Source organism: Chiloscyllium punctatum, chromosome 27 (assembly GCF_047496795.1).
Source record: "Chiloscyllium punctatum isolate Juve2018m chromosome 27, sChiPun1.3, whole genome shotgun sequence".
Lineage (NCBI taxonomy): Eukaryota > Metazoa > Chordata > Chondrichthyes > Orectolobiformes > Hemiscylliidae > Chiloscyllium > Chiloscyllium punctatum.
This window is the reverse complement of record NC_092765.1, coordinates 9,244,821-9,388,999: the sequence shown is the minus strand read 5'-3', so window position 1 is coordinate 9,388,999 and position 144,179 is coordinate 9,244,821. Positions and strand designations below refer to the sequence as shown.

General features: G+C 41.3%; 1 protein-coding gene across 2 annotated transcripts; it reads right to left on the bottom strand.

Annotated features, from left to right (window-relative positions):
• Window positions 1-49,342: 49,342 nt before the first annotated feature.
• On the bottom strand, window positions 49,343-137,491 carry LOC140453397 (glutathione hydrolase 1 proenzyme-like). 2 transcript variants are annotated; one of them, XM_072548026.1, is made up of 14 exons: window positions 137,421-137,491; window positions 93,000-93,265; window positions 91,009-91,164; window positions 87,964-88,094; window positions 85,743-85,811; window positions 81,697-81,889; window positions 74,767-74,930; window positions 73,048-73,194; window positions 64,491-64,627; window positions 60,983-61,164; window positions 58,282-58,403; window positions 57,230-57,342; window positions 53,046-53,174; window positions 49,343-49,896 (listed from the first exon to the last, which is right to left on the bottom strand). In XM_072548026.1, exons 2-14 carry the CDS (start codon window positions 93,233-93,235, stop codon window positions 49,732-49,734), a joined length of 1,944 nt encoding a protein of 647 aa, XP_072404127.1. In that variant the 5' UTR covers window positions 93,236-93,265; window positions 137,421-137,491; the 3' UTR covers window positions 49,343-49,731. The 2 variants fall into 2 exon arrangements, with proteins under 2 accessions (XP_072404127.1, XP_072404128.1); XM_072548027.1 differs by lacking the exons at window positions 87,964-88,094; window positions 93,000-93,265; window positions 137,421-137,491 and having other exon boundaries at window positions 91,009-91,146.
• Window positions 137,492-144,179: the final 6,688 nt, after the last annotated feature.

Genomic DNA, 144,179 nt, shown 5'->3' with positions numbered 1-144,179 from the left:
TTGACACATTTAGTAATATCACTCTTTCCAATGCCTCTCTTCAGTCGTTCAACTGGAGAGACTGCTCTCAGCTGTTTCTATTCTAGTCTGTCCAATCATGGCCAGGAGATCCTTGCCGATAGTTTCTACTCCCAATCCAGCAGTATTACCTCTGGATACTCACCCAGCTCCATGCTACCTTTGGCGATATCATCCAGAAACACAGCACTGATTCCCACACACACTTGATACAGGCCACCTCTACCTGACCTTTCTTGACCCACTCACTTTTGTGAAATGATCAGACTGCTTGTCTCACACCAAGACTGATTGAGAAGGAAGTTAAGCAGACTGAAGCTGTACCTGGATTCAGGACCCGGGTGGCTAGAAATCCAGCCCCACAAATGCTGCTGGCCAATCAGATTCCTGCAGTTCTTTACTACCTGTCAACACCAATAGTGCTAGCATTTTTCAACATGATTTTCTAGTCTGCCTTTGAAAATGCAGGGATGCCATACCCTGTGAACCTCCAGAATAATCACTGCATTAATGAGGCCTAACTGACATGCCACTGATTTACCAGGAGATCTGCACCATTCCCTTCCACCCTCTGACTTAACAATGGAAGTTTTGTCCTGGTACAGAGATTGATGTAGTGCCTCTCCCATGATTAAGTCATTCTAGTTCCTGATGCAATGGGCTGGATTAAGCCTATCCATTGTCTTAACCACTGAGAACTGGGAACTGTCAGAGTCTGAACCAGCCTCTTTGCAACCTTGGTATTGTATCTGACTTTGAGTTGAACTCCCAGACTTCCGTCCACAATATCATTAACATGACAATAAAATAAGGGCCCCTCCAGGTGCTGCTGATCTGAAAACAAAAACAGAAATTGCTGGAGAATCTCAGCAGGTCTGGCAGCATCTGTGGGAAGAAAACCGAGTCAACATTTTGAATCTGGTGACTCTTCATCAGAACTTCTAAACTCTGGAATTCATTCGCTGAACCCTCCCGTCTCGCTTTCCTCCCTCAAAATACATTTTAAAATCTATCTCTCATCTACCCTAATCTCTTGTTATGTGTTTCCTTATTTAATAATCCTCCAGTGATATGACTTCAGATATTTAACTGGGATGTATAAATATGAGCTCTTGGACAATCAACACTGAGTTTGATAGCCTTCAGACGCTGAATAAATCAATGAGTCTCGCGGACCAGTGGAAAAGTGGAGCTGATGCAGAAATGTGGCAGTAATGTTACTGAATGGCAAAACTGGCTTGAAAACTGCGTGAGCTTTACCTGCTTCTATTTCTTACGTTTTAATAATGAGCTATCAATTTAGCTTGCTTGGGATCACATATTGAAAAACCAAGACCAGTTCTGTGTTTAAATGTACACTCCAAATATTAGAACTAGGTTGTCCTGCATGTGTTTGTGAGTTGAGAATCATCATGCATCTGGACCCATCAGGATTGATGAAGCTTACCAAAAATCTTTAAAATGTCTTGTTGGACTAGGATGTCATGTATCAGTCAGGCATACATTGTGGTGTCACCCACTCTGCTATTGGGCTACATGGCAATCTCTTATTGCCATGGTGAAGGTTTTTACTAGAGAGCTGTCTTGGCTGCTTACAAGGCAACCAAATAGGTCTTATCTCGTGTGACAAAATAGTGTCAGGAAGTAACACAATCCTGGATTCAACACAGATAAATATGCTCTTATTCCTACATATTTACCATTCACAGAAATCAGAATAGGAATTAGAGCCCCTCAAGCCTAGTTTGCTAGTTCTTGAAATTATGGTTGATCTGTCTCTCAGTTCCACTCACTTGTTTTGGCTCCATATTGTTTACCTCAGAAAGATATGAAAAGAAACCAAGTCAAATAATAGTATCAGAACAGCTAAAAAAGGTCATTTAATCAGAATGTGTGATGCTAGCCTACCTAGACAGGTATCCTACAGTCAATGGGGGATTAGTAAACACTCACATCATGATCCATTTAAAAGATAGAAGGTTTGCTTAAAGACTAATCTAAAAAATGTGGCAATGAAGTGAATCTATGCAAGATTAATTCTTGACATAAGAAACATGGGCGAAAGATGATTCAGCAGCTTGAAATAAAACAAATCCAGTGAGCCAAATGAAAGAGAACCCAGGAGAAAACAACGAAAGGTTAGCTTTAAAGTTAAATAGACATCACCATATCTGGACCGTACAGTCAAAACCTGTGTTATTCAGGGAAGTGTTAAAAAGAAAAATGTACTTTTATGTAACGCCATTCACATAAGACATTGCAAAGTATTTTACAGCCAGAACTTCATAATGTTGTAATATTTGGTATGTAGGAATTGCGGCAACCAATTTGTGCACAGTAGTATCCCATAGACAACGTTGTGATTATTTTTTAAACTATTGATTGAGGGACAAATATCAGCCAGGTTATCAGGGAGAACACCTTTGGTCTTTGTAATATTTTACATTAGAGAGAGCAGATAGAATCTGTATTCAACCTGTCATTCAAAAGAAAATATATTCTCCAGCACTGCATCTCCTGAGGGAGCTGGCCTAGATTTTTGTGTTTGTCACTGCACTGAGACTTGGTCTCGTCACCCATTGGTTCTGAAATGTTACAACTTATACCTGTCATACTGATCTCGTCATATCATCTTATTGCTGGGGCAACATACTTTCCACAAATTAGATTTCTCAGCTACCCCATAAAAATATAGGTCACAAAATGTTTTCTCTGAGGCCGCAGCAGTGTACTGGATTCTGACACTCGATATTGCTCATCAACACAGACATGTCAGTGAACAGAAGTTCTAGCTCATAAGGAAGGAAAAGTTATACTACACCTAAATATAGACAAACATTCAAGATAGAGTAGCGACACCAATGTCATTGTGGCTCATCAATATTTCAGTGTACAGTGCAGTGTGGCTACTCCCTGTGAACAGACAATTGTCTGTTCAAAGTAATGACGTTCCTTATGCCTTTTGCAAGGTTTGTGAAGGTTTGTAGCTCAGGTTGAGATTTAGGGTGTAGGTTTGCTCATTGAGCTGTAGGTTTGATATCCAGACGTTTCATTACCTGGCTAGGTAACATCATCAGTGGCGACCTCCAGGTGAAGCGAAGCTGTTATCTCCTGCTTTCTATTTATATCTTTCTCCTGGATGGGGTTCCTGGGGTTTGTGGTGATGTCATTTCCTGTTCGTTTTCTGAGGGGTTGATAGATGGCATCAAGATCTATATGTTTGTTTATGGCGTTGTGGTTGGAGTGCCAGGCCTCTAGGAATTCTCTGGCATGCCTTTGCTTAGCCTGTCCCAGGATAGATGTGTTGTCCCAGTCGGAAAGGTAGCTTTTTTCATCCGTGTGTAGGGCTACGAGGGAGAGAGGGTCGTGTCTTTTTGTGGCTAGCTGATGTTCATGTATCCTGGTGGCTAACTTTCTTCCTGTTTGTCCTATGTAGGACAAACCCACCAACATTCTCAAACAAAAACTAACAAACTTAAAAGACCCAATACAACCCATGGACAAAACCAACGCCATCTACAAAATTCCATGCAAGGACTGTCACAAACACTACATAGGACAAACAGGAAGAAAGCTAGCCACCAGGATACACAAACACCAGCTCGCCACAAAAAGACACGACCCTCTCTCCCTCGTAGCCCTACACAGGGATGAAAAAAGCCACCATTTCGACTGGGACAACACATCATCCTGGGACAGACTAAGCAAAGACATGCCAGAGAATTCCTAGAGACCTGGCACTCCAACCACAACGCCATAAACAAACACATAGATCTAGATGCCATCTATCAACCCCTCAGAAAACGAACAGGAAATGACATCACAAGCCCCAGGAACCCCATCCAGGAGAAAGATATAAATAGAAAGCAGGAGACAACAGCTTCGCTTCACTTGGAGGTCGCCACTGATGATGTTACCTAACCAGGTAATGAAACGTCTGGATATCAAACCTACAGCTCAGCGAGCAAACCTACACCCTAGTTCTTTATGCCACCCCAGGATGAAGCATTAACAGCTTTCATTATTAATTTAAACTTCACCAGAGCACAGTGCTTACTCAGAAGATCTCATATGGTACTTAGGTAGTGACTCTGGAATTCTGACCTTGCAAACTGAATGACTTGCATTTAAAAGAGGAGATGCTGTTCTCTACATCTCAGTTGTAGATCTCGGTGTTTGTTTCTCCTCTCAGTGGGTCTTAACTAGTTTCTGCTGAAAGGTCACAGAGTCATAGAGTCATAGAGATGTACAGCATGGAAACAGACCTTTCGGTCCAACCCGTCCATGCCAACCAGATATCCCAACCCAATCTAGTACCAGCTGCCAGCACCCAGCCCATATCCCTCCAAACTCTTTCTATTCATATACCCCTATCCAGGTACCTTTTAATTGTTGTAATTGTACCAGCCTCCACCACTTCCTCTGGCAGCCCATTCCTTACATGTACCATTCTCTGTGTGAAAAGGTTGCCCCTTAGGTCTCTTTTATATCTTTCTCCTCTCACTCTAAACCTATGTCCTCTAGTTCTGGACTCCCTGACCCCAGGGAAAAGACCTTGTCTATTTACCCTCTGTCTTCTACCTTTAAGCCAGTTCTGTATCCAAGTGGCTAGTTCTCCCTGTATTCCATGAGATCTAACCTTGCTAACCAGTCTCCCATGAGGAGTCTTGTCGAACGCCTTACTGATATCCATGTGGATCAAGTCTCCTGCTCTGCCCTCATCAATCCTCTTTATTCAAAAAACTCAATCAAGTTTGTGAGACATGACTTCCCACACACAAAGCCATGTTGACTATCGCTAATGAGTCCTTGCCTTTCCAAATACATGTACATCCTGTCCCTCAGGATTCCCTCCACCAACTTGCCCACCACCGACGTCCAACTCACTGGTCTATAGTTTTCTGGCTTGTCCTTACCACCTTCCTTAAATAGTGGCACCACGTTTGCCAATCTCCAGTCTTCTGGCACCTCACCTGTGACTATCGATGATACAAATATTTCAGCAAGAGGCCCAGCAATCATTTCCCTAGCTTCCCACAGAATTTTAAGGTACATGTGATTAGGTCCTGGGGATTTATTGACTTTTATGCGTTTCAAGGCACCCAGCACTTCCTCCTCTGTAATATGGACATTTTTCAAGATGTCACCATCTATTTCCCTACATTCTATATCTTGCAAGTCCTTTCCTGAAGAAGGGGTTATGCCCGAAACGTCGATTCTCCTGTTCCTTTGATGTAAAAGAGGTAAAAACAATGACTGCAGATGCTGGAAAGCAAATACTGGATTAGTGGTGCTGGAAGAGCACAGCAGTTCAGGCAGCTTCCAACGAGCAGTAAAATCAATGTTTTGGGCAAAAGCCCTTCATCAGGAATAAAGGCAGTGAGCCTGAAGCATGGAGAGATAAGCTAGAGGAGGGTGGGGGTGGGGAGAGAGTAGCATAGAGTACAATGGGTGAGTGGGGGAGGGGATGAAGGTGATAGGTCAGGGAGGAGAGGGTGGAGTGGATAGGTGGAAAAGGAGATAGGCAGGTCGGACAAGTCCGGACAAGTCAAGGAGACAGTAACTGAGATGGAAGTTTGAAACTAGGATGAGATGGGGGAAGGGGAAATGAGGAAGCTGTTGAAGTCCACATTGATTCCCTGGGGTTGAAGTGTTCCGAGGCGGAAGATGAGGCGTTCTTCCTCCAGGCGTCTGGTGGTGAGGGAGCGGCGGTGAAGGAGGCCCAGGACCTCCATGTCCTCGGCAGAATGGGAGGGGGAGTTGAAATGTTGGGCCACGGGGCGGTTTGGTTGATTGGTGAGGGTGTCTCGGAGATGTTCCCTAAAGCGCTCTGCTAGGAGGTGCCTAGTCTCCCCAATGTAGAGGAGACCACATCGGGAGCAACGGATACAATAAATGATATTAGTTGATGTGCAGGTAAAACTTTGATGGATGTGGAAGGCTCCTTTAGGGCCTTGGATAGAGGTGAGGGAGGAGGTGTGGGCACAGGTTTTACAGTTCCTGCGGTGGCAGGGGAAAGTGCCAGAATGGGAGGGTGGGTCGTAGGGGTGTGTGGACCTGACCAGGTAGTCGTGGAGGGAACGGTCTTTGCGGAAGGCGGAAAGGGGTGGGGAGGGAAATATATCCCTGGTGGTGGGGTCTTTTTGGAGGTGGCAGAAATGTCGGTGGATGATTTGGTTTATGCGAAGGTTTGTAGGGTGGAAGGTGAGCACCAGGGGCGTTCTGTCCTTGTTACGGTTGGAGGGGTGGGGTTTGAGGGCAGAGGTGCGGGATGTGGACGAGATGCGTTGGAGGGCATCTTTAACCATGTGGGAAGGGAAATTGCGGTCTCTAAAGAAGGAGGCCATCTGGTGTGTTCTATGGTGGAACTGGTCCTCCTGGGAGCAGATCCGGCGGAGGCGGAGAAATTGGGAATACGGGATGGCATTTTTGCAAGAGATAGGGTGGGAAGAGGTGTAATCCAGGTAGCTGTGGGAGTCGGTGGGTTTGTAAAAAAATGTCAGTGTCAAGTCGGTCGTCACTAATGGAGATGGAGAGGTCCAGGAAGGGGAGCGAGGTTGCCTGACCTGCTGCGCTTTTCCAGCAACACATTTTTCAGTCATTTTCCACAGTAAGCACTGATGTATCTGTTCACTAGCTGCTTGACATATTATTCATGAAGGTAGGTAACTGTGAGATTAAAACATTCAAAGTCGAGAGTGTGGTGCTAGAAAAGCATAGCCAGTCTGGCAGCATCTGAGGAGCAGGAGAGTCGACATTTGGAGCATAAGCTCTTCATCAGGAATGAGGCTGATGAAGACCTTCAGATAAGAGCCCAGTGATGTGTTTATAATGGAAATGCACGTGCCAGAGGAGTTAAAGGAGAAGTGAAAAGCTTTGTGTCTGTGAGGTACAGGGCTGCCTTCTTATCACTGCCTTTGTTATGCTTTCTTTGAGCAGTCAGTGGTCTTATTATTGCCCACATGAACATTAAAATGAAAAAAAAATGGATTCAAGATTCCTGGGTTAGGCAATGGACAATCATGCCACATTGGGGGGGTGAGGGTTTGGAATGGGTCTGTGTTTATGGACAGGGTAAAGGTTGAGCCTGTAATAGTAATAGTATCAGCCTGCATTACTTACTTGATGTCAGGTATGTCATACCCTCCTGTGATAGCAGGCTATAAAGCAAACTCGAGTCATCACTAAAGTTAAAGTTTTAAAGAAGCACACAAAATGCTTCAATTTATCTGATTTTCAGACTCAAGTTGATATAAAGCATGGACGAGGTTTCTGTACGTAATAAGAATGATCATTTATTACAATAAATGGGACTGTAGCTTAAGGTAAACAGTTATGACCTGTCAACATATAACAATACTAATTCAAACTCTAATTCCCTTATAAATACGCCCTCATGCACATTTGTACTCATGCGTATGTATGCATACACACATACGCACGCAGATATAGATACAGACAGGGAAAAAACACATGGACGGAGAAAAGAACCGGAAAAACATATCAATAGTCTTTGTTCACAATTTCTCTTGAGTTGTGACTTGGAGTTGTTGGTGTTGGACTGAGGTGTACAAAGTTAAAAATCACATAACACCAGGTTATAGTCCAACAGGTTTAATTGGAAGCATTAGCTTTCAGAGCGCTGCTCCATCATCACCTGATGAAGGAGTAGCGTACCGAAAGCTAGTGCTTCCAAATAAATCCCTTGAGTTGGTTCTTATTGATCAGAAGGTTTTTTCACTGCTTTCCTTTTCAGTATGTCTGCATTAGTTGCAGGAGGCACAGGCTCACTAGTTCACTCATAAAATAACTTATCAATTAAAAGGCACAACTTACAACAGGTAAGATGTATTGTTTTCTTTAGGTTTAGAATAAGTTTTGAGTGCAGAGAGACAGATCATAAACTGATGGAGATCCCATTACTTCTTTCTGCATTTTGCTCCTACTCCAATCAGATCAGTTACCTGAGAACAAATCACATGGCTGTTTTTCTAATTCACTTATGAGATCTGGGCTTAACTGGCTGGAGAGCATGTATTGCCCACCCCTAGCTGCTTTTGAACTGAGTAACTTGCCAAGCTATTTCCGAGGGAAGTTGAGAATCAATCAGGTTGCCATTGGTCTGGAGTAGGCCATGTAGGCCATATCTGGTAAGGGCAGAAGATTTTTTTCCCTGAAGGACAGTGGTGAGCCAGATGGGTTTTTCCAACAATCAGTAAAGCTCTCATAATCATCAGTAGATTCCGAATTCCAGATTTTAAAAAAATTAAATTGAAATCCCACCATCTGACATGGCTACATTTGAACACAGGTCCCCAAAATGTTAGCTGACCTTCTGGAGTAATAGTCTAATGATAAAACCACTAGATCATCACCTCCCATAATAGCAAATGTGTGTGAGTCTCTAATCCGAGGTACAGACAGACGTTTCTGTGCCCAACAGCGAGAAATCAGAATGGTGTGTTGCTTCACTGGTGCCATGATCAAGGATGTCTCAGAGAGGGTACAGAATATTCTCAAGGGGGAGACTGGTCAGCAAGAGGTCATTGTCCACATTGGAACTAACAACATAGGAAGGAAAAAGGTTGAGATTCTGAAGGGAGATTACAGAGAGTTAGGCAGGAATTTAAAAAGGAGGTCCTCGAGACTGGTAATATCTGGATTTCTCCTGGTGTTACGAGCGAGTGAGGGCAGGAATAGGAGGATAGAGCAGATGAATGCATGGCTGAGGAGTATGGGAGAAGGATTCACATTTTTGGACCATTGGAATCTCTTTTGGGGTAGAAGTGACCTGTACAAGAAGGATGGATTGCACCTAAATTGGAAGGGGACTAATATACTGGCAGGGAAATTTGCTAGCCCTGCTCAGAAGGATTTAAACTAGTAAGATGGGGGTGTGGGACCCAGGGAGATCATGAGGAAAGAGATCAATGTGAGACTGGTACAGTTGAGAACAGAAGCACGTCAGTCAGGGCAGGCAGGGACAAGGTAGGACTAATAACTATATTTATTTCAATGCAAGGGGCCTAACAGGGAAGGCAGATGAACTCAGGGCATGGTTAGGAACAAGGGACTGGGATATCATAGCAATTACGGAAACATGGCTCAAGGATGGGCAGGACTGGCATCTTAATGTTCCAGGATACAAATGCTACAGGAAGGATAGAAAGGGAGGAAAGAGAGGAGGGGGAGTGGCGCTTTTGATAAGGGAAAGCATTACAGCTGTACTGAGGGAGGATATTCCCGGAAATACATCCAGGGAAGTTATTTGAGAAATAAGAAAGGGATGATCACCTTATTGGGATTGTATTATAGACCCCCTAATAGTCAGAGGGAAATTGAGAAACAAACTTGTAAGGAGATCTCAGCTATCTGTAAGAATAATAGGGTGGTTATGGTAGGGGATTTTAACTTTCCAAACATCGACTGGGACTGTCATAGTGTTAAGGGTTTAGATGGAGAGGAATTTGTTAAGTGTGTACAAGAAAATTTTCTGATTCTGTATGTGGATGTACCTACTAGAGAATGTGAAAAATTTGATCTACTCTTAGGAAATAAGGGAGGGAAAGTGACTGAGGTGTCAGTGGGGGAGCACTTATGGGCCAGTGACTATAATTCTATTAGCTTTAAAATAGTGATGGAAAAGAATAGACTGAATCTAAAAGTTGAAGTTCTAAATTGGAGGAAGGGCAATTTTGACGGTATTAGGCAAGAATTTTCAAAAGCTGATTGGATGCAGGTGTTTGCAGGTAAAGGGACGGCTGGAAAATGGGAAGCCTTCAGAAATGAGATAAGAAGAATCCAGAGAAAGTATATTCCTGTCAGGGTGAAAGGAAAGGCTGGTTGGTATAGGGAATGCTGGATGACTAGAGAAATTGAGGGTTTGGTTAAGAAAAAGAAGGAATCATGTGTAAGCTATAGACAGGATAGATCGAGTGAATCCTTAGAGTATAAAGGCAGTAGGAGTTTACTTAAGAGGGAAATCAGGAGGGCAAAACGGGGACATGAAATAGTTTTGGCAAATAGAATTAAGGAGAATCCAAAGGGTTTTTACAAATACATTAAGGACAAAAGGATAACTAGGGAGAGAATAGGGCCCCTCAAAGTTTGGCAAGGTGGCCTTTGTGTGGAGCCGCAGAAAATGGGGGAGATACGAAACAAGTATTTTGCATCAATATTTACTGTGGAAAAGGATATGGAAGATATAGAAAGTAGTGAAATAGATGGTGACAACTTGCAAAATGTCCATATTCCAGAGAAGGAAGTGCTGGGTGCCTTGAAATGCATAAAAGTCAATCAATCCCCAGGACCTGATCAGGTGTACCCGAGAACTCTGTGGGAAGCTAGGGAAGAGATTGCTGGACCTCTTGCTGAGATATTTGTATCATTGATAGTCACAGGTGAGGTGCCGGACGACTGGAGGTTGGCAAACGTGGTGCCACTCTTTAAGAAGGGTAGAAAGGACAAACCAGAAAACTATAGACCAGTGCGCCTGACGTCACTGGTGGGCAAGTTGTTGGAGGGAATCCTGAGGGACAGGATATACATGTATTTGGAAAGGCAAGGACTGATTAGGGATAGTCAACATGGCTTTGTGCATGGGAAATCATGTCTCACAAACTTGATTGTGTTTTTTGAAGGAGTGACAAAGAGGATTGATGAGGCCAGAGTGCTAAGGCGATCGACAAGGTTCCCCATGGGAGACTGGTTAGCAAGATTAGATCTCATGGAATAAAAGGAGAACTAGCCATTTGGATACAGAACTGGCTCAAAGGTAGAAGACAGAGGATGGTGGTGGAGCGTTGTTTTTCAGACTGGAGGCCTGTGACCAATGGAGTGCCACAAGGATCAGTGCTGGGTCCTCTATTTTTTGTCATTTACATAAATGATTTGGCTGCGAGCAAAAGAGGTACAGTTAGTAAGTTTGCAAATGACACCAAAATTGGAAGTGTAGTGGACAGCGAAGAAGGTTACCTCAGATTACAATGGGATCTTGATCAGATGGGCCAATGGGCCGAGAAGTGGCAAATGGAGTTTAATTCAGATAAATGTGAGGTGCTGCATTTTGGGAAAGCAAATCTTAGCAGGACTTATACACTTAATGGTAAGGTCCGAGGGAGTGTTGCTGAACAAAGAGACTTTGGAGTGTAGGTTCATAGCTCCTTGAAAGTGGAGTCGCAGGTAGATAGGATAATGAAGAAGGCGTTTGGTCTGCTTTCTTTTATTGGTCAAAGTACTGAGTACAGGAGTTGGGAGGTCATGTTGTGGCTCTACAGGACATTGGTTAGGCCATTGTTGGAATATTGCATACAATTCTGGTCTCCTTCCTATTGGAAAGATGTTGTGAAACTTGAAAGGGTTCAGAAAAGATTTACAAGGATGTTGCCAGGTTGAAGGATTTGAGCTATGGGGAGAGGCTGAACAGACTGGGGTTGTTTTCACTGGAGCCTGGAGGCTGAGGGGTGACTTTATAGAGGTTTACAAAATTATGAGGGGCATGGATAAGATAAATAGACAAAATCTTTTTCCTGTGGTGGGGGAGTCCAGAGTTAGAGGGTATAAGTTTAGGGTGAGAGGGGAAAGATATAAAAGGGACCTAAGGGACAACATTTTCACGCAGAGGGTGGTACGTGTATGGAATGAGCTGCCAGAGGAAGTAGTGGTGGCTGGTACAATTGCAACATTTAAGAGACATTTGGATGAGTATATGAATGGGAAGGGTTTGGAGGGATATGGGCCAGGTGCTGGAAGGTGGGACTAGATTGGGTTGGGATATCTGGTTGGCATGGACGAGTTGGACCGAAGGGTCTGTTTCCATGCTGCACATCTCTATGACTCTATGATTCTAAGTGTATATGTGTTAGCAAGCATTGATAACTGGTCACTATTCCACAGACCGATCATCTTCTTGTTGCCAACCAGATCTCCACCTGAATAGAGAACCCTTCAGCTCCAGTTTGTCTACAACCTAATCTTCATAACTACTTGGTCAAACAGTGAAGGAATGGTGATATATTTCTAAGTCAGGAACGTGAGTGACTTGGAAGGGAACTTATAGATGGTGGTGTTCCCATGTAACTGCTGCCTTTGTCCTTCTAGATGAAAGTGGTTATGGATTTGGAAGGTGCTCTTTGAGGAGCATTGATGAAACATTATTCATGGTTAGATGTGTGATGGTGATATAATTTTTAAGCAGGACATCTGTAGGGCATTTGAGTAGTTGTAAGAAAGGGAAGGACATTTCTAGTCAACTTTTTTTAAAATCAGCATCATCACCTATACTCTATGCAGTGACTACCATTGATGGGAGGGAATATTTGCATTCCATCTTTGTCAGAATCACCACTCACCCTGTATTGGTCCTTTCATCCATATATACAAATTGTGTTCAAAGGCTTAGAGTTTATCTGTTTCACTGATGATGGGGATTACCAACTGTGGGAGGTGTTCCAGGAGATTCCATCATGTGCCAATCTCCTCACCCAACTTCCTGTACACTTCTGCCATTGGTTGCTCAAAACCTGTATACTCATGATGCATTATCTTTCTAGCCAATTAGAAAGTGAGCATACATGATCATCCGATTGAGTGGATTTTGAATGTTAGTCAAACAGCCTTCCCCCAACTCAATCTCCAAACTTTTTATGAGGCATGACAATGTTCAAAGATTAAATGAAATATAATGCCATTTCTTAAATGTCCTGTGATTTCTTTTTCTGGGTGTTACAGTATCCTGGAGTTAATCTTTAATTCTTGGAGACTTGAGGGACACCCTTCAGGGTTGGCAACTGTAACCTAAGCATCAATGAAATTTAAAACCTGTTGCTGGTTCAGATTACTGTTGTCTGTACTTTTGACAGTTCAAACAGTTTATGTATTAACATCATCGGTGAGGTGGACAAAGGAACACAGAATATGGTTGAGGTTCAACTTGATTTTATTAACAAAATATTCCTTATTAAAATGATATTTGAACATTTCCCAAGCCCACATAATATTTAATCTATCTATCACTATCCATTTAAGAAAGGATATTATGTGCAACGATCCTTGCCTTTGAGCTGGGCCATTGGAATCTTCTTCCTCCCTGATGTAGGGCTGGCTTTCTTCCATGAAGGCGAGTCTTGCAGGTCAGGGTGGATCTTCTCCCAGGTATTCTTGAATTGCTGCCTGGTCTTCTGTCATGAATCTAGCTGCAATCTTCCCTGCAAGTCTTTGATGCAAGTCTTCACTGAGGGGTGGGCTTCAGGTGTGTGTGTGTGTGTGTGTGTGTGTGTGTATTTATCTCCCTCATCCTAGACCTTCCAGAATGTATTATGGCGTTTGACCAATGAGGTCATGTGTGGAATTCAACGCATCCGATGGGGTCATGTGAACACCCTTCAGTGTTGCTATGCTGGAGAAGCGTAAAGTGCACATTCTCAGACACTGGCTAGAAGTCAAGTTGCCAGAAAGTCTGATCGATACTTCTCCAGTACATGATCCTCAGGCTGGTTATAACTGGTTTTCCTTAAATTCAATCATCAAGTAATCCTCAGTTTAAAATTTGTTTCTACTTTGCTCTAAGCTCTCATAGATGGAGATTTCTGGACTAGTTGCACAGAGTCATATAGCATAATCTCTTTGACCTTGATTTCTTTGATCTTGTTCTCTGTAGCCAATAGCTGCTGGCTGCTGTTTAATTTAGTTTGGCCAATTTTCTGTAAGGCCCGATTCCTCCGGCTGTGGTTCAATTTAAAATGTCCAACTTTGGGCCAATGTTTGCTTGACTATGATACTATCAGGAAGCATCTTTTCACTGGCATTGCTTAAAATTGAAGTTTGAATTATGTACCTGCAAATGGGTATGTGGTGACAAGTCGATGACTCGCAACTGCTGACACTTCAAAACATTTGCTGACTAGCGTTAAAGTGGAGGTGAATTGAGAAACTGATGGGGAAATGTTAGACCAGAAAACTGTAAGAGTTTGCATAATCTTCTTCAAAGAGTGTCTTTGGTTCTTCCATATCCAGAGGAAAGTGCCGAAGGATTTTGGCTTAACAGATGTCATCCAAAGGATGGCATCTCTGACAGTCCAATGCATGCTTCATGTAACACTGAAGCCTAAAAAAGACTTGATATGGGGCTGGAACTAGACTCAACACTGGAATCGATGAAGGCTAGTGCTGCAGTCAGCTTCTGCTGTTGAATTTCCACATGTTCTTCAGTCTGTTGAGATCCAGTGGGAGCCTACAGACCAGCAGCTCCTCAAAATGTGATAGGATTGGTGATGATCCAGGTTTTTGAATGCAACCTCAGACCTGCCTGTGAGGCAGAGCTTTGCAATAAACTAAGCATTTTGTATGAACAGCTCTGAATCCTTGGTTCTGATCATGAATTCTTATGGTAGTCTAAGACATGTCTAAGGCCAGATGGGCATAAGTTTAAGGTGAGGAGACCTGAGAAAGAATTTTCTTTTCACCCAGATGGTGGTAGAAATGTGGAATATGCTGCCTGAGAGGGTGGTGGAGGCAGGTGCTCACATAATATTTAAGGAGCATCTGGATGAGCACTTAAGATGCCAGGGCAAAGTAGCCTCTTGACCAAATGCAGGAAAATGGGATTCGTGTAGTTTGGTGTTTCTTGGTTGGCACAGATATGGCGGGCTGAAGAGCCTGTTTCTATGGTATATGACTCTGTGCAACTAGTCCAGAAATCTCCGTCTATGAGAGCTGACAGCAAAGTAGAAACAAATTTTAAACTGAGGATTACTTGATGATTGAATTACTTGAATATACTTGATGGAATAACAGCCTTTATGACAGTTCATCAGCACTGTCCCTTATCAGCACAACACTATAACAGCAATCAGCTGCCATGGATTGGGATGAGTTTCTCATTGTAAAATAAATGCCTTTAGCTCCATTTTCTGCATTAAGTTATGATAATACAGCCTAAAGATCAATAGACCAGAAATGAAATTCAAACTGTTCGATGAGTGTTTGTGGAAGATTATAAGGTGAACCCTCAAAAGACACTCAGAGTACAAACTAGTTTGAAGATTCTCCCATAGAGTTTTGTTTCCTATTGTCAGTTAATTTGGATGTTTCAAAAATAATTGCTCAACTTATTTCCAATCTGAATACTTCTTCATCAATGAGTTTATAACACAGAGCAGTAAGCTGAGGAAGAGTAGATGAAGAGAGTGAATTAGAACGGGTTGAATTAAATATTAAATCATGTGCAGAAAGAAAGGGAAAGAAATTCGAGGTTATAAACAGAGATAAAAACAAAGAAAAGTAAGAGAATCAATTAAAAACAGGTGATTTGACAATTGATCAGCAAGTTGTGGTGTTTATGATGCACATAATATCTCTTCCTTGTCATAGGTTTCAAGATGATTTGCACATTACTAACAGGAAGCGTCAATCACACACTGCTATTTTCTCAGCAAAATCTGTTCCATTATTTCAATGTGCATCAAACTTTTTGAGATTAATTATATAATCAGTGTGTGACATCCATCATTCTCAAGGGAGTGTCATGATTTACTCTGAAAATAAGCTGTAATGGCCCTACTTTTTCTGCACAAATTTTAATTAAAATACAGACATATATCACAACACTAACTTCTTTGGTACTGTCAGAGGCATATTGAATGAAAATGTGTGTAATATTTCATATTTAAATTGAAATTTGACTTGAAGAATGTAGTTTGTATTTAAAAAGTATTAATTCTCTGTCAGGTACGATGAGTTATTAACATAACTGGTTTACTAAAATGATTTTCTAATTCATTATGCCAGATGAATATAATCCCTCTTTCAGAGATCCACCCCTTCATATCCATCAATCCATTCTCTACTCAAAAATGTATATAGTTGACTATGTCAGTAGCCATCAATGGTAAATTATTTCACAGATTTCTGTCCCAGATTTGCTTCTGATGTCTTGCTTGCTGATTTTTAACTCGTGCGTCCCAGTATTATACCCCTTAGTAATTTTTTAAAAATTGAACTATTCCCCCCTCAAAATTTGGAATGTTAATTATATTACAATTTTGCTTAATTGTATTCACCTGCTTTGCAATAGCTGAAGACTGTCTTGGGTCTTTACAAATAGATACAAACCTAAACTGTGCTTGTTGAGTTTGGAGAGGTATGTCTGCAATACAATTAGTTCTGCTATAACACAACAGTTCCATCGTCATGCAATCCCGTGATATAAGGAAATTGTGTAATGGCAGGGCTATTAAAACTAATGGGACCAGAATCATGTTATAACCAATACATGAAAAGCGCAGCAGGTCAGGCAGCACCCAAGGAGCAGAAGAATCGACGTTTCGGATGCTGCCTGACCTGCTGCGCTTTTCCAGCAACACATTTTTCAGCTCTGATCTCCAGCATCTGCAGTCCTCAGTTTCTCATAACCAATACATGCTTTAAAAGTTCCTGCTTCAGAAATAATGTTCCCAATCGCATTATAGCGAATTCACATTAACGAAATGTGCATTATAGCAGATCAATCTGTACTGTAGACAAATATTATTCAAAATTGGCTCCTGTCCTATCTTTCACCAACTGGTTTCCTGGAATAGAACATGGAAAGCTTAAATGTAAGCAGTTTCTAAAGATTATTTTTACACTTACCTCCTTCTCACTAATCAAGTCTAGAAAGAGTTAATTAAAGTGATAGCAGGAATGAAGAACTTTGGTTATCTTGAGAACCTAAGAGAACCGAGGAGCTTAAATCTGAGAGCAAATAAAGTTAAAGGGAAATTGAATAGAGTGATATATTACAGTTGGAGTAAAATAGTTTTCAAAGGCATGAACTCTGTGAACTAGCAGACACTGATTTTCCTGGGACTTTCATAATCTTTCCACTGAAATTACAGAAAGTGAAATGGAAAGTGCTTTCCTGAGGTAACTAATTCCTAGGTTTTTGTGGTCTTTCTATCCATAATCAGTTTACTTAAAAAGAAAGATTACATCACAATGATTACTTTGTCCTAAACAGGTCTGTGTTTTTAAGGTAACATACCTGGACTTCAGGATTGAGTTATGAGGAGGGATTAGACAAATTAGGCCTGTTTCTCTGGAATGTAGAAGGTTAATGGGTGATCTGATCAAAGTCTTCAAGATAATAATAGGAAAAGATGCAGTAGACAAAGGTAAACTATTTCCTGACTCAGGATTCTAGAATTAGGGCCAGACCATTCAGGAATGATGTTAGAAAACACTTCTATACAAAAGAACGGTAGATATTTGGAACTCTCTTCCATAAACAGCAGTTGATACGAGATCAATTGTTAATTTTAAATTTGAGATAGATAATTTTTTGTTAAGCAAAAGTATTAAGGGCATATAGACCAAAGGCACATTGAGTTAGGTTACAGATCACCACGATCTTATTGAATGGTGGAACAGGGTCAAGGGCTGAATGGCCTACTCCTGTTCTCATGGTGCTATGCTGAAATGAATTTTATGATGCCAGATCAAATATTGATAACTTAGGCTTGGTATGATGGGACACTGGTAAATGATTGGGGCAGTTTTGAGTAGGCCAGCCAACAATTATCAATTTGAAACAATAGAGCGAAAGGGCAGTCAATGGCCTAGTGGTATTATTGCTGAACTATTAATCCAGATACCCTGGTAATTTTCTAGGCACTCAGGTTCAAATCCTGCCACAGCAGATGGTGGAATTTGAAATCAATAAATATCTGGAATTAAGAATCTAATGATGGCCATAAACCCATTATCGTTTGTTGGGGAAAAACCCATCAGGTTTACTATGTCCTTTAGGGCAGGAAACTACTATCCTTACCAGGTCTGGCCTACAATGTGATTCCAGGCCCATAGCCTCTTAACTACCCTCTGGGCATTAGGGATGGGACATAAATGCTGGCAATAGCCAATGATACTCATTCCGTGAATGAATGAATAAAATAAAAACTAACTTAATACTTTAGATTGTGTTGCCAATATGATGATAAGGTTAATGTATACACTATCAAGGGTTATGTTTTATTGGTTGTGAATTGTCACGGGTTTTGCACCAATCTATCTATAACTTTTCAAAAATGGCAACTCATCCTCAACCACCCAATGATTTTCAAAAGGTTGCTGCATTTATTCTTTAATTGATGCTTTGCAGAAAGTTAGGTTTAGTGTTACATGAGTGGGTGGAAGTCTATCATATAGGGCTGTCGAGACTAGTGCATTCAAAGTCTTAGTTTTGTCAGGACTAAATACATCTTTCCTTTAAAGTTGATGAAATCTTGCTAGCTTTTCTTGAAACTTTGAGGAAATCGCTAGTTGCTGTTGGCACTTGACTGTCTCTGGCATACATGACACAGGATAAAATTTTCTATTTCATTCAAAATGTCCGGCAACCATACAAACTGTTGAGATTTTGCTCTTCATTTTGTGATTCCTAAATGTCCTCATGCAATCTCTGTAGAACCCCCTCATTGCTTATTATAACCATTCTCTAGCCTTACACCAAAAGTCTTCAGAAACTGCTAAGTGCTATGTTTGTTCCATACACCTTTCCAACATTTGATCTGTTGGGCATTACTTTGACCACTCTTTCAGACAGACTGGTTTAACCTTTGTACACACATCACTGATTTTTTTGCTGTGCAAATGTGTCTGTGTTTTCCCTCAGTGACTGATAATGTATTGGTAACTGCAGTCAAACAAGATTCCACTTCTTTAGTAAGAATTAGATCTTCTTTTTCAGCTTTATCTATTATTGCCCTCAAGAGTGTAATATCCATTACTCATCCCTTGCCTAAAACATAGACTATTACACAATTGTCTATCTCAGTCTAAGCTGGAATCTTTGCATTTGCAAAGATAATTTTGCAACGATCCTTGATTCCAATAATGTTAAAAATGGATTATAGTCTGTTTCAACCTGGAATCTCAATCCCACAAGATGGTTTACAAACAATTTACACACCTATATAATAGCCAGTCTTGCTTTTTGATTCACATGTCATTGTTTTGTTTCTATTAAAGCGCTTGGCATGAAGAATGTGGGCTTTCTTGTTCCATAATTCTGTACTTGATCAAGAGGGAGATGTATACATTCACATATACCACAGCTACTGTGGTAAATAATCCCAGGTTGTTGTGAGCTAATATGTCTCTGGACAGTTTTTCCTTAATTATCTGAAATGATGCAATGCCTGCCTTACTTTAGAGCAATTGCTGACCTTGATTCCAATGCTGGTTTATGGCTAAGCTTTTTGATTTACCGTGCCTCAGAAGTACATCATGTACACATTTTGGAGCTTTTGGCATTTTGGCGCGCTGTCAGTGTTATGGTGAGGGTTAAGACTAGGGTTAGGGCTAGGTTAGTCTTAGGGTTAATGTTAAGGTCCGGGCTGTGCCACTTTGGGGGGCTAGCCACCTGACCAAGTCAGAAGAATAGCTGATATTTCCTTGAAGGATAGACTGATTTGGGACCCTGATCTCTGGTGTAATACAACTGATTACCTGTTCCAATATAAGACCCTTCTCACAAATCTGGCAATTTCCTGTCTCTGACACCCGCAAGGATGCACCCCCTAATCAGTCCTTCCTTGAAGACTCCATACTCACAACATCCTGCCAATCAGTATAAATCCAACGTAAATGTCTTAATTGATCCTCCCTGTCACTGAGATCAGTAATAAAATCTTACCCTTTCCATAATGAGATTTGTTTTGGGTCTGTAGTTTGTGTTGAATGCATTGATTAACACCCCATAGTGCATATTACTTTGTTCCACATTTTGTTTCCCGAGAACATCATCTGCTATTGGACCTACAACAAATAACAATGTGCTAACTGGTGTCATTGTTTCTTTGCACATTAACTTGATGATGTTCTGTTGTCATGCAACTGTCCTTTCCAAGAGTCCCTCTTTTGACCTCTTTGTAGATTCCCAAATTTAGAATTGTATTGCAATGTCTCTGATACAAAAAGTCTACAGAAGGATATGGGCAGACTAAGTGATGAGGAAAAACCTTGGCTGATGGATTATCATGTGAGGCTTGACAGGGTAGATATGATGAGGTTGATTCTCCTAGTGGGAACAGCCTAGCATAATCTCAGAGTAAAAGGTCACCCATTTCAGACAGACATGAAGAGGAAGTCCTTCCGCCAGAGTATAGTGAACTTGTGGAATTCTTTACAGCAGAGAGCTGTAGAGACGGGGTTGTTTAGTATATTCTAGACAGATTTCTAATCTCTAATGGATCAGGAGTTAAGCAGATAAGGCTGAAAAGTGGAATTGGGGGTTATCAGATCAACCATGACCTCATTGAAAGGCAGAGCAGACACGATGGGCTGAATGGCATTCTTCTGCTCCTGTGTCTTATGGTCTTATGCTGGAATTGCCGTCCCAATGATCTACTTTACTGCATTGACCCGAACGAGTACTTAGATTTGGTATTTCTTTTACTTGAAGGCTTCTAATTTAGTGTGTTTTCTCTTGAAGAGCTTCCCAATGTGCAGCTCTTACTTCAAAACCTTTCAAAGTTCTTTCCTGTACTATGGAGTCTTGCTGCCCAGTTGCCTTATGCTCAAAGTGTTCCAAGATTATTTGCTGACCTTTGTAGCATTCACACTTATTCTGCTTCATGCTCAAAAATCTTCAGAGGATCTGTTTAGGTCTTTGGAGTCTTTCTGCAATGCTGCAGCATTCCATGATTTTAGTCCCAGGTGTTGGAGGTTTCCTTAGCTACGGCTCTGCTTTATTGTACATTTAATAACATCCTCTTTTGGCCATTTGTATACGTATGTATGTCAGAATAAATGGGCTTTAGTTCAGGTTTCACTTTCCATGTCTTGTACATTCTTAGTCACGAAAATATATCACGTTTGGTGACAAGGATGGGATCCAAATCCACTGTGCAAGGTACAATAGATTAGCATATAAAATGTATGGAATTCTGAACATTGTGTAACATGTCCATTAAGGAACGAGGACTGCAACAGTACCCTTCTGTGGCCACTTGTCTTTATTTTTATAGCAAGAATAATCCAGTTTTAGTTTGGTCTTGACTTTCTATGTGTTGCATATTGTTTGCTTGCCCTGTAAAGGTATAATAGACAATAGACAATAGGTGCAGGAGTAGGCTATTCTGCTCTTCGAGCCTGCACCACCATTCAATATGATCATGGCTGATCATCCTTAATCAGTAATCAATAATATTTGGTGACAAGGTAGGATTGCAGCTTAGGGGCACTATTGGCTTATGTTATTATTGCTGGACTGTTAGTCTAGCAACCCAAGTAATGTTCTGGGACTCAGGTTTGAATCCTGCCACAGCAGATGGTAAAATTTGAATTCAATCAATACCTAGAACTAGGAGTCTAATGATGACCTTGAATTAATTGTTGGAAATATATAACTGGTTCACTAATGTCCTTTCAGGAAGGAAAATGTCATGCTTACCTAGTCTGGCCTACGTGTGACTCAGGACACATGGTTGACACTTAACAGACCTCTGGGCAATTAGGGATGGGCAATCAATGTTAACACTAGCCAACGACACCCTCATCCCATGACTGAATTGAAAAAAAAACGTTCTTAGTTGAAAGAATTTGGGTTTGTTAAGCTTTTAGCAATCTAGTAGAGACATTGCGGGCTCTGGTTTGGCTGAGAAATAGTTCTAAAAGTATCATCTTGATGGAAATGCTTATGGTACATATATATTGAGAAACTGGGAAAATACAATCGTGATCAAGAGTCCATCAGTACATATTTGGAAATGTTTGAGACGTTTTTCACTGCGATTAATAAGTCTGGCTGTTAGTCAATCAGCGGGGGAAAGGGAAAGAGTGATATTTCTGACTGAGGTGGGTCCAGAAGTGTATAGAGCACTGAAGAATTTGCTGACACCTTCTCAACCAAAAGGCACACTGCTGTCAGACATTGTCTACAGGGTTGAGAAGCACATTAATCGCAAGCTATTGGAGTTTGCGGAAGGATACTAGTTTGGAATAAAGGATCAGTTACTCTGTGAAGATATTGGAGAGCTTATAGTGATTTGGAAAAGCTATCTATCCATTGTCATTTCAAGAGAGTTCTGAGACAGATTTGTTTACAGTTTAAAAAGTAAAAGCTTTTGCAGTATGTTGCTGACATATCAAAGGTTAACTTTGACATAGCAAACAAACGAACAAAACTAACAGCACTGTCCATGGATATGGTGGAGTATGACCTCAGAGAAGTCAAAGTTACCAACCACCAGGTACCTGCTGCAGTAAGTGAGGTGCAGCTGAGTAAGCTGATGGTGCCAATGAGGGTAGTTACAGAGTCCTGTCAATGAGGGGTCAGTTGGAATCCATACATTAAGAAGCACAGGGCATCACAGTCCAAGTGTACGTGAAGGTTGACATGGGGACTATCAGTCAATATGATAACTTAACGTTACTTGGAGACATCATGCATAGAATAAAGACTTTATGGAGGGGAACAAGGTGATGACAAAACTACCCATTATCACAGTGAAGAGTCAAAACTCAGCCTTTCTCAGAAGTAACTGGTGAAAACACTCAAGTTAAACTGGAATGAAACTATGTAGAAGCAAAACTCACAACATAAGATGCTGCGGTTGCTAAATATTCTCAGCTGTTTTTAGTTTAACTGGCCAATTGATTGAAGGGTATAAGGCTATAGGGGTTTAGAGGAACATCAGACCAATATGTAGATGGAAGGAGTTGGTTAGCTCAGTTGCAAAAGGTGAACAGCGGAATTGGGCTATTCCCATTGTTGAGGTACCAAAGACAGATGGCATTGTGAGATTATATGGTGACGTTAAAATAACTGGAAAGCAGATACACCTTCCAACAATTTCGAAGCATCAGTGATCAGTTTACTATGTTGCTAGGCAGACAATTTTTTTTTCAAAATTAGATCTGACAAATACCTATCTGCAATGTAGATGGTGATTCAAAATCAATTTTGACTATTAATACCCACATGGGTCCATTCTAATTTCATGTGCTACCATTTACAAACACTTCAATGGTTAAGTTGTTTCAAACGATGTCGGAGCAACGTTTCTGAGGAATTCAGGAAGTGGTGTCTTATTTGGATGACAGACAATTTTCAGTTCTAAATATGCAGACCCATGATCATAGGTTGGAGAAGATGTTCCACCGTTTGGAAAGTCATAAGAAATATACTGCAACCTCAGAATATTTCTGAGCTCAGATTGTTTTGGGCTTGGTGGATTGTTATAATACGTTTATATCAAATTGAGCAGCACCATTGAACAAATTATTAAAAAAAAGTGTTCCATGTTTTTCACAAAGGGGTATGATAAGGGGATTCAATTTGTGTCAAGGTAAATTGGAAAATGTTACAATACTTGTACATTATGATGTGCCCAAAGAGATTAAGCTAGTGTGGGATGCTCAATAGTCTACATGTGTTATATAATTGTGTGGAGAGACCAATTGCAAATGTCTCACATACCCCTAATGTCAGTGAATAAAGTTGCTCATGCTCAGATAGAACTTGAAACACTTGATTTTTGGAGTAAGAAGAGTTCATAAATTCTTGCATGGTCTTGGTTTCACAATCGAACCTGACCATGAACCACTGACAGCTGTTTTGAATCCAAATGCTCCGTTACCCACTTGAGCCATGGCCCGGGTACGAAGATGAGCTTTGGTTTTGTTTATGATACCTAGTCCACATGAATGGAAGATCATTGTAGCACTAATGTGATGTCTAGGCAGAACCCAACAGGGAGAGAACATTTTCATTTCCCATGTCAGTGAGTTGCTGACATGGCAGATGACATTGGACCTTGTCAGAACCCTTATTCTTGAGAGTATCACAAATGGGTGGCTGACACAGATTCTGGGTTGGGACTTCAGACCACTTCTTACCCATCAGGAGAAATTGTCAGTTGAAAAGTTTATGTGGGGAGCCAGAGTTGTAAATCCAAAGTGGTACAGTGAACAGTTGTTCTATAATCTTCACATTTAACACTTAGAGCTGTTTGACAAAGAGCCAAATGACAGGCTATCTTTGGTGGGCCAGGGTTAGATAAGGACAGAGGGACAGTGTGAAACAGTGCAGAGGATGTCAATCTGGAGATAAGAAGCTGTCAGCCATACCTTTGAAAGCATGGCAATACCAAAATAGAGATTGTACATTGATCTTTCAGAATTTGAAGGCAACAGCTATTCATTGTGAGTGACAGCTATTCAGTGTGGGCTGTTCAATGCTTTAAATGATAATTAGCAATACTTCAATTTTGTGTTGCTTTTTTGCTGTTTATGAGTTTCCAGAGGAACTTGGGTCTTACAATGCACCTCAGTTTTGCTCAGATGAGTTTTCAAATCTTATAACAATAAGGGAGTAAAACACAGTTTTATATTCCACTGTATCATACAGATTCAAATGCAACAGTGGAGCACAGAGGATAAATTGGTAAGTGTGCTCTTGTAAAATAAATGCAAGATACTAATTGGAAGCAGTGGTTAGCACTGCTGCCTCACAGTGCTAATGACCCAGGTTTGATTCCCGCCTTGGGTGATTGTCTGTGTGGAGTTTGTGCATTCTCCCCATGTCTGCGTGGGTTTCCTCCGGGTGCTCCGGTTTCCTCCCACAATCCAAAGATGTGTAGATCAGGGAATTGGTCATGCTAAATGTTAGGTGCATTACTCAGGGGTAGGTATAGGGTAGGGGAATGCCTCTGAGTGGGTTACTCTTCTGTGGACTTGTTGGGCCAAATGGCCTGTAGGGAATCTAATCTAAATGTCATTGAATCACAAATTGGCAAATGGCTTGCTTATTTGTTATAACACACCTTACTTCATTATTCATAAGATCCTGAGGGGACTTGACTAAGCGGATGTGGAAAGGATATTTTCTCTTGTGTGAAAATCTAAAACTAGGAGTCACAGTTTTAAAAAAAGGACCATGACTTTAAGACAGAGATGAGGAAACATTTTTTCTCTCAAAGAGTTGTGAGTCTTTGAAATTCCCTTCTTCAAAAGACAGTGGATGCAGGACCTTTAAATATATTTAAGGGGGTTAAATAAGCTCCTCCTGAAATTGTCATACAACTGAGCTCAAACTTGCTTCACTTCAAATAATCCATTCAGTGCATTAACCAACACTTCTGGTCTGCAAGTTTTACTCAACTTCTTAAAATGAAGTAATCTATTTCTTAACAATTCTAACTAACTTCTGTTCTCAGAAACAACAACTTTACTCATTTAACTTCAGTCATGAGCCTGCAAAACTACAAAATTAAACTGAAACATAAACTTTTTCTCCAACCTCCTGTCCCCGATAAGCTGCAGGTATATTTGTAATCAAAAGAAAAAAACCAATACTTGACCTTCTAAACTGGAGCTGAATGCACACCTATATACTTTGTTTGCTCATAAAATTCTCCCAATGTAAATGAAAAAACCCTCTGCTCTACTGATGTTTGTGTAACACTATCAGTTCCATCAAAATCATTTGTATCTTCCATTATACTACACTTTAATAAAAACACAGTGAGTTTTGTTTTATTCACACACCGGATGTGGTTGCCTCTAGCTGGGCTCGCATTTATTGCCCCATTCCAGTTACCATTGAGAAGGTGGTGGTGAGCTTCCTTCTTAAGACACTGCAGTTCTTTTGCTGTAAGTAGGCAACAGTAATATTAGGGAGGAAGTTCCAGGATTTCGACATGCTGACACTGAAGGAAGTGCCAGTGGGATGGTCAATGTTAAAAATCACACAACACCAGGTTATAGTCCAACATGTTTATTTGGAAGTGCAAGCTTTCAGAGCGCTGCTCCTCCATCGGGTGTTCTCATATACCTGCTGCCCCTGTCTTTCGAGGTGGAAATAGTGGTGGGTTTGTAAGGTGCCATCTGAGGACCTATGGTCAATTCCTGCAGGGCATCTTGTAGATAGTATACACTGCTGCTACTGAGTGTCAGTGTTCTCCCAATGCCATTCAGCTCCACTTACCAAGAAGAGGAATGATTTAAACTGTGCAGTCTCGTTTCCAGACGTAATAAATAGGTACTTGAAAGTTTTTTACATCTTCAACTTTTGGGTTAATTCTGCTTTCATTTAAAAAAATTATCTTTCTGTACCTAATTTGACTAATTAGTCTTCCTCTATCTTCAACTTGTTTATATCTTAATCCTTTCATTTCATTTGGAGGAAATAGACTGTTGATCACGTCATTTACTGTGATCCAGATGTTGTTGATGAGCCATTATCAGCTCGTACTTTTAACAACTTTCAGGGAAACTAATTTCCCAGCTGACGGGGGGAGGGAATATTTATTTAAGGAGCCTCCCACTTCAGGAAAATCAGGGCCAATATATCTGCTTTTACTTTTCCTCTACAGTTACTATTAGTATTTTGGCTACAATAACCTATTGCCTCTGCAAGAAAACCTCTTTGACCTTGTGATAACCCTTATAAGGCTTATGGAGAATCACAAATCAAACTCCTTGTTGAGTAAGAGGATCCTTGGTAACAGACAATGGCCTGTTCAACTAGCCTGCCCAACTGGCTTGTCCAGTGGGACTGCCCAATGGCCTGCCCGATTGGGGAGGCACTGTGGCTCAGTGGTTAGCACAGCTGCCTCACAGCGCCAGGGACCCGAGTTCGATTCCGGCCTCTAGCAACTATCTGTGTGGAGTTTGCACATTCTCCTCATGTCTGTGTAAGTTTCCTCTAGGTGTTCCACTTTCCTACCACAATTCAATGATGTGCAAGTCTGATCAATTGGCCATGGTAAATTGTCCACAGTTTTAAGTGCATTAGTCAGGGGTAAATATAGGGCAGGGGAATGGGTCTGACTGGGTTACTTTTCAAAGGGTCAGTGTGGAGTTGTTGGGCCAAATGGCCTGCTTCATTACTATGGGGGATCTAATCAACTGCAGTTCATCACCTGAGCCAAATAGTGTTCCTGGCCTGGACAAGGGAGGTCTGCATTCAAGTCCCACCTGTTACAGATATATGTAATAACATCTCTGAACCATTTGATTAGAAAAATAGATTTAAAACAAGTAAGGCAGACCTAGAAATGGGTCTGGAGAGAACTATCTGTCCCAGCCTGGGGCTAGCCTATATTAAAAAAAACCACAAATAGTGGCTGTATTTTGGTGTTTAACAGTAAATGATGGTTCTTCCCAGTTGGATTTCTTGGCTTATTATAGACCTTTTGCGTCTCTTCCCCATTCAGTGTTAAGCTGCACATTCAGTTCATAAAGATGCAGTGAGCCTACCAAACTTGTTTTTTTGTATTCTTTCCTAGATAATCTATTAGAAATTGAGATTAGAATCTATTAGAAAATGATCAAACTTAGGGCAGCACAGTGACTCAGTGATTTGCACTGTTGCTCCAGAGTCCCAAGTTTGATTTCAGCCTCGGGCCACTGTCTGTGTGGAGTTTGCACATTCTCCCCATGTCTGCGTTGGTTTCCTCCGTGTGCTCCAGATTCCTCCCACAGTCAGGTGTGCAGGTCAGGTGAATTGGCCATGCTAAATTGCCCATAATGTTAGGTGCATTAGTTAGAGGGGAATGGATCTGGGTGGGTTACCCTTCGGAGGGTCGGTGTGGACTGGTTGGGTCGAAGGGCCTGTTTCCACACTGTGGGGAATCTAATCGAATATTTAGTGAAATCCAACAGCAGCAAACCATTTGTTGGAGCTGATGTACAGAAGCCATCACTGTGTTTAAGAAACATACGAAGTTTTATTACAAAAGAAGTCTCTGCAGAGACAGTGTTTTATTTTGGTAATTATCCCCCCTCCTTGATATCTGCTGCTAAGATATACTTAGTTCTCTGCTGTCTTCTTCATGTGGTCATTCATATTCTGGAAGCCTAAGCAGTGAATCTCAACAGGTCAGTTACTCTCAGATGAATTTCCCAAAAGAGCTTTTCAACAAGTATCATTGTGTAATGGGCAAGGGCAAGAATAGTGTCTGCCTATTAAGTTAAATGTCCCTCTAGCACAAACAGAAATTAAAGAACTAAACATGGAATGTTGGAGAAACTCAGCAGGTTTGACACCATCTGCAGAGCTAGAAAGAGAGTTAACATTTTGAGTCTGGTATGATCTGTGGAGAGAGAAACAGCATTAATGTTTTGAGACTGATATGGCTCTACTTCACCTGTTGAGTGTCTCCATCATTTTCAGATTTCCAACATCCTGTGTCATCCAGAAATGATACAGCTTGTGTTTATATTATTGCTTTCCAAAATCCGCAGGACACCCCAAAGCTTTTTGTCCAAACAGAAGGTAAGCTTGTAATGTTGGCTGGCGCAGTGGACAAATTACAAATTCCACAAATTGTGCCTGAGGTAAATGATTGGTTAATTCATTATCGACAGTGTTTGTTGAAGCTAGGCCAACACTTTGCTCTGCTTTGAACAGTGCTGTGGGATTTTATATCCTCTGAAGAGACAAAAGGGATTTGTTCAACATCTGCTTTGAAAGATGACACCTCTGATAAGGTAGCTACTGACTGTCAACTGAGATTATGTGGCCTGCTCTTGGAATGAGGTCTCAACACACAGCCTTCTGATTCAAAAGGCATGAGGCGAGGGTGACACCAAACACAGCCTTGCAAAACATATCCAGTAGAAGGAATTTGATAAATATTGGTGACTTCCTTGAATGAAGGTATCACCTTGGCAACCAAATGCAAGATTGATAAATGGAGTGAGTAAAGAGGATCATAAATTGAGTCTGCTTAACAAATTTTATAAAATGAGTAAAAATATTTCCTTCCATGTCAATTAAGAATAAACAGCAGTTATGAATCTCTATCACTTAATGTTCCATAGACAGAGTGCCTTTCCATTTGTCATTTATCCCTAAGGCCATTTCCAATTCATTTCACTAATTTGCTATTAATCCCATTAGCCTGAAACTTCAATTTTTCATACACAGAATCTCATCAAATGTTTTCTGGAAATTCAAGTCAATTATATTTTTATTTTATCTCCTCAATGCTTACCAATTATTGGCAAATTGAAAAACTTACAATCCCATAATACCCTTCATGCCTTTATGACACCAAAATCATTTATTTTGAATTTGATCAATCTTAGATGTGGGATACACTGACAAGGCCAGTGTCTATTATCTACCTCTAGTTGCCCTTGAACTGAAGGGCCTGATCAGCCATTTCAGAGAGCAGTTAGGACTCAACATTATTAATTTAGGCAGGGTAGGGGTTACTAGTTCGGTGACACTATCATTTCATCTCTATCTTGTCACAACAGATGTACATTCAATAGCTTTCAGGGAAACCGATTCCCCAGCTGTAGGCATTGGGGAAATGTCCATTTAAGGAGCCTCCCAACTTTTCAAGTTAATGAAGTAACTGTTACAATGTAAGAAATGCAGTAGCCAAGATGCACACAGTAAGGCCCCCTTGAGAAAGATAAGGATCAGATAATTTTGATTTAGTTGAGGGATCAAAGGTGGCACAGTGGTTCAGTGGTTAGCACTGCTACCTCATAGTGCCAGGGACACAGCTTTGATTCCAGCCTCAGGGGACTGTGTGGAGTTTGCAAGTTCTCCCTGTTTCTGCTGGATAAGCTGGTTTCCTCCCACAGTCCAAAGATGTGCAGGTTTGGTGGATCGGCATGCTAAATTGCCCATGGTGTGCAGGCTAGTGGATTAGCCATGAGAAATGCAGGGTTATGGGGATAAGGTGAATCTGGTTGGGATGCTCTTTGGAGAGTTGATGCAGACTTGATAGACTGAGTGGTTTCTTTTTGCAATGTGGAAGTTCTATTCTATGATCAGTATTTGCCAGGATATCAGGACAGATACCCTGAAATATGAGCTGCTCTTCTATGGAATAATGCTATGGGATCTCTGACATCCACCTGTGAGGGCAGATGTGGCTTTTGGTTTGCAAAGAAACAAAGTAGTAAAGGTTGGCAATTCAACCCGTTTAACCATTGCTCCTGTTTTCCATCAGTCATGGTGGCTTTGTCTTTTTTTAACTCAATTTCCTTGTATTTTGTACAAGTTCATTGATACCTTTAGGGCAACCTACTGCTTCTGAAGCCAATGAAGAATGGTCACAAAATGATTGAATTGGATGTGTTTTCTGTTTAATGATACAGATCAGAAAATGAAACTAATTGTGTTGTATTGGTCTCGTTATTTTCCTAAAACCCAATTAATGCATCTAATAACCATTGAGAAACAGCTGTCATGAGAGGACATAGACTTGCTTAGAGAACACCAGAAACAAGAAGCTTATTCATCAATGCATGTGGAAATTGTCAACGTTAACAACCATTGACCATGGATTATTCATCTATAGGCTCACCGGGAACATGGCTGACAAATGGAAGAGAGCATCGTAACTTGCTCTTTTCCAGATTCTGAACTATTAGCTAGTGGGTAAATGTTTTATCTGCCTAACTGCTACTGTGGGAACCAATCAATTTTAATAATTGGCCACAGCTCAAGAAATGCAATAGTTGTTATTTGTTTTCTGAGGAAGTGGTGCAGCATGGGGTCATTTGAAAGAAGAACAGTAGAGAACCTGAAAATCAAAAACAGAATTAAAATCTTCTTTTTTCAAAATAGGCCATGGATGTTTTGTATAGAACATGGAAGTTTTGTGTAGTGGAGAAGCAAGTTATTGCATATAACCTGAGAGAAATTAATCAAAGTCCTCTCCCACAAATTAAGCAGTGGATTAAAGAATGAAAATGTGACATTATGGTAATAACATATTATAGTGCAGCTTCTCAACACAACTGATTGAATCACAGTGAAGCTGTAGCTTTACTGATGAGACTGAGGATAGGACTCTTGAAGGCTTCATTCACATCTTTGACTTAGTTGAAAGTAGATAATAACTTTGATATCAACTCAGATTGGTTAGTGCTTGGTGGCTATTTTCCACTCCAGGTTTATCAGTTCCTGCCTTGAAGGTGCTGCCCTCGATTCCACTTCTGTCACAGCTGGAATTCCATGCGACCATTTTTCCCTTTCAGTATAGGTGAACTGTTGGACTGTGAGAGGTACCACAGAAGGCACTTTTCCTTGTCATCAATGAGCATGCTTCCCAAGCTGGTGGTCAACAGTCCAATCTTCTATTGATTTTGTTCCTCTCCCTTGCCAAAGGCTTAGGCGCTCAACTGAAGTGACCTTAGAGGATGAGAGTGTCTGATCTCTGAAGCATATTCTTTATGTGCCAAGGGGATTCCATTGAATTAGTAACATCTCTGCTTTCCTCAGAATACTAAAAGTGTCAAATACCAACTGGTTAATGTGCTTGGCCTTTGACATTCAGGTGAACTAGTCTTAAAGTGTCACCAACACAACAGAAAGGACAAATTTTCCTTTTCCCAGTGACAGGAGCAGGTGGACTCCTTCTGTCAAGGAAGACAAATAAGGAGGACACCTTCTTCTGGGAGGTTGATAGGTGTTGAGGGTACCTAGGGAGAGCTGAGAATCAACTCAAGAGGTAGGAGATGTAAGCACTATGGGAGTATATTGCAACTCAATAGAGCCACAGAGTCAGGCAGTACGGAGCAGACCCAATGGACCATGCTGTCCATGTTTCCCAAACTAAACTAGTCCTACCTGCCTGCCCCTGGCACATAACCCTACAAACATTTCCTATTTATATACTTATCAAAGTGTTTTTTAAACATTGTAAGTGTGACTTCCTCAGGAAGTTTGTTCCACACACAAACCACCCTCTGTGTAAAAGAATTTACCCCTCATGTCTTTTTAAAATCTCTCTCCTCTCACCTTAAACATATAACCCCTTCGCTTGAAATCTCTCATCCTAGGGAAAAGACACCTACCATTAACTTTATATACCCCTCATGATTTTATAAACCTCTATGAGGTCACCACTCAGCTTCCTGCTATCCAGTGAAAAAAGGACCCCCTATCCAGCCTTGCTTTTAAACTCAAACCTTCATACCCGGCAACATCCTGATAAATCTCTTCTGAATCCTCTCTAATTTAATAATATCCTTCCTAAAATAGGGCAACCACTTTCAGATTGTTTATGTTCTGCACTAACCAGGAGGTTCTAATTAGACCAACATATCTGTAACAAAGACACTTTATGTTTAATACATCTTTGTAGATTTAAGTTTAAAAGGATTATGGAAAAATGCATTTATTTCAAGTTTTGTCAAAATGCCAGAAGTCTTTTATTTTAAGAAACATTCTTTGGGAACAATCACATGATTGGTGATGATGCCTTACTTTGCTATGGTCCTCCTGCTGCTTGAATTCTGACTGGACAGGAAGTGTTTTGGTTTCTGGCTTTCTGTCAGGAGACAAGAAATCTACAAGTAAAGGCTGCTAGCTGATTGCTCCCATTTTTGAAAAGAGATCCCTCTTGTTGAGTTCAGGCTGAAACTTATTGCTTTCCTGAAAAAGCAATCAGAGAAGCTTCTCAATATTGCATTTTCTGTGTCTGAAAGACTTCAGAGACAACCTTACATGATTAGAGACTTGGCCACAAGTGTCAAAACATCAGAGTGACAGACTTGAGAGCATTTGATGCTTTATCATTTTAGTTTCAAGAATAACCAATTGACCAAAGTGTTTTTTTTAGAGAAAGCCAATCTCTGCAGATAAATCTGTTTTAATTTCTCCTATCCTGAAGTGTATGCATATGTATGCTTTGGGCTAATTTAGAGGCGGAAGCATTTATATTTCTACTTATTGAATACATGTTAACCAATGATTGCATCTTCACTGAATATATTTTGTTTTGATCATAAACTAGTAATTGTGCTTATTAAAAAACCTGGTTGATAGATCTGTTGATCTTAAAACCTGATATAATTAAGGTGTTTGTTTGATCATTTTGGTAACTGGGCAATGTAGCAGCTTCAAGGCTGCTAAAACACAACTATATTGCTATCTTGCCAGACAATAAAACATGTTGGGTACGGGGCACTTTGGCCAAGTAAAGCTCTGAACATTGCAAACTGAGAAACTAGACAGTGCAAAGACAGCCACCAGGTGCTAATGACATTAACATAGTGTAAAAGGACACATTCCATCAACAGTTGTCCTGGGCAGCCAAATCCCCAACAACATATCAAGCAAACAGAGAAATGTACATTTTCAACCAGAAGCTAGTCAGAAAGGCACCAAAACCTTGCTGTACAAAGAAATAAATATAAGCAAGCCATCCAAATGGTTGTCATTATTTCAAAGCATTAAGTGAGTTTCTGTGATTGGACAGAAACAATGGAAAGTTCCAGAATACCATCCAGGAGGGTTAAAAACAGGATTTACCTGCAGATCGATCTCTTGGACCTTCTGGAGATGAAAAAGAAGTGACTGGCATGGCAAAGTCAAAGACCGACTGACCGTTGGAGCAAGACAGAAAGAAATAAAGACTTCACAAACCAGACTAAAGCCACAAGAGACCATGGCAAGTATTGTTACAATTAAGGGGATCAGGCAGGATTAGGAATAGAACAGTTAGTGTGAAAGTCTCACTGTTACTTGTTACTTAAAAAAGTTGCAACAGTTTGTGTTGGTACCAACTTGTGCCTGAAATAATTTGACTGTTTTGTTACTGTGGGACACCTTGGTGAATTAATTTATAATCTACTGGTCAAAGTATCTGATGGGTCCTAGAGGGCTTGGCCTTTTACTTTATATTATTGGATCTAGAGCAATGGTGCATTCTTCTAGCCTTGGTCGTAATACATTCAAAAGTACTAAATGTGGTAAAATATGACTTCTTTTGTACTTTCTACTCAGTTCCAGGCCCCTCAGAGATCTTCCAGTTGACCTTGGGGTTTGACCAATGGTTCTTCATAGCAAAAAATAAAACAAAGAATAATGGATACTGGAAACCTGAAACATAGGCAGAAACTCAGCAGGTCTGGCAGCATCTGTGGAGAAATAAACAGAGTTAACATTTCAATTCCAGTGACCTTTTTACAGAACTGATAGCCTTTTAGCCTCTGATTGCCCTGCACTGGATGAACCAGTGAGGCAGGAGCACATAATATGTGTTTCCTTCTTATTGAACTTTGGGCCTGGGGAAAAAGGCATTTTCTATGTTATTGATTCTGCCTTATGGTTTTTAATGTTTGCCTACCCTTGGCTTTAGTTACTCTTTTCTATCGAACTATTGTACAGACTGAATTTAAAATCAAGTGAAGTTCAAAACACAGCCATTTCACAGTCGAATTCAATGTTTATGTTGTGTGGTTACTTTGAATTGGCTTTTTGAACTGTATGCTTAGTATACAACCAGGCTTCTTCTGACAAACAAAACATGATTTGTTTGTCTTTCTGAAGTCTATTACTGAAAATGTATCTGCACTTCAGCACAAGAATAAACACTCTTGAAGATATTGAAAATGAATCATGTTAAGTCACTAATGAGGATAGGAAAAGTCCAAAAAGGCAAAAACATTAACTTAAAATTATTTTAGCCTCTACTTCAGCTAGTTTTATTAATGCCAGTCTTAAAATTGTAAATGAAAAAGCACAAATATAGATAATTTCAAAGCATCTATTTCTTTGAATCTTTCAGTCACTTTTTGCCGTGTTTCAGCAGATGATTTTAATGATGCTAGAATCCAGAGTTGAAGGTGAGACAAAATATTTGGAGGAAGGCAGGTGAAGAAAAGGTGATGAGAAACATAGACATGGAGCTAAAAAAACTCTCTTTATTCTGGCGGATTGTTGCAATATTCATGGTTAACAACAATCTTATTTTTTTATCTGAATTGTTTTGTGGAAAAAAAAGCCACCAGTCTTCATTCTGGTTCTCTTCTCATATTTTGCATAAAAACATCAAACTCCTCTGGAAAGAACCCCATGGCCCTTTCCTGTTCTCCTCTAATAGGAGACTTCAGTCAAAGACTGCAGAACAACTCTTTAATTGAGCCTTTAGATTCCTTCAAGTCATGGACATGGGCTGGGTGCAATGAATTGCTTCTAATTGAGAAAGATACTTGTTTTACTGACATTAACTAGGTTTATCCATTTAGCCATGCCAGGTGCATTAACTCAACTATTTCACATATATTGCTTAATGCCCAAAGTCATTTCTTTAGCACACGAGTACTCAAACTCCTTAAATCCAAAATCATGACAACCTATTTCTGTTATATTTGTCAATGACAGTCACAGCACAGGCTCTGACTTCCTCTGGTGTTATTGACAATGCTCCCTACGTATGTTTATAACTTAATTTTCAGTCTCTTTGAAGTTCGATCATCTCACTCAATTTCTAGTCACTTCAATCCGGCTTTTTGATTTGATCTTTTAGTTTTCATTTCATGCTTCAAACCAATTTCACAAGTTACACTGCTCTATGTTGCCTCAGAGAGCTTGGATTTATGTGCTTGACTGACATTTTTCACACTGGCTATTGATATTGAGACATCTTTAGGCTTTTTCTATCCTCGTTCGCCAAATGTTTTGTTCAGTTTTATTATTAATTAATTTTATTATGCCAGCCAGTGACATTCTGTTATTGGATGTGAATTCACTGTGTCAAAGAAAGAACTTGCATTTGTATAGCACCCTTCATGAGCTCAAAGGGCTAAATACAACACACATCCAATGACATACATTTTCTTATTCATTCATGGGATGTGAGCATCACCGACAGGTCCAGTAATTATTGCCCTCCCCTACTTGGCTTTGGGAAGATGGTGATAGCTACCTTCATGAGCTGCTGTGGATCTTTGTAGGTTTACCAACAGCATATGGACTGCAGCTGTCCAAAAAGGCAGCTCACCCCCACCTTCACAAGGGCAATTTGGAATGGACAATAAATGCTGGCCCAATCAACGATACCCATGTTCATGAGTGAACGAAATAATACTTACATCCATGATAAACCTTTTCTTATTCGTGGGATGTGGGTGTTGCTGGCTGTGTCCGGCAATTATTGCCTGTTCCCAGATGATAGTGGGGAAAGTGAGGACTGCAGACGTTGGAGATCAGAGCTGAGAATGTGTTGCTGGAAAAGCGCAGCAGGTCAGGCAGCATCCAAGGAACAGGAGAATCGACGTTTCGGGCATGAGCCGAAGAAGGGCTCATGCCCGAAACATCGATTCTCCTGCTCCCCAGATGACAGTGACCCACCTTCTTGAACTTGCAATTCCTGTGCTGTAGGTAGACATTAAATATGTCAGACTCCTGGAATAAAGACTGTTGGGTAGGGCTGTTCTTTTCCAGTGAGAGCTGCTGTCCAACAAGAGGTCAGCAGAGCCATGAATCTGATAAACCTCCAGGGAGTGAAGTGGGGAATGTAAGAGAAATGGAAAGGTCTCCGAAAAGGTGGAGGAGAGGAGAGTTTAAAGGTCAAGTGATGACAAAAATGTTTTCGAGAGGAGGTCTGAATGGCAGAACAGTTGCCATCCAAAGGTAAGAATACTCAGTGCATGAACTGAAGCCTGAACTTCTAGTCATTTGCTGCTTTAACTCTACATCTTTTCTCCCACTCTGATGTTACTGTCCTCAGCCTTTTGCAGTACTTCAATGAAGCTCAATATAAACCTAAGGAACAACATCTCATCTTTCAATGAGCTACTTTACAAACTTCTAGACTCAGCATTGTGTTCAATGATTACAGACTGTCATCTCTGACTCCATTCTGTTTCTTTTCTCTTTTCTTTTCTCTCTTTGTTTCTATATTTCTCTCTTGCTTTTCTCTTTATTTGGCTTTCCATCAACAGATGTGCATCATTCTGCAATTCACACCTCCTCTAGACTCATCTTTCCTTGCTCTGTTCCCACTTCTCTGGAAACCTTTCCTAAATTATGATCGAAAATGAAAATGCTGGAAATACTGAGCAGGTCTGGCAGCACCAGTGGAGAGAGAGAGAGTTAACATTTCAGGTCTGTGAACTTTTGCGAAGAGTTGGAAAAATTAACTTGTTGGCTGTCTTCACAGATGCTGCCTGCTACTGGGTATTTTAAAATTGTTCTTTTATATTTTTCACAGCTTATTCATAGAATCCCTACAGTCAGGTAGGGGACCATTTGGCCCATAAAGTCTGCTCCAACCCTCTACAGGCCATTCCACCCAGACTCAGTCTCCCCTCCCTATCCCTGTACTCCTGCGTTTCCCATGGCCAATCTGCCTAGCCCGCACAACTGTGGATGGTGGGAGGAAAGCGGAGTACCCAGGGGAAAACCTAGAGGAAAACCACAGGGGGAATGTGCAAACTCCACACAGACTGTTACTTAAAGTTGGAATTGAACCCGGGTCCCTTGTACTGTGAGCCTGCCATGCTAACCACCGAGTCACCGTGCTGGCCCATTATGAAAAGGCAGTCCCAGGATTTGGCAGCGGCAGCAAAGTAAGCCAGAACAAGGTACCGGCTGCTTCAGCGCGGTGGGTCCAGTATCGAGTTTTAGCCCAGTTCAGGGCACACTTCAGCAATGGTTGCATTGCTGAGAGTGGCTCAGTGCTGACCCATGGCACAGACAACGCTGATAGAGGCAGGATGGCACCGAAGAATGGCGACCTGGCTCTGGTGGTAGCAGAGCAGCTTCTGGTCATGGCTAGACCCGGATACCATTCTGACTAGAGCAGTGTGTGGACTTGGGATAACTGAGTGTTCGCAGATTGAAAGATGGACTTGGTGGGTTTGTTTTTCTGGTGGCCAGGCATCTTGCAGTCATTGTTTTTACCATGGTGGAGGTGGCAGACTGATCTGGACATTTCCTTTTCTTCTGGCTGTTTCTTTCATTATGGCTTCTGTTTTTAATCCTGTCTTTTGTACACTAAAATGGTGGTGGAGAATGGTGACTTTGTACACTTTTTACTGCACTCCTGCTTCCCGCACTCGAGTACACGTGACAATAGAAATCTAAATTTAAATAAAAATCGAGTCAAAATTTTCCCATGGACTCCAAGAATTTGAGTTCAGGACCGAATTGAAGTAATTGGCTTGCAAATGCAGACACCTAGGGAAGTGGCCTTCAGTTTAACATTTTGCTGGACAGATGCTGTGATTTTCCTTTTCTCATGTAAACAGGTTGAATGTGAGGCAGCTTCCCAATTGACCATTTCTGAGCTCACTGTCCTGTTCAGTTTAGTAGATGCACTTCTGAAACTGCTGGACCCAAACTGTCAGCTCAGGTACCTTTAGGGTCCCCACTGCAAGAGGAAGGATCCACTGAGACAGATCAGGAACCCCAAGGAGATCCTCCACCATAGAGACATGCTTAGATACACATGGATCTGATTACAAAATGATGAAAACATTAACTCTCACTGTGAATGGGAAACCCTTCCACATGAATCATTTCAGCCATCAGCTTGGCCTTTGCTGCCCAGGGCTCTATCTTTCAGCTACAAAAGGAGACCGGCTCCACTGAATCGGCAGTCTCTACATCCCGCAGAGTGTGGCTCCACCAGAAGAACAAACTGTCAAGTTCACAAACATGCCTTCAATTAGAGGCTTAACATCTTAATGACTTGCCATCTTCATTGAAAACATGGTTCCCCAGAAAGCAAAGGAATCATCAAACCAGTTCAGTTTGTGGAATGGGCATCACCGATCTCAAAGCCCCACAGTCGATTCAGAGAATTTAAAACCACTATGGACTCTTCCGGTGGTAGTACCACTGGTGGTGAATCTGCTATTGGGATTGGTCTCAATGCAGCCACATTTGCTACATGGCCTCCAAAGACAGCATTTCAACTGGTAATTATGTGCACTTAGTATTAGAGCCTATTGCTGAATTTGGCGCAAAGCTATGAGTGGCACTACCTTGTTCTGTCTATGTGTTCCTCGCGGGGATTGTGGTCCATTATTATTACAAATTTATATCAGTAAAAGTATTGTTGGAACTCCCTGATCCCAGATATGACTGCGAAACCTTCTTTCTCTATCTAGGTGTATTTACAATCTACATTAGCCAAAGTCCTGGATGCACCTGCTATTGGGCATTCCTTTCTATTGGGCCAGCTATGAGCTAATACTACCCTGAAGCTGTACTTGGAGGCATTGTATGTCAGTATCAGATTTCACTTGGGATCACAATGTGCCAACACTTTAGAGGATGACAGGTGTTTCTTCACTTCCCAGAAAGCTATGGCTTGGTTAGGTGATCATTTCCAAAGTTGATCCTTTTTTTAAGAGTTGATGCAATGGTGCTAGGTTGGAGGCCAGGTTATGTATGAACTTTCTGTAATAACTTACCAGCCCAAGGAAAGACCCAAGCTCCGGTACAGACATGGGAGCCTGGGTACTTTTAATCACCCTCACTTTATCTTCCATTGGGTGTAACCCAGTCTCATCAACTCTATAACTCAGGTAGGTCATTTAGGGTGCTTAGAACACACACGTTTCCCTTCTGAGATATATGCCTGCCTGGGACAAATGTCTAAGGACTATGTCCAAGTTCTCTAATTGCACCTTATTGGTCTTCCCTGTTATTAGCACATCATCTAAATAAATTGCAATCTGGGGTAGACCTTGTAAAAGGTTTGGGTAGGTGTGACAGTCCTGAGCAAGCACATAGACCATATGAAAGCTGCAAACTTGCAAATGGGGCGGGAGCAGAACCGACCTGGCTTCTTGACTGCCTCTCTGACTTTTCTGGAATCTATGAGTTCTCCCTCTCCATAAGTGTTGAAGAGACCTCGGAGTCTGAGGTGGACATGACAGATATTGCCGCCTTGACACTGTTTCCGCCTAAAGAGGAGACTGAATTTCTTCTGAGACATTCCAGGCTCAAGAGGCGAGCTACTGTGTGTTACATGCTGCCTGTATTCGAGGCAGAATTGGAGGAACCTGACCCGGTGCTACAATACCCCAGGAGAAGTGATGACAAATAGAACCAGCCTCTGTCCTCAGACTCAGATAAATAGTGGTCAGCCAGGTAGACCTCGTGAAATATGAGTTCCCTGATTGGACCAAAGTAACAGCCCCATTCAGTGAGCCCTGGCTGACAGGTAAGAACAGGAGTGTCAAACTCTGAGAGCTAGTTCTGAGGTAGCTGGATCAGTGTCAAGGACTCTCTACATGTAAATAAAGGGTGACTTGGTGACGGGGTACTGGCCTCTGTGACGTTATTTCAAGCAGAGTGTTAATGATGCCCAGCATTAATATTGTAGAAGTTAGCTAACAAATTCAGGGAATTGTGAGACACTGGTCTTGTGTTGCAAATGTTCAGAACTTGTTGTTAAATGTATTTATTGCTATGAGGAGAGTTGGTTGTGTTCTGGTGATGCCACTAGATGAGCAATCCAGACCCCCAGGCTAATGTCTGGAGCATAGGCCTGAATCCCACCATAGCAGGTGGTGACATTTGAATTCAATAAAAATCTGGAATAAGAAGCTAGTCTGATGTAAGTGTTGTCGATTGTTGTAAAAATCTATTTCATTCACTAATGTCTTTCAGGGAAGGAAATCTGCCATCCTTACCTGGTCTGGTCTATGTGACTCCAGATCCACTACACCTAACTGACCTCAGGGCAATTAGGAATGACTGATCAATGCTGGATCAGCCGGTGAATACATTTTAATAATGCTTAAAGTAAATAGCACCGTGCTATTATTCTGTCAATCATTTTAAGTTAATAATCACACAACACTAAGTTATGGTCCAACAGGCTTATTTGGAAGTACTAGTGTTCTGAGTGCTGCTCCTCCATCAGGACAGCTATTCTTTTCTTCATTCATTCAAGGGAAGAGTGTGTTGCTGGCTGGGCTAGCAATTTTTACCCATCCCTAGTTCCCTTGAGAAGGAGATAGAGAGCTGCCTTCTTGAACCACATTAAAAATCACACAACACCAGGTTATAGTCCATCAGGTATTTAGTACTTCCAAATAAACCTGTTGGACTATAACCTGGTGTTGTGTGATTTTTAACCTTGTCCGACACTGGCACCTCCACATCAAGTCTGTTTAAGAACAGTTTCATTTTTCACAAGAACCATCCAATATATGCATGGCAGAAAGTTAATGTTCCTGTATTGAATAAAAGTGAGAAGCTATCAATGGTTCAAAGCAAGCTAGTGACTGTCAGAACTCAGCAGGTCAATCCAGACACATATTCTGCATCCCACTGATGTAACCAGTTTGTGCTTTGCAAAATAAAGATCATGTTTATGTCAAGGAGACATCTTTATACTCTTATGTTTAAGCTTGTCTATCGTTGCAGTAACAATGAACATTTTAACACCTTTGTATACAAAAACATGAATATGAAATGTACATATACTGCAATCAAATAGATAACTATTTGTCTTCATAATCCATATATTTTTAGATACGCACAGTGTGTTGATTTGAACTTCACTTTATGGGAAGGATTTGAGAAACTGAAAAGGATGCAGGGCAAATTCTCTCAGAAGTTGGCTGGCATAAGAACATTGTGTTTAGTTCTGGTCACTCAGTTATATAAAGGATATTATTAAGCTGGAGAGGGTTCAGAAAAGATTAACGAGGATGTTGCTGGGTGTGGAAGGTTTGAGTTATAAAGAAAGGCTGGATAGGCTGGCATGTAGGAGGTTGACCTTATAGAAGTTTGTAAAATAATGAGGGGGTATAGATACAGTTACCAGTAGTTATCTCCTAGGGTGGGAGATTTCAAGACTAGGGAGAACATCTTTAAAGTGAGGAGAGGCAGATTTAAAAAAGACTTGAGGGGCAATTGTTTTACACAAAGGGTGGTTCACATGTGTAATGAACTTCTAGAGGAAGTGGTGATTGTGGGTACAATTACAACATTTTAAGGATATTGTATTTAGATAAGTACATGATTAGGAAATATTTGGAGAGATATGGGCCAAACGCAGGCAAGTAGGACTAGTTTAGTTTGGGATTACGTTCGGCATGGACTGGTTGGACTAAAGGGTCTGTTTCTATGACTCTATTTCTATAAATCTATAAAAGTGAGGAAAGGTTTGCTTTAATTGTGAAGTTTAAGATGTCTTTAAAGTAAAATGATGAATCAAGGTTCCATCCACTTTTGTAGGAGGAAATGAAATATTGCATGGCCCTTTTTGAAGAAGACCATAGAAGTTTTCCTGATTAACTGAAGAATGTTTACTCCGCGGCCAACATCACCAAAAAAAAATTGGTCAATATTACAATACAAATTCTGGGAGCTTGCTGCGCATGAATGGTGGCCTTGTGTCTTAGTTCATAAAAAGTAGCCATAAAGAATGTGGCTGTGTCCTGAGGTTATAAAAGGCGCTGTATGAATACAAGTTTTTTTTTATTTCCTCACAAGGGTAAGATCAAATACCGATGTAATGTTGAGAGTTCTTGTCACCTGGGACCATACTCAGCAGGAACTGATTGAAAGTGCCTGAACTCATTTCATTAGGATCATCACAGAGAGGCCAGAGACTCATCAGTCTACATTTGAACTCAAGTCCCAGATGTAAAACATCAGTGTCTAACTTAGCATGTTCTTAAGTATTCACATAACTTAAAGCTTCTCACAATATTACTTTCAAAGAATATGTGAGATTAATAACACAATTCTTTTATAATTAACTTGGTCACAATAGAGCAGTAATGAGATTTTGTTGTATTTGTAGACATGCAGGATAAGACATTATTAAGAGCTTGTGCCTTTAATCAAGAAGAAAGACAAATGACCAAACAAATACATTGTCCAATTTGTTCCTTGGAAGCAAAACTGTTCTCTAAGACAAATGAACTGCTGTTAATATTTGAGCCCTGAGATTTAGGGCTTGTTTGACCCTGGTAACATCTTTGGAAACAGGGGACTAATTTACGTCCAGCAACCATCAATATCCTAGACTAATTCCAAGTGTTATTTTTCCTCGCACAGGGGGTGTAAAGTTCAAATTTACGTTCTTGTGCTGTGTTGTATATCTTACAAGTGCAGCACTCTGCAGGAGAGAGAGAGAAATTCAAATTTTAATACATTAAGGGTGCTGTCAGGTCGATGAATACATTATCACTGGTTTGGCCAGCAATTCAGAACCAACACGTTTTCTACAAAATAAAATCTGTTTCTCTTTTTTTCACTGAAGAAGCTGAGATATATTGGTATCCTGTTCCACAAGCATGTTTTCAGCATCCTCCTCAACTAATTACTATTTCCATGCTGTACATCTCTATGACTCCAAGTATCCTTCTGCCCCACGAAAGGCCACCAATTGTCATAAAGGACTCAGAGCCCAATCCAGACTGAGATGTACAGACGGGACTTCCTGAATTTCATAGAATCAGCAGTTACTTACTGAACCACAGGAGCAGCAATTCCACATTTTCTGTTAACAACCCCCTCCGACCACAATCACACCACCCAGGGCTTGTGTTGTTTTTTCGCATATTTAAGTTCCTGTTGCATGACTTAATAAACAACCAAATGCTAAGGTGTTTGAATGTTTATTTAACTTCAATTCAGGATAACAGGCATTACCAGTACTGTATCTATTATCCGTCCCTAGTTGGCCCTTGAGAAGGTGCTTCTGATTTTCTTCTGTGTTCATGGAGGAAGGAACTCACACTTGTTCGGCACATCAACGAAGATCAGAATTATAGATAAAAAAGACACTTTGCATTTCTACAGTAGCTTTGACAACTTTAGAGCTTCCCAGAGCAGTCAAGGATATACGCTTTTTTTTGGAAGTAGGAGAAAGTGAGGACTGCAGATGCTGGAGATCAGAGTCAAGAGTATGCTGCAGGAAAAGCACAGCAGGTCAAGCAGCGTCTGAAGAGCAGGAGAATCAGTGTTTCAGGCATGAGCCCTTCATCAGGAATCAGCCTCATTCCTGGTGAAGGGCTTATGCCCAAAATGTCAATCCTCCTGCTCCTCGGATGCTGCCTGACCTGCTGTGCTTTTCCAGCACCACATTCTCGTCTTTTTTTTTGAAGACAACTTCTGCACAACAAGCTTCCACAAATAACAATGTTGGAAACTGCAAGCATCTATCCTGTTTGAGGTTGAGGTGCTCTGTCCTGCTAAATTACTGATTCATGAGATGAATGTTTGTTAATTTTCTTACTCATTAAACTATTGACATCCCAGCATTTGTGATGACAGCATTTAACTCACAATTTTCCTGAAGAACTGTAACTGTCACATATATTAAAAGTGTTTTGATAGAAATTGGATTTGGGGTGATTCTATCAAAAATCAATGTTAATATAAATTCTATACTTCCCACAGGATTTATCCCATTAATATTTTACAGATATGTTTAGTATATTGAAATTATCAATTAATATTTGGTCCACTAGAGGGTGTGGTTTCACATGGGAGTTTTACAGTATAATACAATACAATACAGCACTGGAACAGGCCCTTCGGCTTACCAAGCCTGCAATGATCCGAATAATTATTTAGACCTGATACTAATTACCCATTCACGGTGTCTATCCCTCTGTTTGCATCACGTTCATGTGTCTATTAAGATATACCTTAAACGTTGCTGACGTGCCTGCTTCCACCACCTCACCAGGCAGTGTGTTCCAGGCACCCTCTACCATCTGTGTGAAAGATTTTCCCAGTACTTCTCCCCTAAACGTTCCCCCTCTCACCTTGAACCAATACCCTCTTGTAGTTGGCCTTTCCACCCTGGGCAAAGCCTCTGACAATCCACCCTATCTATGCCTCTCATAATTTTGTCGACCTCTATCAGGTTACCCCTCAGCTTCTGCCTTCCAGTGAAAACAATATGAGTTTATCCAACCTCTCCTCACAACTTAAACCCTCCAGACCAAGCAACATCCTGGTAAATCTTCTCTGCATTCTTTCCAAAGCATCCACATCATCTGGTATTGTGGCGATCAGAACTACATATATATTCCAAATGTGGCCTAACTAAAGTTTCGTACAGCTGTTACATAACTTGCCAACTTTTATATTCGATGCTCTGGCTGATGAAGGCAAGCGTGCTGTATGCCTTCTTGCCCATCTTACCACCTATGTTGCCACTTTCAGGAATTTGTGGACCTGTATTCCCAGATCACTTTGTATGTCAATGCTCCTAAGGGTTCTGACATTTATTGCATAATTTGCACCTGAATTAGATCTTTCAAGATGCACCACCTTGTATTTGTCCAGATTAAACTCCATCTGCCATTTCACTGCCCAATTATGTTATCTATCTATATTCCACTATATCCTTTTACAGGCCTCTTCACTATCTGCAGCTCAATCATAAATTGGGCATTAGTCCCCAGAGAGGGGAAAGATATAAAAGAGTCCTAAGGGGCACTGTTGCAACATACTTGTTAGTATCTCACCCATTTTCTGTGGCTCCACACAAAGGCTGTCTTGCTATCTTTGAGGGGCCCTATTCTCTCTCTTGTTACCCTTTTGTCCTTAAGGTATTTGTAAAATCCCTTTGAATTCTCCTTAACCCTATTTGCCAACGCTGTCTCATATCCCCTTTTTGCCCTCCTGGTTTCCCTCTTAAGTATACTCGTACTTGCTTTTATACTCTTCTAAGGGTTCACTCGATCTCTGCTGTCTATACCTAACATGTGCTTCCTTCTTTTTCTTAACCAAAACCTCAATTTCTCTAGTCATCCAGCTTTCCCTACACCTACCAGCCTTGCCTTTCACCCTAACAGGAATATATTGTCTCTGGACTCCCGTTATCTCATTTTTGAAGGTTTCCCATTTTCCAGCCATCCATTTACTTGCGAACACTCGCCCCCCCAGTCAGCGTTTGAAAGTTCTTGCCTAATACCATCAAAATGAGCCTTCCTCCAATTTAGAACTTCAGCTTTTAGATCTGATCTATCTTTTTCCATCACTATTTTAAAACGAATAGAATTATGGTCGCTGGCCCCAAAGTGCTCCCCCACCGACACCTCAGTCACCTGCCCTGCCTTATTTCCCAAGAGTAGCTCAATTCCTAGACAGTGCCTACCAAGCTCACAATCACCACTGTCGAGAATAAGGACATCAGATACATGGAAATACCATCATCTGCAAATTCTCTTCCAAGATACTTAGATTTTTAGATTTATATTTTATTTTAGATTTATATTTTATTTTCACGTGTACTCCAGTATAGGAATACAGGACAGTGAAAAGTGTATAAAGTCATCTTTCTCCAGCGCCATCCTAGTATCCAAAAGACAGGATTTCAAACAGAAGCAGAAAGAAAAGGAAACATCCAGATCATTCCTGACTTACCATCCTGATTTGGAAATATATTGCTGTTCCTTTATTATCACTGGGTCAAAATCCTGGAATTCCTTTGCTAATGGCATTGTGCGTCTACTTACAGCACATAGACTGCAATAGGTTCAAGAAGTGGAGGTGTCGGTGTTAGACAGGGGTGGACAAAGTTAAAAATCACACAACACCAGGTTATTGTTCAACAGGTTTATTTGGAATACCTGTTGGACTATAACCTAGTGTCATGTGATTTTTAATGTGGTTCAAGAAGGCAGTTCTCTACCACCTTCTCAAGGGCACTAAGGATGGGTAAAAATGGCTAGCCCAGCCAGCAACACACTCTTCCCATCAATTAATGAAGAAAAGAACAGTAGTTACACATCAAAATTACTTTACCCAACTGGAAAATATCTTTGGACCTCTTGAAGATGTGAAGGCACTTTGTAAATATAAAGTGTCATTGTTTATAATGAATAGTTAATACACTGGGACTTCTGAGAAGTTCCATGTTCATCTTTCAGGATACCTTAGGATTATCCGAACACCAAAAGTTTTGGGCCATTATGTTAGAAGTTGCAAAATAAATATATACATAATAACATATACTAAAATTGATGGCCCCTGACAATGTTAGGATTAATTCTTCCTGGAAGAAATGTTGGAATCACAAAGAAAATTCTGAAGATTTAAAATTGACAAAAAAAGATTACCAAACAGGCAGGAAATCCAAACCTGACTCTGACATAAGATCGCATAAAGAGCAGTAAGTTAAACAATCCGCTGTGAATTTGTAGCGTTTTATATTTTTATTTGAAGAAATATTTGAACAAGTAGGTACTTTTAATTCCTATGTATTGAATAGATGTGTTTTTCCCAAAAATATTAACATGAGAACAGAAATATATGAGAGCAATCCCTCCCAAATCATTGGACATACAGTTAGTTTAATACACCTAGATTAGCGCATGGCGACTATAAGCAATGCTGATCTGTTAGTCCAATATACATTCTCCAACTTCCTAATCTATACTGTGGCACAATTAAAATGTGCAGTGCTGCATGAGTTTTGATGCTGTGCAATTAAACAAGGTCTAATGCAGTTATTCAGATATGTATGAAAATGAAGTTATGCAACATTTGATTATTTCAAATTTTAACAGGCACAGTGATAATGAAAAAACACTTTTTTTTCTGTAAAATGAGCGAGGAACCACGGGTTGGGTTTTCTCTTTGAAGATCTGAATTGAGTTGCAAAGAGCTGAATTTAGTTTTAGTTGCCAAGGGTAAAAAAACAATTTTCCATTGCCTTCTCTACTCCATGCCATTTTGAGTTAACCTTCTTGCAGTTTGGGTTGATCTTGAGTGCAAATGTCAAGTGGACTTCATCAGATATTGGGCTGCCTATTGTGAGGACCAGAAGAAATGTGTATTTCCTCCTCTCTGTTACTTTGGTGTGCTGGCATGAGTTTTAGAAGTCCTCTAAAAAGATACTTTCTTGAAAAGTTCATGACCATTGCTGAGGAATTGGGAAATTCTGAACTAAGTGTGTTGACTCCATCAGAAGCCACAATTGGATGCTCTATTTTATTGTAGATATATTTTAATACAGTGATTCATTGTGTCCCCTAAGAAAGTTGACAAATAAGGGGGCATGGGAATCCGAAGGTTACAGGATGGCATTGATGTAAGGTGGGGATGTATTAGTTGAGGGGTCAGTTTTAGGGTACCTTTCAATGTTGCTGAAGGCTGAGCTGTTTGTCTCCGATAAAAAAAGCTTCTAAATAGCCTGTCCTGCACACATACTCCTCACCCCACTCCATTATGACCCATGAAATGTGATGCAAACCAGAGCTCTATGTGAAAGAGGCAAAAGTTCCAGGCCAAACAACATCTGTCATTCTGTGTTTAAGAGGCAGAGAAGGTGCAGGTTAAGTTTGCTTGAGGGCACAAAACATTCATGTCCATAAGTCTACTTTATCACACTTAGCTTCTTCAGTGCTATCTATGTCATGCTCTCACATATTGGTAAATCTTTTGCCATTTGGTGATGGACAAGAGAATTTATTTATAACAGAGTCGCAGACCCTATTTGAATGGAGGGGATGAGTCGTGCGTTGGGAACCCAGGAAAATGGTCAATCTGGGTCTCTCCGGTTTAAGGTTCAGGAGGCTTGAGCTCCTGAATCTGTTCTGTTCCAGTTCTCTCCTGACCGAAGCCAGTGGGGAGCTGTAAGACATCTGGGGGGCTTGAGGGTCTTGTCTGTGCTGACAAGGAATGCTTGCTGGCATTTTGCCAAGTGTTTGGATATGGATGGGGGACACAGGTTATGTGGGCCATGAGGTACAGGAATGGAAGCCTGAAGAAAGGAATGTTCTAGGATTTCCTTCTCCAGTTCCTTTTGGTCTACAAGAAAACTTAAAAAGCAATCAATTAATAGCAACATATCATTCTGGATGTCTCTGATGTTTCTTGTTGACCAGCACAGACCTCTGGTTAGATGCAATCACACTCTGATTATATCACTGGAGTCTAATCTACATAATCAAAGAAAGTTTCAACTGTGTTCATGGAAACCTAACATCACAGGGGGGTTGCCAGAGTAGCTACTTACTCAAGTTACTTTAAGCACTAAATAGTTTTTGCCAAGTGTGTGGCATTGAAATCGGGCCTTAACTGTAGACTAGATATTCAATACTTTTCACTGCTCGCTCCTCTTAATTACTGAATGCAGCAGAATATAGTATATTTAGTTATGTGCAATCCCAAAACAAGTTTCACTATTGACAAACATTGTAAATGTAGACATTTCCTCCTGAAAGTAGCTTCCCTCTATAGACTAGAGTGTAAATACACATGTATATCTATCTATTTTATCTCAGAAAGGTATCTTTGGATTAAAGATAATGGCTTAATTAATCACACTGATCAATTACAATTCTGTGATGGGTCATTAATTAAAAGATTGACAAAATAATTCTGAGGGACTGAAAGAGTGTAATATTATTGCTTTCTAAAGAGACTTAACATATTCTCTAGTTTGTCTTTTCATGGGCCAAGTATTCAATAAATACAGCTTGTTAATTAAGATCCACATCTAATTTCACTCTTCACTGCTAGTAGACTTTAACCTGCACCTCGCTATCTTATCTTAATATTATATGGTTATGTTTCCAGTGTTTGCAGTGTATGTTATGCCACGTTATGATTATTACTGTCTTTGATAAAGACATATTGTCATTAGAATTTTCAATTTAGCACTTCCACTGCTGCCAAATGCATATTTGAATATTTTTGGCAAGCTCCATTTTCTAAAAAATCGATGTTTGGAAGATTGTGCACAGTACACACCCAAGTCTTCAATGTGCTCACAATGGGTGAGGCGTTTTGCTGAGATTAGCTGCTCCCTTTAATTTAAAGACAAAAGATTTCAGACCCTGATAGATGCATCATAGCATGAGGCTTGCTAGCTTTCATCAGTATGTTTCAGCATGGTTCACAATATTAAGGTCTTTAGCAATTCATGTAGCAGTGATAACTCACAGGCAAAACCTTACTCATGTTGGTTGAAGTATTCCACTTCATGTTTCACACAATGGTATTATATAATAGAATTAAATAGATTTGTGAGTATGTCAGTAGCCTGCAGGACAACCACCTTTACGCTTGGTGTCTGAAACAGCGTGCCACAGATTCCCCTCTCGTACAATTGCCTGCACCACTGAGGGCATATCAGCAAAACCAGTCACATGGATTTTCTTCTTTAGAGCATCTTCTAGTTCCTTACGGAACAAGCGAAGCTGGGGAGAAACAAATACAGAAATAGAAAATGGTTTCAAGCTGGAACGGTCAGGTCTGTGTTATCGTCTAAGATCGTGTTTTCAAAGCACCTTTTGAGAAACCATGATGAAGGACTTTGGATGAGATTTCTCCAAGGTCAGAAATGAAAGGGAGATAAATCAAGAGAGAAGGTTTTGAAGATGGAGCAAAATGAAATAAAATACTTTATTCCAACACAGGAAAATGGATCAAAACTGCAACAATAAAAATAAAGAGAAAATATAAAGAGAGAAAAATAAAGAGAGAAAATAAGATATCTGGAGCTTAGAATGGAGGAGCAAGAATGTTCGGGCAAGTTTTGGCTTTCCTACCGTTGATTAAATAGAGAATATCTAGACAGTTTGCAACAGAGAAATAAAGTCAGAAGAAAGAGAACAAGGTCTTTCTTTGATCCTGTCTATCAGTGTGAGTGAATCTGAGAAGATACGATGAAAACAGAATTCAATTATTATTCAAGTGATAGTTTCAGATTTGCCATTGTTGATGACCAGTTTCATAAACCTCACTGGTGCTGACAATTGCCTAGTTATTAACAGCATCTGGAGCTTTTGGAAGGAACTCAACATGGGCATTAGAAAATATTAGTTTGAATATTAGGGTGAATAATCCTTTTGTAGGGATAACAGTGTTGTGAAAGAACTGACTACATTCCTATACTGCATCACTTTGCCATTGTGAGAGATTTCATTTTACCAAAAAGTGTTTTGCAGATCAAAGAAATATTTGTTTAAAAAAAAACCAGTGAGTGAAGCCAAATAGAACAGGATCATTGGAAAGCAGATTAGGAGGAGTGTGAAACAGACTGGGATGACAGCTGAGTTGTTCAGGATCACCGTGAAGTACACTGGGAGGAATATGCAGCAGATCAAGATTACTGTGTTACATACCAGGAGCAATGTATGGGAAACTACATTCATTAATAGTTAGGGTGCCCCTCTTTGGAAATGGAAAGAAGACATACTTGTACGGTGCTTGCTTCAACTCAACAAAGTATTTGACAGCTACTCACTAATTCATTTCACTGGGTAACACCCTGACCAATTAAACCTGTCTGTTTTAAAATATAAACAAAGCCTGGCAGTTAGGTTAAAAATAATATGATGCATATATTGAATGGGCTGTCTGCCCTTAAAGTGGACAAGGTACCAGGACTGTATAAGGTGCATCTAAGGATATTGAGGGAGATGAGAGGGGAAATTGCAGAGTCACTAGCCATAATTTTCCAGCCTCTTTTCGACACAGGCCTAGTACCAGAGGACTGGAGAATTACAAATGTTACACCCCTGTTCAAAAAAAGGGGGATCACGATTAGCCCAACATCTACAGACCAGTCGGGTTAGTCATGATGGTGGGAAATCACTCAAAAACAATAGTTGGGGACAAAATTGATAGTCACTTCCAGGTTAATTAACTGTGTTTAACCTACAAGGTTTACAACATTGCGTGAGTGACATAAAACAAAGAGTGGTGGTGGTGAATGATCATTTGAATTGGAGGGAGATGTTTCAGTGTGTAACCCAAAGCTCAGTGTTAGGACTGACCCCCTGATCTCCCTGATATATATAAATGACCTAGAAACTTGTGTACTGGGCACAATGTCAAAGTGTGCAGAAGATACTAAACCTGGAAGCGTTGTGACCAGGAGAACAGAGTAGAATTCTAAAAAGATATTTTAACTTTGGTGAAATGAATGTGGAGGGGACAGCTGAAATTTAACACAGAGATGTGTGAAGCAAAGGTTACAGAAAGACAATATTAAATAAAGGGTACAATTTTAAAAAGGGTGAAGGGACAATGAGATCCGGATTTCTAACTGCATAAATAATTGAAAGCAGTTTGAGGGAGAAGTTCATAAAATATGTGGCACCCTAGGCTTTATCACAAGGCTCATAGGGTACAAAATCAAGGCAGTTATGTTAAACTTGAATGATATACTGGTTTAGTGTCAACTGGTGCCCTGTTCTCGGCACCACACTTTATGACAAAAGCGAAGATATCAAAGAGTGTTCAGAAAAGATTCATAAAATGATAGGGGAAGCAATGGCCTGCTGCCATTATCACTGGGACTGTTAATCCAGAGAGGATTCGCTTTTTGAGGTTAGGTGCCGACGCATTGCTGCGAGTGTGTTTTAGAGGTTAGGTGCCAGAGACCCAGATAATATTCTGGAGACCCAGGTACAAATCCTGCCACAGCAGAGGGTGGAATTTGAATCTAATGAAAATCTAGAATTAAGAGTCTAATGATGATCATGAATTCATTGTTCGTTGTTGAAAAAGCCCATCTGGTTTAAGAATGTCCTTTAGGGAAGGAAATTGCCATTCTTACCTGGTCTGAACTACATGTGACTCCATACCCATAGCAATGTGGTTGACTCTTAACTGCTCTCTGGGATGGGTAAAAACTGCTGGCCTGGCCAGTGATCCAGTCATCCCATGAATGAAAATTAAAAATTCTCAGGAGATGAGGAACGTTGGTTATGTGGAGAGATTGGGACTGTTTTACTTCAAGATGAGACAGCTGAGAGGAATTTTGATGAAGGGGTCTGGACAGAGCAGATTGAGAGAAACTGTTCCCATTGCTGAAAGGATCTAGAAGCAGAGGACATGAATTTAAGCTAATAGTCAAAAGAAATGAAGGCAATCTAAACAAAACCTTTTCCATGCAGTGATTTGTTGAGATCTGGAATGCACTTCCTGAGAATCTGGAGAAGGTAGATCCACTTGGGGCTTTCAGAAAGGGTTAGGGTCATTGTCTGAAAAGGAAGAATGCGTAAGGTTACAGGGTAAAGGGAGGGCAGTTTCACTTGGTAAACTGCTCCTTCAGAGAACCAGCAGAGACATGAGAGGCCAAATGGCCTTCTTCTGTGTTGTAACTATTGTTTGAGTTGAATTCCCTGTGAGGTTTAATTCGGAGAAAGTGAGGACTGCAGATTCTGGAGATCAGAGTCGAAGAGTGTGGTGCTGGAAAAGCACAGCCAGGGGTTGGACTCACGCCCAAAATGCTGACTCTCCTGCTTCTCGGATGCTGCCTGACTAGCTGTGCTTTTCCAGCACCACACTCATCAACTGTGAGGTTTAATTGTTTGAATTTCTTTGACAGTTTACTAACCTCTGCTTCATTTGATGCCAGATCCTCAGACTCAAACTGCACAAAATTTGGTATTAATTGGTGATGAATTCTTGGCTTGTTCACTGCCTCGCAAGCATCATCGCCAAACCAAAGGACATTAATTATAACCTATTGAACAAGAGAAACATGTTACTTAACAAGATCCCAGCTTCATTATTTGCTCATTTATTGAATAGTTTAATGAAATTAGGCATTAGTCATTTCTGTTTGAAAATGAACTAGAATGATGGGAGGAATCAGAATCAATTGTAACTTTCAAAAGAGAATTGAATTTATATCAAACATAAATGCAGACAAGGCCATGAGGTAAGAGCAGGATATATACAACTAATTGGTACTTTCTTCAAAGAAATGGTACCGTTACAATGGACTCATGCTCTCCTTCTCTTTCATGCTGTAGGTGTTTATGATTCTCTAACCCTCTGGTGAGTGGTAGTGCTGGCAATATCATTGCTGACTATAAAGGTAACCGTGTATGTCCCCTATCCATCGGCAGAAAAATCCTTCAAAGAGTTGATCACAGAGAGTAACAGCAAAGAGGGGCAGCAATATGGCCACGTCCCCTTTTTACAACCGGCTAGTTTTAAAGGCCTTAAAGGGTTTTGATGGAATGAATGGGCGTCTCATGTGAATGAGGGAGCATGTGTGGGTGACTGAGGGTGTTAGTGAGTGAGAGCAAGTGAGTTTGTCAGTGGGCGGCATGGTGGCACAGTGGTTAGCACTGCTGCCTCACAGCCTCAGAGACTCGGGTTCAATTCTCGCCTCAGGCGACTGACTGTGTAGAGTTTTCACATTCTCCCCGTGTCTGCGTGGGTTTCCTCCGGGTGCTCTGGTTTCCTCCCACAGTCCAAAAATGTGCAGGTTAGGTGAATTGGCCATGCTAAATTACCCATGGTGTTAGGGGCAGGGGTAAATGTAGGGGAATGGGTCTGGATGGGTTGCACTTTGGTGGGTCGGTGTGGACTTGTTGGGCTGAAGGGCCTGTTTCCACACTGTAAGTAATCTAAAAAAAATGAGGGAGTGTGTCATTGTGTAAGTGAGTGATTGAGAATGGGTGAGTGAGTGAAAGTGGATGGATGTTTGAGGGAGCGAATATGTGTTGGTGAGTGATTGATTGAGTGAGTGTGAAAGTAGGTGGGTAGGCGAGAGTGAGTTGGTGAGGGTGTGAAGAAGTACTTTATTGACTGTATGAGTAGCTGAGGGAATGAGTAAGTGAATGATTGTTAGGTGGTTTGTTTAGTCGGTAGGTGAGTGTGCAGGTAAGGGAATTTGCAGGTGAGGGAGTGTGCAGGAGGAAGAGTGAGAGTATGGGTGGATATGTGGGAGGGTGAGTCGGGGAGCACGTGGGGTCTGTGAGTTTGTGAGGTGTGTGAGCTATGTTTGTGAGTGTGGGTAGTAGGGGTTTGGGAACTGTGAGAGGAGACTGGTTGGTAGGCTGGTCAGCTTGATGAGGACAGCGTTGGATAAAGACTCCTCTATATTGCTTGATATTCCTGCCAGACCAGACAATGCAGCAAGCATCTTGGATACATAATCTTCAGCAATTCTTGGCCCTCATCAGAATCCTCTGCAGCAGAACTCATCTTCAAGCTCACCCTTTGGTGATGGGCACAGGAACTGTCCTCGCACCCTGCCCTGGGTGAGATCCTCTAGTTTTCACTGACTCTCAGGTAGACTGTAAGACTTGGAGCAGAAGTATGCCATTCAGCCCATTGAGTCTGCTCCACCGTTCAATGCAATCATGGCTCACCTGATAATCCTCAGCTCCACTTTCTGGCCTTTCCCCATATGCACATCTCTAATATCTGTGTTAGGGTCTGCATTTGTCAGGTCAAGTGATGATGCTTCTTCCTCAGCGGTCTGTAGCAGCTCTTGCTGCCTGACCTGCTGTGCTTTTCCAGCACCACACTCTCAACTCTGATCTCCAGCATCTGCAGTCCTCACTTCCTCCATTGGATTATGGTAATTTGTCCTGAATAACTGGAGGTGTATGGCAGATGTGAGGTACGCAGCTCTGTGTGTGTGAGGTTAAACTGAAGTCTCTGCATATTGAACATGTGCAGCAGGTCAGGCAGCATCAAAGGAGAAGGAGAATTGACATTTCGGGCATAAGCCCTTCTTCAGGAAAGAATTCCTTCTCCTTTGATGCTGCCTGACCTGCTGCACTTTTCCAGCAATGCATTTTTAAGCTCTGATCTCCAGCATCTGCAGTCCTCACATTCTCCTATATTGGACATGTGTCTTGATTATTGACAGGGCTGTGGTGTCTTGGGGCAAAATAGGTTGATGAAGAGGGTGGTTAGAAGACAGCATTGGAAAATACATTCACTGCTCTGCAGCTCAGAAAAAGGCCTTTTAGCCCATCAAGTGTGTACTGATCACCCTTTCCCTGTACTGTGGAAAGAAGTGCATACTGCAGGTGAAGAATCCATGCTTTTCATCAACCTGCCTTCCCTCAGCCCCTGCCTCACAGTGTACAAACAAAATCACTGAGCATCCTTTAGCTTGCTACCAGTCCTTGGAGGCCGACACAGAGACTAAATCTCAGGATGGAAACATCAAATGCTAGGGTGCATAGGTTTAAGGTGAGAGGGAGGAAATTTTAAAGGAGACATCTGAGGCAAGTTTTTCGGGTGGTGTGTGTTTGAAACACACTGCCGGGGAGGTGGTAGACCAGATACAATAGCAATATTTAAGAGGTACTTAGACAGTACAGTGAAAGAAAGATGTGGACCATGTGCAGGCTGGTGGGATTAGTTCAGAATGGCAATGTGATCGGCACAGACATGTTGGGCTGAAGGGCCTGTTCCTGTGCTGCACTGTCCTATGTTGCTTCCTCATTTTTTTTCCTTTTCAAGTGTATTTCACATTCCTTTTGAAAGTCAATATTGAAAAATGTTTCCAACTTTCCTTTCAGTGAACAAGTCCGGATCATTGCATATTATCAAAAACATTTCTACATCTTCCCCATTCTTCTGCCAATTATTTTCTTAATATCAAATGGGTTGAACAGCTGTTTTCATCTAGAACTACCCATGTGTGAAGGATCCAATAACGTGATTTTGAAGAATTGTAAGTTGCAACATTTAAGATACATTTGCAAACAACAAAAATTGCCATCTATTTTCACAGTTGACCGAAATTTTCAGTATTGTAGAGCAATATTCATTTCAAATGTAATTCCAACCTTTTGCTTTTAAAATAGATAATAAGCAATCCTACTATTTATAGTGATATATTTTATCCACCTTAGCAGTGCACAACTCTGAAAAGCAGTAATAAAACTTGACCTAAATAGTTCAATTACATTCCTCCAGTACTGGTACGTAATTTCAAAAAAATCGCTCCTTATTTAAAAGCAGAAGCATCATTGCCATTTCAATGTTACTGCTTCGCGTGCTCCAGAGAAGGATACTCCAATTAGGGGGCAATATAAAAGGGAATTAAAAAGATTGAAGATTTTAAAACAGTTTATGAAAGATATGCAGATATTACATCATAGATTGGGAAAGGAATAAAATTAGATGTGGAGGGCCATTTCCCTAAGAACATGCTTTGGTTTTAATTCTCATTAAAAGTATGTAAATTTTAACTGGTCAAATATGTTATTTCATGTCAATCATAATTTGCACAAAGCAAACCTGTTCTGGGGATCAATACTTCTCATGAATTAAATGGAGGGGAATGTTTCCTGTGATAATGTAAGATTTGTTGGAGTATTCAGGTTGATACTTCAATTCTGTGACTCTATTGATGTTATTTGGAACAAATTAAATAATGCACTGGTTAAAATACTGAGTAGAGAAAGTTGTTTGGGTGTAGGTCATACCAAAAGGCCATTTGATTGGAAGTCACCATCTGACATATATAAGATGTACAGCAGGAGTAATGCTGCTATTAAAAGTTACAATTTGATTCACTTTAAGGGGAGAGAGAAATTGTTGTTAATCTCCTTGAAGTTTTATCTGTGCTCAGTTACCCCCCATTCCACATGCCCTCCATAAAACACCAATTCCTCAAATGATTTACTGGAGAGCAGGGTGGAAATATTAGAGGAATGGATTCATTGAACTCAATAGCTTTCCCTTGATTAATAGCTTTGTATGTGATTCAAGATTCCTTCAATCCATGATTCCATTACAAGTTCCATTTGCAGTACATACCAAAGCAGTCGCTGTGATGATTCGGGCGCTACCCGAAGCTCCAACCACCATTTTCACCTTTTTATCTTTGTCAAGTATAATCGCAGGAGACATAGCAGAGAAAGGTCTTCTGCCTAATGGAAAATTATAAATGCTGTAACAGCTGCATTAGTTGAGTCATTTCATTATTAACCTAACCTATTTTGTCATATCAAAGTTATCAAATCACAGAATTATTACAGTGCCAAAGGGGGCCATTTGGCCCATCGTGCTTGCACTTATTTTCCTGGTGTCAATCTCCTGTCTTTTCCCCATATCCCTGTGGACTGTTCTGTCCAAATAATCATCCGAATCTAGCTTATACTGCTTCTATACTTACTTAAAATGCAGTGAGTATTTTGTAGTAATTGTTATTAGGGGACTGTATATTCAATGTGGTTATTCTCTGCTTCATCACTGTCATATCACAGTTTCTAAAGACCTACTTAAAGCATGCTCCCTCCAGATACCATGACCAGTCCAAAAGGAAAAATATAGACCATCATAGAAAAGGTGTGAAAATCCACCAGGCCGGCCCCTTCCAAACACCAATGGGTCAAAAAACAAGTCCGCCCTTTCATAGAAGAGGGCTCTGATATGTTACTTGTCACAAGTTTGAAGCACTTCACACACTTCAGTGTAACTGACTATGCCCACAATCCATCTCCCATCAGCAACACCAAGCTGTGCTCGATATGTTCCCTGCGGATGCACCATTTTGGTGGTGTTGTGTTGATGTTGTGAAATTCACCCCATGATCTTAGTGGAGCAGATTCCACAGCAGCAGGAGCTCAGGAATGTTCCAGAATGTCAAAGCAGATTTGTGACTTAAAGGGAGCATAAGTTGTCAGCGAATGCATAACTTCATTAACAAAATTAAAATTAAGTTTCGTCTCATATGTACACATTTGCATAATTCTAGCAAAAATATCTAAAAAGATCTCAGAAAAATGCAATCTTCATCTATGCAGTAGCCATTATGTAGGTCCTTCTTCAAAAACTATTTGGATTTAAAACATTAAACATGAACATACCAGGTTGCACATAATTTTGAGAACATGGTGGTAGACTCTTGTTATCTTCATATTGTGAAAAGTCTGCCATCTGATTATTAAATATTATCCCAGTCACATTTGAACGTACAAATGATCCAAAGCTGCAAAATATAAAACAATACTCAGAACAAAGTAATTTTCACTTGTAAATGGAAAAAAGCTGATTATTCTAATTTACAAATCAATTATTTCTTTCAGTTCAGATTGCAATAGCTGAATTTTCAACTTAGCCATGTTCCATTGTTAATGATATTCGGTATTTTCCTTGTGAGAATCTGTCAAATTAAAATAACTTGGAAACCAATCTTCAAAAAGGTATTGAAAACAAACTGTAGGTGATCCCATTGAATTTAACCATATTGTGATTATCTATCTCTTACACTTTCAACAGAACTAGACTACTGAAGCTGATTGCCTCATTTTCAGAGACAACCTCAAACACATTTAAAGACATTTATTTTGAAGACTCTCTGATGATAGGGGTGAGGTGGGGTGAGGGAGCTGTGGAATCACCCAATAGACAGACATATTACAGAAATGTGCAGTTGGTGGGCAAAGTCAGTCAACAAAGAATAAAAGCAGAGATTTAAAAGAGACTGTTGACCCTTTTTAATCAAATGCATCAGGCAAAGAACTACCTTGAGGATTACAAAGTTGTCTCACTGACCGAGCCAGATCAGGACTCCACTGCTTTAGGGTGGGGAAGATCCATGTTGACATTATAGGAATCAAGGCTTGGATGTCCCTCTCAGATGTAATACGTCTTTCCCAAAAAGAAAACACAGCAAGCTGTCCTGTATTTTGGGAAAGGGATACAATTCACAGGATCAGGTGGCTGAGAGTTGCTGCACTTCCAGAGATAGTAAAGGTCTTGTGTAAGTTTGATCATCTGAAGCCCAGAGGGGACAGAAACCTATAAAAAGCCAATCATACTGGGAGATGAAAGGACTGGTTCTACTGGAGCTGCATTTTGAAGTATAAAACATGGGTCATCCCAGGATGTCTCATTTGCCAGTTTTAGTGGGTTTTCCACCTGGAGGAATTACTATTTATAAAGCAAAGAACCCCTGAAGATTAACTCAAAAAATTGCCCTTTTGTCATTTGATAGACAAAGCAACAAGACAATGGTATTTGGTAAAAGGGAAAACATTCACTTGCCAAATTTCCACCAGACCATGGGGCTGCTCTCTCATTAGAGAGTGATGACTGGTGGTAGTCACCATGCCTCAAGCAAGGGGAGATTTTGAGAAGGAGAGACATTTGGGGTAACCTCAGTCAGTGTGAGAAATGAACCCACATTTTTGCATCATAAACCAGCTGTGCGGCCAACTGAGCTTACTCACCCTACTCTGTAATGTGCAATTGAAACAAATGGTCATTCCAGAGAGGCCTAAAGAATTCTGTGTAATCAATATGATCTGGGCCGAGTATTGACTAATTTACTCTACAGCAGTTTTCCCTCGCTCATAGCATGAACCTGAATACAGAAAAATGGCATGTCATCTCTGCAATTTCTTCCTGGGATGTGATCTAAGTGGCTTGTTTGTGGTCTGTCAACTTTTCACTTTTCCAAATCCATCTCATTCAACCCTTCATGTAATTTCAACTCCAGGTTTATTTTTCTTTAGTTGCCTTGATGGAGTCACAAATCTCCATTATGAGCATCCATCAGACCCATGCCACATTATGTGTTGCTCAACTTTCAGGTTGGCAAGGCCTCAAAGGAAGTTTTGTGGACAATTCTGTGCATTGCATTTTGGGAAAGATGTGAAGTCTGAGAAAGGATGGGGAGGAGCTTTACCAGGATGTTACCAGGAATGAAGAGGAGTTTGAAATATTTGCACTACTCTCCTTGGGACAGAGGTTAAAAGTTGACATAATGGAGGTTTTCCACATAATGAGAAGTTCTCTTGGCATAACAGGCCAAATCCATTCCCTTTGACAAAGGACCATTAACCAGAAGGAATGGATTCAACATTAATAGTCAACATAAATTCAATTCATTTAGTCAAAGCACAAAAGGGGAAATGAGGAGATATGTTTTTAGTCAGGAAGTGGTTGAAATCTGGAAATCTTACCTTGAAAAGGTGGTCAAAGCTGATTCAATAGGTAGTTTTAAAAGAGCATTAGGCAAGTGCTTAAAGATAAACACATCACCATGAACAAAACATAGATTGTAAATTAAGGTATGGCAGTTCATTCAAAACAGCCAGTACAGGCACAATGTACAATGTACACCAATTCTCTTTACCCCAGACACAAAAATAAAAACAGAAGTAGCTAGAAAAACTCAGCAGGTCTGGCAGCATCTGTGGAGAGAAATCAGAGTTAATATTTCGGTTCCAGTGACCCTTCCTCAGAAAATTTATTCCAGTATTGGTGGCCTCTCCTTCAGCTGCCCCAGCCCTCATTGCATTGACAGCCCTAAACATTGTAACTCGTCACGTCCCTCTCCTCACTCAAGGCATACGACACAAAAATAGGTGGTGGGACAAGTCGTGGTTGAGGAAGTGGTAAGGCTGCAGGAGGTCCTGGACGAAATGACCTCCTTCTGCCATAGTCCCCATCGTGAGTTGGAACAATCCTCAGTTCTTTGATTGCCAGTAGTAATGTAAATATAATGATTGACGCTGAAGTTTGGTGGTTTTCTTTACATCAATAAATGTAGGAAGTACTTACCGACCATTAATAGTGCTAGTGACAGACACTGCACTGCCATCTTGTGCTACAACAGATAGGTGAGATGTTCCACCCTGGCCAGGTAAAAAGCACTTTATCCCATAATAATCAATATTCTCATGGGTGTGACTGTCACTGATCTTTTCTCTAATATCACTTGCTTTTGAGATCATTTCATTGACCTGTTTAACAATTAAAATAAATAAGAATTAGAACATGTTATTATTCTTAATGATAAGCCCTTATACACACAAATCACTTCCAAAAATTATTTTGGGAACAGGCTTTACCCAAACAAGTGTCCTAAATAAAAAAGAAAGTCCGTCATGTCACACTCTAATTGCCTTACCTGGACCCAGTCATTTACAAGAGCTTTCCAATCTTCAAGCATCTCTCACTAAACAGCAATTAAATTCTCAATGACCTAATACCAGTGTCATTAAATATTGCTCTTTGATACTGTCAGCCAATTTCAATTTGACTTCATTTGACTTGATTTATTATTGCCACAAGTACCTAAGTGCAGTGAAAAGTTTTGTTTTGTGTGCAGTCCAGTCAGATCATACCATGCAAAGATCATAGGGGATTGAATAGAGCGAGGAATACAAAGTTATGCCTGCAAAGAAGGTGTACAAAAAGCAAGATCAGCATTAGATTTGAAATTAGAGAGGTCTATTTAGGAGTCTAATAACAATGGAAAGAAGTTGTTCTTGAACCTGTTGGTAAGTGTGTTTAAGTTTTTGTATTTTCTGCCCTAATGGAAGAGGTGACAATCAATATGACCCTCAGCTCTGATGGACTGTCAAGTAGAACTCGAAATGTTAGCTTGCACTCTCCCCATGGATGCTGCCCGACCTATTGTGATTTCTAGCATTTGTTGTTTTCACTACACTGACAGTGTAGTCACTGTCATAACTTCATTGGCATAATTTCAGTTCATGAGCTGCTCTGAATGGAATGCCAATGCCACGGGCCATTCTTTGCCTAACTGCATAGAGCCAGCTAACAGCAGCACCTTAAGAACATGTAATTAGAGATGGGCAATAAATGCTAGCATGGCCAGTGACACTCCCATCCTGTGAATGAATAAAAGAAAAATGAGGTCACTGTCTCTGTCACTTTCTCACTCACACAAACTGCCGCATACTGACTCTTGAATTGATCCGGGTGACAAAATGCTCCAAGAGTGCTCCAATAACCCTTGTTATTGACCGGAGCAAATGTTTCAAGCACTGGAACATTCCGTGCATTAAATGTTACAACGCAACAGATAAAATTGACTTTTTCGCAGCTTGGTCAGACTGCCTGAGAAAGAGGCTGGAGGCAGGAATTGATAGGTGCAGGAAAATTCGGAAGAGGGGCCTACCATCTTAAACAAATCAGGCCCATAATTGGTGATCAGCAACCCGGGGCAAATAAGAAAGCTTCAACTCCCATCATGATGAGGGATTTCCACACGCTGGTGCCACTTCAGCTGCCAAGATAGTCAATCAAATTCAAACCTCTTTGAAGCAAAATAAAAGCCAGGTGAACTCCAATTGGTTCAGATGGTGGGGTTTAATTTATAGACTGCAGTGGTTCAAGAGGCATCTCACCCTGACCTTCTCAGAGCAACTAGGGATGAGTGATAAATGCTGGCCAGGCCAACAATACCCACATCCTGTGAATGAATAAAGAAAATTATTTCATTGGAGGTTGGGACATGAAGGGGCTTTCTGATCACATAAGCTCCTGATCAGATTAGTGATATGCTTTAAAGCTGACTACAAATATTCTCACAGTATTTCTCTAATTGATTGTGATGGGAGGTTCAGCAGCAGAGCTTTAATCAAGCACTCACTTGGCTGTGTTCACACAGCCTAAAGATTGCTTACCCAATGCGGAAGCTGCAGTCTATTAATTATTTCAGTCATTTAAATTACAGAGATCTACCCGCGGCACAGATTGGAAGGCAGCTCACTACCACCTTCTCAAGAGCAACTAGGGATGGGCAATAAATGTTGGCCCAGCTAGTAATGCCTGTGTCCCGTGAGTGAATAAACAGAAGAGCAACTTCACGTTAAGCAAAATACTTCCCTGAAAGTTAATCTGAACAAGTAAAGAACCAAAAATTTCAGGCAGGATTTTGGAGACTTCTATTTTAGTGAGAATGGATGCAGAAAAGGGACTCGTATTGACACGAGGAAAGGACAGGTCAGGCTTTTATCTACTGGGGTTTAGGACAGTGAGAGGCAACTTGATTGATATAAACAAGATCCTGAGGGGTTTTGAAAAAGTCAATATGGAGACAATGTTTCCTCTTTTGGGAGAATCGTGACCTGGTGGTCATAGTTTAAAAATACTCAATGTGCTGAGGAGATTTATTTCTCAAGAAGGGTTATGAGTTTTTGAATCACTTCCTAAAGAGGTTGTGGAAGCAGTGTCTTTGAATAATTTTAAGGCAAAGATAGAAAGGTTCATGTTAAGCAAGGATGAACTGGGCCAGACTGTTTGAGGGAGGTGTTGGGAAGCACAAAGGATAGTAAATGTTTGGAACTCCCTTCGACAAATGGCAGCGGATGCTGGGTCAATTGCTAATTTTAAATCTGAAATAGATTTTCTTTGTTCAGCAAAAGTATTAAAGGCAGGTACCTCCTCTAGCTTATCTCTCCATGTTTCAGGCTCTCTGCCTTTATTCCTGATGAAGGGCTTTCGCCCAAAACGTTGATTTTGCTGCTCCTCAGATGCTGCCTGAACTGCTGTGCTCTTCCAGCATCACTAATCCAAAATATGGTTTCCAGCATTTGCAGTCATTGCTTTTACCTAGTTGATTTTAACCCTACTGCGAATCCTCTTGCAAGGATGCCTGCCTTGGAGAAGTTTTCGTCCTCTCTCTACAAGAATCTCAGGGAGTCTCTCTCATTTCCTCTGCCCTGAAGCTCTTCAACCATGTCCTGAAACTCCATGCTACTTTCTCCCACCCCCACCCTCCTCTAGCTTATCTCTCCACGCTTCAGGGCTTTTGCCCGAAACGTCGATTTTGCTGCTCCTCGGATGCTGCCTGAACTGCTGTGCTCTTCCAGCACCACTAATCCAAAATCTGGTTTCCAGCATCTGCAGTTATTGTTTTTACCTTACAGAGTTATACCACAGATCAGCCATGATCTCATTGAATGGTGGAACAGGCTCAAGGGGCTGAATAGCCTCCTCCTATTCCTATGATCCTGTGGGGGAAAGGTTATCAGGGGTTTGCAGATTGCCAAGACATCAGATCAGCCATCATCTGATGCAATAAAAATGTGTGAACTAGAAAATGTAATAGGGAGCTGCAACAGTGCTGATCTTGCGACAACTTACATAAGGAATTTCCATTATAGATACAGATGTATGGAAGTTATAATGAAAAAACATTGTCACAAACATTTGCCTAAAATGAAAAACAAAGTGAAATTTGGCAGAGAACTAGTGGATGCAGCTGTTAATACAATAAACGTACTTTCAGAATTACTCTCAGATTTAATATATTTACCTTTGTATGGTCACTAGATGTTGGATATTCCAACTTGCTTCTTTCCGCAAACGCAAATTTGAAGGCTTCAATAATTCTATGGTATGTTAAGACTTTCTTTTCCCGAGTAGAAATACTTTCTCGGGAAAAGTTATACCCTAAATTAGATCAGAAAAGTAATTAGGAGAGGATGAAAAATTGATCAGGGAACATTTTTGTCAACAACAAAAGCTGACATTGTTGGAAAAGCTCAGCAGGTCTGGCAGCATCTGTGGAGAGAAATCAGAGTTAACGTTTCAAGTTTTGAGTAACTCTACCTGAAATGTCAGCTTTGATTTCTCTCTACAGATGCTGCCAGACCTGTTGAACTTTTCAAGCAATTTCTGTTTTGTTTCTGATTTCCAGCATCCACAGTTATTTTGGTTTTTATTTAACATTTTTGTCAACTTGTGCCAAATGTGATGAAAGCGATTCATTTTATTCAGGATTTACACTTATTCAACAGTTCAATTTTAATGGCTCCTAAACCTGTAACTTCTAATACCTGGAAGGATAAAGATTAGATCCATTAGTATCACTGACCAGTTGCCCTCCAAATCACATATTATTGTGGATTGGAACATATGTCATTATTTCTTCATTGTTCCTGAGTCAAAAATCTGGAACTCCCTCCATAAAAGACTGGCCTGTGTACATGTATCACACAAATTCAGCGATTCATTTTACCCATCACCAGCATCTTAAGGCATAACTGCAGACGGGAAATAAATGCCAGCCTTGATGAGATATCCACATCTCAACCTTTGATCAGACTGAGACCCAGGTGCTGAAGATGAAAGGACTGTTAGTCAATCACCTGCACCACATTCTGTTGTACAAGGTAATGGTTCTGAAGGTGGTAATATAAATGTTCCATTGGTTCCACCCATTCCTCACAATCTGTGGGAGCAGACAATGAGATCTACTCCAGCATTCTGAAGGGGCAGATACCTATGTACCAGCTTCTTTATGTCTTAATAACTATTCCTGTACAAATGTAGCTTTACTTACTGTGATTATGCAATAAATTGTCTAAGTTATCTAAGGACTGAGCCTCTGTTGTAGGTATTGTACAGCGGTACATCTTCTATCATAAACACTAGATTGGCCCAAGATCAACCCAGAAAGACAAGTGACAGTAAACTACTTCAAACAAACTTTACTCAGTCCCATAGAAGTGGAAAATATCACAAGGTACTCATAGTGGTCATCAGGGAAAATAACACACACTCTTAATTTCATTTTTGAAATATATTATGGCTGTTCAATGATATGCAAATATTAAATATTAGTTGTTGTGGTTCTGTTCGCTGAGCTGGGAATTTGTGTTGCAGACGTTTCGTCCCCTGTCTAGGTGACATCCTCAGTGCTTGGGAGCCTCCTGTGAAGCACTTCTGTGATGTTTCCTCCGGTATTTATAGTGGTTTGGATCTGCCTCTTCCGGTTGTCAGTTCCAGCTGTCATACTACCAGCAGACAAAGGCAGAATGACGGTCATCCTGGACAAAGCAGACTACATCCAAAAAGCACAACAACTACTTGCAGATACCAACACCTACCAAAAGAGGGAGTTTGACCCCAACCCACAGCTCACCAATAGGATAAACAACACACTGAGGAACCTACAAAAATAACGGGCAGATAACCAGGTCTGACCTACAAAGAATAAAACCTGAAAGCAACAACACCCCCAGATTCTATGGACTACCTAAAGTGCACAAACCAGACATCCCACACAGACCCATAGACCCAGGGACACCATCACACAAACTGGCTAAAGAACTACAGCAGAAACTGAAACACCTGATCAGCGGATCCAGACAATCTATACAATAAACACAGGAATTCTTGGACATCATCAGAAATGTACACATGGACAAGGAAGAAACCATGGTCTCATTCGATGTAATGGCACTGTTCACCTCTATCGACAAAACCCTAGCCAGAGAAACAATAGCCAACCTGCTGGACATACAGAACAGACAACAAGACGGGGAACCTATCAACAAAGACGGCATACTCAAACTACTGGACCTGTGCCTCACAACACACTTCACATTCAACAACCAAATATATGAACAAATCAACGGCACACCCATGGGGTCACCCATCTCTGGACTCACAGCAGAAGTGGTAATGCAAAGATTAGAATAAACAGTCTTACCGCAAATTCAACCCAAACTCTGGGTCAGATATGTAGATGATACCTTTGTAACCATTAAAAACACAGAAATAGAGAACACACACCGGATCATCAACGCCACACTCACAGGAATCCGATTCACTAGAGAGGAAGAAAAGGACAACCAACTCCCGTTCCTAGACGTGATGGTACAGAGAACACCGAACGGAGAATTCACCACAAAGGTTTACAGGAAAGCCACACACACAGACCAAGTCCTGAACTACGAAAGCAACTACCCCAACACACACAAAAGAAGTTGCATCAAGACACTGTTCAAAAGAGCCACAACACACTACAGTACACCAGAACTGCAAAAGAGGAAGAGGAACACCTATACAATGTATTCGCCAAAAACGGATACCTGCGCAATTTTATCAACAGATATCTAAGGGAAAGACAACGGAACGAGGACATGCCACAACCCAAAGGACTAGCCACACTACCATACATCAAAAACATTTCTGAACTGACAGCCAGACTACTGCAACCACTAAGACTCATAACAGCACACAAACCAACAGCCACTCTCAGACAACAACTCACCAGCACGAAGGACCCGATACACAGCATGAGCAAAATCAATGTAGTGTACAAAATCCCATGCAAGGACTGCACAAAACACTACATAGGACAAACAGGAAGATAGCTAATGATCCGCATCCATGAACACCAACTAGCCACGAAACAACACGACCAGCTATCCTTAGTAGCCACACACGCAGATGACAAGCAACATGAATTCGACTGGGACAACACTACTATTATAGGGCAAGCCAAACAGAGAACAGCCAGGGAATTCCTAGAGGCATGGCACTCATCCACAGATTCAATCAATAAGCACATTGACCTGGACCCAATATACCGGCCACTGCAGTGGACAGCTGGAACTGACAACCGGAAGCGGCAGATTCAAACCACTATAAATGCCGGAGGAAACATCACAGAAGCGCTTCACAGGAGGCTCCCAAGCACTGAGGATGTCACCTAGACAGGGGACGAAATGTCTGCAACACAAATTCCCAGCTCGGCGAACAGAACCACAACAACAAGCACCCGAGCTACAAATCTTCTCACAAACATTAAATATTAGTTTGACAACGTATTAGAATTATCGATTAAATAATTAATAGTTCCTCACAAGGTCATTTTAGACCTGTAAATTTCTTTCTATAACTTTCCTATGATCAGGAAATATATGGTTCATTGGAAAACTTTAAATTACCCACACTATTTTAGCATTGCAAATAGATAACTTAAATACACTACTTGTGACTGATTTAATGTCAGTGACAGGGTGCACTTTGAACAATTACAGCATGACAACGGGCATTTTAAGTTAAGAATCAATTCATAACAGCAAGTTATCTGAGGATAACAACTTAACACTGAACCATTTGTCACTCATATACCAGAAGTGAATATGCATGTTTGTACAAGTGTCTCAGCATCCTGACAAACATTACACTCTCAGCCAACGATAAATCTCTGTAAGTCAGTAAAGTGTTAGTTGCTTGTGGGAATTTGTTCTGTAGAAAATGACTGTGCTTTTTATTCACACATGGGATAGACAATAGACAATAGGTGCAGGAGTAGGCCATTCTGCCCTTTGAGCCTGCACCACCATTCATTATGCTCATGGCTGATCATCCTCAATCCATATCCTGTTCCTGCCTTATCTCCATAACCCTTGATTCCACTATCCTTGAGAGCTCTGTCCAACTCTTTCTTAAACGAATCCAGAGACTGGGCCTCCACTGCCTTCTGGGGCAGAACATTCCACACACCCACCACTCTCTGGGTGAAGAAGTTTCTCCTCATCTCTGTCCTAAATGGCCTACCCCTTATTTTTAAACTGTGTCCTCTGGTTCAGGACTCACCCATCAGCGGAAACATGTTTCCTGCCCCCAGAGTGTCCAATCCTTTAATAATCTTATACATATCAATCAGATCCCCTCTCAGTCTTCTAAATTCAAGGGTATACAAGCCCAGTCGCTCCAATCTATCAACATAAGATAGTCCCTTGCTGCACTCCCTCAATAGCCAGAATGTCTTTCCTCAAATTTGGAGACCAAAACTGCATACAATATTTCAGATGCGGTCTCACCAGGGCCTTGTACAGCTGCAGAAGAACCTCTTTGCTTCTATACTCAATTCCTATTGTTATGAAGGCCAGCATGCTATTAGCCTTCTTCACTACCTGCTGTACCTGCATGCTTACCTTCATTGACTGATGTACAAGAACACCCAGATCTCTTTGTACTGTCCCTTTACCTAACTTGACTCCATTTAGGTAGTAATCTGCCTTCCTGTTCTTGCCACCAAAGTGGATAACCATACATTTATCCACATTAAACTGCATCTGTCCACTCACCTAACCTGTCCAGGTCACCCTGTAATCTCCTAACATCCTCCTCACATTTCACCCTGCCACCCAGCTTTGTATCATCAGCAAATTTGCTAATGTTACTATTAATACCATCTTCTATATCATTAATATATATTGTAAAAAGCTGCGGTCCTAGCACTGATCCCTGCGGTACCCCACTGGTCACCGCCTGCCATTCCGAAAGGGAGCCGTTTATCACTACTCTTTGTTTCCTGTCAGCCAACCAATTTTCAATCCAAGTTAGTACATTGCCCCCAATACCATGCGCCCTAATTTTGCTCACTAACCTCCTATGTGGGACTTTATCAAAGGCTTTCTGAAAGTCCAGGTACACTACACCCACTGGATCTCCCTTGTCCATCTTCAGAGTTACATCCTCAAAAAATTCCAGAAGATTAGTCAAGCATGATTTCCCCTTCATAAATCCATACTGACTCTGACCTATCCTGTTACTGCTATCCAGATGTGTCGTAATTTCATCCTTTATAACTGACTACAGCATCTTTCCCACCACTGAGGTCAGACTAACTGGTCTATAATTTCCTGCTTTCTCTCTCGCTCCTTTCTTAAAAAGTAGTACAACATTAGTCACCCTCCAATCCGCAGGAACTGATCCTAAATCTATCGAACTCTGGAAAATAATCACCAACGCATCCACGATTTCTCGAGTCACCTCCTTCAGTACCCTGGGATGTAGACCATCAGGCCCCGGGGACATATCAACCTTCAGACCTAACAGTCTCTCCAAAGCCAATTCCTGGCAAATATAAATTCCCTTAAGTTCAGGTCCTTCAGCCACTGTTACCTCTGGGAGATTGTTTGTGTCTTCCCCAGTGAACACAGATCTGAAGTACCAATTCAACTCTTCTGCCATTTCTTTGTTCCCCGTAATATATTCCCCTGTTTCTGTCTTAAAGGGCTCAATTTTAGTCTTAACCATTTTTTTCCCTTTCATATACCTAAAAAAGCTTTTACTATCCTCCTTTATATTTTTGGCCAGTTTACCTTAGTACCTCATTTTTCCTCTGCATATTTCCTTCTTACTAATCCTCTGTTGTTCTTTAAAAGCTTCCCAGTCCTCTGTTTTCCCACTCATCTTTGCTATGTTGTACTTTTTCTCTTTTGACTTTATATGTTTGTTAACTTCCCTCGTCAGCCACGCCCATCCATGCCTCCTCCTAGGATCTTTCTTCCTTTTTGGAATGAACTGATCCTGCATCTTCTGCATTATACCCAGAAATATCTGCCATCGTTCCTCCACTGTCATCCCTGCTAAGGTATTGCACCATTGAACTTTGGCCAGCTCCTCCCTCATAGTTCCATAGTTCCCTTTATTCAACTGAAATATTGTCACTACCAATTGTACCCTCTCCCTTTCGAATTGCAGATTGAAGCTTATTGTATTATCGTCACTACCTCCTAATGGCTCCTTCACTTCAAGGTCCCTGAACAATTCTGGTTCGTTGCACAATGCCAGATCCAGAATTGCCTTCTCCCTGGTAGGCTCCAGCACCAGTTGTTCTAAGAATCCATCTCGGAGGCACTCCACAAAGTCTCTTTCTTGAGGTTCAATACCATCCTGATTCTCCCAGTCTACCTGCATGTTGAAATCCCCCATAACAACTGTAGTAACATCTTTGCGACAGGCCAATTTCAGCTCCTTATTCAACTTACACCCTACATCCATACTACTGTTTGGGGGCCTGTAGATAACTCCCAAGAGGGTCTTTCTACCCTTAGAATTTCTCAGCTCTATCCATACTGACTTGACATCCCCTGATTCTAGGTGCCCCCGTGCAAGGGACTGAATATCGTCCCTTACCAACAGGGCTACCCCACCCCCTCTGCCCGTCAGTCTGTCCTTACGATAGCACGTATAGCCTTGAATATTCATTTCCTAGGCCCTGTCCACTTGAAGCCATGTCTCAGTTATTCCCACAATATCGTAGCTGCCAATTTCCAAAAAACCCTCAAGGTCATCCATCTTATTTCTAATACTTCGTGCATTCATATATAATATTTTTAATTTATTACTGCCCTCACCCTTCCTATCAACGCCTATTTCATTCAACCTTACGGCATGATCCCTTTGGCATGATCCCAATGTGGCCATTGCTGTCAGGACCAGCATTTATTGCCTATCCTGAGTTGCACTTCAGGTGGTGGAGAACTGCCTTCATGAAACACTCCCGTCTTTGAGGTCTACGTAGACCCACAATGCTGTTAAAGAGGGAGTTCCAGGACTTTGACCCAGTGGCAGTGGAACAATAGCAATATGTTTCCAAGTCAGAATGGTGAGTGGCTTGGAGGAGATGGTGTTTCCATATATCTGCTTCCCTTGTTCTTTGAGATGGAAGTGATCATGGATTTGGAAGGTGATGTCTAAGGATCTTCGGTGAATTTCTGCAGTGCATCTTGTGGATGCAATGCATTGTTGTTATTGAGCATCGATGATGGAGGGAGTAGATGTGGTGCCAATCAAATGCTTTGTCCTGGAGTATTGTTGGATCTGCACCCATCCAGGCAAGTGGGGAGTATCCCATCGCACTCCTGACCTATGCCTTGTTGATGATTGACAGGCTCTGGGAAGTCAGACGGTGAGTTAGTCACTGAAGTATTCCTAGCCTCTAACCTGGTCTTGTAGCCACTGTCTTTATATGATGCATCCAGTTCAGTTTCTAGTCAATGATAAATCCCGAGGCTGTTAATATTGGGGGATTCAGCCATGGTACGTCCATTGTATGTCAAGATATGGTGATAAGATTGTCCCTGACCTGGTATGGTCATAGTCTGGCATTTATGTGGCGTGAATGTTACTTGGCTTTTGCCCGAAACGTCGATTTCGCTGCTCGTTGGATGCTGCCTGAAGTGCTGTGCTCTTCCAGCACCACTAATCTAGTAATCCTTGACACTTGTCAGCCCAAGTCTGGATTTGTCCAAATCTTGATGCATTTAAACATGGACTGCTTCAGTATCTGAGAAGTCATGAATGGTGCCGAATATTGTGCAGTTATTAGCAAACATTCCCATTTTTGACCTTATGATGGAGGGAAGGTCATTGATGAAGCAGCTGAAAATGGTTGGCCAAGGACACTACACTGAAGACCTCCTGCAGAGATATCCTGGAGCTGAGATGACTGATCTCCATCAACCACAACCATTTTCCTATGTGTCATGTATGAATCCAACCAGCAGAGACTTTTTCATCCTGATTCCAGTTTTGCTAGGGCTCCTTGATGTCACACTTGGTCAAATGTGGCCTTGTTGCCAAGGACTGTCACTCTCGCCTCCCCTCTGGAATTCAGCTCTTTTGTCCATGTTTGAACCAAAGCTGTAATAAGATCAGGAGCTGAAACCAAACTGAGAGTCCGTTCACAAGTTATTGCTAAACAAGTACTGCTTGATATCACTGTTTATGACACCTTTCAGTTTGGATTTGTTCTGCTTTCTCTGCATAGGGCATGACAGGGAAATTTTCTACATTATTGGGTAGATGCCAGAGTTGTAGCTGCATTGCAGTGGCTTGGCTAAGGAAGTGGCAGGTTCCGGAGTGCAAAAGTTGCATGTCCATTGACAGTCCTTGTGATTCTGAACAATTGGTTATGAAGATCTTCAGGACATTTCTGAACAATGGTAGAATAAATATATGTCTAGATTACCTTCAAACAAATTAATTTGGAAATTCAGAATGGTAAAAAAAATTACTTCATCTTGAGGTCATGTGGCTACTACTGACTGCAAAACAAAATGGCTCATTTGTATCCTGATGTGACATTTTCAATTCAGTCATCACCTCAAATACACTACGATCACCTTACTGATTACCAGCAGAAACTGAAGTGGATTATCAACAGTTCACCCCTAGCTACCTGCTGATAGCAGGAAATGTGTTAACTCTCCAGAACTTTGATCATTTGGCTAGAAAATCTTTAAAGATTAAAGTAAAACATTTCTGAACAGTGGAGCTACCTTCAAGAATTTTCAGAATGAGTGCAAGCACTGGTCCTCCAGATGGGGCACCTGGAACGTATAGTGTATAACCATCAACAGTCACATTTAATGGCATCTCCTTGTTTGCTTTATACTGTTTCAGATCATAGTGAGAAATTTGACCACCTAAAGATACAAGAGAAATGGACATAATTAAAGATGATTTTACTGGTCAGATGAAATTAACTCCTTTTACTGAGAAGGAACTTAATTCAACAAGCCCTTTAGAAAGGACAGGAATAATCCAGCTGACAGTCCTGGTGCATTGTTGTAACCATTGGAGGTGCAGCCTTTTGGATGAAATGTCAAATCAAGGATCTGTCTGCAGATGAGAGATCTCAAAGCATCATTTCGAAGAAGGCATTCTCGCCTATGTTGTGACTAATGTCCACCCTTTCATTAAGATCATTGAGACACATGGGCCATTATGGGCGGCACGGTGGCACAGTGGTTAGCACTGCTGCCTCACAGCGCCAGAGACCCGGGTTCAATTCCCGCCTCAGGCGACTGACTGTGTGGAGTTTGCACGTTCTCCCCGTGTCTGCGTGGGTTTCCTCCGGGTGCTCCGGTTTCCTCCCACACTCCAAAGATGTGCAGGTCAGGTGAATTGGTCATGCTAAATTGCCCGTCGTGTTAGGTAAGGGGTAGATGTAGGGGTATGGGTGGGTTACGCTTCGGCGGGGCGGTGTGGTCTTGTTGGGCCGAAGGGCCTGTTTCCACACTGTAAGTAATCTAATCTAATCTAATAACATTATCTGGCCATACACCTCAAAGGGATCTTGCTGTGCACAAATTGACTCCTGTGTTTTCCACAGGATGAACTGTTGTATACATAATCTACAGGATACACTATAATATATACAATCTATTGGGTGGACCGTAATTTACGCAATGTATAGGATGGACTGTAGTATTCATAATTTACAGAATGGACTGTGATATATCCATTCTACAGGCTGCGCTGTAGTAAAGAACAATCTAACGGATGAACTGCAGTATACACAATCTACAGGATGGACTGTGGTGTACAACAACCTCCAAGATGTCTTATCATACCATAGACAGTGATAGTGCAGGGAAAAGGACCTCCAGAGTCTCCTTAGGACAATTAGAGAGGAACAACATTTGCTGCCTTGCCAAGATTATCTACCATCCCAAAAGCAGATCATGAAATTGGAAGCTGTGTGGAGTTCTGCTTTGAAGTATGAGTGTAGCTTATGGAAACATTAATAGTGCTACTGAATTTTCATAGCCTGTTCTGGATGGGGCACTGCAAATTAATTAAGATTGGATCAAGAATGTATTCACTTTTAAGAAACTGTGATGGGAAGGGTGCAAATAAACACTGGAAATAGATTGATGCATGAAGTGAGAGGAGCAAATTACTGCCGATGCTGGAATCTGTACTGCAAACAAAAAATGCTGGCGACCACAACGGGTTTGGCAACATCCATAGAGAAAAAGCAAGTTAACCTTTCGCGTCCAGTTGACTCTTCATCAGAGTTGGCAGCAGCTTCATGTCACCTTTGGTGAAGAGTCATTGAGACTCAAAGCTTTAGTTTGCTTTCTCCCCGTGGATGCTGCTTGACCTGCTGTGATCTTCAGCATTTTTTAGTTCAGGAAGTGAACCTGAATTCGATAAACCGGAGTCTCATCACCTAAGATAATAATACAACACGTATCCATCTGTGTGCGTACCTGATTGACTGACATAATTAACAATATCCTCTGCAACGGGCCCATCATAGAATGCATTTGGTCCTAAGTCTGCTATCATTTGCAGTGTATTCGCTAACTGTGGAAAATATATTATGTCATTCTCACTTAAAATTTGGTTGCTGTTTTTCTTGCAGAAGACGTCACTGTGGAAGCAAAAGAATTTTTACTGATTAGCAAAGAGAAGTTCAACCTTCATGATGCAGTGGCAGTACTGTCATACAGATTCACTGACTACTAGTCCATCAGAATGGGACTCCACCCTGGGAGCACAGGATTGGCAAATATAACCTTTCATGTACGTTCTGTTCATTGCCATCTGAAAAACTATATTTTGATGTGAATTTTTTAATTCATTCAAGGGGTGAATGTGTCACTGGTGCCCATCCCTAATTACCCAGAGGGCAGTTGTGTCAACCACATTGCTGTGGGTCTGGAGTCACATGTAGGTCAGACCAGGTAAGGATGGCAGTTTCTTTCCCTAAAGGGTATAATGACCTAAAACGAACCAATTTTTTTTCCCATCAGTCAGCAATGGTTATGTGGTCATTGTTAGACTCCTAATTCCAGATTTTTAAAAATTGAATTCAAATTCCACCATCTGCCATGGTGGGATTTGAACCAATGTCCCCAGAACATTGGGTCTCTGGATTAATAGTTTAGTAATAATACCACTAGGCCATACCCTTAGAAACATGTAAATTCTAAACAGCACTGGCCAAATCTGTACAAAGGATTTCTTCATTATACTTTCTAACTAAAACATCAAATAGCATAAATAATAAAAATTGCAATTGCCATTTAAGTTTAGAACAAATACCATGGAAACTTTACCACTGGATATTTAGTCAGTGTTTGTGTCAAGTGTAATTTGATGGATAATTAATAGTCAAGACAAAGTCATTATTTGATCGATTTCTTTAAGTAACTGTGAAGTGCAGGGTCAGATTACAAACTTAATATCTCTCCTGAGGTTGGGGTGAATCTAACACAGATGATGGAGGTGTGTTTAACATTGTCTGCAAGCTATTTAGTTGTTAAACACCCTCGATCCAGTTTTATAGGTAAACACAAAAGCACAGTAGAAAACAGTAAAAATTACTTCTTGTGGCAGGTGGCTTGTTATCCCCCAGAATCGGGCACTTCCTTTGTCCCCAAAACCTGGAGGAAACTATTGGCTGTTTAGCCCAATAGCTGTTGTTGGAAAAATTCATTATGAAGAAAGAAATATCAGGACACTTAGAAACCCTTATCACAATTGAACAGACTTAAAAAATGTTTTATGAAAGGGAAATCTTATTTTGTAATATTCTTTGAACACATAACAAGCAGAGTTCAGAAAGGGAAACCAGTGGATGTGTGTTATTTAGATTTCCAGAAGTCATTCAATAAGGTGCCACATAAAAGGTTATTGCACAAGGTAGGAGTTCATGGTATTAGGGGTAATGTATTACCATGGACTGTGGATAGGAAATATAGAAGATTATCTCTGGCTGCAATTTATCTGTATCATTTTGCATTCTTCGACCATGGGACAAGACTGACTGGAATATCCAAATGCTCATCATGACATTGAATAAAGTTTCCATGTACAATACTTCTTACCTGTTGCTGGTCACTTGGAATCTGCCTCACAGTATCAATTGGAAGGCTTCTACAGTGACTCAAATAAAATCCAACACAACCAACTCAACAGTGTGATCAAATTCTCAACATGAAGCTGGAACATTTTACCCTGCAATTAAATAATAACTGATTCTGCATTTAGACAGTTGGAAAATATAATTGGGTCAGTCCTACGGCCTCAATTAATTACTATCCATGTTGACGACTTGGCGACTGGAGCAGAGGGCAATGAATCCAAATTTACTGAAGATACAAAAATAGCTGGAAGGGTATGTTGTGATGAAGACATAAAGAAGATGTAAGGGATACAGATAGATTAAATGAGTGGGCAAAAACATGGAAAATAGAATTTATTGTTGGAAAGTGTGATTGGGTAGGAATGCATTGGGTAGGAAGAGTCAAAGGCAGACTATTATTTGAATGGAGAGAGATTCCATTAAAATGCAGTAAAGAGGAATCTGAGTATTCTTGTGTATAAAACACAACATATTAGAATACTGATGCAGAAAGTCATTAAGAAGTAAAATAGAATTTTGGCCTTTATTGTTAGGGGGTTGGAGTTTGAAAATAGGGATGTTTTGTCGTCACATATAGGGTGTTGGTGACATTGCATCTGGAGTACTATGTACAGTTTGGTCCCTACATTTAATAAAGGATGTACTAGCTTTGGAGGCAGTCAAGAGGGATCCATAATAGTATCCCTACAATGTGGAAACCAGCCATTTGGCCCAACATGTCCACACCAACCTTCCGAAGAACATCCAATTCAGACCCATCCGCCTACCCTCTCCCTGAAACTTTGCATTTCCCATGGCTAACACACCTAACCCACATATCCCTGAACACTATGGATAATTTAGCATGCCCTATCCACCTAATTTCACATCTTTGGACTGTGGGAGGAAATCAGAGCACCGGGCGGAAAACCACGCAGACACAGGGAGTACATATAAATTTCACACAGACAGTCATCTGAGGCTGGAGCTGTGAAACAACAGTGTGAACCACTGAGACACCATACCACCCATAAGGCTGATTACTGGGATGAAGGTTTGACCTAACAAGAATGGCTAATCATGTTAGGTCTTTATTCATTAGATTTTAGTAGAATGAGGGGTAGTCTTATTGAAAGATACAAAATTCTGAGAGGTGATTCTAAAGAATGGTCAGATTGGAATCAAAATGTTAACACTGTTTGTCTCTCCACAGATGCTGCCAGACCTGCTGAGTTTCTCCAGGTCTTTCCGCTTTTATTTAAGATTTTTGACAGAGTAAATATTGAAATGATATTTCCACTAATTGGGGGATCTTGAATTATACAATTACAGAATAAGGGGGCACTCATTTAAAACTGAGGTGTGAAGGAGCTTCTTCTCCCAGAGACTAGTAAATGTCTGGAATTGTGTCCCCAGAGACTTGTGGAGGCTAGATCACTGCAAGTATTTAAAAAGGAGGTAGATAGATTCATAGATTCCTCTCATTTCTCCAGCTATGTTTCCTTTCATTTCTCCACTGGATGTGTGGACATCCAGGTCCAGCTGGAGAAATGGGAAGTGAATGGGTCAGCACAGTATCAGTAAGCCGAAAAGTGTGCATGGATCTTCGGAACAGCTACACAACCCCATGGCTGGCCAGTTCAGAGGGAACGCTTCTCTCCTGCGTCTTTGTCTCCTGAGATTTCCAGATGAATTACTTGCTTCTGTCTAAATGCAGAATCACTGTTATTATTTAGTTGAAGTGTAAAATGTTCCAGCGCCATGTTGAGAATTTGATCACACTATCGAGATGGTTGTGTTGGATTTTATTTGTGTCACTGTAGAAGCCTTCCAATTGATACTGTGAGGCAGATTCCAAGGCACCAGCACCAGCACCAGCTGAGAAATATTGCACATGGAAGCTCCATTCAAAGTCATGATTAGCATTTGACTATTCCGGTCAGAGTCTTTTCCCATGGTTGAGGATTTAAATTATTACAGTTGATTGCAGCCAGAGATGATGTTCTATATCTCCTATCAGTGACACTGTGCCCCAACTATGTAAGGAAGGCTTACTTCTTGAGGTGGCATCTATGCCAACATAAACACCAGACTTGCCTCATATCAACATTGAATTGCTATCAATACTCTAAACACAGCATTAAATTGGCTCGATAGGCGATAGGTTTGATGTTTGGCCGTGTAATCACTCTGGCACCAACTAAATTGACTTCCATTCAGTGTGCTAATCAGATGTTCATGCAGGTCAGAAAAAAAAAAGGGCTGGAAGTCAGATTAAATTGTTCACTTTCAGCAGTTGGAGTTTTATTTTTGACTTAGGTTCTTTCAAATATCTTTTATTCACTCATGGGAGTAGCTGGCTGGCCAGCATTTTTTGCCAATCCCTAGCTGCCTTTGAACTGAGGGGGTTGCTAGGCTATTTCACAGGGCAATTGAAAGTCAACCATATTGCTCTGGGTCTGGAGTCACATGTAGGCCAGACCAAGCAAGGATGGCAGTTTCCTTCCCTAAAGGGCATTAGCAAACCAGATGCGTTTTTCTGACAATTGATCCATGGTCATCATTAGACTCTTAATTCCAGATTTTTGTTGATTTCAAATTTCACCATCTGCCATGGTAGGATTCAAACCCAGGTCCCCAGAAGTTTAGCTGAGTTTCTGAATTAATAGTTTAGTGACAAACCCACTAGCTCATCACCTCCTTACTTGAAATGAAAGTGATAGTCCCTGAGTTTGGGAAACCTTTCCACAATAAAATTATGTATATTTGTCTTCCTTTCTTCAGTGAACAATGTCTCACCATGATTGTACATTTCATGTACAAGGCTTTGAAATGCTCATTGCTTTGAACTGAGTTGGTTTGTCGTGCCTCTTGTTAATTTCTGTGGGGTGCAGCTCAAACCTGTGGTAACTACAAGAACGGGATAAAAGCTCCCCATGTCACAAAAATAATACTTTCTGTCTCACGTGAACACCTTTAGAAACTATATTAACATGCTACAGACTTTCTCTTCCTAATGCAATATTTCAGCTGTAGCACTAAATTGCATGTTCCCTCTTTCTGCTCAATCTTTCCCTGAAGACACTAAGTCACCACTGTTGCCTAGAGATGTCCCATTGCACTAATGTACATGTTCTAGGCAGATTATACCTGTTAGGCTTTGATCACAAAGTGGCAAGATACAATCCCCAAAGTGATGTGGACAAAATGAATAATGATCAAAATAAAAACTGGAACTTTAATCACATGCAACTTGCTTCAGGTTCAGATGATGCCCAGAACCTACATCTATCCAGGAGACTGAACTGTGTTGAATGTGATGGGATTGGTTCCTAATAACATGAAGATTGAGATATAGAGGAAGGGCTGGCAAAATGTGGATTATTCTAGCCTTGAAAGGAGCTGGTCGAAAGGAGATGTGAAACAGGTCCAAGTTAAGCCATGAGCTGAAAATGTGTTGCTGGAAAAGCGCAGCAGGTCAGGCAGCATCCAAGGAACAGGAGAATCAACGTTTCGGGCATCAGCCCTTCTTCAGAAAGTTAAGCCATGACATGAACTGAAATGAGGTGAAAGTGAGGACTGCAGATGCTGGAGATTAGAGTCGAGAATGTGGTGCTTGAAAAGCACAGCAGGTCAGGAAGCATCTGCAGAGCAGGAGAATCGATGTTCCGGGCATAAACCCTTCATCAGGAATGAGGCTGTGAGCCGAGGAGATGGTGACATGAATGGGAGGGGGATGGGGCTGGGGGGAAGGTAGCTGAGAGAGCAATAGGTGGGTGGAGGTGGGGGGTAAGGGTGATAGGTCAGAGAGGAGGGTGGAGCAGATAGATGGGAAGGAAGATTGGCACGTAGGACAGGTCATGAGGATGGTGCTGAGCTGGCAGGTTGGAACTCGGATCAGGTGGGGGGAGGGAAATGAGGAAACTGGTGAAATCCACATAGATGCCATGGGGTTGGAGGGTCCCACGGCAGAAGATGAGGTGTTCTTCCTCCAGGCGTTGGGTAGTTAGGGAGTGGTGATGGAGGAGGCCCAGGACCTGCATGTCCTTGGCGGAGTGAGAGGGGGAGTTGAAGTATTCGGCCAGTGGGTGGTGGGGTTGGTTGGTGCAGATGTCCCGGAGATGTTCTCTGAAGCGGTCTGCGAGTAGGCGTCCTGTCTCCCCAGTGTAAAGGAGACCGCATCGGAGCAACGGATACAGTAAATGAAATGTGTGGAAGTGCAGGTAAATCTTTGATGGATGTGGAAGGCTCCTTTGGGGCCTTGGATGAAGATGAGGTGGGCGGTGTGGGCGTAGGATTTGCAATTCCTGTGGTGGCAGGAGAAGGTCCCAGGAGGGGAGGGTGAGTTGGTAAGGGGCGTGGACCTAACGAGGGAGTCACAGAGGGAATGGACTTTACAGAAAGCTAATAGGGGTGGGGAGGGAAATATATCCCTGGTGGTGGGGTCCATTTGGAGGTGATGGAAGTGGCGGAGGATGATGTGATGTATATGGGGGTTGGTGGGGTGGAAGGTGAGGACCATGTGTTCTGCCCTTATTATGGTTGGATGGGTGGGGTTTGAGGGTGGAGGTGTGGGAACTGGATGAGATGTGCTGGAGGGCATCATCAACCACGCGGGAGGGACAATTGCGGTCTTTAAAGAAGGAGGCCATCTGGTGTGTTCTGTGGTGGAACTGGTCCTCCTGGGAGCAGATGCACCGTACGCGGAGGAATTGGGAATAAGGGATCGCATTTTTACAGGAGGGATAGTGGGAGGATGTGTAGTCCTCTGTGAACTGTGGTGAACTGAAATGAGGTGAGTTCAAATCAACAAGAAGACCCTTTTTGAATTGTTGTCAGGGTTTTATTGCAGAAAGGATCAAAATGTGAAACAGAGATCTAGATTTATTGGATGGTCAAAGAATTTGGAATTATATTGGAAGCACCTGTATTCACTGATGATGTTGTGAGGCCTCTTGTGTCCTTTCTTGAAGAGATGAAAAAGCCCAAAAATCCTGTCAATGTCCTGAGCACCATTCTGGGTAAAAGCTCCAGGACTGACAGTCACAAAGGGACTGAATTTCAGAGTGCCAGAAATGGCAGGATTATCATCAATGAAAGCAATAATAGAACTGCCTGGAGCATATTCTTTGAATGGGGGAATTATCTCGAGCCTTGTTTCCAAGTTACAGCATAACTGCAGCTTTCATTCTTCCACATCAAGATGTGGTTTTGAATTATAGTTTGAGTCAGTTGCAATATTAACTAACAACACTGCATTATTTGTAACTACAAGTGAACTCCTTCTCACCATAATGAAGCACTCGCTTCGATTTGCACTTTGTTTGCTTCAAGAGCGATGGCAAGACTCTTACCAACCGGAAAACCCTTTCTTGCGAGCTTGATGGATGGCTCAAACAGCAGTTTCCATGGTAACCGACCATGCCATTGGTGGGCAAGTGCATATCCTCTGATTTCACCTGGAACTGCAATTGACGGCCCTCCTGCAACACAAGGAGCATCAAAAAGTGGAGCGACTCCAGGACAGAACAACAGCATTCAAACTGTTCTGATGAAATAATTCAATGCACAATACAGCAAAGAACAAACCTTTATCTGGATAACCTGTCTGATGGAGCTGTAACACTGACAATGTATGCTTTGGTGGACATTAAGTCACACATACCTTTCCAGTCATTCTCTTGTGCATTCAGATTCAGAACAGTGCCATTCCTAAGCTGCCAGTGATGTATGGGGACATCAGCAAATATTGACATGTTGCCGATACTGGTACATTCCCAACTCTCTTGTAAATGTTGGCACCCTATCCCAACTTCCCTGTAAATACTGGATGATACCCACCTCGGCTGCTAGTACCAAGATACTCAACATTCCCCTATGGGTTTTACAGCTGCTACCTATGCTGCTGTTCACACTACCTACCCTGCAACATGAGGTCATGGTTATAGAGTGAGAGGAGGGAGGTTCAAAACTGACATGCGGAGAAACTATTTCTCTCAGAGTGTTGTGAATCTGTGAAACTCACCGTCCAGACTGCAGCGCAGGCAGAATCAATCAACAGGTTCCTAAAGAAATAGATATGTTTCTGATGAAAAGTGGGCTGAAGGACTATAAGAATCAGGCAGGAAAATGGAGTTGAGACCAGGATAAGAGCAGCTATGATCATGTTAAATGGCAGAGTGGGCTTGAAGGGCTGAATTGCCTACACCTGCTCCTAATTCTTATGTTCCTGTGTAACACTATTTCCTCAACTTCAACTGTAAAGTCCTGCATTTATCCTGATCAACAGATTTGGAAATGACGGTGTTGAACTGGGGTGTATAAAGTTAAAAATCTGCTGACTTTACAATCTTTATGAGTCTTATGATCTTATACTCCACAACCACCTGATGAAAGAGCAGCAATCCAAAAGCTAGTGCCTCCAAATAAACCTGCTGGACTATAACCTGGTGTTGTGTGATTTTTTTTAACACTGATCAACAGAAGCTGACTCTCACTGTCAATGGAACATGATGGCTGTTCAGGCATCAATTCTATTATGAAACCGATGGTAAAATCCAAGTGCTGAACAGGCCATTTTACACAGTCCTCTATGGCGTTAAGGTGTTTGATTCCAGCAAATAAAAGATTCTGTGGTTCTTATTCATTGGCTTGGAGTATGTGAAAGGTTGGGAATTCTGCAGAATGCAAATCACCTCCAGACTCCTCAATGTCAGTTCACTATTTACAATGCACAATGCAGGAATATGATGAAATAATCCTGATTTGCTTGGATGACTGCAGCTCAAGAAGCTTAACACCATCTAGGACTAAGCACCACATCCTCAAACATTCAGCATGCATTCGTCCATCACCAAAATGAAATTGCAGCAAAGGGTACCACCTCCAAGATGCATTAAAACAACTCACCAAGGCTCCTCAGACAGCATCTTTTCAACTTGTGAACTCAACCACCCAGAAGGAGAAAGTTTGCAAATACAGGTGAACACCACCTTGAAGAGGAGTCCAAGTAACATAGCATCCTGATGTTTTGGTGCAAACACAGAATGTAGGCATTTCTGGCTGGGCCAGCATTTGTTGTCCTTGCAAACATGATTTTGAGCTGCCTTCTTGAACCACAGCAGCAGGCCCACAGTGCAGTTAGGGTGGGAGTTCCAGATCCAGTGACACTTGTGATCGATTTCTAAGACAGGGTGGTGAGTGGCTTGGAGGAGAACTTGCACTTGGTGGTTTCCCCATGTATCTGATCCCTTTGTCCTTCTAGATGGAAGTAGTTGTGGGTTTGGAAGGTCTGTCTAAGGACCTTTGGTGAATTTCTGAAGTGTATCTTGTAGATACTACATACTGCTGCTACTGAGTGTCGGTGGTGGAGGGAGTGGGTGTTTGTGGACGTGGTGCCAATTGAGTGGGCTGCTTCCTCCTGGATGGTGTCTTGAAACTATATCATTGTTCCTTCATTGTTGCTAGGTCACTATCACCTTCTCAAGGGCAGTTATAGATGGCAATAAATGTTTATCTTAGCAGTGAAGATTCATCATGTGGATGAATACATTTTTAAAAAAGTCTATAGTGCTCCTGCAAACATTTCCATTATTGGAGATTGACACCTTAACTGCATTTGTATTCAATACTGAGAAAAATAATGAAGCATTTGTCTCTAGGATGGGTTATTTATGGGATTGCCTTTTGTAATTCAGTTCATTGAGGCTGAATATTGGGACTGCTGATTGCTTATAAAGACTACAAGGAATAGACATGCCTGACTAGCTGATGTCCACAACTGAGGGAGGAAAGCAATGGCCCATCATACATGAAGACCTCAATATGTGGTGCATCAGCTGTCCTTATATAATGAACATATCTATTGGATCATTTAGTATATTTTGAAACTGATCAGCTAGTCACGTCATTTGCTACCTCTCTGTGAATTACTGGTTCTAGTATTTTATTTTCATTCATTCACAGGATCTGGGCATTGCTGGTGAGGCCAGCATTTATTGCTCACCCCTAGTGCTCTTCAGAAGCAAAAGGTTTATGTATGTTTGCTTAACAGCTGCATTTTGTATAGACTGACATTTTGAATCATGTAAACTCTTAATCACTCCAATTTTAGTTTGAGCGTCCTTTGTTTTTCTTTCAATGAGGCATTTGCCATTGAATGAGGATATGGCTTTAGAAGGTGCTGTTGAAGGACGCTTGGTGAATTTCTGCTGTGCATCTTGTGGATGGTATATATTGCTGCTGGGGGTATGTTGGTTCAGTTGGCTAGATGGTAAATTTTTGATGCAGAGTGATGCTAATAGGGTCGTTTCAATTCTTGTGCTGGCAAAGGTCACCAAGAAGGACTCTCCTTCTCAATCCCTCTCCTCACCTGAGGTATGGTAACTGTCAGGTTAAACCACCAGCACTTGTCTCTCTCAATGAGGGAGCAGCCCGATGGTTTGGTAAGACTATGGCAACATCACCTTTTACAACATCAGTGGTGAAGGAAATGCATATTGAAGTTGGTGATGGCTGATTTGTTCTGAATAGCATCAAATTTCTTGAACATTTGTGAAGATGCACCCATCCAGGCCAGTGGAGATTAATCCATCGCATTCCTAACTTGCGCTTTGTAGATCGTGGATAGGCTTTGGGGAGTTACAAGGTGAGTTACCCAATAGAATTCCAAACCTCTGACCTGCTTCTCTAACCACAATATTTATATGGCCAATTCAATCCAATTTTTGATCAATGGTAACCACAGAATATTAATAGTGAGGGGTTCAGTAATGGTAATGCCACTGAACCTCTAAGAATTATGGTCGCAATGTTTCTTCTTGGAGATAGTCATAGCCTGGGACTTGTGCAAATGTTTCTTGTCATTTATCAGGCCAAGCCTGCTATTGTCCAGATTTTACTGCATTTGGACATGGATGGCTTCAGTATTTTAGGAGTTGCTGAACCTTGTGCAATCATCAGTGAACATCCCCACTTCAGAACTTATGATGGAGGGAAGGTCATTGATGAAGCAGCTAAAGATGGTTGGGCCTAGAACACTACCTTGAGGAACTCCTGCAGAGATGTCCTGGAGCTGAGATAACTTCAACAACCATGACCATCTACTATTAGAACAGGTGTCTCATGGCTCTCAATGGACGGTAATTTTTATTTAAATCTTCATTTTGCTCATTGAAAATTGGAGCTTTGTTATTAACATGATCAAGCTTCTATGAGATCTCACTTTGTGGACTTTGAATTATGATGGTTCTGTTTCAACACAACAATGTCTCCATCTTGCATCCTTAAAACAATAATGTTTCTACAGACATTCAGCCGTCAAATCTCATAACTTACCTGTCTCCAAGCTTTGGGTAATTTCTTGCGCTGGAGCCACTTCTCTTGAATTAATCACTTCAACCTGTCCTGAAGAAAGATAGGAAATTGTTACAAATTGAATGAGGTCCTTTTGTAAGTTTTATCCCTTTCATATATTTTTATACAACTTCTCTACTTCCCATTGACAATTCCCTTCTTTGCATCTTGTCACCTAAATTCCTCCATTGTCTGGGAGAGTCTGATTGTCTGAATTCTTGTCACTTAAACATTTGTTTTCAGTGCTGCTCCATTACTAGTGGGCAGATTGATTCTGCAATCAACATGTAAGTTGCTGTATTGAAAGAGTGCAAACTGTACAATAACTCTTAGACTGTGTACTCTGAGGTGCTATGATAGGAAATATAAACGTGGATTGTAAATATGATCTGCAATAGCATATGTTTAACTTCGATCATCTGAATTTGTAAGCATTGGGACCTGTCATGCACTAAAATTATTCGAATAAGGGCAACTGATTTAAGATGGCTGCATGATCACCTGACTACAGGTTGAGTCAGTTCATGAAACTATCATTAAACAAGACCCAGTCTGAACTGAAATTGACACCTTAATCGCCTGTTTGGTTTAAAACTTTCTGGAAGATCCACCTATTGAGTTGAAAATCACTTGAGGGTTATCCAGTTTAGAAAAATAATGAAGACTGACCTGGGAATACATGAATGAACTGTATTTTAGATAATTGCTTTTGGGAAGAGCAGGGAGAGGAATGATAAACTAATGACTGTAGAACCGAAAGCTTATTCTTCCGATTTCTCTCAGTCTCTCAGCCCCTTGAAAGGCAACATCCGGTTATAAAACATTTTGGAGAAACATACATTCACTGGAAAGCCAAAGATGTCAACAATTTTCATAATTGCTGAGGATACAAGGCATCAATTAGACAAGCTTAATCTCAGGTTAAAACTTAACATTTCAAGGACTCTTAATGACTCTTTAAAATGTGTACTCTTGATAGTCCTTTTTTGTACTGGAGACTCCTCCATTTAAACTTCATACATGTGTGCATGTAAGTGTTTGATGTTACATTTTATTATTTTTCTTGGTTTTGATAAACATTAAAATTCCTCATCCTTTCATTCTCCAATAACTTTTATTGGCTCCTCCATTTTGGCTGCATGCTAAAAGGAACAACAATCTTTTTTGAAGCAAACTGAGGAGGTTAAAAACAGCCAATTCACCTTTTCTGACCTGGTTGCACCAAACTCAGGTACTACCTTGAAAGAAACTGATCCATACTGTATGTTAATTGATATCAGGTTTAAACTGTCATGTGATACACCTTTTAAATGTTATGACAAAAGCATTCTTTTGCAAAAGAAACCCTTTCATTTATATAATGTGATGATTGTGGATCTTACTGCATGTCTATAAAGCAACAGTTACTTAATTGAAAATAGATCCTTGTGAAGTGTGAAAACGAGCTACAAAATGCAATTTCATAAAGTTTTTTTTGTTCATTCACAGGATACCAGCATTAATAGCTAAGCCAGCATTTAGTGCCTATCCCTAATTGCCCAGAGGGAAGTTAAGAGTCCACCACATCGCTGAGGGTCTGGAGTCACATGTAGGCCAGACCAGGTAAGGATAGCAGTTTCCTTCTCTAAAGGACATTGGTGAAACAGGTGGATTCTTCTAACAATCAACACTGGTTTCATGGCCACTAGTCGACTCTCAATTCCAAACTTTTATTGAATTAAATTTTATTAAAGCAATTTTATTGAATTCAAATTCCACCATCTGCTGAGGTGGGATTCTAACCCATGTCTCCAGATCATTTGCTGGGTTTCTGGATTAATATGTCAAGCAATTATATCACTACTCCATCGCAACCAGAACTGTATAAATAATTATGGAATACAAGACAAGGGCCAGAAACAAGCCTGTTACTCCAATTGTCCAAGCACTGTTTAAATGACAAATCTGCTGAGTTATTCCATCACAGTGGATGAAGAAATGTTACCCCTCTACCTGTTGTGCCATGAAAAGAAACTCAGCAAAGAAGGAAGAAAAGAATGAACAGAAGGGAAGGGAGCAAGAAAGAAAATTAAAGTCATAACACCCTCAGCACAGCATTCCTCCATTTGTAATTTTAGTCCGATTAAAGACATTCCAATTGATTTAAAAACTTAGCACCAGAGGATTAAAAATAAGGAAATGTTGAAATGATGGTATGGTTGACCTGTTGGTGCATTGTAGATGGTAAAGATTAGACCTCCTCCAATGCCCATACTGTGTGCATTCACCAACCCAATGCAGAGCAGCGCTGCGATAGCTGCATCCACCCCTGAGCCATTCCACTTCATCATGTCCCTGAAAGAGAGCAAAGTCCCAAACTGTAGAAAAGTGAAAGGTTCCAAAATTAATCACCTCATGTACACAATAAAAGATGGTGAGTTCTTTAAATCATTCAATCCTAAAAAGGCACTTCGAGCACCTCGTTGTTATTGCTCAAGCAGTCACATTTCTTTTTGCAAGTTTACTAAGTTTATGAAGCCATGGCTGCTAGGAGCTATAGAGATAATTTGGATACATTTACACAATATACTTAGCCTTGGTGTAAGGATAACAGTGCAACTTTGAAAAAGTTGTAAAATCTAACTCAAATTCAAAGACCCAACCTCACTCTGAAGAACAATTTCGGGACTCAATTTATTTCTATTACATTTTTCAGTAATTTCTAATTCACAATGTTTACCCTCGGGCAGTATGTTTCATATAGACTTTGGTAAATATTAAATTATTACAATTGTATTAAAGAACTTTGGAGTGGAACATGCCCTACAGGGACAAGTTGAATTTTACCACACCTATAATTTTCAAGTCAAAATGTTTATTGGTGCATTTTCTACAAGTTTTATAAATAAAGTATATTTTTGAAGATATCTATCCAGGATGCCCATTCTTTGAGGGTAGGCATGGCTTTAACACTGTAACCGCAATGGTGATACAACCTTGCTCCAAATAATTATAATGTGTGAGTATACCTTCTTGCCCCTTGCTGGGGCAATGTTCTGGAAATTAATCACAGTGAAGGGTTGAAGGGGCAGGCAACCGGAATATCAGGGTCATTTTTGCAGACAGAACATAGGTGTTCTGCAGAGCAGTCTCCCAGTCTGCACTTCATCTCCCCAATGTAGAGAGGAGCATAATATGAGCAGTGAATGCAGTAGACTAGACTGAGTACAGTGCAGGTAAATCACTGCTTCATGTGGAAGTTGAGTCTCGGGCCTTGGATAGTGAGGAGGGATGAGGTAAACAGGCAGGTGTTACACCTTCTGTGATTGCCTGGGAAGGTGCCATAGAGTTATGGGGTGGAAACATTAATTCTGATTTCTTGCCAATCCCCTTCTAAGTGTTCCCTTACACATGTAAAAATGTAGGTATAATTGTCAGAGTGAAAACTGGGAAGGCAATTTAGTACTCCATGTTCACAGCGTTTGCTGAGATAATTCTTGAACTTATCAGAAAACTGCTTCTTGGTCTTCTTTCTCAGAATGCATTCACTGATTTGCAAGAGGCACAGGGTGGCTGGTTCTCATTTTTATATGGTCTCTAACTTATTCATTAAAAGTCACAGCTTACGGAAACTGCTGAAGGAAAAGTAAATATATTGATATTCTTCAGGTTTAAAGTGGATTTGGCTGCAGAGAATGGTCACAGCTCCTGAGCTTGTGCAGATCTGATGACTTTTGTTCACAGGTTTGGGCTATTCAGATTCCTGAGGACCTATCATAGTTGTTGGCAGGCAGAAAACTTTTGTCTTTGATGACTAGTTATTAGTCTGCAAACCATTCAGCTACTTGTTGCTGATCTAAGTTTCATTTCTACATATTTCTGCTAGACAAAGAGATCTAGGCTTTTGATAATGACACGACTGATATCATTTTGTGTCAGGATGGTCTGTGACTTGGAGAGAAATTTACAGTGATGAAGTTGTGATGTGCCTGCTGTCCTTGTTCTTCTTGTGGTAGAGTTTATGGGTTCAGAACGTGCTATCAAAGGTACAGCAATGCATCTTGTGGATGTCATACACTGCAGCTACTGTGCTCTGCTGATGGAGGAAATGAATGTGGAAGATGGTAGTTGAGGTTCCAGTTGGATGGGCTGGTTTGTCCTGGATGGTGTGGAGCTTATCGAATGTTATTGCAGCTCAACCCACCCAGGTCATCCAGGGGGTCAAAGGCTTTACATGCTCGCTTTCATCTCATGTCCTGAACATCGGGAATGGATACTGATTTTGGATACTGAGGAGACATTTTAGTTCACTTCAATTTTGAGGTGGATGGTAGAGCTACTGGGGAAGTGGTAAGATTAGTCGATAGTGCAGGTAACAGGTTAATGAGCTCAAAACATTTACCATGGCATCTTGGGTAGGAGCAGATGTCATAAACTTTTGTATTATTTCTGGTTGCCTTGATCTCTGGGGATTATGCTTATGTTTTCTCAGTTTATGACTTTTATTCTTGCAGAGGTGGGGGGAAAGGAGGATATAGAAGATGAAGTGTTGGAAAATGATAAGAAACAGGAAGAGGGAAGAAATGCTTTCATACTTGACTTGATGAGGCTGATGTTCAGGATGACGATGAGCAACAGGCTGCATCAAAATATTCCTGGGACAAGATGCTACTCAAAGCTGCTCAACCTCAACGCCAACATAATTCCATGCAGTCAGTTGCTTCTTCCTTCATACACACCAGCTTAGGACCATGGAACATAAAAATTACAGGCATTCCTTTCAGCAGTAAAGCTCAGAAACACTTCTACACTCAATCGATGGTAAAAGTTAGCAGCTGTCTTCCACAAAGAGCAAGTGGTGCTAGGCCAATTGTTAGTGATAAATCTGAGATCAATAGACTCTTTTTAATTCATGAGTGTTGAGGGATATAGGGCAAGGCTGGGAATGTGGGGCTCGGCAACAGATCATGAAGAACTGTACTTTACCTGTCAGTGAAACAATTGCTACTTTTGACTAAGAAATTCTGCAACTTAGACCTCATAATCGGTGCTCCTCTGAATAGAAAGACAAGTTGAGTATAATGATACTTGCATACCAGCACATCTAAAGATATGTGGCCTAAGTAACAGAGGAACATGCACCCCTCATTAAACATTTTATTAACATGTTGCTGGAGCATTTCTGAGCCAGAGGCAGTGTTAGAAACTTAAAGGTTCCAATACATTTTCAAGAAATTAGTTTCCCAAATGCATAAATATTGTGGCTCACCTGCCAATTTTAGAACAAGGTTCTGCATCTGAAGCTACACCTGTGTTCTGATGAAAGGCACATGCACTACATCTCTGAAACAGATGGACAATTGCTCCAATACAAATAGCAACAATGATAATTAGAAAGACCCCAATGATACTGTATATGTTCTTTCTGAAATAAAAACAGAGATATCATGAATTACTTTGTAGTAAATCAACATTAATAGTCAGAAGCAATAAATCAAGACCTTGTGAAAGTGATAATCATGCATTAAGCTACTATCGCCAAGTGTTCCTTAGGTTTGTGGCTCTAGGGTAGATAAAATATTCCTAAATATGTGTTGGATGGTTTCATTAGGTATAATGGCTGAACGGTAGTTGGGCTTAAAGTTCCCAAAAACAAGTTTGTCAATTTTTCAAAAGAAACGTTGATGAAGTAAAATATTTTCAGGCTTTTATGTACCTGTCTTGAAAATGCAGGAACTACAATTCCTCATTTAAACTCTTGCATTTGTCTTCCCTTTCTGATGTCAATGGTAATCTTGAAAGTATCAGTGTTCAATATATCTGAACAATGATGGGTTTTGCCATCTGTACCAGCCCAGATGAGCTGGTCATTGCCAATGTGAGACCCAGCCATGTACAAATTGGTTGTTGCATTTCTTTCATTTGTATAGTGCTGACATTTTCAAAGTAATGCACTTTTTTAGCTACAAACAGCTTTAGAATGGTCTGCCATTGTGAGAAGTGCTGTGCAAATGGTATTTGGCTCTTGAAAGATAAATTAAGGTATTAAGGAAAGCTCCTGTTACATTAAAAAAGGAATAAATATACAAACACTTGCCATGCCAGGAATGTTCTGGAACCATACCTTTTACTGAATGACCAAGCAACAAAGGATTTGGGAGTGGAGTAGGCAATTCAGTCCTTTCAACCTGCTGTACCATTCAGACAGATTATGGCTGATCAGGTGGTGGTCTGAACACCAATTTCCTGAACCTATGACCCTTACTCCTCTTGTCTATCAAAAAATCTGTCTTTGAATAAACTCAATGACTACAGACTCCAACTGGTGTGGATGATCATGGGGAGCGTAAGCAGGGGATCCGGTGCTGGCCTTGATACTCAGTTTGATGATAGATGGCAGAAACTGTCATTAGTGAGCATGCCAGTGTCCATCTCTACTTTGGGAAGGAGGCTGTAAAGACCTTGAAAGGGTTGATACTGTGAGGAATTCCTTAAGCACCAACCACTGTGATGATGTCATTTGGACTTTTGGCCAGAAAAGATTAGGATCAAGACCCAACATTCAGGTCCTAGGCATAGTTTCTGTGACAATGTCTATCATTTCCATGTAACTTGTACATTGATTACTTGATTGTAACAAGCTCAGTAAGCTGGACATCATAGAGTATGAGCTCCCTGATTGGGGCTGTTGATCTGGCCCAATTAAGGAGCCCTGGCTGACATAAAAGAGTGAATGTCAGGGGTTTTGTGATGCTGAATGCCTGACCCAGTGAGACGTAGTACTCTTGTCAAAGGCTATGCTTTTGTGAATAAAGGGTGACGGGATGCCGGCTGCAGAAGAATTATTCCATTGCTGACACGCAATATACTGCATTTCTCATCAGCTGCTTACCATTTAACTATGAAACAGTTTCCTTTACCATACAAGGCCAGGCAGAATCTATAGATCCCTGAACATAAAGAGGGCGGTGGTAGTAAACCGACCTTATGATGAGATGCAGACTGAACATGCAGCAAGTATCAGAGACCATGATGGCAGAGCACAGATAGAGCCCACCCTACATGTACCATCTCTTCAAGAGAGAGGGGGGGGGCTTACCGATTTGTCCCGTTCCACCTGTACCTTTTCTCATTGCCCTACAATTTCTTCCAATACAAAGTCTTAATCCGACTCTCTTTTGAAAGTTAACGTTTCTGCCACCTTTTCAAGAGAGTGCACTGTGGATCAAAGCAACAAGAGGAAAGGAAAAACACACTTACCTGTTTTTTAATCTTCCAGAGTCATTTCTTGCAGGATGGTTAGTGTCATCTTCTTTCATCTCAGACTGTGGCGGCTTCGTGTTCAAACCATCCTCACTGAGAACATTAATTTCAGTTGGATTTTCCTCGACCATTTTTATGTTTGTTGGGTTCGGATTTTCTGTGACTGAGGCCTTCACATGAACAGTAGTTCCTTTCTCTCGATTCACAACAATTGCTTGTGATTCCTCCCTCATATTACCATGGTGATTGCTTTGCAACAGTTACTGTTAAAATAAAAAGTTGATGTCCCCAGTGGGACTGAAATGAGAGAAATTCTGATTCTGATATTGATGTTAACAACCCACCAAACTGCAACATTGACTATTATTGGATTAAGGGCTAGCCAATTAGAAACAGCATTGTGAACACTGTACAGATTATTGCGGGGGAGGGTAAACAGTGATACAGTAACAGAATCAAAATGATGCTTCAGAATGTGACAGGGATGACCCAGACTGAGATAATATTCTGTTAAAAGTATTGACTAAAAGAGCAACAATTTGCAAATGCTGGGAAGCTGAAACACTCACAGCAAATGCTAGAAACAAGTTCATCAACAACTGTAATACTAAAAGAAAGATGTTCATATTTTGAATGAATGTTAAACATGAAACATTAACTTCACTTTTCTCTTCCCAGATGCTGGCTGTCGCGCACTGCCTAACGTGAGCCGCTACATGTCAAGAATATTTCTATGATTACAAAGTGCTTTTGAATATCTTCAGGAAATGAATTTTAAAAACTCCTAGGTTAGGTTGTGTTATTCAATGTTTTGCCCTTTAACATCCACTTTCAGTATGTAAGGATCGCACATCCAAATATGCTTCATGCACATTCAGTACAGCTGTTGGGAAACTATGATTTAAGTTGCTTTAAGTGTATGCCAGAATCCATCCACTTACCCATAATGTTGTAGATATCAATGTCAGGGCATGAAGGAAGCTTTCCCTCAGTTACTGAGCATTAGAAAGAAATTTGCATTCATGTAGCACCTTGCACAAGCTCAGGGTGTTCAAAAGCAGTTTACAGCCAATCAAATTTTTTTGAAGGTTGCAACAATCACAACGACAAAGAATGTTAGTGACGTTGAAAACTTAATATGAAGATTAGCCCTTTGCGTTTCATTCTTTAGCATAATTATTCCTACCAGGCGTGTAATGTCGCTCCTTTACAGTAATAAGATTAATTATTCCTCAGCACTGGGATTTGTGGTCATTTTAGAAACACATTCAGCAAACAGAATAACAACAAACTCCAACAGGTAAAACAGATTATATTCAATGTCAGTTTACAGAACAGTCCCATTCTAAAGTAGCCCCCATGAAAAGGACACGGCAATCCAAGAGATTTGAAATAACCCAACAGTCAGTCCTTGGTGTTGCTGCACCTGTACAACTGAAACTATACGTTGCTCCCTGATAAAGCACCTCCCAAATGGAGAAATAACTTGTTGATTCATTGATTTAATTATTGAAGGGCGATAGGAGGAATGAGATTGGTTTCCCAATCCTGATATTTTATCACCACCTTCTGTCAAAGGTTAAAATCATGATCAGTGAGTTTCCAGGTCTTTGATTTGATTTACAGTCACATGTACTGAGATACAGTGAAAAGTATTGTTTTGCATGCAATCCATGCAAATCATACCTTACATAAGTATGTGAGGGTATTAGAACAGAATGCAGAATATAGTGTTATAGCTACAGAGAAAGTGCAGAGAAAAATCAACTCTAAAATATGAGAAGACCTTTCATAAGTCTGATAACAGTGGGAAGAACCTGTTCTTGAATATATTTTTAACTGTTTTCAAATTTTGTATCTTCTGTCTGATGGAAGAGGGTGGAAGATCGTACAACCATGGTGGAAGAGCTTATAAGCAACTTGGGAGGTGTCTTTGATTGTGTTGATTGCTTTTCCTAGGCAGTGGGAAGTATAGACTGAGTCAATGGAAGCAAGTTTGCTGTGCATGATGGACAGGATTGTGTTCGCAACTCTATAATTTCTTGTGGTCTTGGGCAGAGGAGGTGCCAAATTGTGATACATTTGGATATGTTGCTTTCTATTGATCATCTATAAAAATTGTTAGAGTCATTATGGACATGCTGAATTCCCTTAGCCTTCTAAGGAGGCAGAGGCATTGGTGTACTTTCTTCCCTGTAGCTCAATGTGGATGGAGCAGGACTGATTGTTGCTGATATTAACCCCCAGAAACGTGAAGCTTTTAACCACTTCCACCTCAGCACCATTGCTACAGACAGGCGCCTGTCCTCCACTCTGCTTCCTGAAGTCGACGAACAGCTCTTTCGTTTTGTTGACATTGAGGGAGAGATTGTTGTCTTTACATTATGTTACTAAGCAGTCAATCTCTTTCCTGTATTCTGCCTTGTCCTTGTTTGAGATCCAATCCACTACATTGATGTCATCAACAAATTTGTAAATGAAGTTAGTGCTGAATTTGGCCAAACAGCCTTGCGGGGCATTGATATTGAGGATTATCATGGAGGTCTGGCAGTGTCTTATTATTTCTAAAATTGAGCTCCCCAAAATGATTAAGATGCTTAATTTAAAGAATGAGATTAAGAAGAGGTTCGACTTTGCAAATTAATAAAGAACAAATCCACTATGGGAAATGAACAGTGGGTCAGCCACCTTCTGAAACAAATATTGATCAAGACTTCAAGGGAAGTCTTAATCAGAATTAACTTCTGCCCCATTGGCCCTGCTTTTCCCTGAAACTTCATACTTTACTTCACTTTTCCAATATTTGCAATTCTCCTTTTCATTCCACCTTTCTAAAAAATTTATGATTCGAGCCTTGATTTTCCATGAAGTGCCTGCTGTGTATAAAGTCGACATGAGATTGTTGAAATTTCCATAGTATTTAAAAAAACTGTGGTCTCCTCAGAGAATGCCCGAGGTCTAATTTTGCAAATTGTTCCTGGCAAAATGCCGAGAACATTGGGAATAAAGGTTACTGAATCTTCCCCTTGCATTAAGTCACATATCTGTGACCAATCAGGCCAGCCTCTTGAGGACTGTACAATTACAATGTTGTTTAAGCTTTATGACCTTGTCACAGTTCCTCAATTATGTTACAGCCTTGCACAAATCACAATTGTGATTGTCTCAATATTTTGAGATTCTTTATTCTTGGCGTGAGCTCAGTAAATACCTGAAAGAAAAAGAATAGATGAGCAGAGAAAACTGAAGGGGAACCTGGGAGAGTTGTATAAGTTTATAAGGGGCATGAACTGTTTCCCTTAGTTGAAGGGTCAGTAAAGAGGGGACATAATTTTAAAGTGAATGGCAGGAGGTTTAGAGGAGGTTTCAGGAAAAGCATTTCACCCAGACACTGGCCAGGCTCAGGAATGCCCTGCCTGAGAGGGTAGTTAAGGCAGGAAACCTCACAACCTTTAAAAAAGTACTTGGATGAGCACTTGTAATGTCATAACATTCAAGGCTATGGGCCTAGTGTGGGAATCTCAGACCAGTATTGGTACTAGTATTTGGCAGTACAGACTTAATGGGTTGAAGGGTCTCTCCTGTTCTCTATGATTCTATGAAAACAAAACTTGTCAATATAAAGAATTCAATAACAGTCACCTTACAGCTGCACAGCCAACCACTTCCCTGCCAGAAATGTGAACATTATTAACAAAGGATTTGCACAAATGGAAATCTTTTCTGTGTACTCCACAGATTTACAATACAGAAGAAAAGAAACCTTGATGCTTTTATATAGTGCTTTGATGAGACCACCTCTGGCATCCTAAGTACAATTTGGTCTCCTTACCTAAGGAAGAGCTTAGAGGGGATGAAATTAATGTTTACTAGATTAATGGACAAGAAGGCAGAGTTGTCCTATGATTAGAGATTAAATAGAATGGGCCTATATTTGCTGGTGCTTAAAGGAATGGGAGATGATCTCATTAAACATTTACAATTCTTAGTGTGGTTGACAGACTAGATGCTGAGTGAGCCACACCCTCTGATTGAAGAGAGAAAGTGAGGACTGTGGATGCTGGAGATCAGAGTCCACGAGTATGGTATTGGAAAAGCACAGCTGGTCAGGCAACATCCGAGGAGCATGAGAGTTGATGTTTTGGGCATAAACCCTTCATCAGGAATGTGTAGGGGAGGAAGGGGGCTGACTGAAGGTTCTAGAATTCGGGTCCTATCCTCAAGACAAGCAATTGATCATTTAAGATTTATTTAAAACCAAACTTCACATCCACTGACTACATCTATATTTCTCATTGCTGCAGAAAAGCAGCCAACATCATCAAAGACCCCTCCCACCCCAATTATAATGTCAGACAGAAGATACAAAAGATAAATAGGGTGGCTATGGTAGGGGATTTTAACTTTCCAAACATAGACTGGGACTGCCATAGTGTTAAGGGTTTAGTTGGAGAGGAATTTGTGAAGTGTGTACAAGAAAATGTTTTGATTCAGTATGTGGATGTACCTACTAGAGAAGGTGCAATACTTGACCTACTCTTGGGAAGTAAGGCAGGGCAAGTGACTGAGGTGTCAGTGGGGGAGCACTTTGGGGCCAGTGACCATAATTATATTAGTTTTAAAATAGTGATGGAAAAAGATAGACCAGATCTAAAAGTTGAAGTTCTAAACTGGAGGAAGGCCAATTTTGACGGTATTAGGCAAGAACTTTCAAAAGCATATTGGGTGCAGATGTTCGCAGGTAAAGGGATGGCTGGAAAATGGGAAGCCTTCAGAAATGAGATAACAAGAGTCCAGAGGAAGTATATTCCTGTCAGGGTGAAAGGGAAGGCTGGTAGGTGTAGGGAATGCTGGATGGCTAAAAAAATTGTGGGTTTGGTTAAGAAAAAGAAGGAGGCACATGCCAGATATAGACAGAATAAATCGAATGAATTCTTAGAAGAGTATAAAATCAGGAGGGCAAAAAGGGCACATGAGATACCTTTGGCAAATAGAATTAAGGAGAATCCAAAAGGTTTTTACAAATACATTCAGGACAAAAGGGCAACTAGGAAGAGAATAGGGCCTCACAAAGATCAGCAAAGCGGCCTTTATGAGGAGCCGCAGAAAATGGGGGAGATATTAAATGAGTATTTTGCATCAGTATTTACTGTGGAAAAGGATATGGAAGATACAGAATGTAGGGAAATAGAGGGTGACATCTTGAAAAATGTCCATATTGTAAAGGAGGAAGTGCTGGATGTCTTGAACACATAAAAGCGGATAAATCCCCAGGACCTGATCAGGTGTACCTGAGAACTCTGTGGGAAGCCAGAAAAGTGATTGCTGGGCCTCTTGCTGAGATATTTGTATCATCAATAGTCACAGGTGAGGTGCTGGAAGACTGGAGGTTGGCAAACGTGGTGTCACTGTTTACGAAAGGTGGTAAGGACAAGCCAGGGAACTATAGGCCAGTGAGCCTGACGTTGATGGTGGGCAAGTTGTTGGAGGGAATCCTGAGGGAAAGGATGTACATGTATTTGGAAAGGAAAGGACTGATTAAGGATGGTCAACATGGCTTTGTGCGTGGGAAATCATGTCTCACAAAGTTGATTGAGTTTTTTGAAGAAGTAACAAAGAAGATTGATGAGGGCCGAGCAGTAGATGTAATCTATAGGGACTTCAGTAAGGCATTCAACAAGGTTCCCCATGGGAGGCTGATTAGCAAGGTTAGATCTCATGGAATACAGGGAGAACTAGCCTTTCGGATACAGAACTGGCTCAAAGGTAGAAGACAGAGGGTGGTGGTGGAGGACTGTCTTTCAGACTGGAGGCCTGTGACCAGTGGAATGCCACAAGGATCAATACTGGGTCCACTATGTTTTGTCATTTACATAAATGATTCGGATGCGAGCATAAGAGGTATAGTTAGTAAGTTTGCAGATGACACCAAAATTGGAGGTATAGTGGACAGCGAAGAGGGTTACCTCAGATTACAACAGGATCTTGATCAGATGGGCCAATGGGCTGATCAGTGGCAGATGGAGTTTAATTCAGATAAATACGAGGTGCTGCATTTTGGGATAACAGATCTTAGCAGGACTTACGTACTTAACGGTAAGGTCCTAGGGAGTGTTGCTGAAGAAAGAGACCTTGGAGTGCAGGTTCATATGTCCTTGAAAGTGGAGTCGCAGGTAGATAGGATAGTGAAGAAGGTGTTTGGTATGTTTTCCTTTATTGGTCAGAGTATTGAGTACAGGAGTTGGGAGGTCATGTTGCGGCTGTACAGGACATTGGTTAGGCCACTGTTGGAATATTGCGTGCAATTCTGGTCTCCTTCCTATTGGAAAGATGTTGTGAAACTTGAAAGGGTTCAGAAAGGATTTACAAGGATGTTGCAAGGGTTGGAGGATTTGAGCTACAGGGAGAGGCTGAACAGGCTGGAGCTGTTTTCCCTGGAGCGTCGGGGGCTGAGGGGTGACCTTATAGAGGTTTACAAAATTATGAGGGGCATGGATAGGATAAATAGACAAAGTTTTTTTCCCTGGGGTCGGGGAGTCCAGAACTAGAGGGCATAGGTCTAGGGTGAGAGGGGAAAGATATAAAAGGGGCAACTTTTTCATGCAGAGGGTGGTACGTGTATGGAATGAGCTGCCAGAGGATGTGGTGGAATCTGGTACAATTGCAACATTTAAGAGGCATTTGGATGGGTATATGATTGGGAAGGGTTTGAAGGGATAATGGGCCGGGTGCTGGCAGGTGGGACTAGATTGGGTTGGGATATCTGTTCGGCATGGATGGGTTGGACCGAAGGGTCTGTTTCCATGCTGTACATTTCTATAACTCTGTGACTCTATGACTCTGTGACTCTATGACTCTATGACTCTATGACAGTTCTTCCCCACTGTTATTAGACTGCTGAATGGACCACTCAAATTTCAAATCTAATGTTGATCTTACTTTGTACACCTCCTGTGCAGCTGTATCTTTGTATTCCTTGCTCTGTTCAATCACCCTATGATCTGTATGTCCTTGTATGTTATTATCTGCCTGTACTGCACGCACAACAAAACTTTTCACTGTACTTAGGTACATATGACTGGATTAGTGGTGCTGGAAGAGCACAGCAGTTCAGGCAGCATCCAACGAGCAGCGAAATCGACGTTTCGGGCAAAAGCCCTTCATCAGGAATAAAGGCAGTGAGCCTGAAGCATGGAGAGATAAGCTAGAGGAGGGTGGGGGTGGGGAGAGAGTAGCATAGAGTACAATGGGTGAGTGGGGGAGGAGATGAAGGTGATAGGTCAAGGAGGAGAGGGTGGAGTGGATAGGTGGAAAAGGAGATAGGCAGGTTCGAAAAGTCCGGACCAGTCAAGGAGAGTGTGCTGAGCTGGAAGTTTGAAACTAGGATGAGGTGGGGGAAGGGGAAATGAGGAAGCTGTTGAAGTCCACATTGATGTCCTGGGGTTGAAGTGTTCCGAGGCGGAAGATGAGGCGTTCTTCCTCCAGGCACCTGGTGGTGAGGGAGCAGCGGTGAAGGAGGCCCAGGACCTCCATGTCCTCGGCAGAGTGGGAGGGGGAGTTGAAATGTTGGGCCACGGGGCGGTTTGGTTGATTGGTGCGGGTGTCCCGGAGATGTTCCCTAAAGCGCTCTGCTAAGAGGCGCCCAGTCTCCCCAATGTAGAGGAGACCACATCGGGAGCAACGGATACAATAAATGATATTAGTGGATGTGCAAGTAAAACTTTGATGAATATGGAAGGCTCCTTTAGGGCCTTGGATAGAGGGGAGGGAGGAGGTGTGGGCACAGGTTTTACAGTTCCTGCGGTGGCAGGGGAAAGTGCCAGAATGGGAGGGTGGGTCGTAGGGGGGTGTGGACCTGACCAGGTAGTCGTGGAGGGAACGGTCTTTGCGGAAGGCGGAAAGGGGTGGGGAGGGAAATATATCCCTGGTAGTGGGGTCTTTTTTTGGAGGTGGCGGAAATGTTGGCGGATGATTTGGTTTATGCAAAGGTTTGTAGGGTGGAAGGTGAGCACCAGGGGCGTTCTGTCCTTGTTACGGTTGGAAGGGTGGGGTTTGAGGGCAGAGGTGCGGGATGTGGACGAGATGCGTTGGAGGGCATCTTTAACCACGTGGGAAGGGAAGTTGCGGTCTCTAAAGAAGGAGGCCATCTGGTGTGTTCTATTGCGGAACTGGTCCTCCTGGGAGCAGATAGGTACGTATGATGACAATAAATAAAGTCAAATCAGATGAGAATTTTTTTACTTGAGAAGTATGAATCTTTGGGAATCTCTACTGCAAAGAGCCTTGGATGAAGCTCAGTTATTGAATATATTCAAGTAGGGATGGACTAAAGCTTGATTAACAACATCTGTTGATATTGTGGCAGAGTAATTCTAACCTAGATAGATAAAACATGCCGCTACTAAATAATTCAATAATAATAGTCACAGAATGAGGAGAAAAAGATACTATTTTCATAATGCTTCTCTACTTGCCTTGAGTAATATTAACAATTTATATTTAAAAAGCAGCTTTAACATAGATAAACCTTGGGTCAATAACAAGGGGGTATAATCTTAAGGTGAATGGTTTGGTCATAATTTGAGGAAACACTTTTCACCTGGAGGGTAGTGGGGATCTGAAGCGCACTGCCTGAGAGAGGAACTGAGGCATGAAACCTCACAGCCTTTAAAAAGAACTCGGATGAGCACTTGGAATGTCATAACATTAAAGACTTTCCTAAGTGAGGAACGTTGGAATAGTGCAGATTTAGTGTAGTGTTGACAGTACAGACTCGATGGGCCAAAGGGCCTCATCATTTCGTTATGGTTTTATGATTCCATGATTGCAAGGTGTAGCTTAGGGAGTTATTTCAATAAAAAGAGATACAAACAAAGACCTCTTAAGAAGAGTGTCCTAAAGAATGATCAAAAGATATGTTTTCAGGCAGATTTTAAAGGATAGCAAGAGATTAGGGAACAGAGGAGTTTAAGGGGGAAATTCCCGTGCGTGGGACCTTAAAAGCTGAAGGCACAGCTGCCCAGATGGACTGAAGAGAACTGGGATATAAACAGCTCAAATTAAGAACTTATGAAATAGTAGGCAAACATCCAATCATGTCAGATCAACTCTCTCCACAGATGCTGCTTGAACAGCGGTGTTATTTTTTAATTCATTCACTGCATGAGGGCATCACTGGCTAGGCCATCATTTATTGCTCATTGCTTATTACCCAGTGAGCAGTTAAATGCCAACCACATCACTGTCACGTGTAGGCCAGACCAGGGAAGGATGGCAGTTTTCTTCCCAAAAGGACATTAGTGAATCAGATGGGGTATTTTTCCCTGCCAATCAACAATTCATGATGGTGGATTCATGAACACCATTAGACTTGTTATTCCAATTTTTTAAAAATTGAATTCAAATTCAACCATCAAGCATGGTGGGATTCAAACTTGGGTCCCTAGCATATTACCTGGGTATCTGGATTAATAGTCTAGCAATAATACCATTACGCCATTGTCTTCCCCTGTTTCTTCAGCAAAGCTTTCTCCAACATTTTCTGTTTGTCAAGTCACTTGAGCTGAAACGTTAATTCTGATTTCTCTCCACAGATGCTGCCAGAGCTGCTGTGATTTTCCAGCAATTTCTGTTCTTGTTTATTTCCCTTTGTTTGGTAAAGGGTGACTCACAGTAGCAAAAATATGGCAAGCAACATTCAGAAATCAATCAAGCATCAATAAGTTGAAATTATATTCAGTACTCAAAGGGTAAAAGAAATTCAGGCTGGTTTAAGATCTATTTGACAACCTAATTTTCAAGGAAAATAAATTTTCCAGCATCAAGGTTTTATTAGTTCTTTGCAAATATCACACTCTCCTGGTGGTTTACATGTCACATTTACAACTATATACAACAAAATTATCCTGATCATTACCACAGAACAATACTGATATTCCCTGAGCTAATTACAAGCTGGTTTGGAGTGTGTGCAAATGTTGTGCTGAACTTCAAAGTCTTCTGTTTCCTATGGATTCTAAGATGAAGCTGAACCAGATGACTGATGCTCTGCTGCAGTGGATGCTTCAGCACTTAAAAGGCAGGAAAGACAAAATCAAATGCAATCAGAAATTGCTCAAAACACTCAGCAGGTCTGGCAGCATCTGTGGAAGGAGAAACAAAGGTAACATTTCAGCTCATTGACATTTTGTCAGAAGCGGCATAGATCTAAAGGATTCTGAGCAAGCAGGGGGCCTGGGAAAGGGAGAAAGAAGAATTGTGTAATTCATACTTCACAGCATTATGTTGTCACTGTAGTTTGAGTTAAATGTTTATGAGGTTTCCTTGTGCGTCCATATCTGTTTCCTAAATACCCTGGTGTTAGACTAGTAGGGGTTGATACTCTGCAGATCACAACACAAGGCTGCCATTAGTCATGTTAAACTCCTTGCTCATTGTCCTGCTTATGAACAGGGTTAAAATATATAAATCACAATCAATTATGTGTCCATTTTATTCATTTATGGATTGTGGGAATCACTGGCTAAGACAGCATTTATTCTCTATCACTAACTGACCAGAAGGCTACTTAGAGTCAATCAGATTACTGTGATTTTAGGACTGAGTTGAGGAAGAACTTCTCCCAAACTTCTTGTGAATCTGTGGAATTCCCTGCCCAGTGAAGCAGTTGAGGGTACCTCACTGAAAGTCTTTAAGGCAAAGATAGATAGATTTTTGAACAGTAAAGGAATGAAGGGTTATGGTGAGCAAGTGAGTACATGGAGCTGAGTTCGTGAGAAGATCAGCCATGATCTATGGAATTCTGGAGGAGTGTCAAGGGGCCAGATAGCCTACTCCTGTTCCTAGTTCTTATTGTCTTATGTTCTATTGGTTTGGAGTCACATCTAGGTCAGGCCAGGGAAAGGCTAGCTTTTCATACCAGCTTTTTATTAAATTCAAATTCCATCATCTTCTACGGTAGGATTCAAAGCTAGGCCCCCTAGAACTGGGCAAAAAAGCAAAGGAACTGCAGATGCCGGAAATCAGAAGCGAAAAAAAAACAGGAATTGCTGGACAAACTCAGCAGGTCTGGCAGCATCTTTAGAAAGAAAGGAAGAGAAAATGAGGATTGCAGATGCTGGAGAGTCAGAGTCAAGAAGTCTGGCGCTGGAAAAGCACAGCAGGTCAGGCAGCATTAGAGGAGCAGGAGAGTCAATGTTTTGGGCATAATGGCTTATCCTGAAGCGTCGACTCTCTTGCCCCTTGGATGCTGACTGACCTGCTGCGTTTTTCCAGTGCTACACTTTTTGACTCTGTAGAGAGAAAACAAAGTTAATGTTTGCAGTCCAGCGACCCTTCATCAGAATTGACTATAGCTAGGGAAAGGTAGGTATATATGCTGAAGATGGGATTGGGAGGTGGGGGGGAGTAAATTACAAATGGAGATGGAACCCAGAGAGAGAGGCCAACAGTTCGGCAGACAAAGGAATGGGTAAAGGTCAGTCTGGGAAATGAATAGCTGCTAATGGGAACCAATTGTGGCTGACAAGGGGTTGTTTGTGGTCGCAGCCAGGACAAAGACTGGTGTGTGGGGTTTGGGGTAAAGGCATAGGACAAGGTGCTCAGACCTTAAAATGTTTGAACTCGATATTGAGTCCAGAGGCTAAAGGGTTCCCAAGCAGAAAATGAGTTGCTGAGATGAGCTTCCGATAGCCAGGATTGAGCTGGGCTGACGGATTACTCCTCCAGTGATTTTACTTCTACACTAGCACCTCCCCTTCGTTGACGAAAATATTCACTCTAATGTCTTCAATAATGGAAGGCTTGGTTGCCTGGAGACAATTTCGCCAGAAGCGAGATTTGTGAACAAAGAGAAAGTGAGAGACTGTGGACCCATTTAGAAATCTGAGGCCATGTTTTCCATGTGAAAAATGTCAAGACTGTTGATGATTTTCAAGAAAGAGTTAATTTTAGTCCAAACAGGTGATGATTGACAAATAGTCTGCAACAATACCCATTTAAATCAAAATCACTGGGCTTTTAATGGACAATTGGTGTTATCCCATTATTCAGAACAATATAGCAATTGGACGAGAACTTTATATTTAAGAGTTGGCACCCAGCTCCCTATTATATAACCTTTGACCGATGACAGGGTCAGAATCTGCTGAGTTTGCAAATCTGCTTTAACAATGGAAGTTGAAGATTGAAATAACTCCACAGAGGCTGGTATCCCATCATCAAGTCACCCATTATTTACATGTGCATAATACTTGACTCTGGTCTGGCTTCCTGACAGCCAGCTCTCAGACTGAACAGAACCTCTGACACTGCTGTTAATATCTGTCAGCCAGGGCTCCCTGACTGGACCAGGTTAACAACCCCAGTCAGGGAGCTCATATTCTATGAGATCCTCCTGGCTAATGTTATTACAATCACTACAGAGATGATTTTCTGTCAGATTCTCAAAGGGTAAGTATAGAGCTTTCAACTTCCACTCACTGTGAATGATAGTCTCTCATTTCGATATAAAAATGTCTGGCATTTTTGATATATGATGCTCCAAAAATGTAAAGACAGCTCCACATGTTTGATTGGGCTTGCAATCTGGTGTTAGTATTGTTGATCATAAATCTCACCACTTATACTTTCCTCCTGTTGACAGCCTTGAGAACTGCTGATATGCCCAAAGAATATAAAAGGGATACCAGGAAACAACACAAAATGTCACCATGACTTTGTATTCATTGCATTAACATAGAAACACAGAAAATAGTGGCTGGTGTAGGCCATTCAGCCCTTTGAGCCTGTTCCACCATTCAATATGATCATAGTTGATCTGCGTGCAATTCTGGTCTCCTTCCTATCGGAAGGATGTTGTGAAACTTGAAAGGGTTCAGAAAAGATTTACAAGGATATTGCCAGGGTTGGAGGATTTGAGCTATAGGGAGAGGTTGAATAGTCTAGGACTGTTTTCTCTGGATCTTCAGAGGCTGAGGGGGTGACCTTATAGAGATTTATAAAATCATGAGGGACATGGATAGGGTAAATAGACAAGGTCTTTTCCCTGGGGTTGGGAAGTCCAGAACCAAAGGGCTTAGATCTAGGGTGAGAGGGGAAAGATATAAAAGAGACCTAAGGGGCAATGTTTTCACACAGAGGGTGGTGCGTGTGTAGAATGAGCTGCCAGAGGAAGTGGTGGAGACTGTTACAATTACAACATTTAAAAGGCATCTGGATGGGTAGATGAACAGAAAGGGTTTGGAGGGATATGGGCCAGGCTCTGGCAGGTGGGACTATATGGGGGTGGGATATCTGGTCAGTATGGACGGGTTGGGCCGAAGGGTCTGTTTCCATGCTGTACATCTCTATGACTCTATGACTCTAATAGCCTGGTTCTGCTTTTCCTCCATTTCCTTTGATCCTTTAGCCCCAAGTCTAACTCCATCCTGATATCACATTTTCTCCACTCTACCAGTGCTGGCTGCACTTGAGATTCTTTCAGCCCTAACCTCTGCACTTTTCTCTTTAACTGCTCTGCCTTTCTTTAAGACGTTACTTAAAACTCACCTCTTTTGTTCACCCTTCTTCTTATCTCCTTCTGTGGCCACTGTCAAATTCTGTTTGATAGCACTCCTGTGAAGCGTCTTGCAATGTTTTGTTGTATTAAAGGTGCTCCATCAATACAACTGTTGTTGCAGAATTGAAAACAAAATAACAGGCAGATTCCCACAATCCTATTTGTGAGGAACCTTTGAGAAAACAGTAAAACATTGTTTAAACTAAACAGTAATGAGAGGACAGAGAGAAAAAAAGATGGATTCCAACGTAGAAAGAAGCCACCAAACAGTATCATGCTTGCTTTAAAAAGCTGAAGGAATATATAGTTTCAGATAATCCTCCTGTCATGTGGATATGCTGCTGACATATCTGACATTGCACTGATACTGAAATTGATATATCACATTACTCATCTGGATGGGAGGCAGAATTTCAGGTTGTCATGACATCAGCTGTTAGTGATGAACGCCCTTGTGTTGCTACTACATCATGGCAGTATGAAATAGCTGACTTTACCTTTTGCTCTAACGTTAGAGACACCTTGCAAACAACAAATGCTAGAGATCTCAGCAGGTCAGACAGCACTTGTGGAAAGAGAGCAAGCTAATGATTTGAGTCTAGGTGACTCTTCATCAGAGCTGAAGTGAAGTGTGGAGGGGACAGCACTTATACTGTAGTTTGGGAGAGGGGGATGGGGTACTGGGTGTAGAGTGCTGATGGAGAAAAGATTTTGATAATTCAGATAAAATGATTGGAATATGAGAATGGCAGAACAATAGTGTTTCTCCTGTCAAATTTAAAAGGACAGCAAGTGGGATGCGAGGAGAGAGGACACAATAACAAGCTTTAAAAAGGGGGTAGAAATGGGAGTGGGTTCACAATTTGAAGGTGTCGAATTCAATATTCAGTCCAGAAGGCTGTAAAGTGCCTAGTCTGAAGATGAGATGTTGTTCCTCCGGTTCCTCCGGGATTCACTGGAACACAGCCATGATCATATTGAATGGTGGTGCAGGCTCAAAGGGCAGAATGGCCTACTCCTGCACCTATTGTCTATTGTCTATTGTCTATTGACTGCAACATGCCAAGGACAGATGTGGTAAAAACAATGACTGCAGATGCTGAAAACCAAATACTGGATTAGTGGTGCTGGAAGAGCACAGCAGTTCAGGCAGCATCCAACGAGCAGCGAAATCGACGTTTCGGGCAAAAGCCCTTCATCAGGAATCAGATGTGGGCATGCGAGCAGGATGCTGTGTTAAAATGACCAGCAACGGGAAGGTCAGGGTCTTGCTTGTCCACAGACTGGAGAGGTTCCACAAAGTGGTCACAGTCTAATGTAGACTGTGCACTCTTCAGGAATAAAGCGATTTTAGGCCCACCAGGTAACTTGGCAACATCTTTGTTAGACTCTGTGGATTGACACATAACCACTTACCTTTTGCATATTTCTAATATGTAGACGATATGTTTGCTATATTTGAATCTGCAGCTACAATTCTGAATTCCTTTACATGTCTAATGCACTGTGCTAAAATTCATCTTTGAAATTGAACAGTCAAATGATCTTCCTCTTCTCGATTTCCTCGTTGGGAAAATGGCCAGTAGCTGCCCTATTATTATCTATCACAAATGTACCTTCACTGATTAATATATTCACTGGCATCCCTACAGTCCCACACTCTAGAAGATTAGTCTTAACAGCAACCTCATAAAGAGGACCCTAATGATTCGTTCACCATTCTAACTCGATTCTGAATGATTTGGAGATGCCAGTGTTGGACTGGGGTGTACACAGTTAAAAATCACACAACACCAGGTTATAGTCCAACAGGTCTATATGGAAGCACTAGCTTTCGGAGTGCTGCTCCTTCATCAGATGGTTGTGCGCCTGACTAGTTGGACTAGCACAACCACCTGATGAAGGAGCAGTGCTTCCAAATAAACCTGTTAGACTATAATGTGGAGTTGTGGAATTTTTAACTCAATTCTGAATGCTTGTTTTGTTTTTATTCATTCACAGGATGTGGGTAAAATTGCCCAGACCAGCATTTATAATCATTCCTGTTTGCCCAAAGGGTAGTTAAGAGCCAACCACATTGCTGTGGGTCTGGAGTCACATGTAGGCCATACCAAGCAATTATGTCAATTTCTTTCCTTAAAGGATATTAGTGAAGCAGGTGGGTTCACAAGGGGAAAATAAAGAGAAACAAAGTCATCCCCTGTGGGAAATGGCTAAGTAATCAAACAATTTCTAACTGTGTGTCATGCAAACTCATGAATTATGAATGGGCATAATGTTGCATTCTCCATGGCAACACCTTTATCAATTAGGATTCACTTTCCAACCAACTGGCACTCTCCACTCATTTGATGTAAAATTTGGTGTACCCTGACTTTGACATTATTGTAAATTGTCCCAATTTATAACAATAATAATTAGTTACTGAAGCTACAAGCCTCAGATATTGTCAGCCATTTGGATTTAACAGCTGCCGGGCACATTTCCCAAGGTTTGAAAAACTGGGCAGCTCATGAAAGGCTGTGTGTTAGGTAAGTGATTTCCCAGCACTGCTCAGCAGTCAGGAAGAACAGGAGAACATTACCCTCCCCACCTGGTATTGTCCTGCCCAGTACCATCCCCAACCACCCAGCGAACCTGCTGTAATCTTCTCAGTCCCCATGGTTGGCTGACACCCACATCACTCCAACCCCTCAACACTCTCCAGATTCATCTCCTTAATCCCTCAGAACTAACCCTGTAAAGTTGAATCCCTGTGACTAGTTTATTTTCTTTGTCTGCTCAATCTTGTTGGAATCGAGCATAAGGATCTAGTTCCCTGTCTTATTCTAACATTCATCCATGGGACATGGGTGCTGCTGACTGGGCCAGAATTTATCGCTTACCCTCAGTTACCCTTGAGAAGGTGGTGTTAAGTTGCCTTCTTGAACTGCTGCAGTCGATTGATAAAACTGAGTGGCTTGCTAGGCCACTTCAAAGGCCATTTGAGAGCCAACCATATTGCTGTGTGAATGGAGTCATTTGTAGGCCAGACCAAGTGAAGATGGCAGATTTCTTTCCCTGAAGAACATTGTTGGTTCGAGACAAAAAAAAACTGCTGATGCTGGAATCCAAGATAGACAAGCAGAGGCTGGAAGAACACAGCAAGCCAGGCAGCTGACAATCAGGAGGCTGCCTGGCTAGATGGGTGTTTCTGACAACCAACAGTGATTTCATGGTCATCAGATTTTTTTTATTGAGTTCAAAGTCCACCATCGGCCATGGTGGGCTTAGAACTTGGGTCCCCAGAATATTAACTGAGCTTTTATTGGGTTAAATATCTGATGTGTAATAACAGCTGTTGTGGTTCTGTTCGCCGAGCTGGGAATTTGTGTTGCAGACGTTTCGTCCCCTGTCTAGGTGACATCCTCAGTGCTTGGGAGCCTCCTGTGAAGCGCTTCTGTAATGTTTCCCTCCAGCATTTATAGTGGTATCACTGAGGATGTCACCTAGACAGGGGACAAAATGTCTGCAACACAAATTCCCAGCTCGGCGAACAGAACCACAACAACGAGCACCCGAGCTACAAATCTTCTCCCAAACTTTATGTATTAACAGCACTAATCAATTATAAGGCTATAATATCCCTAGGAGATAGAAGGTAGTCCAGGAGGAAATAACAGATGCTCTGAGGATTATTTTCTAATATTCACTAGACACAGGTGAGGTGCCAGAGAAATGCAAATGTGGGTCCATTCTTTACAAAGAAAATGCCAAACCATTATAGGCCTGTTAGTCTTACCATGGTGTTGGGGAAATTCTTAGAATCAAACCTGAGCGATTGGATAAACTGTCACTTAAAAAGGCATGGACTGGTAAGGAATAGTCAGTATGTTTTTGTTAAGGGATGGTCATGCCTAACAAATTTGATTGAATTTTTGAGAAAGTGACAGGGAAGATCAATGAGGGTAGTGCAGTGGATGTTGTCTACATGAATTTTAGTAAGGCATTTGACAAGGCCCCACATGGCAGACTGGTTAACAAAGCAAAAGCCCTTAGGATACAGGGTAATGTGTCACATTGGATCCAAAGTTGGCTTAGTAACAGGCAGACCTTGCAATTGGAAAGCTATTTCAAGTGGTGTTCCATAGAGCTTGCTGTTGTGACCCCTGCTGTTTGTTTTATACATTAATAATTTGGACTTGAACATGAGCAGCACAATTAGGAAATTTGCAGATGGCATAAAAATTGGCTGCATAGTAGATAGTGTAGAGGATAGTGGTAAGCTCCAAAATGATACAGATGGGTTGGTGGAGTTGGCTGGAAAGTGGCAGATGGAGTTGAACTCTGATAAATGTAAGGTCATGCATTTAGGGAGGTGAAACAATAACAGGGAATACACAATAAATGGTAATATACTGAGGTAGATGAAGTGAGAGATCTTGGTCCCTAAAGATAGCTGTACTGGAAGATAAGGCTGTAAAGAAGGCAAATGGGATGCTCTCCTTCATTGGTACAGGTATGGAATATAGCATAGGGATATAATGATGAAACTTTATAGGACACTGTGAGGCCACAACTGGAATATTGTGTGTAGTTCTGGTCACCACATTACAGGAAAGATGCAATTGCCCTGGAGATATTCCACAATTTACTAGAATGTTGTCAGAGCTGGAGAATTGGAGTTGAGAGGTTGTGTTTTTTTTGCTTGGAACAGAGAAGGCTGAGGGGTGACCTGATTGAAGTATACAAAATTGTGAGGGATAGAGGTAGAGTAGACAGGAGGAACTTATTTTCATTGGCAGACAGTTCAAAAACCAGGGATCAAAGATCCATACTAAGTGGCAGAGGATTAGGAGGGATGTGAAGAAAATCCTTTTTATGCAGACGGTGGTGGGTGTGTCTGGAAATCTGGCTGAGTTGATGGTGGAGGCAGAGACCCTAAAACCCTTTCAATAAGTACCTGCATCTGCACCTTAAGTAGTGTCTGTAAGCTGCAGGGCTATGGGCCATGTGCAAGAAGATGGGATTAGAAAGGACATCTGTTGAGAAGATAGGAAAGCAATCAAGAAATATCACTCTTAAGTAAATTGTGAGAGAAGAATGGGACACAGATTCAAATTACAAAAAAAGTAATTTTTTAACTAATATCAGAATATCCTTTCTCAAGATATGGAATGATTTCCCAGACTGATTAATGAAGGTGAACATTTAGATACCACTCCAAATATAATGGGATGCTGCAGAGACAAGATTTTAAAATTGCATGATCGCAGAATAATTACAGCAAATGAATGTTATAACTGTTCTGAAGAAAGGTCACTGGACCTGAAACGTTAACCCTGCTTTCTCTCTCCAAGGATTGTTGCCAGAGCTACAGATATTTTCCAGCAATTTCTGTTTTTCTTTATTTCTGATTTCCAGTATCTGCAGTTCTTCTGTTTTGGGTTTAACTCACTGTCACATGTCATCCAAGCATGCCCACCTTGAAGAAGTTCTGCTGTTCTCTCTGACAGTATTTCTGTTCCAATATTTTTTCTTGTTCACCATCATTACTTTCATTTTAGTTCCTGGTGTCTGGCCTTACTTCCACTCCTATGTCTTATGGCCTTATGGTCTCACAAAATATTTGTCAGAACTCATTACATAGCCACATCACATTCCTCAGTGACCATCTCCGAATCAGATTACCCCACCTGGATTCCAACTGAAGTTTCATCCTTTGTGTTTTGAGTCCACCCAGGGTCATAGGTATCTCCGCGATGTACAATGTTCCTCACACAGCTGCTCTCGCTGCATCCTGCGATCCAAACTCAGTACCATGTGCCGTCATATGCATGCTCTCGATGTCTCTCGCCATCAGCATTGCCTCATGCTGGCTCAGAGTTGCCCTCTTCCCCACTTACACTTCATCCTCTGGCTCATTCAACATTCTAACAGGTTCTGAAGAAAGGTAACTGGATCCAAAACATTGACTGTGCTTTCTCTCCATAGATGCTGCCAGATCTGTTGAGTTTTTCCAGCAATTTCTGTTTTTGTCGGATATGGACTTTGGTTACTTTTGGGCATAGTTTTAAAATAGTCCGTGCAGATAGTGCTTCTGAAATTGTGATCTTTTCCAGTATGTGTCAGAGAACAGGTGACTGTAAAGCCCCTAGAGTGTTAATGGAAGATTGTTGATACTGTGGGATTTACAGCAGGTGATGTAAACATTGAAAGGCTTTCACATTTCAAATAATTAAGGATAATATCTGTAAAATATAGATATTTCTATAAAAGTAATTCAAGGATTAATTATAGTTTCGAAAAATCTGAGATCAAAAGCTTTTAGGGCAGGTTTGGAGGAGATATTTGGTTCGGAAGGAAAAGAAGTTTCTCTCATAGAAGGGACAGTTTGGGAAAGCACAATCACCTTGGGTTAAAAGCTTAGCTGCTGAAACATCCGCACCAGGAGTGCTTGGTTAGAATCTGCTGATTTGTAAGGAAGAGAAAATCTATGCTTTCCATATCATGAGTATTCATGTAAGAAGAATTCACAGTCTGCAGTGCAGAATTGAGGAGAAGCAGTTAAGTTGCATCATGCTTTTGAAAGGTAATTTACCTGGTTTTGTCTTACTGTAAAATGATGGTGTTAAAGAATAAATGAGACATTGTGTTTTAAGATCTTTAAAACTATATTCAATGTATAGATAGCTTGGTTTGTTTCATGTTATTTTTAAAATTTTGTGTGATAGACTTTTGTTTCATTATGTTTCCGTGACTGACCACCACATTAAATAAAAACAGAATGATCTATCAAGCTACGTTTCATTCTGGAATTTGACTTGTCTAGTGGTACAAATGGTTGGGATCAAGACACCTTGGACATCCACCTGAAAAGGTAGATGGACTCAGTTTAATGTGTCGATAATTCCTTTGACAAAGTACTCGCTGCACTGGAGCACAATACATCACATTACATTTTGCGCTCACGTTCTGGAGCTGAATACGTACTCAGGCTAAAGAGAGTATTACCCACTTAGCTTTGTCAGACACAGCTCAGCTAAGGGCATGGAAATAATAAACACTTTGTATTACATTAGGTTACATAGTGTGAGGAATTACAGTTTGAAACTGGCAAGAAGTATGACTGAATCAGGAAATTATTCACAGATGAGTACTTAACAATGTTTGAGATGGAGTCATGGGGGCAAAAGTCCAAGAGCAATTAAGTACTACAAAGAAGGATCTTAAGATCTCCCACTTCATGTAATTTAACTCAATTAATTTAACCTTTTCTCCCTTTCTCCCTGCCTTGCCTATCCAGCTTCCCCTTAAATATATTTATTCCATTCACCTCAACAACGCTTTCTGACAGTGAGTTCCACATTCTCACTGCACGTTGGGAAAGACGACTTTCCTGTTTAAAATTGTCTTTCTGTCTTGGGAAAAAAAAGTCAGTTTCTTTCACAAATTAGTCCCATTTCCCACAATCAACTGACAGCACTGCCATTGGACTTCTTTAGCTATCCATTAATAGGCATTACCATAACAACTGCATGCTCAGTGGCAGAGAACTTGCTGACTCAGTTGGTTTAGTGATTAACCAGCCTTAAGCAGGATGAGCAATACAGCTGTCAGCAATTTCATTTAATTGATCTACAAACAACCATTGACCAACAAACAGGGAAGCTTCCTTCTGCTTACAGTCTTTTGGATATGTTATAATGTACTGCTGAAAGAAAGGTGAAAACTGACCATCAGGGTCTATCAATGTCTGTATGTTTCAGCGACAATATTGTGTATGATTCGGGACATCACACTCCAGGAAACATGTCAAGTAGAAGGTTCAGAATGGTGAATGAACGAGTGAATGAATATTGTTACTTTTACAAGAATAGTACCAGAAATAGAAAGCAGCAATTAAATGCATAGAAAATAGAAGCTGGGATTGTTTTCCTTGGAACAGAGATGGGGAGATTTTGTGGCAGGATTTCATGTTGTGAGAGGTTTTGGTGGAGTGGATAGAGATTGTATTGGCAGGATAGTTGAGAATCAGAGGATTCAGAATTCAGATAATTGGTATAAAATATCAAAGGCAGAGATAAAGAAAATTATTTGGGATGTGATCTGGAATGCATTACCTGGAAGGGTGGTGAAGGTAGATTCAATGGAAACTTTCATTAAAAAAAAAGCTGGATCCCCAATATTTTTATTTGACCCATTCAGACATTATAAAACAGACATTTGGACGGCAGAGTGGCTCAGTGGTTAGCACTGCTGCCTCACCGTTCCAGAGACTTGGGTTTGCTTCCACCCTCAGGTGACTGTCTGTGTGGGATTTCTACATTCTCCCCATGTCTGCATGGGTTTCCTCTGGGTGTTCTGGTTTCCATCCACAGTCCAAAGGTGTGCAGGCTAAGTGGCTTGACCATGGGTGATGCAGAGCTGCAGGGTAAGGGTAGGGGGGATGGATCTGGGTGGGATGCTGATCGAGGGACTCAACAGGCTGAACAGCCTGCTCCCACGTTGTAGGAATTCTATGATTCTTTGAAATATTTCTGTGGCATGAACCCACTCTTTCAGTAGATGCTAGCACCGTGCTACAAGAGTTGGATATGTGCTTTAAAAGGAGAAGCAAATGCGCAGGGCTATGGAAAAAACATCAGGGGAGTGGGATTAATTGGATAGCTCATTGAGAGAACAGGTTGAAGCACAGAGGGCTGAATGTGCTGTAAGATTCTATGATCCTCTGAAAAGGAACCAATCGAAGAAGCGATACAGGGTCTCCAGTTCGGCTGGAATTCAAGGAGATGTCTTGCACAGAAACAACTGTTGGAATCAAGATAATAAAAACAAATAAGAAGGGTCTTGTGGTAGTGTCCCTACCTCTGAGTCAGGAGACCTGGGTTCAAGTCCCATCGGCTCCAGAAGTTTGTCATAACATCTCTGTACAGGTTGATTAAAAGATATCTCTGAAAATGACTGAGAGTTAATTGCAGAATAAAAAATAGAAGTGAGCAAAAGTAATTCTTTTGCATGATCTAGTTCCCTTTACTACCTCTCATGCTCATTCTCCTATTGACACACACACTAACTGATGCAGCAAATCACTTTGTACCATTTTCCCATCTATATTAATCGTGGTTTTAAGATAAGATCTACTTTTTAAAAATAGTTATACATTCTGCATCTGGCCTGGCATTCCATGTCAATGCCCTCTCCATAAACATATTCTCCTTATCTCTCTCTTTATTTTGTTAATGTTCTTCATTCACTTCTCTAGCTGTCTATTCACTGGCTAGGACAGAATCCTTAGAGAAGGAAGGTGGCAAACCAAATAATTTGGAAATTCTCTTGTATTCCTTGCAATCTTTTAAGTGCCTCCTTAACACTATTTATCTGAACCCCACTTAATATCTTCCTATTTGGCTCAATATCAACGGTTGTTTGGTATTTTACAATTCGTTCACAGGAAGCGGCCGGTATTTATTGCCCATTCCTAAATCCTTTGAACTGGGTGACTTGCTTGGCCATTTCAGAGAGTTGTTGAGGGGCATCCTCACTGTTGTGCACCTGGAGCTATATGTGGAGGCAATGACCATATGGTATAATTTCTACACTATTAATCAAAAGAGCCAGGTAATATTCTAGGGGCCTTAGTTCAATTCCCAACATGGCAAGTAGTGGAATTTGAATTTTTTTTTAAATCTGGAATTTAGAATTTTCAGGAAAGACCCATCTGATTTTTTAATGGGTCTTTAGGGAAATCTAATGTCCTTACCTGGCCTGGACTATTTGTGACGCCAGATGCACAGCAATGTGGTTGACTCTTAACTGCCCTCTGTGCAATTAAAGATTCTGTCTAGCCAGCAAAACTCTCATTCTGAGAATGATTCTTTTTAAGAAAAGACATAGATTTTCTTCCCTAAAGAGCATTAATGAACAAGATGGGTTTTACAGCAATCGACAGTCAAGAGCCAGCATTTTAATTCCAGATTTTCATTGAATTCAAATTTCATCATCTGCCAATGATAGGATTCAAACTCCCATCCCCAGGACAGAAACCATACATTATCAGTACGGCATCACTCCCACAGAAAGAAATTTGTAAATAAAAATCACTTTGGCTTTCATCCCAGCACATAAAAGTATATTACAGGTATGTATCACAATGTTTTTTCTATAATGTTGATACAGGTTTGTTCATTTTTTATTCTCAGATACCTGTTCAGGCACTGTCACTGACCTAGACTGTGGAGGGTAAAACCATTCCATGAACCGCCACAAGTAAGAGCAGTCATGGATGACTCTCCAATTATCAAACCCCACCACCATAGGTCCCCTACTGTCCTCTTTATCACCATCTTGCTTAGAACTCAAACAACAACTCAATCTAATCTCTTCCATTCTAATACTTCAGTTAGGGTTACCATTCAATTGGTTTCTCATTGACTCTGAAGTGGTTTTGAAATTGCTCTTCTTTGCTATCTGGGAATTTTAACCAGACATATAGTGATTGTTATCTGACATCAACATTCATTTTTTTTCAAAGAAGACACAATGAGGGATATTACACAATTCTATCATTGACTTTATAATATAATCGTCTGTGCTTTTAGACAGATCTGATTTCTAGATCTCTCAGCGCCTCGATAATGACTTAGAAGGTTATTTTAAATTTCTATTGAAAAAAATAGAAGTTCCTAGATGCCAACTTGAGTTGCTTTTTGGAAATGGTGTGGTCTGTATTGATTGCCATCATGAGAATTTTTATTGATAGCTTCAAAATGCAATTTCGAAGCAATTGCTTTGGTAAGCCTTTGCAGTGAGATGATTTAGATTGTATTTCTTAAAGTGGTTTTCAAACATCACTATTATGAAAATTAAAGTGAATGGTATTGATGTTCGTTACAGAGGCAAGGAAGGCTCTATGAGCCAGTATAGCCGCCTTCATTCCCCATTGAATGGCAGCTTTACTTCAAGAAACCTACATACTCATTGTCAGAAATCCTATCTCAGGAGAGTGGATTTAAGATTAACTCCACGCTGCCAATTGTTTGTGCATTTCCATCCACTCTTCTGCCATTACCATAGTCGCAATCAAAAATCTTCTGCAGCTAAAGCACTGTCATATTCCTCTTCATTTTCACTGCAGCCTGAGACTCCTCAACAGTCTTCATGCCCAGTTCAATGGCTGTGCTGTTATTTGGTTTCATCTTTGCACCCCTTCAGGGTCCTATTCAACCCTCATTTGAGTTTCTGATCTCATATCCTCTCCGTCATTTATCAGGATGCAAATAAAGATTTAAAAGCTAACACCAGAATTGCCAGATTATGCTCTAAGGAAGCGATAAACAGGCTGTGACCTTTTTTCTTTACAAAAATAAATTGCAGACTGATCTAATAGAGGTCTTTGAAATTAAGAAGCATTTTCAAATATGTAGCTGCAGAGCAGATGTATCTACTTGCGAGGTTTGCAAAACTAGAGGCCACCAATTTAAGATAGTGATCTTGAAATTGAGGGGAGGCAATGGTCTAGTGGTATTATCGCTAGATTATTAATTCAAAGATCTAGCCAATATTCCTAGGGACCCGGGTTCAAATTTTGCCATGGCAGATGGTGGAATTTGAATTCAATAAAATTCATGAATTAAGGAATTGTTGGGACGAAAAACCCTTCCTTGTCCTTACCTGGTCTGGCCTACATGTGACTCCAAACACACAGCAATGTGATTGACTCCTAACTGCCATGTGGGATGGGCAATTAATGCTGCTGTAGCCAGCAAAACTCTTATCCTGTGAATGGGAAAAAAAACAAACTGGGAATTCAGGAGAAACTTTCAGGGCAGAGAGTGGTAGGCAATGCACTGGGGATTTGTTGAGATAATTATTGATGCAGTGAAGCAGAAACTGGATAAGCAGATGAGTAAGAAGGTACTAGAGAGTTACACCGATGCACATAGAGGAAGAAAATGGATAGAATCAACTGCTGAGTTTTCTTATGAGGAAAGGCTGGAGAGACTAGGCTTATTTGCAATGGAATGAGGGGTGACTTAATTGAAGAATATTTGATCATGAATAGTCTTGACAAGATGGAGATGAAAGGATTTTCCCTCTTGTGGATGAGACCAAAACTAGGTGGCACTGTTCAACAACTAGAGTTCACTGTTTTAGGGCAGACATGGGGAGACACCTTTGTCTCTCAGAGAGTTGTGCCATTTTCTGACTTTGGAACTCTCTGACTCAGAAGGCAGTGGATAGAACAAAGAAAAGAACAAAAAAAAATTACAGTCCAGGAACAGGCTCTTCGGCCCTTCAAGCCTGAGCCGATCCAAATATGCTGTCTAAACCTGGGATCTTTGAATATTTCTTGTGGTCAGAGCTGAGGGCTGAATGACCTGCTTCTGCTCCAAATTCTTTTCTTCACATATTGTCACAGAGTCACGGAGCCGCAGAGTTGCTGAGCCGCAGAGTCACTGAGCCACGGAGTCATAGAGATGTACAGCACCGAAACAGACCCTTCAATCCAACGTGTTCATGCCAACCAGATATCCCAACCTAATCTAGTCCTATTTGTCGAACTTTGTCCGTATCTCTCTAAACCCTTCCTATTCATGTACCCATCAAAGTGCCTTTTAAATGTTGTAGTTGTACCAACCTCCATCACTTCCTCCAGCAGTTCATTCCACACATGCACCACCCTCTACATGAAAAAGTTGCCCCTTAGGTCCCTTTTAAATTTTTATCCTCTCACCCTAAGCCTATGCCCTCTGGTGCTGGACTCCCCCAACCCAGGGAAAAGACCTTGTCTATTTTGTTCAACAATGAAGTATAAATAGCAAACAAAGGGCTGAAAAGCTTCTTTTTATGTTTTATATTCTAATAGGATATCAAATTTTGTAGTAATACAATCTATATCTGTCCTTCATCCTGTTGCCTATGTTCCGTCCTGCACCATCCCACTCATGCATCTCCTTGGTTTGTGCTGACTTATACTAGCTCCCAGTTTCCTACTGTCTCGAATTTAAGGGTATCCATTCCATTTTTGAGCCATTGCATAGCCTTGCCCTTCCATGTTGCTGTAACCCACTTCACTCTGACATTTCTACTCTCTATTCTTGTGTTTTGTGTATTCCTTCCACTTTGCCCCACCATTGTCAGATGTGGTTTCAGCTCTCAAGGCTCCTGCCCCAGCTCTCCATCTGTGTCTGCTTTTATTAGACCCATTGACTAAGTTACTAGTTCCCTCTCCTGGCATCTGCTTTAGCTTTACTTTTCTTTCTTTAAAAAGTTAGGTACTTGTGAAGCACCCAGGGACACTTGTCTTTGTTAATTATTCCTGTATGCACTAACTTCTGTAGTTGTGTTGTGGGGCTTTTGATCCAATTAAACTGTTCAATATGTCTCACAAATCGATATATTTTACATAGCTCAGATCTATGCAGAAATGACACTGTTATCTAACAATGCAACAAATTTATTTACAAAAGCTTTAAACTATCTCTGCAATCACAAAATGTTCACAAATTAGCATCAGAGAATCATAGAGATTGACAGCACAGAAAAAAAGCTCTTTGACCCATCAAATCTTGACCAGTCAAAAACAGTCATTCACTTTTCTAATAACATTACCCAGCAATTGTCCCATAGTGTTGTATGTCTTGGCATTGCAACTGTATATCAAAATACATCTTAAATGTTTTGAGGGTTTCTGTCTTGACCACCCTTACAGACAATGAGTTCCAGATTCCCACCTCCATCTGGATGAAAATATTTTTCCTCACATCCCCTCTAAACCTATTCCCCTTGGTCACTGATCCTTCCACCAAGGGGAAATGTTTGTTCCTATCTACCCTGTCTATGCCCCTCATACTTTTATACATCTCATTCATGTCCACTCTTAGTCTCCCCTGCTCCAAGGAAAATAACGGCAGTCTGTCCAATCTGACTTCATAACTGATACTGTCCCGCACAGGCAACATCCTGGTAAATCTCCATCTGCATCCTCTCCAATGCCATCACGTCCCTCCTATAATGTGGATTCCAGAACTGCACACAATACTTTAGCTGTGGCCTAACCAACATTTTATGCAGTTCCAATGTAATCGCCCTCTTCTTAATTTCTGTTTCTTGACTAAAAAAGGCAAATATCCCATATGTCTTCTCAATCACTTTATCTACCTGTCCTGCTACCTTATGGGATCAGTGGACATGAATATCAAAGTCCTCCTAATCCTTAGTGCTTCCCAGAGTCCTAATGTTCATCATGTATTCCTTTGCCCTGTTTGTCCTGCCCAAGTGCATCACCTCACACTCATCTGGATTGAGTTCTATTTGCTATTGATCAGCACATCTGACCAGCTCAACTATATCCTCCTGTAATCTAAGGCCATCCTCCTCACTGTTTATCACCCCATCAATTTTTGTATTACCCACAAGCAATCAGAGTACATATGGGAATTTGAAGCCAGAACTTCTCCAATATTAGGGTATTACAACTTCCTAAATCTAGACAAATAAACCACTAAACTCACCCAGTCAACTGCTTGGAAGGCAGTTACGGTCACCTCAATGTGTTGCTGGAAAAGCGCAGCAGGTCAGGCAGCATCAAAGGAGCAGGAGAATCGACGTTTTGGGCATAAGCCCTTCTTCAGGAATGAGGAAGGTGTGCCAAGCAGGCTAAGATAAAAGGTAGGGAGGAGGGACTTGGGAGGGGGGGGGCGTTGGGAATGTGATAGGTGGAAGGAGGTTAAGGTGAGGGTGATAGGCCAGAGAGGGGGTGGGGGCGGAGAGGTCGGGAAGAAGATTGCAGGTCAAGAAGGCGGTGCTGAGTCCGTGGGTTGGGACTAAGATAAGGTGGGACGAAGGGAAATGAGGAAGCTGGAGAAATCTGTATTCATCCCATGTGGTTGGAGGGTTCCTAGGCGGAAGATGAGGCGCTCTTCCTCCAGGCGTCGTGTTGCCATGGTCTGGCGATGGAGGAGGCCAAGGACCTGCATGTCCTTGGCGGAGTGGATGGGGGGGTTAAAGTGTTCCACCACGGGGCACCAACCAACACAACCGCTCCGTGGCGGAACACTTTAACCCCCCCATCCACTCCGCCAAGGACATGCAGGTCCTTGGCCTCCTCCATCTTCCGCCTAGGAACCCTCCAACCACAAGGGATGAATACAGATTTCTCCAGCTTCCTCATTTCCCCTCCCCCCACCATCGCTGTTTAATGTGCTCACAACTCACCTTCTAGTTTCTCGCAAGTTCTCTTATCCACTTATCTCTCTAAGTCATCATTCCGGTTTAACCAATCAAGCAAAATAAGCAGAGATGTGGCCAGACTCACATATTCAAATTCTGAAATGTTAACCAGTATTGAGCAAATAGCAGAGAGCACAAATTTAAAGTGAAGAAGTTTGGAGGAAAGTTTTGTTGTTAAAAGCACAAAAATTAATTGATTTGAGGCTTTCCTAATGAAAACCATAGAAGTGGATAATATCAATAAATTCAAGAAAAAATGTTCACTGTATTTTTAGAGGGAAGAAAGTAAGGCATGAAAATGGGCAAATTACTTGATTTGTCTCTGTCAATCTTGTAGATAGAGGCTACATTAGTTGCAAACTATAAGAAAGTACTCCTCAAAATCCTGAGAGACGCTATGCCAATGCTGTAAAATCTGAAGGAGAAATGTAATGAGAATCATCATTACCATAGTAACCGTTACTGCCTCAAGGGGTCTACATCACTATGAACATGTCAAGCAACCTTAACTAGGGCAGTAGATTACATGAAGCAGAAAATGAAAATATCAAATGTATTAATATTGTTAATACCACCTTTAGAATTAAATTGCTCTCTAATTTAAAAATCTTACAAATTTTACGATATTGACCCGAGTTAATAACTTAATTTCCCTAATTTCTGGGATGTCTTATGCAGGGAATTTGCATTGCTGCCTGTGAACATTATATAAATTCAGGTGCTAAAGCTGTATTTTTATTTTGAAGTTGCCTCAATGACAAGCATTTGAGTTCTAGTTGCAAAATCATCCTCTCAGCACCATTTAACCCTGACTCTGCCTTGTAATGTGTCAGCTAGAGTACCGGACCACTGATCCACAACATAATTGCTTTGTGTATATCTCTTATTTGGGCTGTATAATGCTTAGCTATGAATCAGTAAGTGCAGAAAGTCATTTTTTAACTGGATTATAAGGACTGCTTGTAGCGAAATCTATTCATGGCTTAAGATGTCTGTGGGGCTCAATATTGAGGAGGAATAATCCTCAGTGTATTGACATGGAACAAATGCTGCTCTGATCTACACATTTTACACATTTTAGATCTGAGACATATCAGTTAGAGGTGGTAGATCCTCCCTATGCTGAAGAACAACAATTGGAAGGAAAATAGGAACAAGAATAAACAGGTGATTCAGCCCCTTAAATCTGTTCCACTGCTTGCTGAGATCATGAGTGACTGCACTGAGTCTGCCCACATGTCTTGATTAGCTATGGATGTTTATTCCAAACTTCTACCTGCATGACCTTCTCCCCTGAAAGGCATGGTTCTGATTTTAAAGTTACAGGGAGTCCCTGGCTTGTGAACAGGCTTCGTTCTTGAGTTCGTACACAAGTTGACTTATGTGCAATTCCAAACACAACATAGGACAATGTGAAGTAGCTGTTTGTAAATATTCAAAACGTTCTTATATCAGATTTTTAAAATGTATGAGATAGCAGTTGTAAGTTGTGAGTTCATACACTGGGGACCCCCCTTAGCATCCCTTCGTCCCAGACACTCCCCATCAGAGGAAGAAATTTATCTCTAACTACCTTATCAATTTTCTTACAAATTCTAAACAAAAAATTCAATCAAATCACTCCTTAACTTCGAGAGTCAAAAGAATACATGCCTAATTTGCACAATCTTTGTTTTCATAACCTAATCCTTCGAAGTCTGGTACATTCTAGTGAATCTGAACTGTGTTCATCCCCAAGGTCAATACATCATGTTGAATGTGTGCATTCCAAAACTCTACAAAATACCCCAAGATACAATCCAACTTGACCTTTGTATAACTACAATAAAACCTTTTCTCGCTTCACATTCTGCAAAGAATCACATCTGGAGCGAGTGGTGCTGAAGGAAATGCAGACTCTGATCTGAGGTCTGGCCTCACCTTTAGGATTGTCAAATCCTCTAGGATTACATAGGAATCTCCAGGAATTAAATAAATTCTCCTATAAAATCTGGAAATTAAACCACCTGGGCATCAAAAGTAATGTCATTCTTTTCTTTCATTTATTTTAAACATTTTTTTTGTTTATTAATGATGAAAATGTTGGAGATGGGGACTAAGAAAGTCGCTTGATGTGTGCCCAGTGATAGGTCCAATCAGAATTACTGATACTACCTGCCCTCACCTTTATGGCAACGGGGATGTAGAAGAGGATGACTTCATTGAATAGGTAGCCTCAAAGAAATCATAGAATTGCAAAGGGAATTAGTACTCAGAGTGGTATAGGTTTTCTCTTCTTTTGTTTCATCTGTTTGCCAATCATACTGTAAATATTGTACTAGTCACTGTTCTTTATAATCTTTCCAAGAAATAAAAATTTATTACTTTGTACTTCTGCAGCACAAGAAAACTCATGCAGCTCCATCTAGCTCTCTTGTGGATAGAAGTAATTAATACATCTTAAAACCATTCTAAATTTTACTTTCATAGAACAATGTCCAATCATACAGCACAGTAGGAAGGATTCAACCCCTCAAACCTATGCTGGTCTATTATGCCTGTGTGGCATATTATAATCGCCTGTATCCAGTCTGGGGCTGACAAGTGGTAAATAGCATTCATGTCACATAAATGCCAGGCAATGACCATCTCCAGACAATCTAGCCACTGTCCCTTCACATTCAATAGTGCTATCATCACTGAATTCCCACATTATCAACATCTTGAGGATTGCTACTGACCAAAAACTCAACTAGACTCACCACATAAATGCAATGGCGACAAGAGCAGGTTAGAGACTAAGAACATTGTGGCAAGTAACTCACCTCGTGACTCCTCAAAGCTTGTCCATCATCTACAAGGCACAAGTCATGACTTTAATAGAATATTCCTTACTTGCTTGAATGGGTGAGGGTCCAACAGCAGTCAAGAAGTTTGACACCATCCAGAACAAAGCAGTCCGCTTGACTGTCACCACATCCACAAGCATCCACTTCCTCCACCATGGACGCTCTGTAGCAGCAGGGTGTACCATCTGCAAGATACACTACAGAAATTTGCCAAACCTCCTTACATAGCATCTTCCAATCCCATGACCACTTCCATCTAGAGTGACAAGGGCAGCAGATAAATGGGACCACCACCACCTGCAGGTTTCTCTCCACACCACCTCCCATCCTGACTTGGAAATATATCGCTGTTGCTTCACTGTCACTGGGTCAAAATCCTAGAACTCTCTCCTCTATAGCATGGTGGATATCACCACAGGACATGGGCTGCAGTGGTTCAAGACTTCAGCTCATCACCACATTCTGGAGGGCAAGTAGGGATGGACGATAAATGCTGACCAGCCAGTGGATGCCCACATCCCACTAATGAATAAAAGAGAACATTTCTGTGTGACAGGCATACTTGAAGCTGAACACTAATGTGTGGTGGAGCTCACTTTGGTCCAAACCAGTGGATGACGTCCCGTTTCTGAACCAGGTGTATTCAAGTCTGCAGCTCTTGAACATTAGGAATGTGAAAATTTGCACTGGAGTGTGGCTTAAGAGAAATGATTTCTAGAAAGACAGAAGCAAGCAAGCTCTTTGACAAGTTAACAGTGACAATGCCAGCATGATGGATGAGGATCAGAAAAAAGGTGGCTAGAAGTTGCAGAGCAAACTTGGAAGGAGTTTTGGTAAATGTTTTATTCTGGAGATAACATTGGTGAGGTTGAAGCTAGAAAGTGAAATGTGGATTTGAGGATAAATGCAAAAAAGTTGTAAATTGTGAGCTCATAAACTTAAAGGTTTATCCCAACAACAAGGGAGCAGCATGTGGCTCAGTGGTTAGCACTGCTACCTCGCAGCGCTGGGACCTGTGTTTGATTCCCGCCTCGGGTGACTGTGTGGAGTTTGCACCTTCTCCCTGTGTGTGCTTGGGTTTGCTCTGGGGCTCTGGTTTCCTCCTACAATCCAAAGATGTGCAGGCTAGGTGAATTGGCCGTGCTAAATTGCCCAGAGTGTCCAGGGATGTGTGGTTAGACGCATTAGTCAGGGGAAATGTTGGGGAATGGGTTTGGGCGGGATACTCTTCGGTGGGTTAGTGTGGACCTGTTGGGCTGAAGGGCCTGTTTCCACACTGTAGGGATTATATGTTCTTCTATAAATGATACCTGCTTAGTAAATTAAGAACTGGGTGTCCTGCTTCTCAATTGGAATTTTTGTCATCGTCCAGATCATTAAAACATGGAACATTACAGCGCAGTACAGGCCCTTTGACTCTTAATGTTGCACCGACCCATGTAACCAATCTGAAGCCCATCTAACCAACACTATTCCATAAAACAGCAAGACATAATGTTGATTGTTGAGGGACAGACTTTAGCCAGGTTACCTATCTCCCCCAAATGGTACCAGGGAACCCTTTCTGTTCATCCAAACCAGGTAAATTGGTCTCAGTTTAAGATTTCAGTGGAAAGAGCGCACTTCCAACAGTGCAGCACTCCTTCAGTGCTGGAAATGGAGCCACTCTAGGTTTTATTCCCAAGGTTTTTATTAAATTCAATGAAGATGTGGGTTTCGCTATCTGGCCCGGCATTTACTGTCCAGCCCTAAGTTTCCAGAGGGCAGTTAAGAGTCAATCACATTGTAGTGGGTCTAAAGTCACATGTAGGTGAGATTGGAAGACTCCCTTCCCTGAAAGGCATTACTGAACCAGATGTATTTTTCCTGACAATCAGCAATGGTTTCATGGTCATTGTTAGACTCTCAATTCAGATTTTAATTGACTCCAAATTCAATTCAGTTCATGGCAGGATTCAAGCCCAGGCCCTTAGATCAATACCTAAGTCTTTGGATTAATAGTCTAGTGCTCATACCACCAGGCCATTAACTCCCCACATTCAAATCCCAAGAAATTAACCACTATATTTTGATTACAGAGGTAATCATCCCGCAAAGTGAGCCGCTGCTATCATCTGAGTTTGAGACGAGAATAAAGTGTTCAAATGGCATATGGATAAGGCCACCCACAGGTCTGTCATGAGCTCACATGTCCATCACTGATTAATCACTCAAATCAGGCTAGAATGCTCAATGGAAACTCTGTTTGCATGTGGCATTTTGAATATGCAAGCACTACTCATGGGGAAATATCATTCTTGGAAGTGAACAATCTGAACCTCTATTTTAAGGATACAAAACTGTGTCTGTTTCATTTGCATGTTTTGCTAGTTTTTCCTAGTAATAAGTTGGAAGGGCTGGGTGAGCTAAAATTAGTTTCTTGATGGATAAGTGAAGGGAGCAGAATGGCTTGACTGTATTTCATATGTCCTTCACTTAGTTTGTCAGTCTAATTGAGCCTTAGTCTCTGCAGTATGGCTGAATTCAGTCATTAACAATCTTCTCAGTTGATGTTTCAGTGTCATAATGACAAGAGCTTTATTCAAACCGTTCATCATGCTAAAGGAGCATTAGGTTACCAGTCGCAGTATAGGTTTTGATATAAACAAGTGCAAACATATTGGTTGTATGGTGAGGGAATGCACTGTGCACAGATTAACAGGTTGGTGGTAGACAGTGACCGTAATGAAATCAAATGTTTTTGACAGCATTGTGAGTTAAAGCATCGACAATTGCAGCATCGACAATTGCAGCACATATGTTTTATACAAATAAAGAAATGCAATCTTAAGTTATTTAATTGTGTAAGACATTGTTTGGGAATGTTGCTTACAGTTGTGAGCATTATATCCAAATGTAGCATGGTCAGATTTCTCTAGCATTGCTGCCTTCTTGACTGCTGCTAAGTGGCGAAGTGGCATTTTTACCAGCAGGATTTCCAAACCTCCAGAATTGCCACAGGATCTAGGGAATCTCAACTTGTTGGATACTGTTGTGAGCAATGCAGAAGGAAAATCACAGGAATCATAGAGTCATAGAGATGTACAGCACGGAAATAGACCCATTGGTCCAACCCGTCCATGCCGACCAGATATCCCAACCCAATCTAGTCCCACTTTCCAGCACCTGGCCCATATCCCTCTAAACCCTTCTTTTTCATATACCCATCCAGATGCCTCTTAAATGTGCAATTGTACCAGCCTCCACCACTTCCTCTGGAAGCTCATTCCATACACGTACCACCTTCTGTGTGAAAACGTTGCCCCTTAGGTCTCTTCTATATCTTTTCCCTCTCACCCTAAAGCTATGCCCTCTAGTTCTGGACTCCCCCACCCCATCCACGGATCTATTTACCCTATCCATTGCCCTTCATGATATTATAAACCTCTGTAAAGTCACCCCTCAGCCTCCATTGCTCCAGGGAAAACAGCCCCAGCCTATTCCACTTCTCCCTATAACTCAAATCCTCCAACCCTGGCAACATCCTTGTAAATCTTTTCTGAACCATTTCAAGTTTCACAACATCTTTCCGATAGGAAGGAGACCAGAACTGCATGCAATATTCACAGTTGCACAGTGGTCTAACCAATGTCCTGTACAGCTGCAACATGACCACCCAACTCCTGTACTCAATACTCTGACCAATAAAGGAAAGCATACCAAATGCCTTCTTCACTATCCTATCTACTGGTGACTTTACTTTCAAGGAGCTATGAACCTGCACTTCAAGGTCTCTTTGTTCAGCAACAGCCCCTGGGACCTTACCATTAAGTGTATAAGTCCTTCTAAGATTTGCTTTCCCAAAATGCAGCAGCCCGCACTTATCTAAATTAAACTCCATCTGCCAGTTCTCAGCCCATTGGCCCATCTGGTCCAGATCCCATCATTGAAAGTTTTGGTTTTTTCTCAGATGCTATGAACTTCTGTATTCTGAGTAAAGGTAATGTCACCATAGTCCAAGGGACTATGAAGGATGGTGGTGGTTTAACCTGAGGGTCACCACACATCAGGTTAGGGGAGACATTGAGAAGGAGAGTCCTTCAGCTGATCTGAGTTTTATGAATATATCTCAATTGGAAATGATGACAATAAGACAGAGATCCAATGCAGTGCTGTTACGAGAGTGAGGTGTTGTGCTGAAACCTGGAGGAGTACATCTGGCCAGAGTTGGACACCGTGTTGCCTGTACAGGTTAATGTGTCAGATACTGTGCACATAGCCCAGCCACCAGTGTCACCAGTTCATTGAATTTCTGTTCTAATGCATGGGTAAATAAACTGAAGAGTACAGCATCATAACATGCAGTGACTATCCAGAGGTGTTGTTGGGAGCAGCCCCACAACGTACATGTGTGACCTAGGTGTGCAATACCAGAAATTGGCAGGATGCTTTTAAGTCACTTCCACTCCACTCCTTGCCCTCAGTTCCATTCTGACATTACACGCACGTTCTCTCCAAGTTCTTTCCTCTTAGTTTTACAAACATTTCCTTCCATTCTTCCTCGAGATTGATGCTGCTATATTCCAACTCCAGTGGCAGAACCAGATGTCCACCAGGTCCCAGTGCCCTCTTACTTCATTGTGAATCAGGAAACATCTCTGAGTTCACTTTCTGTAAATGCAATCCATTCTTGATTGAATGCAGAGTTCTTTACTCTGAATCCTGTTGGTTGTCTGTTTACATCATGCATTGAATATTCTAACTTTGTGCTGCATTTTCAATCGAGCTGACTTTTCAAAACTCTCACTGTGCAGAAAGGAAATTCAACGTACAGATAGTAGTAAGTGTGCCCTTTCTCCTGCAATCCTGAGACTCTCATCACAGAAAATTAAATATGAATGAATAGTTTATGAATATTTTCTGTCTTATGTTGAACCAGTCGATCTTTGTCAATATGCTTAGCTCAAACCATTGTAGAATACATTTTAGCTTAAATATTTATTTGCAAGAGTCGAACTCTATGCTTCCCTTAATATTCTCTCCATGTAATTATCTGCCAAGTTTTTGAACCCAACTTTCACATTCTTTAAGAAATCCTTCATGATAGATATTATTTCCTGGTTCTCAGCTCTGGTGGTTTCTTAACTATACGTCTTGGTCATTCCATCCAATTTGTCAACCAAAGAGTGTGACAACATGGTAACTTTTTATATGGCAGAAGTTACCGTTAATGGACTACCAAAAGTAAAGACTGATGTTAGGTTCATTTATGCTGTTCTCTAGTTCCTTGGGTTTTACTTTCCCCAGGCCTGAATGATGCAGGTGTTGGAAAATCAATTGGGAAAATATGGTGAGATCGGAAAAATTAGTTTCTTGCTGACAAGAACAAGAAGTTCAATTTTACAACTAAGATTTGAGTGGTGAAATTACAAACTCACTAGCGAGCAGTGAGAGGCCTATTTGCATGCATCAACAACTTATTAGTATCCAACTTGCCTCGTTCTTCTTTTGTCATTTCCATTTTGTACTTTTTACTGGAAAACAGCTTTCCCACAGGTAGGGTCGGGAATGCTCTGCCAGGAAATGTGCTGGAGGCAAGTTCAATTGATGCATTCTAGAGGAACATGAAGATTATTTGGACACGATTAATGTACAAAGAAATTGGGGAAAGACTGGAGATTGACACCAGGAAATTATGCTCATTGAATGAGCTGATACAGGTATGATGGGCTGAAAAGCCTCCTTTGGCACTGTAGTGATTCTCTGATTTTGTGACATGAAGGTTAGAGTGGGTACACACTGCCCCCAGCTTACTGCTTGATCCTCTGGGTCTCTACCTTGGATTGTCGTCTCTGCACTGGACCCATGACCAATGAACCAGCCATAGCTGTGGTTATTGTAGTGGTGGCTGTAGTTCTGTAAAAGTACAGAGCAATGATGTGTTGACAAGCCTAGTCTCCACGTGAAGATCCCCTCAAGATATACATCAGCTACAGCACGCCAAGAGTCTATTATGTGCAATGCTGTTTCTTCCAGATGAATGAGGTGGGTTATGGCTGTAGACTCAGCAGGTGCCAGCACACTGTCATTGAACTGTGCCAACTGTTGGACTGGATGTGTGGCCTGAAGGAGCAGCTCACATCCTATGCTGAGGCCATCAAGATGGTGGCTCCCTTGATCCTTTGTGCAACTATCTGCATCAACCGTGTGGGATCGCTCCAATTACAAACACATCAAGGTTGTCAGGGATACAATTTTTGTGAGTTCACTGTGCTCCATCTTGTTTCCCTGTGATATGGTCAGTGTTGCAGTTGGATTATACGTACACAGCTCCCATCGCCCAGGTGTCGGGTGCTATAGACTGTACACATGCCACAGTTGGAGTGACATATCATAATGCAGCCAATTCATTAACAGGGAAAGTTCCATTCCATAAATGGATATGTCATTGATGATCATTGGTACCACATCTTAGAAATCTGTGCTAGGTATCCTTTAGAACTTTCATGTTCCTGCTTTATTTCAAGGGCTGATGCTTCACAAGGATGGTTACTTAGAGACAATGATCTGCAATGATGGCTGATGATTCGATTACACAACTCCTCAGACTGAGACAAGGCATCCCATTGTCCCACCAGGCCCATCGTGGAACAAACATTAGGCCATCTCAACATGAGGTTCTAATGCTTGGATAAGGCTGGGACTGGTTGGTGCGTTGGCTTTGCAGTACAGTCCAGGGTGTGCTTCTTAATCATAGTGTGCTGTGTTGTTCACAACTGGTGCAGGCAAAGAGGGGCCTTGATGGCCTTTGAGAAATTTGGACAGAGCAGCAACAGTTTTCTGAGGAGAAGGAGGATGAGGACCTTTGAGCAGTAGGAAAATCACCCTCTGTGTGATAGAGCAATGCAGTGTCAGACACAAAACTCCAGACAGGATTTAATTGACACCCAGTTCCAGGAGATGAACATAGAACATAGAACAATACAGCACAGAACAGGCCCTTCGGCCCACGATGTTGTGCCGAACTTCTATCCTAGATTAAGCACCCATCCATGTACCTATCCAAATGCCGCTTAAAGGTCGCCAATGAATCTGACTCTACCACTCCCACGGGCAGCGCATTCCATGCCCCCACCACTCTCTGGGTAAAGAACCCACCCCTGACATCTCCCCTATACCTTCCACCCTTCACCTTAAATTTATGTCCCCTTGTAACACTCTGTTGTACCCGGGGAAAAAGTTGAATGCTGGGTACAGTCATCATTTATTGACTATAAAATTATCGTTACTCAGAAGGCAAGTAGGACCTCTCTGTTCTCAGAAATGAATGCAGCTTTTTTTTTAAATTCCTGTTGTTCAACAAAAGTGAATATTTTTGACTTGTTAGAGGCGTTCCAGCATTGATGACTCCACGTTGAGCAATGAGAAGGGTTTATGTTACCCTGGGTGGTAGTAAAATGGTGGGACTCCCTTAGACAGGGTTCAAAGATGCTATGGTGCTCAGGATGTCACCCGTTTAGCTTGATTCTTGCAGCTACAATTACAATAACTGTCAGTCAGACACACAATGGCGTAAGATAGTAATGCATTTATGAATGGGAGCTTGTATTTGCAAAGAAGTGTCAGCTCTTCCATCTCTGCCTTCCTTTTTGTTCCCTTTGCACTATGTATCCTAAGAAGGACAGGTTCTGGCAGGCAGCAACAGACCTGGTGTGCTGTTGGGCAGTAAACATGGTGCTGTACCAGAAATACTGGAGGGTCTCAGTATTGGCACATGCCCCCATTGCTGGTGAGTGGACAATAATGGAGTGGGGCGCCATAGACACTTGGTGTGAACAGAATGTGGTTAGCAACATAAATTGCATGAGAAAACTCACTAGAGCTCAGGCAGAGAAACCCCCACCTCCACCACCCCCCCCCCCCCATGAAACTCCCAAAATTGACACTCAGTCAACTTCTGGCAAAATTCAACCCTTTGTTTCTTTGTATCTCATGGTGTGGTTGAGGCAACTATAACAGATGCATTTAAAGGGAAGCTGGATGAGTACATGAGGAAGCAAAGAATATAAAGATAACATTGATGGGTTTAGATGAAATGGAATAAGAGGAAGCTAGAGTGGTGCATGGGTTGGGCTGAATGGCATGTTTCTGTGTAGTTCATTCCATTTGTGGTGTGCATGTTGTTGCAAGGAATTTTCATAAAGGAGTTACACAGCTCCCTGCTTTACTTGACCTTGCTTTCTGGGTGGTAACCTGGGAAAGTATTTTGATGATTATAGAACCCACTCAATTTTCTTCAAAGAGACTATCATGGGATGTACCCCACAGAATGTATTGCTGGGAGTTTGATCCACTTTACCAAAGGAGAACGTGAAAACTGTTACATACTAATGCAAAACATGTGGATTACCCAAGTAACAGCGGTAGGATGTAACAATTCAAGAATATTTTTAAAGCAACACTACCAACTTTTCATAAACCTCTTCTGTATTCCACAATATGAAAAGTGGACTGATAGACCATGAATAGCAAAGTCACGCCAGAGATCTGCATTGAAAGATATCCATTTACTTGGAACTGAGTTCCGTCAAGACACTGATTCCCCCAAAAAATGCATTTTTATAATGTCCTTCATGACTGTAAGACATCCTCAAAGTTCTTTACTATAACCAGTGGACTACTTTTGAAATGTAGTCACTAAATTTAATGTAGGCAAAGCCACAGCCAATTTTCACACAGTAACTTCCCACAAACAGCAATATAATAATGTCTTGATAATCTGCCACAGATCTGATCAATTGTAATTCTACCATAGGAGCGTTCATTGTTGTTGCAGCATTAGAAGGCCAATTCTTAGGTAAGCAACAATCTCTTTTGAAAAATCATCTGTGCTGCTGTGGCCTGTGCACTTTCCTGCAGTAACACAGAATATCTGAACCTTTTATCAACACACTCCCATTGCTACAGGAACGTGAATTTGTTTCATGCAATGTCACGCAACAAACCGAACACGTGCTCAAAAATATATTCACTGGTTTGCCATTTTTTGGCAGCAAACAAGAGAAATCTGGAAGAAACAATTTCACAGGATTTATAATTCCACACCTAGTGTGACCGATAATGAAACTGTATCCTTATTAATCACATACAGTGTGATTACTATACCTAACAACCTACCACTGATTCTCATCTGAAGCTGTAGGTTTTCTATATATACACTCAACTGAAGCAAAGATGCAGATGCCGAAGATCAGCATAAACACCGATCATTTCCTCGCTACTGTCAGTTCTGAAGAAGGATTACTAGACTCAAAATGTTAAGTTTGTTTTCTCTCAAAAGATGTTGCCACATCTGCAGAGTTTTTACAGCAATTTCTGTTTTTGTAAATATTCATGTTAACTGTAAACATCATAGATTTGAGGCTGTCACACTAAAAGGTTTGGTATTGAGGGACAAATAAAATGTGAAGATGATATAGGAGCTGACATCTTGGTAACCAGCATGTCAGTTAGTGCTGGCCTCTCAGTGAACATTTGTTCAGATAAACTGCTTTAGTGCTGGAGGTTGAAATATAAGGGAATCTTCCCTGCCTTTCTTCAGATCATGTTGTAGGAGGTTTTGCATCAAACTGAATGGCCAGGCACAGCCTCAGTTTCCCATCTCAGCTGTAGGGTGGCACTTTTTTGGTGTGCGGTACTATATGATTGTTGTAAGGCAGGATTGTACAGGAATAGGAGCAGCAGTGTCCTGTTTAACCTGGTGAGTCTGCTGCACTGTTTAATGTAATCAAGGCTGATCATCCATCTCAATCCCACTTCCCCACACTGTCCCCATATCTCTTGACATTTGTATTATCTAAAAATCTAACAATGTCTGTCTCAAACATATTGAACAATAGCTCTCCAAAACCCCTGAATTAAAGAATCCCAAAGGAATCACCACTGAATATATATCATATGATATGAATAATGTGCAGAAGCAAAACTTTATCTGCCATGATAATCCATATCTACTACAGTTTTCAGCTGTTAAGGGATGTGCAGTAATGTTTCTGTGTAACTTGTTAGTTACTATTCCACTGAGATGTTTAATAAGGAAGATCAATTGTTTTAAAGGGCCATTTTAGAGGTAATCTGTTTGTCCAAACAGAGCTAAATAAACATCATCCATTTCAATTTTTGTCAATTGGCTCCTCATTTGAAGTTATAAGATTTTAGAAATGCTGGTTTAAAACAGCATGCAGAAATAATCAGTTGTACAAATCTTACATGGACCAGACACCCCATTAATTGAATATCATTATCGTATCATTCTCTCTGGTTATATAACGTGTATTTTTTAGGAGAAATGCTGTCAGCCTATCAATTGTAGCGGCTCACCAATGTTATCCTTAAATCTCCAAAAAAATAAGCTGCAATGATTTCTTGGGAATGAGTAGTCACCAGTGTGCAAGAGTCATAATAACATCCTTCAAAAGGCCAAGTCTAGAAAGCAGTTTTTACTTTGATAATGCCATGCGAAAATGAATGTTCTGATTCCTTGCTTTCCTTTAATCTACTTCATACAACTCAATAGCAGGAGCCCTTGTTCTTTGCAATAACATCCCTTATTGTGAGTTTAGAAAAGTTGGCTTTTTATGTGAATCCTTAGAAATGAAGGTTACACTTATAAAAAAGAAATGGAATAGCCGAGCAAAGTTCTGAGCTGCTGCTATCTTGGATATGCCACTTGATGGCAGTTTGATTATGATCAAGAAGGTCTTGTCTCTGACGTTAAGATTTTAATTCAGACTGCCTTACTGTGGTAGAAGTTCAGTTTTGAAATTTCATGGTGGGGATTCTTTGTTTAGAAAGATAGATTTAATGTGGACAGATCCACTGACTTGAAACATGAGCATTGATAAATTGAAAGACCATGTAACAAACAATTGCAATCTGTCTGAATGCTGAGCAAATTAAGGACAATGTACAAAGAACTTGTCAATGTCCAGAAATTAACACCTCTCCCTACTAGACGTAAGAGCTGCAAACCTGCATCTATTTATTAATGTCAGTAAAATCCTGGAAATTCCCTCCCTCGTGGCATTGTGGGTCTACCTACAGTACATGGACTGCAGCAGTTCAAGTAGGCAGCTCCCATCTTCTCCAGGGCAAATAGGTACAGGCAACAAATGCTGTCAAACTGGTAAAGCCCACATCCCACAAAATGAATAAAAAAATAAATTGGCATCAATTAAAATGCCAGATGTTCAGGATTTGTTCTGGCAAGAGATTTGAACTCTTTGGGTTTAATTGAATTTCCAATGCTATGGCAAATGTTCATATCTTGGATATCAACCAGTTGGAGTCTGCCTAATTAGGACACCCAGAAAAAAAATAATGGCAGTCAAAGGAAGAGATACAAGAAAACTCTGAAGGTGTCTCTCAGAAATTTTCACATTGATTTAGGGCTTTTGGGGAAACTTGCCCACAATTGCTATACCTGGCACAACCAAGGGAAAAACAGCACAACCACTTTTAAAGGAAAGGGCAAAGAAGGGAAATTCCAAACCAGTAGCTGGTCCAAAGCTGAGAGTGTAATCTTGTCCTAGTTCCAACAGCACCTTCTAGTCAGCCTTAATCGTCACCTACAAGACCACCAGCCTCTTTATCATATCTCCCCGATGACTAACTTGGTTATTTTATGATGTGGAGGTGCTGGTGTTGGACTGGGGTGGGCAAAGTTAAAATCACACAACACCAGGTTATAGTCCAAATGTATATATAGTTACCTGATGAAGGAGTAGCAATCTGAAAGCTAGTGCTTTCAAGTAAACCTGTCGGGCTATAACCTCGTGTTGTGTGATTTTTAACTTGGTTATTTTAAACTCTCACCAATGAGTACCCAAGGCAGTAACGTTATAGATACTTATAGTGTGTATATGTGCTTGTGCAATCATGTGTGTGCATCTGCATTTTGTGGGCATTTCTGAACATGGATGTGTACTTGTTCAGCTTTGTCCATGTGCATGTATATCTGAGAGCATTTGCACAGTTGTCTGTGCACACATGTGTCTTGATGCGTGTGCTGTATGTTTCTGTTTGTGACTGTCAATGTATGAGTACATGTGTGTGCTATATGTTCCTGTTTGTCTGTGACACTGGGTGTCTGAACATGTGTATGCAGCTCCTGAGTAAGAGAGAGAGTGTGTGTGTGTGTGTGTGTGTGCGCGTGCGTATATATGAGGTGCTCCTGCAAAATACATGTACATGAATGTGCATTTGTGTATGTGAGCATTGTTTGTGTGAGCATTGGCTCAAGCAGGATTAAGCAGAGCTTTGATATCCTCAAAATAACCTATCAAAACCCAGCATTTAAATTCACACATGAAGGTGGAATGAGGTACTGGAAAAGGGCCAACATCATTGGAACCAGAAGCCAGTCTGAGACATGAACTGCAGAATTAAAACTGGAGGACAAAGCTTTCCTAACAGTAACACTGTACCCAATACAGCAGTAATTCTGAACAACTATTTCTTCCTCAGATGGAAGAAAAATTTAGAATGCAATCAGAGCAAAGAATGGTGTAGTATATATTTACAAATTAAAATAACTTATGGTTGCTTGGCAGATTACAGTTAATGACAGTAGTTTCATTTGAAGGCTTTGTCTCCATTTTTATCCTTTAATTACAAACTGCTGCGCTTCCATGCATCCATTAAATTGCCTAATTAAATGACAGGCTTATAATAAACATTCTGGCCTACCTCACAGTATTGCGGTAAAACATCTGAAATTTGTTAAATGTGCTGCAAGCAGCAGGTGCTGTCATTTTTAAACATCATTAAACATCGGCTAACCTGGGTGCTGACAATATTCCAGTATAAAATCAAACAAGCACGGAATATTCAAAAGGTCAAACAAATACACGTTCATCTGCTACACTGTGGAAAATAATTCTGCTGCCTAATCACAAATTGTAGGCGGTCTTGTGACACAAGAGGTTTCCTTTTATTTGTACATGGGTAACGGGCATTGCTAGCTGTATCACTACTAATCATAATTCTGTACTACAGCGTACGTGTTACAATGGCAACTTGGGGGGTGCTTGTTGGCACAATCTGACTGGTCAGGATTACATTGGTGCTGACAGCATAGGCATTAATCTGTGTTCCAGTTGAAGACCTGCATCAGCGCCTGACTCATGGTGAAGATTGGGGAGCTGTCGTAACTGGAAAATGTTAAAACTGTAATACAAAGCCAGCTGACAGCAAGTAGTGAAACAAAATGAAGGGTCACTGGGTGGAGGACTGTGGAGATGGCTGGTTTCTCTACTCTCTGTGTGGATAATTCACACACAGCATCTGAAAACCCCACACAGATTGGAACCAAATCTTCCTGATCTAGGGCAATCATGTTTTATGAAATAAACTAAAGGACATTTCAAATGAGGAACTGTGAGGGAGATGTGATCAAATTGGGAGTTGGGGGCAATGGTGGGGATTGGGGGGGGGGGAGGGGTGGGGGGGGTCGTGTGGAGGTGGTCGTGTTTGTGAGTGACCATAAGAATTGGGAGAGGGAAGGAGGGAAATGGTGATGGTGAATCTGAGAGTAGGTGAGGAGAAGAAGGGCTTCTAGTGACCATAGGAGCATTTCGGGCAGAGTGGAGAGGCGGGGGAAATTTTGTTTTATTTATTTGTGGGATGTGGGTATCACTGGCTGGGCCAGCATTTATTGCCATCCCCAGTTGCCCTTGCAAAGATGGTGGTGAGCTGTCTTCTTGAATTGCTACAGTTCACATACTGTAGGTTGACCCACAATACGATTAGGAAGAGAACTTCAGGATTTTGACCAGTGACACTGAAGGAACTGCAATATATTTCCACATCAGAATGGTGAGTGCCTTCGAAGGGAATTTGCAAGTGGTGGTGTTCTCATATATCTGCTGTATTTGTCCTTCTAGATGGAAGCAACCATGGGTTTGGAGGGTGCTGCCTAAGATCTTTGGTGAATTTCTGCACTTCATCTTGTAGATAGTACACACTGCTGCTACTGAGTGTCAGTGGTGGAGGGAGTGGATGCTTGATGATGTGGTACCAATCAAGTGGGCTGCTTTGTCCTGAACGGTGTCCAGCTTCTGAAGTGTTATTGGAGCTGTGCTCATCCAGGTAGGTGGAGAGTATTCCATTACACTCCTGACTTATGTCTTGCAGATGAACAGGCCTTGGGGAGTCAGGAGATCAGTCACTGCCTCAATATTTCTAGCCTCTGACCTGTTCTTGTAGCCATGGTGTTTATGTAAGTCCAGTTGAGTTTCTGGTCAACGATCACCCCACGATGTTGATAGTAGGGGATTTAGTGATGTCAGAATTAATGAATGTCGGGGGTGGTGGTTAGATTGTCTCTCATTGGAGATGGACATTGCCTGGAGCTTGTGTGGTGCTAAGGTTATTTACCACTTGTCAGCCCAAACCTGGGTATTGTTCAGATCTTATTGCATTTGAACACGGATTTCTTCAGTATCTGAGGAGTCATGGAGGGTGCGAAACATTATGTAATCATCAGTGAAAATCTCACTTCTGACCTTATGATGGAGGAAGTTCATTGATGAAGCAGTTGAAGATGTTTGGGCACAAGACATTACCCGAAGGAATTCCTGCAGAGATAGCCTGGAGCTGAGATGACTAAGTTAATTTTTACAGGTGTAGTGTTTAAAGTCACAAAAATGTACAATTTATCAAGTGGAGTCTCTGCCAGTGGATTCCCTGTCTGAAAGGGAATTCCCTGTCTGCTCAACCTCAGGCTCCCAGGCTCAGTCTCCCAAGGACTGTCTTTGAAATATGGGACGGAAGGTATCCTGTTAGGAATGCCGGATAACGAGCCAACATAAAGGACAATCCTTTAAAATGTGGGTTACCTTGGAATATCTTGGTTATACTGGTACAATGTACCCTGCAGTAAAAGTCAAGTAAGGTCACTGTAGTCCATCAGGAACATAGGCTGGCTGTCTCAGTAGTCAGTATGCTGACAGTCACCACGCCTCAGGTAAGGAACATCCTTCATGGCAATCTTAGCCAAAAAGGGGAATGAACATGCGCTGTTGACATCATTCTGCATTGCAAACCAGCTGTCCAGGCAACTAACCTTGAACAATATTTAAAATTCCACAGCGTGGGCAATTTCCATTATGATGCTCAATAGCTACTGAGTCAAGTCTTAGTGTGCATCAGTGCTGTACCTTGTCCATTAATCACTGACATGGTTAAAGACCAATCAGTAAATAATGAGATGAACGGTTCAAGGTAAAGCTTTGATTCAGCTCAGAGGCATTTTAACTAACACCAAGTTAACATTTCCATGGATCTGCTGGACTTATTTCGCTGAACCACTTTAATACCAAGTAATCAATGAGCAGTTGAGCCAGCAAGCCATGTGTATAATACAATAAGCCTTAGGCCAAAACTTTCAGCCCCATAGGGCAAGTATATAATTTCACAGCACCAGCTGGTGTGTCAGTCTGCCTACATCATCCTGACTCCTGGGCTATTTCCTAAGGACAGAATTCGGGACTGAAGGGCCAGCCATGGTGAGTAGCGATTGGCCAGTTAATGTAAGCAATTGATATCAATTATCCAAGTCCAGCTGAAAATTTTCTCACGCTTCCACCATTTTCTTTAGACATGTTTGTTTCTGTGTTCCAAAGTTGTTGGTGTTGAGTGAAAAATGTTCACCTGACAGTCAGAAATTATCTAATTGGACAATGATGATCTGATTACTTTCTGATTGGAGTGCAAATGTCGTGAGGATGGACCTGTTGGGTAATTAATATTGACAGCCTGAGTCTCATAACCCACAACATAAAGGCTTGGGAAGATTCTGCTCTCTCTGTCTCTCTCTCTCTATCTCTATCTCTCTCTCTCCCCCGACAGATGCTTCAGCACCTGCTGAATTTCTCCAGCACCTTATGTTTTTAATTTCTTCAGTTTTGGTCAGAAGCAGCAGCCTGGACTCTGTCTTCAAGTCTCTGGAGTTGGGTTTGAACTGTGCCTTCACTGAGAGAAGGTTATCAGCCACGATCAGAGTGAATGGTGGAGCAGGCTTGAAGTGCCAAATGGCCTGCTTCTTGCCCTAATATCTGTTTCTATCTTGCCACTAACGTGGCAGGAACGTGACTTAATAAGAAGGACACATCATTTCCATTGGCTTCATTGGGATTTGTGTTCTCCTGTTTTATACAGACATATACAGTCGAGGAAGGCTTCAGTTACAGAACATACATTACTTCTGTGGGATACGACAAACATTCACCCAATTTCCCTGCTCATTGATCTTTGTGAGACTATAAATTGAATTACCTGCCAACACATAATGGGCTCAGGTGTGAATGATGAACATTTTTCCAGGGGCTCCTGTTTCCATTGAGAGGCCAAAGCTGTGCAGGTGAGGATGAGGGCAACTCAGTGGTTAGCACTGCTGCTTCACAGGGCCAGGGAGTTGGGTTCGATTCCGCCCTCAGGTGACAGTCTGCGTGGTGTTTGCACATTCTCCCTGCATCTGAATGAGTTTCCTTTGGGTGCTCTTGTTTCTTCTCACAGTCCAAAGATGTGCATGTTAGGTGGATTGGCCATGCTATAGTGTGCAGGCTGGATGGATTAGCCATAGGAAATGCAGGGATAGGGTGGGTATAGGTTGGATGCTCTTCAGAGGGTCAGTGGACTCAGGCCGAATGGCCTGCTTCCACACTGTCGGTGTTCTATGATTTATTTGGGCAAGACAACAAACAGCAGAGAACTTCCATAGACCCATGCAATCCCACTGTAATACAAATTCCTTCAGGAAATAACAGTGAAGTGTAGGATATGTATGACTGACAAAAGATCAAATACTTTTAACTCAATTTGATGCCACTCTGTTTTGGGAAAGACATCTTACATTCTTCAGCCAATGAAACTACAGTTAAAATGTGCTCCAGCATTAACGTTTTCAAAACTGTGGAGTTAAGGACAAAGGATCTTCAACTCTCCAGATAGTTGGAAATCCGGTATATCTGGACAGATTAGCATGAGGACCCCTTGGAAGACCTGACGTACTGATTCTTGGTAATTGCCTGGAAGTTTGAATTTCCATTGGGTAACTACCCAAAACAAGGAGCCCTCTGAAAACATCCCCAGCTCTGAGTTAGGGATAGTCACTAGATAGTTGTCCACGAAAAATGATTAAAATCTGCTTTAACTCCGAGGTAACTATAAAAAACTCTGACTCCCTGATCACTGAAACCAATTCCATCAGCCCCACTCCATCCACAGATACCCAAGCATGAGTGCTAACACCCAACCATTCCCAATCACCTGCCCACCCTCCCCAGCAATAGGCTACACCCCAGGCCTGAAAGACCCCCAATACCTGACCAACCATTCAATGTCACCCATCTACCTTCCACCTGTACTTCCTCACCCACCTGCCACTCTAGCCCCTCACCACCTCAGGACTTTTATTGAGGATGACCTTTTCCATTTTTGGAAGCTACTTTTTGAATTGAGAATACGAGGAGCGTGCCAACAGCTGACAGCTAAATGGATTTCTGCATCCGATTCTGATGAAAACTGCTGAAATTCTACAGGATGCTAATGAATGCTGCAGTACTCAGGAAGCTAATTTGATCCCAATGGTTACATAGTCCTGTTACTTGCATCCACCCTGTGATCATATGTAGAGATATGAAATGACAGAGGCTGGTATCTCATCACCAAGTTACCCTGTAGTTACATGTGCACAGTACCTGGACTCTGACCAGCCAGTAGGAGAAAGTGAGGACTGCAGATGCTGGAGAGCAGAGTTAAAAAGTGTGGTGCTGGAAAAGCACAGCAGGTCAGGCAGCATCCAAGGAGCCGGAGAATCGACGTTTCAGGCAAAAGCCCTTCATCAGGAATGTGGGGATAGAAGGGGGCTGAGAGATAAGTAGGAGTAGGAGGGTGGGGGTGAGGGTGAGGTAGCTGGGAAGGCGATAAGTAAATGCAGGTTGGGATAGCGGTGATAGGTCGGAGGGGTGGGTGGAGCAGATAGGTGGGAAGGAAGATGGACAGATAGGACAGTTCAAGAGGGTGTTGCTGAATTGGAGGGTTGGATCTGGGATGAGGTGGGGGGAGGGGTGATGAGGAAACTGGTGAAGTTGACATTAATGCTGTGTGGTTGGAGGGTCCCAAGGTGGAAGATGAGGTGTTCTTCCTCCAGGTGTTGAGTTGCTTGGATTTGGCAGTGGAGGAGGCCCAGGACTTACATGTCCTTGGCGGAGTGGGAAAGGGAGTTGGAGTGAATGGCCACAGGGTGGTGGTGTTGTTTTGTGTGTGTGTCCCAGAGATTTTCCCTGAAATGTTCTGGAAGTTGGTGTTCTGTCTTCCCAGCATAGAGGAGACCACATCGAGAGCAGTGGATACAGTTGATGATGTGTGTGGAAGTACAGATAAACCTCTGTCAGATGTGGAAGGATCCTTTGAGGCCTTGTACGGAGGAGAGGGTGGTGGGGTGGGGGCAGGTTTTATACCTCTTGTGGTGCAAGGGAAGGTGCTGGTGTGGAGGGTGGGTTGGTGGGGGGCATGGGCCTAACGAGGGAGTCGTGGAGGGAATGGTCTCTGCAGAATGCAGATACGGATGGGGAGGGAAATATTTTATCTGATGGTGAGGTCTGATTGTCGGTGGCTGAAATGGACGGACGATAATGCGCTGTATCCAGAGATTAGTGGGGTGGAAGGTGAGGACTGGGGGAAGTTCTGCCCTTGTTGCAGTTGGAGGGGTTGGATTCAAGGACGGAGGTGCGAGAAGTGGAGGAGATGTGCTGAAGGGCATTGTTGATCACGGGGAGGGGAATTGTGGTCCTTGAAATAGGAGGCCATTTGGGATGTCCTGGAGTGGAATTGCTCTTCCTGGGAGCAGATGCAGTGGAGGTGGAGGAATTAGGAGTAAAGGAGAGCATTTTTACAGGTGGTAGGTTGGGAGGAGATGTAGTACAGGTAGCTGTAGGAGTCGGTGGATTTGAAGAAGATGTCCGTGTTCAGTTGGTCACCGGAGACGGAAATGGAGAGGTCCAGGGAGGAGAGGGAGGTGTCCACGATGGTCCAGGTGAACTTGAAGTCAGGGTGGAAGGTGTTTGTGAAGTTAATGAACTTCCTCCTCGTGGGAGCACATCAACTTCACAAACACCTTCCACTGAACAGACCATCTGCATCTTCTGTTTATTACTGTCAGGGCTCCCTCATTTGTCCACGTTAACAACCCTATTCAAGGATCCCACAGTTAATGAGATCTATCTGGCCCTGGTTCCAATTGCTACAAGACATATCTCAAATTTTGATTTCAAACTAGATGCACACACCACTTTACAATGGCAGGCCAAGGATTGTTGAGAATTTGGATCTTGCTTTCACATGGAGTAGTCAAGGGCAACATCAGCAATGCATTTAAGGAGAAGCTTGATAAGAACATAAGTGGGAGAGAAATGCAAGGAGATGCTGAGTGAGATGTAGTATGTTGGGAGGAAGTGTATGTGCAGTGTAAACAACAGCTCAGATCTACTTGGAGAGTGGTTCGTTTCTGTGCTGCAATTCTGTGTATCTAGAACCCCT

Bases quoted from the DNA above. Each gene is read 5' to 3' on its own strand.
- LOC140453397 (XM_072548026.1), bottom strand. From the start codon at position 93,235: ATGAGGGAGGAATCACAAGCAATTGTTGTGAATCGAGAGAAAGGAACT. The intron at 64,628-73,047 runs GTAGCTCCACTG...GATCTAATTTAG, and splicing joins CATTCTGAAAATTCTTGAAG to GGTATAACTTTTCCCGAGAA. The intron at 49,897-53,045 runs GTTAGTAAACTG...GTTTCTCCCCAG, and splicing joins TGGCATCAAATGAAGCAGAG to CTTCGCTTGTTCCGTAAGGA.